Source organism: Cuculus canorus, chromosome 1 (assembly GCF_017976375.1).
Source record: "Cuculus canorus isolate bCucCan1 chromosome 1, bCucCan1.pri, whole genome shotgun sequence".
NCBI lineage: Eukaryota > Metazoa > Chordata > Aves > Cuculiformes > Cuculidae > Cuculus > Cuculus canorus.
The window spans coordinates 204,616,263-204,748,370 of NC_071401.1; the positions used below are offsets into that span (position 1 = coordinate 204,616,263).

General features: G+C 43.0%; 1 long non-coding RNA gene across 1 annotated transcript; it reads right to left on the reverse strand.

Annotated features, from left to right (window-relative positions):
* Positions 1–38,151: 38,151 nt before the first annotated feature.
* LOC128854253 (uncharacterized) lies at positions 38,152–111,234 on the reverse strand. Its single transcript, XR_008453243.1, has 4 exons — positions 111,039–111,234; positions 67,190–67,435; positions 39,461–39,510; positions 38,152–39,140 (listed from the first exon to the last, which is right to left on the reverse strand). It is a non-coding gene; the product is annotated as an uncharacterized LOC128854253 (long non-coding RNA).
* Between the last annotated feature and the right edge of the window lie 20,874 nt (positions 111,235–132,108).

Here is a 132,108-nt window from a genome sequence, read left to right on the forward strand (position 1 = left end):
AAAAAAATTCTTCCTAATATCTCATCTAAATCTCACCTCCTTCAGCTTAAAACCATTCCCCGTCATTCTATGCCTGCACCCCCTGATAAAGAGCCCCGCCCCAGCTTTCCTGTAGCCCCCTTTAAATACTGGAAGGCTGCTCTAAGGTCTCCCTGAAGCCTTCCCTGCTCTAGACTGAACCAGCTCAACTCTCTCAGCTTGTCCTCATATGGGAGGTGCTCCAGCCCTCAGATCATCCTTGTGGCCTCCTCTGGTCTTGTTCGAACAGATCCACGTCCTTCTTGTGCTGGAGATTCCACAATTGAACACAGTACTCCAGAGGGTTTGGGAAAGCAAGGTGTCCCAGTGCCATCCACCCAGGGAAGAACAGCAGCAGTGAATTCCTTCATGGTGGACAGTTAGGACACAGCAACAGCAATTCCTATGGTTGGTTTCTGAAGGGAACCCATCACACAGCACAATAAATTAAATTCCCCACTATTCTGCTTTCTCCATCTTCCAATAATCTGCATATTCAAAATAATGTTCTGGAAATCCAAGAGCTACGGTATCACCTATTAGCATCCTCTCTAAAAGGAAAATAGGAATAATGCTGGTAAAGCACTGAAGGAAAGTTAAATAACACTGACCTCATTTTATCAACAACTAAGAATAAATCACTACTTGCCACCCCCCTCCAAAAAAATCCCTCCCAAACCAGTGGCTGAGCTGACACCAGATTCAGGGAGCACAACTTCCAGACCCAGCTCCGTCAGCCAATGTGATTTTTTCAAGCCAACTAGGATTTTTTTGAGAAACCACTAATTGATATCTTTTTTTTCTTTGGATTGACAGAGCCACGTAGAAATAACATCGTTTCTATTCTAGGCATATTTTAGGAAAAGTATCATTAAATTCCAGGGACGGACATCTGATTTTCATGTGAAATTCAAGAAGACTGAAGCCTCGTTCATTCAGTGAAGTGTAAGAGGAAAATTACAGCGTAGTCATGACTCCAGGATGACAGAATCCCAAAGCTGAAGGGCTGTTCCATCCTCTTTGCTTAGCACCAACGTTAGCAGAGGATTGTAGGTTAAAGGGAATAGCAATTTCAAACTGGTTTTGAATTGATGGACGAAGTTTCCCCCCTTATTAACAGACTGCGGCAGGCCAGACAGTGTTTTTTGTAAAAGCTGCTCCAGTGAGAAAATGCATAGACCTTGCCACGTTCAAAAAGCTGTTAAAGAGCTTGCTTTCAATTACATTTAGCAAGATACCACCTTAGCACTGACAGCGAGAAGGACATAGACTCACCAATGCATTATCAGGAGAAGCATCAGAAATGAAGTTCAGGTGTTGCTCGAGAGTCAGCATCTCGGCTCCTTCCCGGCACAAAATAAATCCCACAGGCAGCAGGTACTAGAACCGTCTCTCCTTTGCTAGTCAAACCCCTACGCTCACAGGCGTCTTCTGAAACTGCCACCAACAAAAGAAACCACAGTAAGGCTGCTTCCCTAATGCTTCATAACTGAGTCAGTAGGTCAACAATTCCTTGGGTTTAGAAGCCACATCGATTCACTTCAACACCCCTTTCTTTTTTTTTTTTCTGATGGAGAAGCCAACTGTCTCCTGCCAGTGGCAGCCCATCTGCTTCCAGAGCAGAACCAAACCGCTCCAAACCAGCACCTCCTTTTGGCGCAGACATCCATCCTGACGCAACTCCATTTTGTCTCTCACGTCTGGGAAAAACCACGAGAAAATACTTACAATTGAAAGAGAGTCAGGAAACTGCTCCTTGTGCACCTTGCATGCTGCTGCCGGCTCTCAGCCCATGTTCCCGTTTCCTATCCCCGAGATGGAGTGGCATGAAGAAGAGCACTTCACGTAATACCAGACCTATCCCCAGCCTGCCTCGTTCCATGCAAGCACAGAATATCCTGCGTGTGCATTTCAGGCGCGCTGCTCGAACAAAGAAAGCTCTGAAGCTGCTATCCCTCTTCCCAATCCATGACTCAAAACGTCTGGTTGAAAATTGGTTTCGTAATAACCCTTTAGTACCACCTACTCATCACAGAGCGATTCTTGCAGCAAATGCACAGGAAATCACCAGTGAGTGCCAATGGAGCTGCTATTCCAAGAACTAGCTCTTTCGGTTATTCCTTCATCATTTGGAAACTGCGATGCTTTTACTTTCCCTATCGCACAGGATATGTATTTTTTTTTAAGAAGAGGTCTTAACCATAATCCTGTAAAATGCTTTGTTGATAAATCACCAGCTGAAAACTTGCCCACTGTAAAAAATAAAAAAGGAAGAATTTCACAATACTCATTCCAGAAAATACAGTAACCCCTTTCTGGAAATAAGTCACTGGACAAAAATCAAAAGGGCAGAATTAATTTTTAGAGACAGTTTGCATCCTGCAGAGCACACAAAGATGGTGTAGGCAGCCACGTGTCTTTCTGACCACCAACAGCAGACCCCTGACTCACCCAACCACAAAGATGAGTCGCTATGAATGATTTCCTCTTCTTCCACACTCCCCCGGGCTGCTCTGCGCCACTGGCATATCCTGAGCCTAATCCTGACTTTGATGGGAATTCCAAAACTCATCTCGTAAGGCTGTGGCCACCAGCTAACGGTGCAGCCATCTGCTCGCTCCCGCTTTGAGTCACCTGTCAGCAATACAAAAGGAAATTACTCAGCAGCGAGCACGTGGAAGCCCGCGGCTCCGGTCTCCCGCGTACCCCTTACAGGAATACAAAATTCTGGAGCACTCAAATCCCCCTGAAGGAAAAGCGTTATGTTCTGTAGCACTAACATTCAAAAAGAGGGGGGAAAAAAATAAGGGACGGGACCGCAGCGAGCATTTCAGCTGGGTTTCAATGCCAGCATCACGGAAGCTGCCATGGAAGGGGGGACAAAAAAAAAAAAAAGACATTTCACAAACACTAGACCTTCACTGTGCGTGACAAGAAAAATAATTAAAACAACTGAGAGAACTAATCTGTGGCTGCTTAGGAAGTTAACTCTTCGAAGGAAGTGATTAAGACAACAAAAGCAAAGTGTTATGTTTATCAAACAAATGAACTTCACACAGTGGAGTGCTAACTCATGGAAGCGAGGACCGAGTCCTGCCACAGCCCTCCTGCAGGCACAGGTTCACAGGCAGCTGGGATCTCATTATTAAGCAGTTATTCCTTCAAAGAAATACATCTTTTAAGAAACATGAAGCACTGCTTTGCCGAAACGCCGAATGCTACCAAAAAAGCAGCCCCAACGCCCTGTGCCTCTTCATGAAATTCCCTTTATTTAACTGCTATTCAGGACAAAATTTGCAAGGATTTTCCCGGCGAGACCTGATTAACCACTGCAATATTGACAAATTCAGAGCAGCAACAGTCAGTTTTTTGTTTTCATCACCAATTACGCAGCTCATGAAACCAGCCCTCCGAAACATGACTTCCAACTTCTCCTCAAAATAGCAGGCAAACAGAAGCCAGTCAGCACACACAACACTTCGAATCTTCAGGAATTTCACAAAAATTAATTAATACTAAAGATCTAATTGTCTAACCTGCTTCTGCATGCAGCCAGAGCCAGACTTGGTGCCTCTACAGTGGGGGAGGGAGGCACTTCTTGTTCCTGTTTCAGACTTGACTTTTTTCCTGAGCAGGAGATGATCTAATTATTCAACGTGTCAGTATATTGCTTCACCCGTTTTCGTGTGTCTCCTTACATTAACATATTTTAACAAATCAGCTCATTAGGAAGGAGGCGAGGAACAAAACGACAAATTGTTCTTAAAAATCAATCACAAAGGCAGGAGCCTTTCCATGTTTTGTCCTGTACCTATCTGAAACTCTACCAGAGCACACGACCAACGATGATGAATGCAAACTGGCAACAAAGCTCCCCAAACCCAACCCTCACACGGCTCGGAGGTAAGCGTACCTGTTCAAGACACAGGCCTGATCGGTGAGCTCTGCGAAGGAATAATTCTGGGTCCTGCTTGATTAGAAAGGAAAAGCGACTCCCAAACGACAGTCCCTTTATTGTTCCCAAATATGCTGATGCTCAGCTGCAGGCACCATCGGTGAGAGGGGGCTGATGGATCTCATGTATAATAATTGGGCATGAAAGCAAGGGATCAAATCATGTAAGGCTGCTACAGATCGACTTGAAATGGATCTGAAAAACCCTGAAATCCAAATATAACGTGTACAGCACCTGCATTTGCATACGTAGGATGCTGGCCGAAGTTTCCGAGCCTTTTTATCAAATGCCTTTCTTACAGCAAGAGCCAATTCAACGCCCAGCCCTTTCAGCGGATAAGGATTTGAGAGATGTTCTTGTGTTTTAAACCTTATGTGGCATTAAAACAACAGGTTTGCTCATGAATTGGCTTGAGCAGGGTCCCTGCGGCATGTATTAAACCCATCAGTTCCTGGGAAACATTTCTCCAGCAAGTTTTGTGTATAATAGCAGGTTCTATCTATAAACCTGTTTACGATTATTTCTAAAGAGAGCTCGTTCTGAAACAGCTCCTTTCTTGTGATCGAACATGCTGGATTAGTTCCCAGTTAAGGCTTATATAAGGCCTTCAAGGAAGTAGAAACTTATTTTGTATGAAATCAAGCCAGTATAGTAGTAGGTGCAACAGAATAATCCTGTTACACATTAAGTTTCACAAATAAAAGACCTGCGTTGCAGCCATAAAGTCAAATGCCGCATCCCACTAGTCAAATATTTCCTGCCATAAAATGAAAGCTTTCTCAGCCAGAAGAAAGACGACAGGTAAAAAGCATCTCTTTTTTTTTTTTTTTTTGGTGTAAAATACATCCCACTTGTAAAATAAAAAAGCATGTAGTAGCTGGAATAGCTCATCTTCATCGCCTGCCCAAGTCTGATTTAATTTTAGTTAAAAAAATAAACCATCACCACATACAAAAGGCAAACATTTTCAAAACCATGCAGAAACTTCCTCTACATTGTTATTCCATAGGTACTCTGTTGGTATTTTTGTTCTTCTGAACTGATCACTCCACTGGCAGGTACATTCACTCTTGTCTAATAAATAACACAGCTTTCTGAACCGAGGTCCACAGTACATCTGTGTTATCTTACTCTCATTATCTCTGCTAGGAGGGAGCACACCCGGGTGTCACTGCGGGGACAGCTCACTCCAGAAACACTTCCGAGGACACAGTACGCTTACGTCCGCACCAGGTTTGGGTCCCATGGCCTCATGATATCGCTCCAGCAAATTCTACACTTCCCAGGACCAGCAGATACCATCAAGCTACTCCAAATTTGAACTTAGTCTTGAGTACCAAAAGCTGGGTACACGACCAGGTCTTAAAACCCAAGCACTTGTATTCGGAATAAAACCAGTGAATTGGTAGATTGAAGCATCAAGCGTTTTAAAATTAAAAACAAACAAACAAACTCCCTACTAAACAACAATGAAAGGTTGTGAATCATGTCTCAGGGTGGTTTTCACACCACACAGAGGAGTCCTGGTCTAAGTGCTTCACGGAGAACTTGCCTGGGCTAAGAACATCCATGCCTTATGTGGGCTGGGAGGACAGCACGGCTCCCCGAGTGGGTGCAGTCAGTGCACGCACACACAGCCAGACAGACAAAAATACCCACTTCAGTGTCATTTAGGTGTCTACGACCGAATAAATAAAATCATCTCCACCCGATTAGTACAGACACTTTCCATAGTACACCGTTGATAACGCCAGGGCTTGTCCCCCTCGGCCATGTCCCATTTTGTGCTACCACACAGAGGCAGTTCCAGGACTAAACCTGCCGCAAACTACATCTCCTCTTGCTCGAGATTAAAGTGTTGTAGGATTGAACTTGTCTGTACCTCAGCCTCACTTTACAGAGGGGTCCACAACACAGCACAGAGGTTCAGCACAAAGCACTACGCTAAAGTTCTCTTTGGAAAATATCATCAGAGATGCTACTCACCCTTCTGTGTCTCTCTTTTGCGTCTCTCTTACCTGGGAAGTTGGAGACGTTCTGCTTTCTCCTCCTACCCTCCCAGCCTAGCAGCGTGCTGTAATTTTGATAGTACACATTTACGAGCTGAGTGGTGACCTCTCACCCCTCTTTCTGAATCATGCGGCTGCTCACAAAGACATAAAAGATTCAGAGGGAAAGAATATGCAACACTAGGCTGACCCTTACCCTACAGAGAAAAGGACTTCTCCGAGCATTTGGAAGTCTAGGTTTCGATTTCTTCTCTTAATCCTCTTTCTGCATTTTATCCAAGCTGTACAAGCAGACCTCAAGTTAGGACAGCAACACTTCTCGCATTTAATACTGCCACGCTTTTTTTTTCATTCCCATTTAGCTTCCTGGCAGTTCTTAGATGTTTAACTCTTCTTATTCATTCTGCAGGCACCTCTCCTATTATTTTACGTTTGTAATTCCACTTTGGGCAATTGCAGGGCATCTGTAGATTCACACAAACAGTCCGCAAAAACAAAGTCGGGAGCTGTAGGAGCTGATAGGAATGGCTGAATTCTGGCCCTGGCACAACAAGGGTGACTTCAGGGGCATGTCAGGGAGCATAGAAGTGCTCTCCTGACTTACTCTGGTAGCTACAACAGATGGAACACATAATTCAATCCAAACACCAAACAAGTTTCTTAGTAGTAAGGGAAAAGGACACGATGACCTCTAGGTAAAAATCCTAGGAACAGCAAGCACACATAAAAATCAACCTGAGCAACTTTAATTCTGCGCCAGAGCTTAAACCGAAGATAAGAGCAGAGACAAACACCCAAGACAGATTTAATTCAGACTATAATTCACTGCATACACGTGCCAAACTGCGGTATAAACCTCATGCCTTCCAACACTCCTCACTGTAAGGCCTTTTCTTATCTTGGTGATGAATGGAGGTTTTTAGAAAGATTTTGGAGCCTTCTGCAATTTCGGTGCAGCCGCCTTTAGCGGAGAGGAAGTTGGAAGAACTTCAGGTTATTTGCTGGGGTAGAGTATGTCCTCGTGCTGATCTGCAAACGCAGAGCTTCTCATGGCAGGGCTCTGTTGACGAATTGTTGCATGGCTACAGACAAGCACGTTATTGTTACCTCCCTCGAGCAAGGGTGTTTTAACCTTAGATTTATTTTGTTTGCAAAGTTGATTTGGTTCCTCAAAGGGGAGGCAATACCAGCACGAACTCTGTTTTCTTGGTATGAAGGTACAGACCGCTTCAGTTTAGCACATACTTTAAATAGACTCAAAAAATCCCTGTTCCTCCCCTGATTAACAAATCCTTGAAAAGCTCAGCTCCCCAGCAGTCAGAAAACCTGACAGGGTAGCAGCAGTCGTAAATATTAATTTTCTACCCAAAACAAGGGAGCATTTCAGAGAGGTGGATTTTTAGGGGGGTTATTTCCTTTATTTGGAGTGCTCTTAGTTTAGACCACTAGATGGCACGTTTGAAACTCTTGGCATCTCAGTGAAATCAGCGAAGTCTTTGCTCTGTATCACATCACGTTTATCCCACTAGCCTCAGCTGGGATGGAAAAATACAGGTAAAATGACATTTCAAGAGCTAAAGAACTGAGATATGAGAACAACAGCATGTAGAAATGTGCCCGCATGGGGAGGTAATGTTAAGTCAGCAAGCCAAAAGCAGGGCCACAGAGTATCCTCAGCTCCAACACTTCCATGATGCTGGCGTGGTCTTGGTTGACTATCACTTCATGTCTTAGGAGGACAGAAACACCAAGAAAATGGGAAAGGAGGCACCAGTTGAACCTTCGGAGGAAAAACGCCACCTTTCACTGCAAGCTGAACAATGCTCTGCTGTCTGGAGATCTCCAAGAGTTCAAAAGACAGAAAACCCATTCTCAACCTCCCTAGCACATCACTGGCATGAAACAGAATCATAGAACGGTTTGGGCAGGAACAAACCTTAAAGACCGTCCAGTTCCACGCCCCCTGTCATGGGCAGGGACACCTTCCACTGGACCAGGCTGCTCAAGGTATCATCCAGCCTGGCCTTGAGCAGTCCCAGGGAGGGGGCATCCAAACTGATGGGAGGGAGTGCATTTCGAGGCACAAGCAAACAACAAAGGAAGACTTAGCCAACCCCTGTCACCATGTTTTGCCGTTGCAAGACCTATCTCTTCCAAAAGGGTCAAGTAACTTGCGTCCCATGGACCCAAACCCTCCATGGCAGGTAAGCAAACACACAGCAGCCCACGACCCATTGAGTCAGCTTCACGGGCAAGTCACCTCTTGTGCTGGACGTGTTTCAGAGTGTACCTAGCTGTGCCTCAGTGTACTGGCCTTGGCAGGGATGCCAGTGTTTGGCAGCACTGCTTCCTTTAGGCTTCTTGCTTGTTCTCACTGCCAGTTCCTTAATGTAACTCAACGCAATTTAAAAGTACACCAGCAAAAGCAAGTATCGGCCCCAACCAACATTCCCTCAAAAAAGAACAAGTCAGTTCAGCATCAATGTAACAATCGCGGGCACTCAGAGTTGGTACTTGTCATGGCATCGCACCCCTCATTCCCTGTGTGTGCAATTTCAATAGATGAGGATTAACAATTCACTATGAGCGCTTCAACACCTGACTCAACCCTTGGCACTGGCACTCATGCCAATGGAAAAACAACTGTCAATCTAAACTGGAGGAGGAAAGAAATTTTCTTGATAGACCCCAAGGGCAACGGCAAAGAGAGCTGCTTGTCCAGATGGAAGAAGCATCTTGCCCCTTCCAGTTAAGAACAGCTCGGCCCCAGCACTGTGGAAACAAAATACTGGTTTTCCTTCCCTTATGTAGCATTCAGCTCCATGAAGATCACAGAATCAGAAACGCACAGAATCAAAGAATGGTCTGGGTTGGAAGGGACCTTAAATATCATCCAGTTACAACCCCACTGCCATGGGCAGGGACACCTCCCGCCAAACCCAGCTGCTCAAAGCCCCATCCAACCTGGCCTTGAACACCTCCAGGGATGGGGCAACCACAAGTTCCCTGGGCAACCTGGGCCAGTGCCACAACACCCCCCCATGGTGAAGAATTTCTTCCTAATGCCTAGATGCTTCGAAGTTGCTGGCAGAGAGACACTGAACTGCCCTCACCATCATCAGCTTCACTGAAGGACCAAAATGCACTCCTGAAGCTGCACAGGAAAGCTCACAGCAGCACTACCCTTCTAGATTGCTCTGGGGGAATTTTGCTCTTTTCCAATCCATTTGTCTGGCACTACTAGTGTAATCTCATATTCACGTTTACATAGTATCAAGCTGCTGGGCAGATACTCCTCCAAATCCACCACAGTACCGTTCTGTGTTGATGTCTACAGACCCTGCCAACAGTCTGTAGACATCAACACACGGCAGTAGTATCCAGCAGAAATATTCCAGCAAAGCCTCTGTTTTCAATGTACAAACAACTCACGAGAAACTAATTTCAAATGTAATGATGCAATAAATTCGCTTGAATCTCCTCGTTTCCCATGGGCCTGCAATTTGGATGCAGCTCCCACTCCTACTAGGACATGCCAGCGCTGAGATGTCAGCAGTCTGGGGGGACTACAGCAGTTACTACAGTTGGAGGTCGAAAAGCCACGGAAAGGAATGGCTGTAGGCTGTTCCAAAAAGCAGGCTTCCACTGGATGATGCCGAACCTCTTCCAAATATGCACCCACCATATATTTTGACAGCTCCGAAATGAGAACTGCAAGTACTCCGACGGACAGGTTAATATTTCAGTGTAATTACAAACTCTACTGCAAAATTTGGTATGGAAAAAAGTGGCAGTCATCTATAAATTAAAATTGAAATTTCTTGGAATTCTGTAACAGATTTTTCTCCTAAGTCAATGAGACCCCCAATACACCGTGTCTCAACTAGAGGCAAGGAGACTTGACAAGTGGGATCAACCTCACTTCTGTTTACATACTTGCAGCATAGAAGTTTGAATCTGAGTCAGTCACAGGGAACCCCTTTATATCAGCGCGAAGAAACTGTCACTTGTATGACATTATTCCGTTGACTTAATCCAGACAGTTACTTGGGATGTTTTCCCTCACAGAATGTAAGCTGGGAACCTCGCAGCCCTGTCAGATGAGTAACGTTAGTATCAATTCTCAAACGCTGCTTTAAGCTAGTGTGAAAAAGCAACATAAAAAATGGGAACAGTTTTGATAATGACTTATTGTGTGGAATTTATCTACCCATTTAAGTAGAAAAATACTAGGGAAGATTTTTTCCTGTAAGGGTGGTGAGGCCCTGGCACAGGTTGCCCAGGGAAGTCATGGATGCCCGATCCCTGGAGGTGTTCAAGGTCAGGTTGGATGAGACTTTGAGTAACGTGATCAAGTGGAAGATGGGGTTGGACCCACGGCAGGGCGGTAGAACTGGATGATCTTTAAGGTTCCTTCCAAACCAAACTATTCTATCATTCCTTCTATCAAGAGCGTTGCCTCTTATAGTTTTAGTTCAAGAATTCTGCCGAAATTTGCAAATGAAATTTTACAGTTCTGGCCTAGGACACAAGAGGTGGATCAAGAATTTGGGCCAATGTGCAAAGGGGAAGTAATTGATCCATTTTTGCTCTTAAATAATTTAAAAGCAAACATAGTAGCCTAAAGAGCAGAAAGTGCATTTCATCATGCAACACCCTTCCACTTTAATAGACAGATGTTTATGAGGAAGGAAAAATGATCTTATGGTTAAGGGCAAGATTTTCAAACTGGAATCTACTTCTCAGTTATGTGAATCAGTAAGTCTCCACCCCAATGCCACACACATCGTGTTTACTGCCTCAGATTCCAACTTCTGGAGAGGACACAGCCATGGGAGGAGACCTTCTTGGGAGGAAGACAACATTGACGCTGCTGAAGCAGTTTCTCTAGAGCTTAGCATCAAAGGCTAAGCTTTCCCGGTATGGAAAGGCTGACTCAAAGAGGATGGGTCCCAAGGACAATTACAAGGATGTGGCTGTTAATGAGTAGAGTTACAACTCGTGACGTTGCTCTGGCTTCTGCAGCACTGCTTTGTTTGATCGATCTTATCTGCAAGCTCCCTGGCCAGCCAGCCTTGTTCTCAGCATAGGAAGAGTTAGCAGCAAGGCTTTTCGTAACCTCACCACCCTTGCAGATCTCCTCAGCAGGCAACTACATGTATATAAACAGCTTTCTGAAGAAACTAGAGAGACCAGAAAGGATCACTTGTGCGGAAGTAACGTGAACTCTTACCACTTGAGCACGTGTCCTGGGGCAGCGGTACGAGTCTGGCTATGCCCAGCTGCAATTCATCTGAGCTGGACCTCTGCCTGCTAAGACCCATCTCAGAGGCAGCACACTAAGTTTGAACACAGCAGAGGAGTTTTAATTTCAGAGTTCTCTGCTGCTGCTGCTGCAGAATCAGACCTCAAGAATCAACACGGCTTTTAGTTCTCTTTTAATTATTTATCTCCCATCTACATAAACAGATCCACTCCGCTCTCGCCAACACTCGTAACTAAATTACTCTATTATGGTAGATTAGCAGCTTCCTCTGCAAAACCGGTGGGATACCACCGGCTGCCAGGAAAAGCCAACGTCCTCGGTCAAAGAGCATCTAACAATTAATATACTTCATTTAGCTGCCACCAATGATGTCACCGAGAGCAAAGTACAACAACAGAACTGACAGCCAGGCGGGACGGAGCTTTTCTCAAGTATTGTTTGAGCGACAATCAAACAAACCCCTCATTGTTTATCTGCCTGTGGAAGCGGATGGCACACAAACAGCTACCTACGTGTTTCGTAGCACATACTGGGAGATGCTTGGGAACATTTATCACTGGAAGAGAAGAACATATCCAACAGACTGCAAGCTGTATCATGTAAATTTGGGTAAAGAGAATCCCATTAAAGAAGCAAAATTAACATTAAGTGTATCAGATGAAAGATTTCATTCCTAAAGCCAGTGCCTGAACAAAAATTCAAGCTACTTCGCAGATATTCAGGTCATTCAGACAATTATTTTAAAATGGCAGAGAAAGACAGTCTGATGATCCATGCATGGAAAAAGCAGCCAGAAGCTCTGAATCATTCATAACAACACTTCACAGTTATATCATCTGCAGATCTCAAAGCTATTCCGCAAAATGGGTATGAATTGCTGGCACCCAACTGTGGCTCCTCAGCAGTTGGCTGGCATCGCACCACTGCACCAGGAGGCCTGGAGAGCATCAGGAGGCCCGGAGAGCACCAGGGTGCTTTCCAAACAGCAATCAGTAATTATAGCTCTTGTCCCTGTTTATCTGTCTACCTGCCTGAACGTCTCATTTAGCATCTCCATGGCTAACAGCTACAACCATAGCCAATCTCTGCACAAACGAAGGAGAAAGTTAAGTTTTCATTAAATTCTGTTAATTTCTGGCAAAACTTGGGTTTTTTTGGAGGTAAAGCTGCTCAAAAGCTGAGTTTTATGTCCACCTCCACCACCGCACGAACCAGGAGGTCTCCTCAGAACCGTCTGAATCTGAGTGATCTTTCATGCTGCTCTTCTATTTAAAGCGACCCAGGCTCAGCTGAACCCATCATAAACACTCCTGTATTCATGTGTCCCTGGTGCTGTTTTTTCCTCAGCCACATTTATACCAAAGCACCGAGATCTACTTTGCAAGAAAAGGAGGCCAATGCATGGAGAAAATAAGTGATGAGCTGAAATAATGGAATGATTCTCAAAGAGAACAGCAGGCTCTGCATTGACAGAGCATCAATTTTCCCCGATCTGCTCCATATCGTTACACCCAGTCTGTTTGACGTCACATATGATTCCCATAAACTGTATGTGCCCAAACACCCCTGCGTAATGGCAACAGCTGTTTCCCAGGGCTGAAGAGGAGGTCTGAAAGGATATTTGCCTTTTAATTGCAGAACACCTTGTTAACTGCACTGTATTGCTATCACCTATCACTATTTCTGCACTTACTTGCTACAGCTGCATGGTTAGAAATAGGAGAAGCTGTAACGATTGGGAGATACCTGTTTCTGCACCGCTTTAGCCAATTCCATTCTTGCCATACCCATGTGCCAAATAACAAGGGTATGAGCTGCTGTGACCAACTGACCACAAAGGATCAGAAGCACTGCACGCCGAAAGCTGAATGAATTGTGAATGTAAAACCCACTGTCCTGCAGACAGACACATCTCCTTGAATTGGAGACCTGGCAAAGACATATAATTAAAGGGAAAAAGAGAAAAAAAAAAAAGAGGGGTGAAGGTCAAGAAAAAAGCCACTACCAAAATCCTGGGTATTTCTGCCAGCTAAGAAATCTAAGGCACTAAAAGTTTAAGCCTCTTTGGTGCTGTTCATCTCTCAATCAGTTTTCTTAGGTATCAGAGGTCCAACACCAGAGAATAGTGGTGAGACACCGGCACAGGTCGCCCAGAGAAGTCACGGAAGCCCCATATCTGGAGGTGTTCAAGGCCAGGTTGGATGAGGCTTTGAGCAACCTGATCCAGTGGGAGGTGTCCCTGCCCAAGGCAGGAGGGGCGGAATTGGATGATCTTTAATGTCCCTTCCAACCCAAACAGTTCTACAATTCTATAATATGCTAATGAAGCCCTGATTCGCAGCCTCTTTATACTAACTACCACTACAATCAGTGTAAGATTAAAACTTACATTCAGCTATACCCTGTTACATCTGTTCGACCCCACGACTAAGTTATAATCCAGAGTTTTCGACATCCTTTTCTTTCCACTCCAGCAATGGGATGACAGGAATAAGAAGCAAAATTCCTTTGCAGGCTGAGCCTGACAAAGATTTTATTAAACTTGGAAAATGACTGAGTTTGCCCAGGAAAATACGGACTAAACCCATTGGGATAAATGAGATACTAACTTGTAAATCTGATTTTGGGAGCAGGGTCCTCATTTCTGTACAAAACCTTCTGTCTCACTTACTGAGGTTTTCTGTAACGCAGAAGTTGCCTTGCAAAGTATGTTTGAGATACTTCTCCCAGTAATGCAAACATTGTATAATGAAGCTACAACAACTTCAAAGGAAGAGGCTGCTCAGGGCGAAGCTGAAAAACATTTATTGTCAACCAAACAATTTTTTTTATGAACTTGCTCAAGCAGAATCATTTTTAATATCACCTTCTCCAGGCACGCCTTCAAAGAGAGGCGAAGCTGCTTCCCCTCGACACTAAGCTGCAGTGAAAACCATTTCCTGGTCAAGCCCATCTTGTGCCAAGACACTGCTTGGCCGAGTCGTAGTGCCAAGTAGTGCCGAGAACTGCAGCTCACAGCAAGGACCAATTCTAACAAACACAGCTTCCTGCTTTTCAAAGGGCTTATCTGGATTCCTCTTCTTCCAAATTTGCTGGATATTTTTAAGATTTGTCATAGATCTCTGTCCTTCCACCAAGCATCCCTCCACTGGCCTCAGCTGATACCCAAGAATTACTCCCTCCTGTCCTTCTTAGCTCCCTTAGTTACACAAAAAATTCAGTCTCCTGCTTCTTTCTCAAGCCCATCATTTCTGTCACGTTATTTTCATTTTAAATACCATATAAATTCAGCAACAATCATCCTTGGTCTAACTGGGAATACTCAGGCTTTTTTAAGTTGTTAGTCCACTGTGTCTAAACATAAAGTCAAGAAATCAGCTTTTTAGGAGGCATATAAAATTTGGATAGCTCCTTTGTTGTTCTTCTTTCAGTTCAGAGAGGAATTTCAAAAATAATTGTTAATAAAAATTAAGGTCGCAATGGACAACAACTTAATTTCTTGTGGATTACTGACATGCCTGAACTGCTTTGCTGCGTAAGGGCCAACCAAGACATCTCTAGTGCTTCCAGCAATTCCAATGTGGTCCAGCTGAGCACAGCATGGAACACACCTCTGCTGAAAGGGGGACCTCGCGGGTCCTCCTGCTGTTCACACCCCTGAGCCAACTCTAGCACTCAGTTTGCTCCATTCAGCTGCAGAGGTGAAGATGAAGATGAAAATAGGGCAATCCCCTTCAGTGGCAGTGTGGGCTTTTGCCGCATCAAAGGGACTGTGGTGATAAAACCTAAGCAACCAGAAAAGAGGAAGGACATGAAGAGAAACACAGATGTGACCAGATGAGCCTGTGTCTGTCCGGAAGAGGGCACTGACAGAAAGCAAGCTGGTCCTACAACCACCAGCCCACAGCACAACATGCAACTCTGCCCAAGCAGAGTGCTCTGCTTCACTATCATATTAAAAGGTTAAAAAAAAGAAAAAAGGCAATTAAAAACATGTGAAAGAATATTTTTTCCAACCATATTCATTAGTGATACGTACTGATGTTGAAAACAAACAGGCAGAACACACACTCAGCTCAAAATGGTCATTCAAACCCCAGCACCCCCCCAACAATGAGGCTGCTTGAACTTCAGTGAAATGACTCTTGAGCTCAAGCTCAGCAAGTGGTCACAACACTGAAATAACTTACAACTTAGTTTAAGACACATTTGCTGTGTGATGAAAATCAATACAGGGATGATCAGTTAAAACTGCCTTGCAGGTGTGTCTGACCTTCCTTCCATCCCTCTGTATCCATCACTCAAATCACACAACTGCTTTTGGGAAGTATTTATTACTTCCAACAAGGGTGACTGAACAGTTTTCATAACATTGACTGGTGGCCTTCATTCTGCCAGGCATTTTTTAATGAGAACCTCTAAATAATCACAATTAAAAAAATCTTGTTTCCAGCAATGATACCAAGTAAACGCTAGAGACAGCTGATGTGAGTAGGAGGCTGGAGCAGAGACGTCCTGAGGTCCCTTCCAACCTGGATTATTTCGTGAGAATTCTCACCTACAGGAAAACCGGGGACAGGTTCTTCATCGGGGAGTGCAGGGATAGGACAAGGGGGGAATGGTTATAAGCTGAAAGAGGAGAGATTTAGATTAGAGGTTAGGAAGTAATTTATTACTGGAGGGTGGTGAGGCACTGGCACATGTTGCCCAGAGAAGTTGTGGATGCCCCACCCCTGGAGGTGTTCAAGACTAGGTTGGATGGAGCTTCGAGCAGCCTGATCCAGTGGGAAGGTGGGTGCAACTGGATGATCTTTAAGGTCCCTTCCAAACCAAACCACTCTATGATTCTGCGATCCCATAATGCAAGCATCGTGTTATAAAATCCATGCAGGCTTGTTCACGTTTTTTTGGGTCTCATGAAAAAAAAAAAAAACCAAATCTAAAACATCTCTGCTGCCAAAAGCTACAAAATTGGGTGGTAGCAAAAAAAAGGAGCTAGCAACTTTCATTTATACTGGTAATGCTTCAAACTTGTCTATACTTCTCTGAAATTATTTTCATCTTGGGATGTGGAAACTCCCTATGCCCCACTTGTTCCATTTCATAATACCATTTACGTACACATGTATATAGGCAAATTCACTCTGGCACTGTGAGTGATATCTTACTTATTTCCCTGTGAATTCCTCTTCGAAAAGAGTAAGGATAGGGAGCAACCAGACAAGTGCTACTAAAGAAAGGTCACCCAAAAAAGGCAGTATGTTCTTTATTTACTATCCACATTTCAGTGTTTAAGTATGAGGGAAAATTTGACTATGTACTTCCTCCTAACCGCAGTGCTCTTAATAACTCACTATATTCCCCAGAGTTACAGTGCAGACAGGCTTTTGGTCAGCCCTAGCTCTTTCACCCAACTTCAGTTTAGCCTCTGCTTCAGCCTTCTCCAGCCCACACACTTGCACGTACGATGTACAAGTTAACTTTAAACAAGCTGACTCAATGAATCTGCTTTATGTCTCCTAAAGCTGTCATTACTTTGAAAATGAGTCCTCTTTCACCCCTTTAACTCTACACGAAACCAGACAGGTTAAACCGAGCCCAGGGATTTCGTTCTCAGCACTGGGAGCCAGCTGACCACCTCATCCAGAACTCTCCACCAGTTCTTTGGTTTGCATCACCTGCTCTCCATGGCAAGTAAAGGTTAAGGTTACAGAAGGCCTCTCCCAGGTTTCAAATGTTAAAGAATGAGGATCCAGGACTCGGAAGGCATGCAAATGGAAGAGGAGAGGGCTAATTAGTATTGCACCACTATTTTGGCGACACAGGTACTGCATTCTGCACAGAAGGATGGAATTTCACTCTGGAAGGAGTGACAGCAAAACACATTTTGTGCGACCTCTTTCCCTTCCAGAGTCAGCACAATCCAGATCATTCTGCAGCCATGACAGAGGATTTGACAAGTATTTTGCAAGGAAAACTTCCAGCTGGGTTCAGGTAGGATCTCCAGATTTAAAATCGGGCAGCAGATTCAAATCCACTCAAACCACGCAAGTCAGAAATATATTGGTAACTTAAAAGATTATACAAACTTCCTGTACTAAACCCCACGGAATGCTCTTTTCATCGTAAAAAAGGATTAACAGCATATAAACAATTTATATAAGGAGATTCTAATGATTTTATTGTGATGTGCTATTCAGCATTTGCAGAGAACCCAATTATAAAACTTTTACTTAGTTTTCCATGAGTCACCCTCTGAATAACATGTTTTGGTTTACCTAACAGCAAGAACTCTTGGTAGGAGACTGTTGTACTAAATGTGGTCATCCAGGCCTATCATCACATTGCTGCTGGATTCAAATTCTATACAGAAAAAGGCAATTTTGATCAGTGAACATTAACTGATTGTTCAATCTCATCTAGCTTTGACGAAGTAACACAGTGACTTAGATTTTGGCTGCAACTATACTAAATGCTTGTCTCTCCGAACAATCTGGCAAGGTCTGGATCGCAAGTGACACTGAATACAGGGCTTAATGCTATCTAAAAAGAAAAGCCAGGCAAACTTCTGGACCATGAAGCAGGACTAAGGAACTCTAACACAATACACCACAGTCAACTCTCAAAAAGGTCTGATAACAGGAAGCTGGGTAACCTGGTTAATGAAAAACCATCAATAACAATACTATTCTTTGCAAAGCCAGGTCCTGGCATCTCTGGGTGGCTTTATTAGCTTGGCACTGCAGAAAGGTGCAGATCCAGCCTGGGTCCCAAACCAACGTGATTACGTTCCTCTAACACAGCACTTCAGCCTCGAGGGTTTGTGCAGAGCACTTTCTGCCTTTGCACAGTGCTTTAAAAGCCTCCAACATTACGGTTGTTTAGTCCAGAGTCAATATCACTGTTCTGGTATTTGGCCACAGTAAAGTCACCACCCGAATAGCCTGCTTACGGACGTCACAGATCTGACTATACACCAGACTGCTTTAGCTCAAACAGCAGTAAACTCCTGTCGGTGTCCTGAGGGCTGGGGTTATTCCTGCTGTATCAGCGTTAGATCATCATGGAAACGGTGGTGTTCGAGGCTAAGATCATCTCAGAAAGAAATAATTCTTCCAGACAGCAAGAAAACGGCTGTTCAAAGAAGTGGAAAAGAAAGAAGAAAAAGAAAAAGCAGATGCTGATAGAGAAGAAAGAAGCCACTTCCATCCTCAGAAAAGCAATGTGCTCCAAGGACTGCAGGTCCCAGCACACAGTGCTACGCAAGCACAAAGTATGTAACTGCACGTAAACCAGACAAACAGCAGCAGCCCTAAAACAATCAAGAGGTCAGTGCCCATTCTTCTGAAGACACAATACAGGTAACATTTCCAGCAACGTGATCTCTTCCATGACCAGCTCTGTTCCAAACACCAGCAACTTGCATAACGTAAGACTGCTCAGAGCTTCAAAACCCAAGCTGTTGACCGAGGTGGAATATACAACAACATATGATATCTGAAGTACCTACACAGGTGGGAAGTCAGTAAACAAAACAAAAATAAAATGCAGATGGTATGTAGCTAAAGCAAACTGTATGGTTCACTGCACATCTAGCAGGCCAAGAAGAAGGGAAATTCCTTCTCAGGCTTTACGTGAACAATGAGTTTCCCTGAAAACTCCAGGAGGCCGTTCCCAGCTCCTCCACTGGCACCATTAATAGGAAAAGTAAACGCTGGAAAGGTTTTTTCAGTTCATTACTGACCTCAGTAAAAATCTCAGCCCCGGTGAACTCCAGTGCGGATCAATGTGACCTCTGGCTGCAGAGCAGTATTGTTGCTACAGTCTGTACAGCACGCAGCGCTGCTTTTAAAAAGAAAATACAGCTGTCGATGTGCCATCGCACTCAAATCGATGTTCCAGCCGCCACACAGGGCCGATCAAACCAAGTTCAACGTCTTGCTGCTCAATCCCACACTTAGGGTACCAATCAAACTCTCCTCAACTTTAATACAGAGCACGAAAAAGACACAATGTGCAACTTAAGGTAACCTAATGTCTTGAAAGTATCACCTTTACCAAGATATTACACATAAAAATCAGCCACTGCTGCCTGCAGTCACTCTTATCAACCAGAGCTGTGAACAGAGCGCACATTTTGGGGTCTGTTTGTCACCCTGTTTGTCAGCAAGCTTTTGACAATTGGGCATGCAAATAGAAATGACATTGCGTTTGACCTACTTCATGAAAACATGCTCAGAAATCCACCAAGCAGCTCTTTAAAAATCTTCTCAAAGCAGGGACACGGAGGACCACAGCATCTAGCGGCTATTTTCAAAACCCTGTGGCTCTTGTGTTGCATTGTTTCTATTGCATTAAAAATGTCAGTAACGGTTAAAATGTGAAAAATAGGAAAGTCTCACCAATTCAAACCAAACCGCAAACCACTTTGTAAGACGATGGAATTCTACAAGTTAACAGACAAATGAACAAACACGCACACTAATAAAACTGCACAAGAAGAAACATGCCAGCTTCTATTTATTTTCATTTGCTGGGTTCTGCAGTTTAGGAAAAAAGGGCTCCAGCAGTTCAGTTTTGTTAAAGCTGGAGGTAAAGTCTGGAAGTTTTCATTAAGGAATTCAAAATAATTTTCTTTTTCAAAATGGCTTTGATTCCAAGCAGGGATGTGAACGGAAAAAGTTACAAAAGCATTGCAGAACCTGAAAATAGGGAAGACTGGAACAAATATGAAGTCATCTATGGATAATGCTCTCCAACTACAAATTCCTACACTTAGCCTTTTGGTAATTCTTTGATGTGTGCTGTGGTTAAAGAGAGAGTTGAAAGAAAGGACAGAAAAGAGGTAGGTTCTTTACCTGCAGGTATGTGCAACTCATTACTGCAGAATTTTAGTTCAGATATAAAAGCCAGTCTAAAAAAACAGCACCATTTTTTACAGAAGTTCCCATCTCATGTTTTCACAGGGATTTTGAATCACCGAAGAATTTCTGATTCTGTGAAGAATTCCAAATACTAACCCCGTTTTACTGACAGCAGGCAACAGGAAGCATCTACCAGGCATAACCTAGCAAGCCAGGGAGAACGACTTGAGAAGAAAACTCCATCTGCCCTTCTCATGTCCACTTTTTCAGCAGACAGGAGGCAAATCTTTCCTCCCTTAGTCCTTGGGTTGGTCACTGAAGGTGTCAAGAGTCCTACTGATGTCGGACAACTGGTTGCTCGTATTATTAATTTTTCTGAATTCATCAAACAGCAGAAATGTAAGACTATATAACAATGTATTACTGCACAGTTTTAATTAAACTGATTTTATTTAGCTGATGTTAATGACCGCCCTGCATGAAAACTCTTCCTGTTCTTCAACCGATTTAGTTTTCGGCTCCAAACACCTTGCAACCCAGCAGCAGCAACTGGTGTATTGGCATGAGCTGCTATAGGAGTACAGTTTAACCACTTATTGTAACTCATCACATATAGATTATCAAATCTTTACAGTCATTTGGAAGAGTTTCCAGCTGTAGCAATTCTCAGTTCTTACAGAAGATGTTTAAAACAACACAAGCAATGAATTAATCAACATGTTCTGAAAAATTACGGGGCAGTAGGCATTAATAATCCTGATTTTCCTGACAGGAAACTGCAGCACAGAAGAACGCAACAACATGCTCAAGATCACAGGCAGAGAACTGTAACTTAAAGGTTGTGATGTAAATTTTTCCTGCTTAATACAGTTGACTGCTGTTCTTCAAAGTTCTCAGGACTGACAAACACTGCTTTCATTGAGCACTTCAGAACAATCTATATTTTTAGAGGCAAACTGACCTATACTTCAATGCAGAATTAGAAGCCATATTCACATGGATCATTAAGCATCTAGAAATATTTTTATAAACCAGGGCATGTAACCAGAGGGTCCTTTTTTCCTGGTATCTCTTTAAAACTCATTATTTTGCCCTTTCCCAATCAGCCATGGCTTCCTCACACCCCTTGCAGACACACACAGCCTGCTGGTAGGTGCTGTGCAAGGAAGAAGACCAAGGACTTGCCAAGATTAATGCTTGGGGAATAGTTCTGGAGAAATACAGAAATACACCCAAAAAGGGCTTTCTGGAAGAGTTCCAGAAGTGGGTATCTATGGTGGTATTAGCAAAATCTAAAGGATTTCCGTTTGTCCTTCCTTCCTCCCCCATGCAAAAACCTTGTAAAGGCATTAAGGACCACGAAGTTACTCTGCGATATTTAAGAGGCATTTTTAACACTGCTACTTCAGCCACCAGCCAAACAAAACTTTTCTTTCGCTATTAACATACCACTCCTCTCATAACCGTAACAACCCCCACTTGCAGCCAGGGACCAGGAACACTCTTCGTGCGCTGTGAGAACGATCCTTGCAGAATTATATGCTGCCAATCCTGCATTTTCAGTTCATAGCGAAGTAACAATAAAAGTATCAGGAAGTTCTACGCTTCTGAAATGACTTACTAAAAATATCTTATCCCACCAGAGAAAAGAGCAACAAGAACTTGCTCATCAGTTCACAGTAACGTACTTTCCCCAACACTAAAAAGTGCTGGCAATGCCAACAATACAGACAGATGTTCATCTTTGCTGTACGTGGATGATTAAAACAAAAACACATTATAGACTAAATTTTGGCTGCAAATATGCTGAAGTCTGCTGGAAGCAGCTTTGCAGCCTCATGTGGAGAGAGATATGACTTTCACCTCCGTAACCTGGATCTGAATCTAAAACCCCATTCCTCTACTCAAAAAAAAAAAAAAAAGGTTACTGAAAAAGGAGCTCGCTGAGATGGATAGAACCATGCCCATCAGGCAGCTGTATACACACCGAGAGTGCTTAAAATAACAGACTATGATAAAAATATAAACACCTTTTCTGATAAAATTAAACCACTATTAAAAGGGAAGAGATACGCAAAGTATTACCTCTGTTCTTGCTGAAAGATACGTGGTCAGAACAAGACAAACTGCATGCTTCGAGCCGTTAATGAAAAGAAGAGCAAGAAAACGAAGAGCTTTCAGATGAATCCAAATAGTTTTTGTTTCTCTGCTGCAGTTTCACCACTCCCACAGGGTAATTTCTACGTTCACTTTATAACGAAAGCAAAGTACAGGTCAGAATAAGAAAGGGAGGAGACAAAAATCCCTCTTACTATATTAGTCAAAGTTTGTCATTCTCGCTGTCTTGTTTTCAAATGGGGCAAACGGCGCTGGTGTGACACAAGGGGATTTGGAGGGGGTGTTCTGCTTATGCTTAATAAACCAGAAGCTTGGTTTATCTGCATTTTATATCATCTGATTGGTAAAAGCAGGAAGCAAGAAAACCTTTCAAGTGCAGGAGTTATGGAAAGATTATCACATGACTAAAAAGCACACAGCAAGAAGGGCCAAATTCAGCTTTCATTTACATCCATGTAAACTCCTTGTAGCCATTGCCTTTGACCAATTTATTCCATCCAAAACAATAAAGCAATTGCCACTTCTCCTCTGTCTCCAAACAATCCAGCTACCCACTGCTGAGCTACACTCTTGCACACTTATACACTCCTATGAATGCTTTAAAATCTATTCTAAGAACTTAAAAGGCAGGACAGTCCGCAAGTGCACCGCAAACTCTCTTGTATTTCATAAAGGAAGTTAAGAAAAGCATACATTCAATTTATTATTTGGGGAACAAAATATGAGGATGTAATATCCAGCAAACTAAGGAAATTTTTGTTCAAATGAGAACGAGCAACGGTACTGCATTGGTTTTTTTCTCTGCTGCCAGCAATTAAGTCTACATTTCCATGAAAAGATGGTAGATTGTATGAGCTATGGGTCAATTTTTTTCTGTCTCCCATGCATGTACTTTTATACCAAGAGGGGAAAGTGTTAAAGGTGAAAGAAAAACTGAAATGTTTACTAGGACACTACCTGAGTGCTAAGGAAAAACGGAAAGCAACCAAGGGATAAGAAACTAAACCCAAACATTATCGAAGACAGTGAAATGCAACTCGCAGAGGTGGCATTTTATTTTTCAGTGATGGCCTCAAAGCACTGCTACCCCGTGAGCAGCTCACTCAGATGGCAGAAGGTTAAAAGCACTGAGGAAAGCCTGAATCATCTGACCCACAAATGGAAAAGAGGAGAGGGAAAAAAAAAAAAAGACTGTGTGGTACAAGTTCACTTTTAATATGATGCCCTCTTTTAAATTCTGCAGGACTCTCTTCCCTTTTGACAAACACTTGGTAGAACACATGTACTGTGTGCTGTTAGTGAAACCATAATGGTAATTCATTTCATTAGGCTAGACTCAGAAACTTCCTCCGTATTTCACACACTGTAGCACCAAACTATGAATTAACTCCATGAATTTTATACATGGGGTTTTGTAATACTATCCAGCATTTCAGCAGCATTTTACTTTAGTGGGATGTTTAAAAATGACACACAGACCCAATTATTACACAACAGCTAAAAAACAAGTAATAAAATGTTAAAAACCCAATTATCGCAGAATTCTGTGTTGTCTGAACAGTAAGGCAGAGCCTGAATATGTAAACAGTTGAGCAATAACGTTTAAAATACAGCTGGTGGTCCATAAAGTGTTTCTTGGTAGCCTTTAAATACCAGATCCTCAGGTATTTTCCTGTATTTCAAAAACTGTGCGATCTGTCTCTAGCATGTGTGGTAGAAAACCCAAGAAATATTCAAAACAAGATAAAAATAGGTTTGGGTTTTAGTTTGTTTTTTTTTTTAAAGTAACTGTTTATCATTCTGTCCAGGAAGTGGTTCTGTTTGAGAAACCCTGAACAAAAGTGAGTGCTGATTTATAAACCTGTCTTCGCTGGAGTAACTCAAGCATCTTTAACCATAGACAGTCAATAGGATACAGCGCTCATGTATACAAAACACCTTCTGGGAGACTCTGCATCCACAGAACAGTGGCTGGATTCCTGGTGAGTTAGCTGCTATCAGAATTGGGTTTATCTTACTCAGCTACAGGTGCCAAAAAACATACAGGCTTACTCTAAACTATGTTCTTGAGCAGCTGTCAAAAAGAGGCAACTGCCGATGGTGAATGTTGTTAAATTCCTTAGAAATAAAAATTTACATGAACATCAGAGAGAGAAACAGCTTTGCAGGTCAGCGCGACAGTGAAGCAGACTTCTGAATTCCCTTAGGCAAAAGCTACTTTCCCCAACTGGAATGTAGAGTTTCCAAAAAAGAGATCGTAGCATAAAAAAAAAAAAAAAATCTCAAATTTGTTACTCTCAGTTTCTTGCTCAAAAGTTGTTGGCAGATTGGAGATGAAGAAGGGTAATGGAGTCACATACTCGCATAGTGAGGAAGTAGACAGAAAAGGAGTAAAAAGAGTATGGAGTGAAAACTTGAGGAGTAAAATAAGAGAAGCAGTTCTGAAGAACAGAAGCTGTATGCAAAGATGCTGAACGACACGGCTGCGGATAAGGAGCACAATCCATCTTTGTGCAACATTGTGTGCTACCAGCAGCAGACAGGAGCCCTCAAAGAATCATAATTGTAGAGTCATTAGGTTTGAAGAGACCTTAGAGATCATCAACTCCAACCGTACCTGTCTACTACTAAATCGTGTCCCCAAGCACCTCACCTACCCATCTTTTAAACACCTCCGACTTGACCAGCTCCTCTGCCAGTGCTTGATAACCCTTTCTGCAAAGGAATTTTTCCTAATATTTGATCTAAACTTCCCCTGATGCAGTGTGACGCGATTGCCTCTCGTCCTATCGCCTGTCACTTGGAAGAAGAGACCAACACCCATCTCTCTGCAACCTCCTTTCAGGTACTTGTAGAGAGCACTAAGGTCTCCCCTCAACCTTCTCAAGGCTAAACACCACCAGTTCCCTCAGCCGCTCCTCTTAAGACCTGTTTTCCAGCCCCTCCACCAGTCTCTTTGCTCTTCTCTGGACATGCTCACTCACTGGAGATGCACTGAGCTGTGCTTCAGGTCATCCCTGAGGAACCTGGGAGAACACCTCACAAACCACAGTGCTGATACACAAAGTAACCAACCATCCCATTCTGCACAAATCCACTACTACATATGGCTTATTAAAAATCATAGAATGGCTTGTATTGGAAGGGACCTTAAAGATCGTCCAGTTCCAACCCTCCTGCCATGGGCAGGGGCACCTCCCACTGGATCAGGCTGCTCAAAGCCCCATCCAACCTGGCCTTGAACACCTCCAGGGATGGCACATCCATGACTTCTCCGGGCAGCCTGGGCCAGTGCCTCATCACCCTCACATTTCTTTCTAATATTTAATGTACATCTCCCCTCTTTTCAGTTTAAAACCATTCCTTCTCATCCTACCCCTGCACACTGATAAAAGAGCCCTCCCCAGCATTCCTATAGGTCCCCATGTGTTTGGTGTTTTGGTTGTGTGTTTGGTTTCTTTTGTTCAGCACCTTTCAAGCACTGTACATTCCATAAAGCTCTGGCATAAATTAAACTAGAGGGAAAAAAAAACCAAACAAGTGACAATTGCTGCTGGATTCCTGAATCCCAGTCCCCTGCAATCGTCATCTCATAAATCAAAACCCTTCAGAAAAGATAATAAAGATCTGAATGATCTAAAAGAAGAGTGAAGACAACTCAGAGCTGTTTTGAGTTATGGAAAGAATTAAAAGCAGCCAGAGACCTACAAGGGATGGTGCGTATCAGTCAGGGAACCATTTATCTGATGTTGCCAACCCATCCACGTACCACAAATCAGTAACGGCAAAGATGTTCTTTGAACTGCTGCATCTGAATTCCAATCTTCATTTCCTCAGAACCCCCACCAAATATTGTGGAAAAAAAAAAGCAAATCTAAAAAATTCTTTCTAGGTTGATTACACACAGGAATAGGAAAAAATAAACACATGCCTGTCTACCAGTTCATTCAAGACATACGCCAGACAGGAGGTATTACTCACTTTTCTGAGCACAATATTAGGATGTTGACCGCAGCCAGTCAAAGACCGATGGTTAAGAAAGGAACCATAAAACTCATTTCCTGGTCAAAATTCACAATCGAAAGACATTTTTCAGAGGGAGGGTTAAACATGGGAATGGAGGAGAAGAAACTGAGACTTGGAAGGCAACGGTGCCCCCAAGTTTAATTGTCATGTAATTCTTCCAAAGGAAAGGGAGTGTTTCTGCATGACACAGCCAGCAAAACATGCAAGAGTCACATCCTGGTAAAGGGTTGCAGCTCTGGCACGTTTGACCTCAGAGCACAGCTTTATGCATAGGAATCCTGGCCACATGAAGATAAAGGGAAGGAATGCAAAGCAAAGGGAAAGGGATTATTTCCAGGAAGGTACTAGAAGGATACTGCCCTTCTTGTGGGACAGGACTTATGTCTGGACCTCCAATGCATCTCAGAGGAGGAGCTGAGAAGGATTTTGTCACATTATTTTTAAGAGCCCAGGGATGACCCTTATCCTTTAGCCTAAAGAAAAGGAGGCTGAGGGGAGACCTTATTACTGTCTAAAACCCCCTGAAAGAAGGTTATAGCAAGGCAGCCTCAAGTTACACCAAGGGAGGTTCAGATTAGACATGAGGAAAAATTTCTTCACCAGAAAGGTTATCAGGCACTGCCAGAGCCTGCCCAGGGAGGTGGTTGAGTCCCCATCCCTGGAGGTGTTTAAAAGATGGGCAGATGAAGTGCTCAGGTATCCGGTTTAGTAGTGGACAGGTATGGTTGGACTCGATGATCTCAAATGTCTTTTCCAACCAAGCAATTCTACGATTCTCATTTACGTGGTGCCGTCAGGCTAAAGACTGCAGTGAACACTACCACCAAGATACTTATACTAACCATCTCTCAGCCCCTGGAAACCACCCTACCTCTGTCTCCAGGAGCAGCAAATAAAGATCATCCTTCTATAATCTGGAGGACTACACACTGCTTCTGGGGACTGAAGTACACCTGAACTGCAGTTATTTCATGCTTCTCTATCACTTCTGTCCACCCTGTTCCCCCTCCCACTCAGAGGGAATGCTGTGGACTAAAATTAGTTTAATAAACCATTTCTATGCATACTACTGTTTCAAATCATACATCCAACTTCAGTGTCTTCAAATGAATCTGAGGACAGATTTGACTCACTTTGCAAAATCTGACTCATGCTTCTTGGGTATGGAAAAAACAGTTTGCAGAGTTAACTCCTGTAGGCTGTAAACTCTTCAGTCTCACTGTAGTTTTATTCAAGCAACAGTCATGTTCGCAGCCTTCTAGTTCCCTACGCATCTTGAGCACTGGAGCAGGAAACAGGGACAAAACAGTCAGCACAAACTGAGTTACAGTAGTTACCTTTTGCTATGACAGGAGCACATGGCATACATGCTTTTTTGAGGAAGAAGCTAAATATGTTTTAAACAAAAGTACGTTTCGTTTTACTACAGAAAGTTACACACTCGAAGTCCAAAGGAAGGCAGGACAACTAAGGAATCAAGTCAATATTAGATGTTTGCTTAGCCGGTTTCGCTTCTGGATACAAAGGCCAAATTTTCCTATTATGCAAGTTTTGAAAGATCATACCTCCTGATTTCCGAGGAACTACTTACCCACTGCGAGCCTGGATGGGCTCCTGGGAATTTACACCATGTGTACACAAGAACCACCAAACCTGTTCAAACTAATTACAAGAAGGGAAAGGTCTCCTCTTTATTCTATTTAATTGTGCTCTTGGTTATCATCAATGTTCCCTTCCACCAGGATTTACACACGCAGCTTTCACTGTGCAAATCCTGGAGCTCAAAGAGCCAAGACAAAAGGCTATAAAGACTCCTGCATTTTCAAATATAAACTTCCCTAGTCGATGGAATTTCATTTAAGACTGGCTCATTCAAAGTGATACGGATGACTTGTCATGTCTGTATAAACGCTGGATCCGTTCTAAGGACATTCTCAAAGGCCACTACAATATGGGCTGCTTCTGAGAATCAAAGCCGCATTTATGTTTCCTCTGAAAGCACCAACTACTCAAGTGAACAAAGTATGATTATACTTGAAATTATTTTCACTGAACTGCGAACTGGTGATTCATTGTAAACTCAACCTCAAAATGCTTCATAATGCGAAGAATCTTCCGAGGAGCCAGATTCATTTATTGAAGAGGACTAAGACAGAAAACATGTTTAGTATCAGTCTGCTCAATCTGAAGTGTTTCCGTTGTGCCAGTGGATTTGAGGACAGTTACATCAGATGATAAGTCCAGAAAATGTCATAGAACGATTTGGGTTGGAAGGGACCTTAAAGATCATCCAGTTCCAACCCCCTGCCATGAGCAGGGACACCTGCCACTGGACCAGCCTGCAGAAGGCCCCTTCCGAACTGGCCCTGAACACCTCCAGGAAGCGGGCATCCACAGTCTCCCTGGGCAACCTGTGCCACTGCCTCGCCATCCTAATTGTGAAGAATTTCTTCCTAACGTCTAATCTAAATCTTCCTCCTTCTAATTTAAAGCCATTGCCTCCATCCTGTCACTAGAATCCCTTGTAAAAAAGTCCCTCACCAGCTTTCTTGTAGGTCCCGTTCACATACTGGAAGGTTGCTATAATGTCCCCCCAGAGCCTTCTCTTCTCCAGGCTAAACAAGCCCAACTTTCTCAGCCTGTACTCACAGCAGAGGTCTTCCAGACCTCTGGTCATCTTTGTGACCTCCCCCGGACTCGTTCCAACAGTTCCATATACTTCTTACATTGGGAATTCCAGAACCGGACAAAATACTCCAAGTATGGCGTCAACATCGTTCTGTTCAAGATCATTACTGTATATTGAGAATACAAGTTCAGCTTCCTTCTAGCACTTCTATGGCCCAAGAAGCAAAGAGTGATCCAAAGAAGATGCGTGGATCCAGTCTGCAAAGTCACACAGAACACTAATTATTGGCCAAACCCCTTCATCAGCTCCCTGGTTACTGACAGGGGCTGCCGAGAACAGAACATACAGCCAGACTCCTCTCCTGAGCACACAGCTGAACAGCAAGCAGCAAGTCACGAGCTGCAATAAGGCTAATTTTGATCAGACCTAAAGAAAAAAAAAATCTCAATATGAAAACACTGGAAGACAGCAACAGAAAGGTTATCATCACTCTGTTCTTCGAGATTTTCAATTAGTAAAGGCCCTTCACAGCTTGACCTAACTTCCAAATCAGTCTTCCTTTGAGCAGAAGGTTGAACTGGACTGCCAGATGAGTCAAGCACAGTTTCGCACTGGCATGATTTAATGAGACAATGCAGCCTGCTTCAAAAATGCACTCTAGAGTGACGTGCCCTACTGGCCAAACGACTGTGAAACAGCAGCACAGCTCTGTGCCGACTGAGCACAGAGCACAGCTCTGTAGGTGAAACAGAGTTACACACCGTCCTCCAGACCTAAAGGCTTCTGTTGCTTCTCCAGGGTTGTACTTCCCCACTGACTGCTATCACCTCAGCACTCTGGTTTGTCAAAAAAGGTGGGTGATTGGGTCCTAGATAGTTTTAGATACCCTCCAGGGTAAAACACTGTAAGAAAACAGAAAACACCTAGCTGCAATTTCATCAGAAACAGTTGCTGTTATGCCAGACTTGTGGATGGAGAATGCAGCCCTGCCAGCTAAAGCACCTACCTCAACAACGGCATGTATCAGGCAATCCTTCACACCAGCTGAAGAACAACCTTCCAAGAGGATTTTTTCCCATAGGAACACCACCTCTCTTCTCACAAAATCATCTATAGCCATTACTAAAGTTAGTCAGTGATTTCCCAGAAGCCACACGTCGCAGTCTCAAACCCAAGAGACACACGTCGCTGCTCAAAAGACTCCCCAAACATCACAATTTTTATACTGCAAAACACTGATTGCATGGAAATGTGCCGATTTCATCAAAATGCTCTATAAAAGGCAACAAGATTGGCCGGCAGGCCAGTCTGTCCAGCTTCCTGCCAGGCCGCCTGCCAGCCCTAGGGTGGGTACTCCAAGCTGCTTAATCCAAAAAATAAAAATCAGATATGAGAAGGCTCCCACAAGCCGGGGATTCTGCTTCCTGTAGCCCTCTAATTAAAATAAATTCCATATAGGTGCATGTGTCAGGAAGGACAGGGATGCCTCCGCTATCACACGGCAACGGCTTCTCAACAACAGTGAAAGCTTAAGAAAAATTGTCGTATCTCAAAAGACAGATGCCACTGCTAACGGCACAGGAGGGGGAGGATGAGACATCTCTGCTCAAATCTGTGAGCAAGAAGAAAATAGCAAAGAAATACAAACAGCAAGATGACAAATTAGAGGTGGGGAATCCCTGTCTTATCCCTTCTGCAGTAGGGGTGCAGCTACTGTAGTTAATTAAAATAAATTACAGCTAGCTTGTATACCTACTGTAGGGCTTCTAACACCCCTGAGCCACAAGACAGCGCTGCGCAGTAGCCATCCCTCAGGAGTACACTCCCTCTGTTTCCAGACGTGGAATAAAGATGCTCTGTCACAGCACAGTCGCAGCAAGGCTGATGGATCAACACAGATTAAAAAAAACCCCCAAGATTCCTGCTTTTACACTGCCTAATTCCTGAGCTCCGTATGTGGGATTCTTGCCCAAACACTGGTAGCATTAAAAGAGAATGCAAAGCTGCACATGAGCGTGTCAGGCTGCTTCTAAGCCAGGATGTATCAGCGGATATTTGTTTCTTTAAGCATGGTGCTTTAACTCTATTGCACTGAGCTATTTCTGCAACACTTGGCTGGGCACAATTGATGCATTTTCCTGGTTAACCACTGCCTCCAGAGAGAATCACGGAATGGTTTGGGTTGGAAGAGACTTTAAAGATCATCCAGTTCCACCCCCCCGACACAGGCAGGGGGACCTCCCACCAGACCAGACTGTTCAAGTCCCCATCCAACCCAGCCTTGAACACCTCCAGGGATGAGGCACCCAAGGCTTCTCTCGGCAACCTGTGCCAGTGCCTCACCACCCTCATGGTGAAGAAGTTCTTCCCCATGTCTAATCTAAATCTTCTCCTTTCCAATTTACAGCCACTCCCCCTCATTACTTGCACAGGTTGCCCAGGTAAGTCATGGATGTCCCATTCCTAGAGGTGTTCAAGGCCAGGTTGGATGAGGCTTTGAGCAACCTGATCTAGCGGGAGGTGTCCCTGCCCATGGCAGGGGGGGTGGAACTGGATGATCTTTAATGTACTTTCCAACCCAAACCATTCTGTGATTCTGTGATCATCTCACAGATTATCTTCTCCTCTATACGTACACAATACAAAAGAGACTTAGTATTTTAGAACCAAAGAAAGAGGGGAAAAAATAAATTCCTAAATTTTAATCTAAATGCAAATTTGTTATCGTACAGACACAATGAATACAGGTTTGAACTCGTTCTTGATCTTATGAGAAAGAACACTGCTTGGAAACTGTAGGAAAATTAAAAGTGCTAAGATGCTACTAAATTTATATATTTAAAGCGTTCCAATTTCCTGCATGAATATGATGCACAGTGTATTTTATTTATTATCTGCTCAGCTGTATACACACTACAGTGCAGGCAGAGATTAAATGAACAAAGATCAAAGATGCTGACAAACCCACGACCTAATGTTACATTTTTGGAGGGCACTACAAGGATGAAGGAGATTTTTACGAGCATCCCTTTAATAAGAAATTTGCTTCTCCTACACATGTGTTCCGTAGCTTAGACGCAGATAGCTTTGCACTCAGAAGAAGAGCAGTGGGTAGAAGGCCTGTTCAGAATTCACACAGCTCAGTACAGCAGCATCCAGAGCCATCAGAGAGCTGTAAATGAGCTAGATTGGGTATCAGAAGTAGCACAGGAGTCATCTCCACTGTGCTTTGCTGAGACTAATAGATCTGGATTTCCAACAACACTAAATAAACAGGGCAGAGACTACCGCACTGATAAAGCCTGTGGCACCTTTGATGGCCACAGCGCTTTTGAAAACCTCACCTGGACACCTCATCTGGAGTCCTGTGTCCAGTTCTAGAATCTTCAACATAAGAAGGATATGGAACCGTTGGAGCGGGTCCAGAGGAGGCTACAAAGATGATCAGAGGGCTGGAGCACCTCCCATATGAGGACAGGCTGAGGGAGTTGGGGTTGTTCAGCCTGGAGAAGAGAAGGCTCAGAGGAGATCTTATAGCAACCTTCCAGTACCTGAAGGAGGCTGCAGGAAAGCTGGAGAGGGGCTGTTCATAAAGGCTTGTGGGGATAGGATGAGGGGAAAAAGCCTTGTAGTGATAGGATGAGAGGGAGTGGGTTTATAAACTGGAGAGGGGCAGATTTAGACTGGACATTAGGAAGAATCTCCTCACCATGAGAGTGGTGACACACTGGCACAGGTTGCCCAAGAGGTTGTGGCTGCCCCATCCCTGGAGGTGTTCAAGGCCAGGTTGGATGGGGCCTTGAGAAGCCTGATCCAGTGGGAGGTGTCCCTGCCCATGGCATGAAGATTGGAGCTAGATCATCTTTAAGGTCCCTTCCAACCCTAACTATTCTATGATTCTACGATTCTATGAAAACGTCCTTGGGTTCTGGTCTGTGCTCTGCTGTGTACCTGTCACAGCATCTTTACACCCTAAGTGCTCTCCCTGAGGCTCATCTACCCCATCATCAAAGTTAGGGAAACCAGCAGGACCAGGGAAGTGACCTGTACTCGGCACTGGTGAGGCTGCACCTTGAATCCTGTGTTCAGTCCTGGGCCCCTGACTACGAGGAGGATATCGAGGAGCTGGAGCACGTCCAGAGAAGAGCAACGAAGCTGGTGAAGCAGCTGAAGAACAAGCGTTATGAGGAGCTGCTGAGGGAACTGGGGTTGTTTAGCCTGGAAAAAGGAGGCTGAGAGGAGACTTTATCACTGTCTACAACTCCCTGAAAGGAGGTTGCAGAGAGGTGGGTGTTAGTCTCTTCTCCCAAGTGACAGGCAATAGGATGAGTGGGAATGGCCTCAGTTGTGCCAGGGCAGGTTCAGATTAGACATGAAGAAAAAGTTCTTCACCAAAAGTGTTATTGGGCACTGGAACAGCCTGCCCCAGAGAGGTGGTCGAGTGCCCACCCCTGGAGGTGTTTAAAAGATGGGTAGATGAGGTGCTCAGGTATCTGGTTTAGTAGTGGGCAGGTACAGCTAGACTCGATGATCTCAAAGGTCTTTTTCAACCAAATGATTCTATGCTCTCTAGAATTTCTTACAGTAAGCTTTAAATTGGATAGTTGTTCACACGCAAGGCAGTATCAAGCACTTTATTTTCAAAGCCATCTGGGTTATTTTACTCCTACGTTACACTAAGGGCACTAAGGCACACCTGAACTCTTAAACCAGACTGGAAATCTCTATGATTGTTTTGTGACAAATCGGAACGTCAACTTCCTCTCTGTATTCTCTGTCTTACCTTGTTCTGTCCCCAGGAGGCTGGTTCTATATAGAAAAAAACGCTTGCCTCAGACAAGCTGAAGTCTATTGCAGAGCTTGCCCCATCCATAAGGATTATGGAACCCTGCAGACAGCGGAATATCAGTGGAAGAAACCCAGAGAACCATCTAGATTGACTGTCTGTGCAGTAATCACCCTGCTCAAAAGGACAACAGCTCTCCTCCTGGGAGGCTGACAGAGCCGACTGTCATTCTCTGCCTGTCCTCCCAACTGCTGAAGTATGAAGGATGTTTATCCAACAGAGGGCAAGTGTCACGACAACGCAGTAGCCAGCTTGAAGGAGAAAAAGGAAGAATCATAGAATAGTTTGGATTTGAAGGGACCTTAAAGATCATCCAATTCCAACCCTCCTACAATGGGCAGGGACCTCCCACTGGATCAGGCTGCCCAAGGCCCATCCAACCTGGCCTTGAACATCTCCAGGGATGGGGCAGCCACAACTTCACTTCTACAGAAGACGAGACAGACATCAGTCTCACAGAAGAGGTGCTGAAAGGAGAGCATTTCAGGCACGTTCCTCACTTTGTGTATCTGTAATGATCCGATGTTTTAAAGAAGAAAATCCTTTTTTTTTTCCTTTTCATACAAAGTTATGTTTTCCCCCCACTATCTTCATCAAGAATCAAAGCCCAAAGCAAACAGAACTGTGCAATACAAATATGATTATTTAAGCCTGTAAGATCAAGAAGGCTAAATCAGTGATTTCTGAGCTGGAAGTCCACAGGCTGTACTGCCTCCAACCCTCAGAGTGAATGCTAGGAGTGGTGGCTTACCCCTGCTCATCCCACGCTGGCTTATCCACAGGTGGGACTTGATGATTAAGGCTATTCACAGTTAGTGGCTCGGCAAATGAAAACAGGTTGTGATGTAACAGTTTGCAGCAACACCAGAGAACTTTTTTTTATTACATAACCTAAATAAAGCCTAATAACGATTTGTCAGTCTCCGAAGTTTCATGTTCTGAACAAGTATTATCAATGCACATATATTTATACATTTAAGATGTTTTTTCACCGAGCATTTCCACAGAAAGAGGTTTAAAAAGATCAGTACCCCTTCCCTCTATCTGATGCTCACTCTTCCCAGCACCAAGACACAAACATGACTGCAGCCTATACAGGCAGAAACAGTGTATTTAAGACTCTGCATTCCCCTTACTTCGTGTGTCTGTGTGCAGATGTATTTGCTTGAGAGAATTGAGGAAGACATCACAGTGAGCACCACTATACATTGGAATACTTATCTCTAAGTTTATATTTTCAGCTTGCAAATCGGCGAAGATGAATTTCCAGGTAAGCTCTTCATCTCGGGTATCTAAAAAGATCTGAAGCCAAGTGCTGTTATCCTGCTTGAGTCAGTAATTAAAAGAAGAAAAAAAAAATAGGAGAAGGTTTAGCTGCATGGTGCTTTCCAAAATGTCAGACATTAGAAAGGTTAAGAAAGCTGCAGTTTTAGTGGATCAGAGACACGCCGGTTATCAGACAGAGCACAGGTGAGGAAGGCAGGAATACGTGTCATTTACCACTTAGCTTGCGAATGGATAAGCCAGCTCCTGTGAATGCATATGCCTATATTCCAGCTGACACATCACCTCTTTTCTTATAGTTGCAGGGAAGTTAATCTAGCAGCTGTATTATTATGGGAAAGGGGGGAAAAGAAGCAAGTCCTGCTCCCTGGGGCTTCCTGTACCCAGAATATGGCCGCAGCTAGTGAATCCAGAACTGACAGTCTGTTCTTTAGCCTAACAAAATGCAGGCAGCAACACAGCTCACTAGCGCACACAGCCCCACACAAGAGGAGCGCTCCTACAAAAAGCACATCCAAATTTCTCAGTGTTTATGGTGGTGTCAGATTTGTGGATAGGAAGCCACTGAACTACAGATACAACTCATGAAATGGAAATGCAATAACCAGTCCTAGCAGACACCTCTCTCTGCAAATCGCTCATTAAAATTACAAGTACTTTCATATCTGACAAAAATTAAAAGTACTCTTTGAAAATTAAGTTGTGTTTTTATGTTTCTAAGTCTTCTAGAAGACAGCACTGTCAAATGGAGAGTTTCTTTTTGAATACTGCCTGGCTGTGTTGATGGCTACTTCGCACACACTGAGTAACACTGACCTCTTCATGGTTTGTCTCCTTTCATGCCATACATGCTAGCAGACCTTCTCAGAAGAAAAGAGAGACCTGAAGAAGAAAATGGCTTTCTTTACCATTGCTAGCTGTACTCCTCTGCAAGTCCTCCTCATCATTAGCCTCCCTAAGCTATAAGGCTATATATCAATACGCTCTCTGAAACCTATTTGCTCATGCATGTGCAAGGATTGGGGCTTTCTCACCAGGCCAGGTACTAGGCTTTCACTTCCTAACCATCAAAATATGAATATTTATTGCTATGTCCAAAATCTGAGGTAGATACAGTGCCCTCACTTCACAGGCAAGAGTGACAAATGTGACAGACGGATGTGGTAGAAGGTATATGAGTTAGCAGAACTTCAACTGCGAATAAAAAGCTTCTCATCATCTCATCCATTTATTAGAACAAACCCCATCTTCAAACAACCAACCAACAATTCATAGAATCACAGAATAGTTTTGTTGGAAAAGACCTTTGAGATCATCAAGTACAACTGTATCTGTCCACTACTAAACCATATCCCTGAGCATCTCATCTACCCGTCTTTTCAATATTTCCATGGGTGAGGACTCTGTCACCTCCCTGGGCAGCCTCTTGCTGGTGCCTGAGAACCGTTTTGGTGAAGAAATTTTTCCCGATGTCTAATCTGAACCTCTCCTGGCACAACTTCAGGGCATTTCCTCTTGTTCTATTGCTTGTCGCTTGGGAGAGGAGACCAACACCCACCTCGCTACAACCTCCTTTCAGGTAGGAATTCAAATAGACTACGGCAGCAAAGATTTCTAGCAACACTAAAAACATCTGTGCGCGCACACACACACACAAAATGATCCCAAATATTACCATTTCTTCTGTAAGACATTAACTGGAATGAATGTGCTGACATGGTACAATGGACTTAGGAGAGATCTACAGAGTAGAAATAACCGTTGAGTCCACCTTTGAAGTGCAGCCGTTACTCTCTATCATCACTAGCAGGATCTGCATGTGTAACAGAAGTTATTTTCTATCATTTTGAGGTAGACAATGAGAACCCTAAGGTCTAAGCCTTGCAGTAAAAGTGTCTCATTAAAACGCAAAGTTTAAATGCCAATATCTGTCTGGCAGGTGAGTTCAGTAAGAATATAAGGTTCTCTTTTCCATAAGAGCAAATTTAATATACAAATTTGATACAAATCTTGGGGGAACTGAAGCCTTATTTCCTATCCTGAGGTATTTAAAGAGAATCGAAGATCTCAGATCCCAAAGCCTGAGTATTTTAAGTAAACATCCATGGAGGAACTAGCCCCAGAACTTACTGCTTCCCTCGGTGCAGAAAAGCCCAAAGGACGATATCTGATGTCCATCTATGAAAACTGATATCAAAGAAAGAAAACAACAGTATTTCAGGAAGCTATACATTTTAAATCAAGGGTATTTGTCTCTCCCAGTATAACCTGCTGGTTTTACCTGGAGCTCCAGTTGTGGAGAGTTTTGACAAAAACACGTCTCCTCGCTCTTTGCACATATGATGTTCCATGTGAACTACCTTACAGATTGCTTTAGAAAGCTAATACCCAGAACTCCTTACGGGCTCTTGGCAGAATTCCCTTCCTACTTGCTCCCAGTAAGTAATACCCAATTTTAACAGCCTTTCCAGCTGTCAGAAAACCATACAGTTTCTATAACGCATTGCCATCCTCCAGAGATCGACAGACCACTCCAGAGATAGACAGGGATCACATCTTAATCACCCCTGCATGCCTGACAATTTATGAAATTATACGGACTGCACCATTCATTTTGGATTGTTCTCGCATGTGGTCCTGCAGTTTCTGGAAGGTACTCAGATGACAAATGCAAAGGAATACAAGCTGGCACTGCAACAGCCACGGACTGAGGTGGCGCATTGTTGCTACAGTTCACATACGTTATGAGAATCCAGCAAGGAGGAATGGCACTTGCTGTACAGAAGAAAGGTGTTAACAACCACCCTGGATGCATCTTACCTTATTGTACCACCATTTATGCCAAAAATCCTACTGTGCACGCTATCCTCTAGTCTCATGTACAAACAGACAGAGAAATCAAGAAAGTCTTTGCTAGTTTCATTCCTTTTTTGATATGAATTTTAAGTGGAGTTGCATCACAGCATAGCACAGCTTTTATTCCTCACCAGGCAGAGCATTCCTCAACAGAATCGAGCATGCCACTAATAGAAAACTTACTGTAAATTCTGTAAATTACCACAAGAGCAATCAGGAATGCAAGGAACACTGGACAATAGCAGTTTGCCAGGACAAACACTGGCCATTTCACCGATTATCACTTCCAGCACTGACTACATGTATTGCAGGAAAAAACTGACCTGGTTAAGGGCTTTTCCATTTCTAACTACGATGTCTCAGGGAATGTGCTAAGGAGACAATCATTCTACTCAACCATTTCAAGAATTTTACAGCCAAGAATATTTATTACCATAAAACAGGTCTTGGAAACAAGAATATCTGAGGAGACTCAATAGCTATTAAATGAGTGTGGAAAACATGACACTGAGGGAATTGCATATGCCTGACACATGTTCTATCCCCCCCTTCTTTTTTAAATAGAAACTATCTATAAAAAGCAAGTCTGCAGAATTACTTAAAACTTTTCAGACTAAAAAGAGGCACAGGTATAAATTAAACTGACATTCATATAAGTAATAAAAAATTATAAATAAAGCCAAAAAGGCTGACAAACGAATCATAAATCATTTTAAAACCTATGTGTTAAAAACATACTCATCCCTTAGTAAGAAAGCTGAGACACCCTTTGCAGACTTACAGATATTTTAAAGTTGAGTCAACAATACACAGAATACCTCACGCAGTCTTTTAATGACTCCACTTGCTAGCCAGTGTGAAACCAAATTCAGAATAATCTTAGGTTTTGTTATTACAACTGCAATGTGGATGTTGTTATCTCGTAGGACTGTCTGTTCAAGACAGTAAAAAAGCATTTATCTTTAAAATTCGCCACTGTCTACTACAAGTGAATCAGAAAGATGACCTGTAAGGCTTACTATCCAAAATATCACTGAAAAAAACTCCTGCACTAAACCACAAACACATACAGCACTCTCAAATAAATGGTTCTTATATATTTGAAAATGCTCAGCCAAAAATACAGCAGCCTTACATTAAGTTAAAGCTTTCCTTACACCGACTGATATTACAGAAAATACCAACAAGCTCTGGAGCCCCCAAACCCCTTCCACTCCTTCTTGCATTCCTGTAGGTTGGTCTCATTCTTCAAGTTAGATCAGGAACAATCTAAGAATAGATAAAATCTTTCCTTACAAAACTTTCCTCTCCATATCCTTGCACCATCACTGCTACAACAACTGTAATAAAGCAATTACATCATACAATCTTGAACTATTTTACCCCTCCACATAGTGATCAGAAGTGATACACCCAGTGCAACTCACCCTGAACCACACGGCTTGAAACCAGGTAACTCTGAACAGCTCTACAAACCGCTATGCTCACGAACAAAGAAAAGGAAAACTAATTGCCTGCTTAATTAAATGGATGTTTCGCAGAACAATTGTCTTATAGAAGAGGAAAATGAGCATTCTTCTCTGACTTACTTTTTCGACTGTCCTGGTTCACTCGTATAACTCAATCATCATTTCTTCTTCTGCAATACAATAAAGAAAAGACAAATTCTGTTAAAAAAAGTATTTGCTTGAACTGAAGCTTCTCATTACATTGTTAATAAATGCTTAAAGCTTACTGTTTGCTTTTAGTCAGCACTGGAAAACATTTCATTTCTGCTGCTCTGACTGCCAGAGTATTTCTGTTACATGAAACTGCTCTATCAAGATGAATTGTGGAGACAGCCTGAAGATTTGAGCATAACATTGAAGAACTAGAAATAAATTCCAAATCCTATTGCTAAGTTTACCGAAGAGATTCCTCTCAGTCATAGACAAAGCAAAGAAACGCAAAGAAGGGTTTAATTGTTCAAAGATAGCTATGCAAGGCCTTGGTAGACTCTGTGACTGTTCCTGTTGGACTCCAGCTCCTACTCCAGAAAGGTGATGAATTTCATAGAATCATAGACTGGTCTGAGTTGGAAGAGACCTTAAAGATCATCCAGTTCCAACCTCCCTGCCACGGGCAGGGACACCTTCCACTGGATCAGGCTACCCAAGGGCCCATCCAACCTGGCCTTGAACACCTCCAGAGATGGGGCATCCAGGACTTCCCTGGGAAACCTGTTCCATTGCCTGACCACCCTCGTGGCAAAGAAATTCCTCCTTATGTCTAGTCTAAATCTGCCCCCTTCCAATTTAAAGCCATTCTCCCTCATCCTATCACTACACATCCTTGTAAAAAGTCCCTCCCCAGCTCTCCTGTAGCCCCTTCAGGTACTGGGAGGCCATCATAAGGTCTCCCCAGAGCCTTCTCCAGGATGAACAACTCCAACTCTCTCAGTCTCTCTTCACAGCAGAGGTGCTCTTGGGTCCTATCTGCTCGTCCTGTGCTCCTGGCAGCCCAAGACACTGCGAAGGGCACTGAATATGAACGGGCCGACCACTACATACAGCTCTATGCTTTGGATTCACATCTACAGAAACAGACAAAACATACCCATTCCTTACCCAGAATTCCTTAGTGTTTGTCAAGAATTTTGAAGATTACAACAACACAAAAAAAAAAAAAGGCAACCAAAACAACTCAAAAATCTACTAAGTAGAGTTAGAAGAGTGTTGTCCTTAAAAAGATTTCTCTAATGCTACATTCTCTACTTAGCCACATAATTAGTAAACCTTTAGCAGAAGCAGTAAAAAATTACTCATTCCCTCACTATGCCAACAAGCAACCTGGAAGAACTCCTTGATGCTCCATGAAGAACTCGTGTGCTCCAGATAATAGAATAACTAAATAACAGAGGCCGTACTGGAAAATGAGGTACAGAGACATCCCATCACTCGATGTTAGCGCTGTCCTTGTTCTGCTGAAAGCAGTAATTTGAAAGGAAAGAAAAATAAGAAAAATGAGAGATAGAAAGAGGAGGGCACCAGTTAGAAAGAATCCTGACTCTGGCTACAGTTTGCAGCCAGGAGAGGATAACAAAGCAAGAAGAAAATGCCAACACGGATTTGCCAAACTGCTTAACTTCCCTTCCCAGTAAGTTACAGGGTTGTGAGATATGGAGAAGGGACTGTAATCATCACGATCACCTAAGAGTCTTAGTTTACACACCACATGACACGCTTTCCTCCTAAATCAATGGAGGAAGAATGGTCTTCATGCTGTCAAATTAGATAGAAAAACATATCCAAAGAATTAAACTATTAATGGTTCACAACAGTGACAATACATAGATCTCAGTGTGTGGCATCCAACTTCTAGCATCAGAAAAACCCAAGGCGTTCAGAAGGAAACAGAATATCTCATTAGTTCACCAGACAACTATGCATGAGAAGGGTTTTCTGAATCTTAATCAACCTAAGTTCTAAAATCTCAATGCAAAATACATGCAGATATCATTAGGGGGTATGAAATAATCCAACTCCTTTGAAAGGGACACCATTAAACTTCAAGCTATTTAATTTAGCAAAATAATAATACAGTTTTACGAAGTGTGTTTTTCGCTAATGACCTGGCCACTGTTTTTGTTATTCTTGCCTCTAAAACGCACAGCCAATATTTGTGGTTTTAAAAAAATGACATTTCTTTTTTCACAATGCTGTTGTGAAGGAAAAAAACAACCCAGGAAAAATTAAACTCTGAGTACAATCAAATATACAAAGGAAAACCACACAAGTACAGATTTCATGATACTCCTCCAGATTTTAAGTAGATCAACATATTTCGGAGATGGGTGTGATTTTATCCTGGCTCTGCCCCTTTAAAATTGGCAACTACATTCAATTCAGTGGCTGCTTCTTCCAAATTCCAAACTCCAGTTGAAAATAGATCTCACATTGGAGTCCTACAGCTGAATATACTCTAGAAGAAAATTATTTCCTTTAATTAATTCCAAATTCATTTGCATGACAGTGTATCATTAGTATATACGAAAATATATGTATAATATCAAGGGAGGAGAAATTCTGTGCAAACAGTTAAAGATACTCACATCCCAGCAGCAAGATGAGCTTGAAATTTAAAGCGTAAACCTGTTGTTTTGTTTCTTTAAAATAAAACTAAGCCCTTCCAGTCAAGAGATAAAAATTTGTCCAGATACCAACTGATCTTAAAAAAAACCAACACAAATGTTACTTCTTGCATACCAGATATCTCCTAAGAGGAGTTGTAGGACCACATCGTGTATACAAAAAATTACCTGATATAACACAACTTTGGAAACTATTTAAGCGTACAGAGAGGTTTTCCTACGTTAACGATTAATAACAAATAAAGGAAGAGGAAAGGAAACACATATTCACTTTCTAATTCCATCATCAACCTTGTTGTCCTGGAAACAACTCTCCTACAAGAGAAGTACTCAACTACTAAAACATCTTCTGCTACTACTCCCACTCTCCTCTGCAGCGCTCTCACTGTTTGATAAATGGCCACTAACCATCTTTCCCATAAAATAGCAAAAAAATTTGATATCTTGCTCTGAAAATAAAACATATCATTCCATTTAAGTATGTAGCACAGAGGAATATCAAGCTTGCATGAAGCCTTTGGAAAGGATTATAATTCTGTTCTTGTTATTTATGTTAGTATGACCAGCTAACTGAACCTTTAATTTTAGGAATATACAGCGCTGCTAGAAGGTAACTGCATTTGATAGCACCGCATTTTTCCAAGGGAGCAGAGTGAGAAATCTCTGAGCATGGTCCATAAACACACAAAAACTCACAGCACACCCTGTCAGAACGGCTCAGCATTTACTCATCGGAGGAAAAAGACCCTTCTAATCTGTTCCTTCCCCCTCTTCTCTGCTCTTGTAAGACCTCGCCTGGAATACTGTGAGCAGTTCTGGAATCCCCAACATAAGGAGGACATGGAACCGCTGGAACAGGTCCAGAGGAGGCCATGAAAATGATCAGAGGGCTGGAGCACCTCTGCTATGAGGACAGGCTGAGAGCTGGGGTTGTTCAGCCTGGAGAAGGGAAGGCTCTGGGGAGACCTTAAAGCAACCTTTCAGTAACTGAAGGGGGTACAGGAAAGCTGGGGAGGGACTTTCTACAAGGGCATGGAATGATAGGATGAGGGGGAATGGCTTGAAATTGCAAGGAGGAAGATTTAGATTAGACATTAGGAAGAAATTCTTCATGATGAGGGTAGTGACACCCTGGCACAGGTTTCCCGGGGAAGCTGTGCCTGCCCCATCCCCAGAGGTGTTCAAGGCCAGGCTGGATGAGCCTTTGAGCAGCCTGGTCCAGTGGAAGGTGTCCCTGCCCATGGTGGGGGGTGGGGGCGGGTGTTGGAACTGTATGATTTTAAGGTTGTTTCCAACCCAAACCATTCTATGATTCTATATACTGATTTGAGCCCTGTAAAAAGGTTTTCTGTACTGCTTTCTCCCTCTCTTGACACATGGTCTATTCTCTGATCTACCAAGAGATTCCTCGTTCCTTGTAACTCAAACAGAAAACGCAATCGAGGATGCAGCTCTACCCTCAGTGTAACTAACCTTCCCGAATACTTCACCAACAGCAGGAAATGTTTACCGCTTCAAACGCTGTCATGGAAGTCAGCTTGAGTGTCCTGCTCACCCCATTTTACTAGAAGTGGAAAGGAGAATGACATCCCCTGCCTGCAGGAGCCACCTGCCAGTTGCAAAGCTTATCCCCACGTGCAGGACTGAATCCCCGAGTGTGACTGACACAGCCACAACAACATGCATGCCTCTTACTGTTGAACACGACTGTATTCTTTTTCTCAGCTCCAAGGACTCCATATTGATTGATTCCAAGGACAACCAACAGGACAAACACTTCTTCTGAAAAACAAATATATGCCAGCAAACCCACTGGGTGAACCCAGCCTGCCTTGCTCAGGTGTTTCAATATTCCAGGTGAGAGTCCTTTCTTGCAGTTGTATCCCTCTGTGGGAGTGCAAAAAAGGTCATAAACCACACCACAAAATGAACCAAGAATCCTGATTTCTGGCTTTATGGTTAGTATATGCGCTCGGAAGGGAACAGACCTGTCAAATTCTGCTTCTGGCAATGTGTTACTACACTGCAGGCCACAAACACAGAAAGAGCGGATCTTTCAATTGCCTCTCATTCCCAACAGCAAGCCCTGCACACCAGCCTGGAGAAATCCATTTGGGATCAGAATCTTAGCAACTCCTGGCTTTATCCACTGCACTAACCAGGTTAGGGACTGTTGTTTGGTCACCAATCAGCCACAGCAGCATGGCTGGCATCTATACACCATTAGGGAAGCCTTCCTGGCTCAGAACATGGTAGCCACATCCCAGCTGTCCATCAGAAACAATCCCTGCACCATGCTAATCTCCAGATGATGCTCAAGCACTGTCTGCAAGAACACTGCTCAGCACAGGCTAAAACCATGCCAGGGACTGTTCAACAAGATGAGTTACGGTGTCCCAGAACCCATGCCATCCATCCCCTTCCCTTCTTAGTACAGAATAGTTTCTTTTGAAACAGTTCTCTTTGTCTTCATGAGAAAAGAAAACTTACTTTTCACTTTTACACAAACCAGAAGCTGGCTGTAGAAGTGAGGCCAGTCCAGGACACAGCAGGTTTGTTTCAGATCAAGAATTTCCACCCCACGTTAGCCTGAATGTTGATCTTTTTGCTATACAGCCGATCTTTGTGCCAGATGCAGCACTAGGACGGTACCTTAATTGGTTCAATCTACTGCAACCAACATTAATACATGTCCCGGAACACTTGCAAATTCTTACTTTTTAAAATATCCACGTTTTCTGATTGCTCAGTCACTCCACCCATCCATAGTGTTCTTAGTTAAAATGCCAGAGTCCATACTGCTTTCAGAAAGGAGTATCACAATGCGCTCCTTTTTCAGAGCTGTTAATTACCAAAATTATTACCAGCAAGTCCAAAGAATGCTCAGTGGCTTATTCAGTGTGGCTTGCCTTATATCACCACTGTTTGGTAAGAAGGAGGCCTGCATCTTCCTCTGACTTCTCCTTAACTTCCAATATATTTACATAGTCTTTTCATATCGCCTATTAATGCTGGTTATCCACCTTTTCATACCTTAGATTTTGTATTAAACCTATCTGATATGCTTTTATATTTTTTTCAACTACGTGTCCTTGTTTCCACTTATTTAACAGACGAATATGATGCACAGCTCTCTGTGCGCTGTGTTTTTAGGGCAACGAAGGTGGTGAAGGGTCTGGAGGACAAGTCTTACAAGGAGCGGCTGACGTTGTTTAGTCTGGAGAAAAAGAGGCTGAGAGCAGACCTACTTGCTATCTACAACTACCTGAAAGGAGGTCGTAGTGAGGCAGGTGTTGGTCTCTCCTCCCAGGTAACAAGTGATAGGACAAGAGGAAATGGCCTCAGGTTGCACCAGGGGAGGTTTACATTGGATATTAAGAAAAGATACTGAAAGAGTGGTGAAGCATTGGAAGAAGCTTGTCAGGGAGGTGGTGGACTCACCATCCCTGGAGAACTTCAAAATGCCTGTAGATGTGGCACTATGGCACATGGTTTAGTGGACACGGTGGTGTTGGGCTGATGGGTGAACTAGATAACCTCAGAGGTCTCTTCCAACCTTAATGAATCTATGATTTTTATTCTAGATTCTTTTTTAAGCCTCAGGTCTGCCTTTATCCTTTCACTCCTTTCCGTATCTGCTCAGGAAATCATAAGCTGAGTGAATAAAATTATCTGAAAAACTGATTAATTAGGATCTGGAGTTGCTACCAATAAGCTACTGCTACTAACAGAGCTAAAATCTCAGCCTCACACAGCCTTGAACTGCCTCTGCAAAATGCCACGGAACATTTACCAGCAGAAGCTATCACACAAGAAGGATTATAATTTCTCCTCTCCTCTGCTCAAGATCCAGTTCCCCAGGCAGCGTTTACTGCACAGGCTCAGCACTCGTTACAAGTATGTGTCATCGAGTAGGCAGTCAACATCTACAAAAGCCTGTCTTAACGCGTCAAAAATTCGGAGGTTTTGAGCATCCTATCCCTCATACCACATACAACAAAATTCAACAGTGGAGACAGAGAGGAGGAAGATATTTGAAAACTTGGTACATCCATGTAAATTTAAGAGTATGAAAACTGTGGTGCCATACAGTAGCAGCAGTGTTGTATGTGTTACAAATGCTGAATTCTGTCAAACTATTTAAATAAATGTATTTTTCCCCCCTCTCTCTCAGCACTAGAAATTCCCTGTGTATAATACAAATCTTTTGCACTTCCTAGGAAGTTGTACCAACCAGGTGTACCAACCATCTCAAGAGTTTTTAGAGCTTCCTTCTGCTCTGGTACAGAATCTCTCAGGCTGGAAAAACGTTTGTTCTCCACATTTCTTCTTATCCCATGCAAAAATTCCAAACTATAGCAAAGTTTTTGCTTTCTTCTGCCACTGAATACCAGTTACTGCACAAGTAACACAGAAAAAGGCTGAAGTCATGATTTTAAAACAACTTCTTTTTTTTTCATCTACAGTTTTTAGTTTTCTTTGGAGTCGAGTATGTTATGGGTGGGAAATTAAGGCACAAAGAGATGCAACCACTACCACAAAGCAAGGCAACCACATAATAAAACACCTAAAGGTTGCAGAACAGTGTGAAAACATAATAATGCTGTTCTACCCTCCATAAAAAAATAAAGAAAAACCCACAAACAAAACCATCACACAACCAAAAAACCTCTCCTGGTGATTATTTTTATTCTCAGCCAATAACACTACAAAATACCTAATAAAGCTGACGTGAAGAACTTCTAAAACATTTAGTAATTACTCGAGGCTATTTTTCATTTTACTGATTCGCTGTAGTGTCCGTTACCACAAGAAATTATACCAGTTTTTCCGAAGAGATATTTCCAGTGAAGTCAGTGGGGATCCACCAAGGCCAGGATCATCATATAAATAGAAATCAGAAAATAGTATTTCCATAAGAAACCACTCAGGTTTATTGGATTAACAGGCACTTACAAGTGACTCACACTGGCACAGCCTCCAGTAATCCCATCTATTTCGTGATAAAAACAAATTCAAAGGAAATCTTAAATTTAGAAAATCACCTCTGCGGATTCTCACATGGTTGGTTTTATTATATGAAATCACATTAGCTGTTCTCTCCAAATGAGAGGACAAATAAATTGAAAGCTGAATTTTCATAACTTTTTTTTTTTTATACCATGAGAACAGTATGTTCTTAACTGTAGTAGCTGCCACGCTGAGCACAATTACAGCAGGATAAGAGAGCCCTGTGTCGAAGTGCTGTGCGGAACACAGCAGTTTTCCTGTCTCAAGATCCCGCACACATGTGTTGAGCCAAAAGGAGTGGGAAGAAGAAAAGCCTTTAAGCCATCGCACTACATTTTACTTAGGAAAACTAAGGTAGATTGTTAGCTCTATGATGGCAATGATCATGATTTCTTCTGCCTGTAGAGTGGTTTTCACTTCCCATTTGGCATTTCTTGGTGAAATATGACTCGTCCTAGGGGATGTTACTAAATCTTAGCGTTCACTGAGGCGTTCTGGCACAGACAACCCAAGTATCAATGCTTTACTGAAATGCTGAAGGATGCATGCACAGCTCTTGCATCTCCTGTAAAACAGGGCAACAAGCAGGAGGCTGCGACTGGTATGAGACTTATTTCTATAAATACTCCTTCACAGCAATTAAAGAATCTGTTCTGACACAATACCTCTCAATATTGCCATAAAGAACAAGTCCTTTTAAAAAAAACCAACATTATTAAATATTCCGTATGAAAATAAAGTTGCAAATACAAGCAAAAACAACACGGACCAGAGTGTGGTGTCATGCATTAGGGACCTGGAATTGGACTGTTACCTTAAACTCAAACCACTGTAAAGCCTGTGATCAAACATTATCAGTCTGTAAGGATATTTGAGAGTCATCTATCTTCTGCCATCCTTAAAGCAAAGACAGAGTTGTGAATCACCAAATATACAGACAAAAACTCATTCGTTAGAACCAGCTGCCCGGTGGGGAGGCCAACGGAAGCTTTCCAAAGACAGCCTTCAAGGCTGAGGTGATCGCTATTTAGAGAACTGCTGCAGAGCTCTCGCCTGTTAATCAGATCAAAGACCACAGTACATTAAAAGCACATCCTAAGCAAGTGACTCGCTCTTTTTTTATGCAAGCTTTCCTTTATGCACACCCAACTCTTAACAGATTTCCACTTACAGCTACTCTAGAATCCTAAAAAGCAGCACGTTACAGCCTTGGGGTAACTAAATTAGAGTGATCTATGTTGAAGCTAAAAGTGAAAACCAGGCATATTGCTTTCATCACTGTAAAGATATTCCCTCAGAAAGCCCCTGCACAGCACAGGACTTAAAAAAGCTTACCACATCCTGCATCTCCTGTGAATCCAGTCATGACCACCTAAGGCCTTGCCCAAGGACACTCAGAAAGGTCAAAAACGTTGATTATATGGAACAGTTTTGATGTACTGCAACCTTCTCCTATGGAAGATCAAACAGAAAAGGATATGGATCTTAGTGTGAAGGAGTGCGTAACACATGACAACTGAAAAGCCGAAGTGCAAGGCGGCAAAGCACGATTTGGTTAGTGTGAAAGACAAGGTTAAGAAATCCCATTTTCTGTTGCAATGCATTGGGTTTTGAAAGCGCGACCTCCCTGCCCTTGTGCCTTTTTCAGATTTGCTTTTTGAGAAATCCTAAACTCTAGATTACAGTAAAACGCTATAAAATTTTCAAATCGCTAGATTTTGTGCTAACCCTAATTTGTAATCATTCTGGCCTTGCAACCGTGGTGTGAAATTTACTGAGCTAGACAGCTGGGAAGGGGTGGGTGTGAAGAGTGGGGGGTGGTGTTGGGTTTTTTTTATTATTATTGCACTTCTGGTGTTCAGCCCTTCCACTCTACAAAATGCATATTCGGAAGTCTGGAGGGATGTAGAAGATGCTTTTAATTACAGATCGTAGAATCATAGAATGGTTTAGGTTGGAAGGGATCTTGAAGTCCATCCAGTTCCAACCCCCTTGCCATGGGCAGGGACATCTCCCACTGGACCAGGCTGCTCAAGGTCCCATCCAACCTGGCCTTGAACATCTACCAGGAAGGGACATCCATGACTTCTCTGGGCCTGTGCCTCACCTGTTCCAGTGCCTCACCATCATCACCATGAGGAATTTCTTCCTAATATCTAATCTCAATCTTTTCCCTTCCAATTTATAGCCATTTCCCCTCATCCTATCACTTGTAAAAAGTCCTTGCCCAGCTTTCCTGTAGGTCCCCTTCAGGTACTGGATGGTTGCTATAAGGTCTCCCTGGAGCCTTCTCCTCTCCAGGCTGAAGAAGTTCATCTCTCTCAGCCTGACCTCATATCAGAGGTGCTCCAGCCCTCTGATCACCTTCATAGCCCTCTCCTGGACCCATTCTAACAGTTCCAACAGATATTCGGTCAGATTCTAAAAGCATTTGCACCTTCATTTGCAATCAACGAATTCTCATCCCTTTCAATTTACCTTGGTGGCCAAAATATCCGCATTTCTACCCTGTAGCCCTGGACAAGACAAAAAGCTGGGTTGCTCAGTTTCATCAGTGTACAGCCCTCCACAGTAATTTTTATCTCTTTAGAACCCTTTAAGAGATACCTACTGAGAAATGTTTTATAATGAAACCTACAAAGAAAATTCCCTGAGCTCACACTGCTATTACAAAATTAAACCGTAAGTGAAGTTCTAGGAAAGTGTCACCAGTTTTTCACCTAAGTATGGCAAGTTTTGACTGAAGCCTCAACCCTACTTACCCATGCCTAGATTTCATACTTCATTTCCTACCCCAAATCAGTCATAATAGCAAGATGGTTTTCTCTGTAATTTTCACATCTAAGTCAAACCTAACACTAAGCAGAATTCTGGATGGTGGAACTTGGCTGTGGACTAAAAAAAGAAAAACAACATCGATATACTCTATGAAATTTAGTCTGCTTTTACTACTTAAATGGATATCGGGCGCAGTCCTTCATCACACAAACACATGTAGCCCTATTTTATTGGTTCATGTGCTCTTAATACATGTTGGATCGTCATCACGTGGTGCGCAAATGTACTTAACCTACCTACAATCAATCCGTAACACAGGTACACGACAAAGTCAAATTCACTATCAATTCCTTATGCCACTATTTGTAATTTTTTGTTATTTTTTCCCCCTAATCTTCTATTCTTATCAATACTTTAAAGGCCACTACCCCCTACACGTATCAAGAACTGTGAAAACCAACACTACGTTGTTTTATGGATAATCCCCCAAGATAACATGTTCAAAGGCATACCACGTCACTGTATTTCAGCCTCCTTAATATTTCCTTTAAACAGACACCAGTTGTCTGAGTGCGAAAATATTATCTTGTGCGTATCCCATTGAAAAGTTTAATCTGTTGAACACCTGATGATTCACTCACCCACATGTTAAAAGTCCACACGAAAATGACTCATTCCATCCGTAAGAACAATCACCTGGGATATTAAAGTCCTCTCATCTTTTCCAGAGGTGGTAACTGCTCTCTTACGCAAAGCAAGCAGGTGGCAGGCTTTCCTATTAGGGCTTGGGTGACACAGAGGAACAACAGATACGGGACTGGGCCCTGCTAGTTTTATAAACCACCTAGATAACCGTAAAAATACTTGATAGTAAGTTTGTAGATAACCAAATTATTGGCAGAGGAAATAACACTCCACACTGACCTGGTGGTTGAAGACAACTGATTCTAATCCTAGGAAATCAAAGTCACCCATGTCCGAAGAAGGAACACAGGCTACTCCTCCGTGACTCTGACACTTTCTATCCAGAAAGAGCTCTGAAGCAATGGTACTGAATCATCCCAGTAGGGACTGTCAGTGCAGGGCAAAGGCACATCAAGAACTCATCCGATGACATCATCTTTCACAGTTTATGAAACAAATCAAGCTAAATTCTAAGCTGGAACTTCATGTCCCATTCCAATATCCACATTGCAAAGATGCTGAAGGACTGGCAAGCACTCAAAAGCAGAATTCAGAGAAGAGTCGGTTGGGATGGGATACAGACTTCAGGACGCTAGGTCAGAGGTCTCCTTTATTAAAGAGGAGATGAGCACATGACCTTATTTTTAGACGTACTTTGCAAATATGACAAATGACAAACAACACTGTGATCCTTGCAGAGAAAGGCACAGCAAGACACTGCAGCTGGAAGCCAAACAAGCTCAAATTTTACTTTTCAGCAATAGGATTGTTAAATATTTACCACTTCTTGATGTATTAAGACTGGGGAGTAGTGGCACTCTAAGAGCCACCTCTGAGGAAAAATTCTCATCTTCTTACATGCAAAGTTCCATCAGATTACAGGCCTGTTAGTGACAAAATTGAAGATTTATTAAAAGCTAGCTATGAAATGCTAAAACTAGTACTGAAGTTAGTTCCCAAGTTTCCTTTTATTGTTACTGCTGTGTAATTCTTACTCGTGTTTGTTGCCTAAAGGTGAACAGAGCTGCGGATGTCTCTTCCCTTGAAGAGTTCAAGGCCAGGTTGGATGGGACCTTGAGCAGCCTGGTCCAGTGGGAGATGTCCCTGCCCATGGCAGGGGGGCTGGAACTCGATGGGCTTTAAGGTCCAACCCATAACGTTCTATGATTCTACAACAGAAGCATTTTAAAGATGCCTTTTCCACTCAGTAAACTTATCTGCAAAAACACAAGCATGGAAAATAACCTGGCCTACTGTTTTTCTTTCACCTCATTACTACAAAAGAGTAACATGGAAGCAAAAAAAACCACAGGACCTTAATTTAGGGGGAAAAGAGATGGTAACTTAAATTGTGTATTATCAGAGTACGATGAGAATTTATGTAAAAAGAAGACGTTAGTTTAGCCAAAAAAGCAATTAACAGAAGTGAATAAAGACATGTTTGTTGCTTTCATGACACAGCTCCCTCGTTCCAGCCCTCCTATCATCCAAACACATTTTATTCCAATCCCTTCTGACCAGAACCTGAATTTTTACTGAAGTTGAGACAGTACTTGGAGGAATTTAAGCGGACAGTACATACAGTTCAGCAATTTCATAAAAGAGACAACTTCTGGAAGCACACACTCTGCCTCTGTGGCTTATGCCAGCGTGCAGAAAGCCCATCAGTAACGCCCTGCATAGAGCACACAGAGAGGAACGAGGAACAAAAAGAACAAACAGATCAACACCGCAAATTCATCCTGATAAGTGGACAACACTAGAGGAAATACTGTAGGGAAGGATGATTGTTTCTTGACACAAAAAAAGAAGATGAAGGAAATGGATTCTGAACTTTGAAGCCAAAAAACAAGAAAATCAAAATGAAAGGCAAGCACTGGTTTATATCCAACCCTTGATCTGTACTGAAAATATTAACAGGATGTCCAACAGTGTTTACTGAAAACTCAGAAGTTGTTCTTCAGGAACTAAAGCAAAAGTCATGTCTTGTATGTAGGTATTCAATTTTAAATATTTACTAGTTTTTATTTTATGCTAGATCCTAAATTTTCAGGTGAAGGGCTGGAGAACAAGGCTTATGAGGAATGGCTGAGGGAACTGGGGTTGCTTAGCCTGGAGAAAGAGGAGGCTGAGCGGAGACCTTATCCCTGCCTACAACTACCTGGAAGGAGGTTGTAGAGAGGTGGGTGTTGGTCTCTTCTCCCAAGTGACAGGTGATAGGAAGACAGGGAATGGCCTCAAGTTGTGACAGAGGAGGTTCAGATTAGACGTCAGGAAAAACTTCTTCACCGAAAGGGTTCTCAGGAACTGAAGAGGCTGCCCAGGGAGGTGGTTGCGTCACCATCCCTGGAGTCATTTAAAAGACGGGTGGATGAAGTGCTCAGTGATATGATTTAGGAGTGGACAGGTACAGTCGGGACTTGACGATCTCAAAGGTCTTTTCCAACAAAATGATTCTATGATTCAAACTCTTTTCTATGAAAAGAGATTCTGCCTTCTGCAATCCTAGGACAGCCCAGGAGTGCAGGGCATCCCTCTGTTTTACTCACTCTCTCACTCTACCGCCTTTGCTACAGGGATATTAAATCACATCCCTCCAAAACTGTCACTCTTCCCTACAGTATACAGCAAGGGAATCACACAGCACTGGACAAGGGACTATATGCTGCCCATTTTAGTTGCTTCTAATTTTGCAATTCAAAAAATAAGATCAAATTAACCAGAATAAGGCAAAACTGACTCATTTTTAATTATGAGTCATCCCGAATCTGTGGATTCCCGTGTCACACTATCTGTACGCTGAAGAAGATATCAGAATATGGCAATTTCTAATCAACTTAAGAAACACGAAATTCACCAAGCAGGCAACAGTAACTTGTCAACATGTTCGTTCCATACTAAAAGAAATTAATAAAGCCCTTTCTAGTGAAAATAGTAAGAGTTTTGAACAAACAGAGTGGGTAAGATAAGCCACACTGTTTCACATGAGATAAACGCTGGGAAAGTCCCTTCCTCGCTTGTCCCTGTAGAACCACAGGCCTTGAAGTGGGAGAAAACAAAAATCCTCCTCACAGCAGTGAGAGATTAAGGCAAACTCCTTCACACAAGCCTGCGCTGCGGGCTGCGGGCTGCGTGTACAAAGCAGACAAACCACATCCTAAATGCGTACCAGTGCTGCTCCTGATGCCAGGAGGTAAACCCCTCACCTTCTCCTTACCCACACTTCCATTTCATTCAGTTTTAATATTCTGCAAAACCAAATACATTGGTTTTACGTAATAACTGCCAGTATGTCATTTACTCCATGGGACTGGAGTTTTAACTCCTTACGGATGCAAACCTAGCAAAATAAATGCATTCCAAGAGCCTGGAATATTACTACTTCTGGGGAAATTATCAGAGAAGTATTTAGCACAGTGTTTCTGAATCTTGTGATTTTATGAGAAGACTCAAACTGCTCAGCATTTTTCCTAAAATTCTTGTTCCCAGAATTACCAGGTTATGTAAGAATCTCAGATGCCAATAATGAAACATTTTCTGGTCGCCAAGGTAGCACAGAAATGCCCAAAATTTGTTTGACATTCTTCTCCCTTCTGAAAAACCCCAAAAGACACATAAGAAGAATGCAACATGTTATTTATAAAGCCTCATTAATCATCAATTATTGAAACTAGTGGCATAATTGTGCCTGAATACTTGGTCAGGAATGTTGTCGACAGTTTCCATGCATTCTTGTCAGGTCTTCTCTACTGAGAGAAAAAAAAAAAACCCGCTGTTTCCCATCACAGTTTTCCAGCCTTTTCAAGAACACAAGTTCCTGATGTCATTACTAAAATAAATATCTACGGTTTTAATGCAATACCAGAATTAAACACTGACGTTTCCTTCTGAGATCATTGCATCAGCCACAATCAGATCAGCACACAGAACCGTATCAGCAGGAGCGTTTCCCATGAAGGACAGCAACATGCAGCTCTGTGGAAATTATTGCTTTAAGTTCATGACATCCCTGGCCCTAAACAACTTTGAGGAGAAAAGTAGCTGGAAGACTTTTAACATTTTTCCTAGCAAATATCTTTGTAAAACATAAAAAGGGGATATTTTAACTATCTGTTCACAATTTAAGAACACGTTTAGATGGTCCACAGATTTTGTTAAACTCACCGAGGAGATTTTAAAAGATTAATACCTGCATTAAAAAGTTTAAATCCTATGCAACACTTCAATATTTGTGTCACAGTGTTACTGTAAGCAAAGAGCAGAAGTAAAGACCACTGTGAATCTGTGGCAACAATTCTGAACACTACAAAACAAGTCAGATATCTAATTCAGCATCCAAACTTCTTGAACTGCGTACAGAATTTACTATAGGTGCAACACTGAGTACCAGGTCACCGCTGTTATTAGGGAAAAAATATTGGCGAAGGCCCCATTTCTGGCACTAAGGGCAAGTGCCACTGCATAATCTGCATCCACACAGCTAAGCTGTCTCTGCCTGCAGCACGGCATTAACCCCATCCCCACCAGGAGGAGATCCAGCCTTCTGTTCTCACATGCTGTGTTGCGTTGGCCAAGCAGAGTCAATGAGCACGCTAAGGATTAACAGTGTTGGATGACCACAGGGCACTTTGAACCCATTTAACCCTGCTTACTTTACTAGTACAGGATACTAGTCAGTCACCAACAATCTAGAACCTAACAAAAAGGATAACTGACCAAAGGAAGGCCAGTTCTGCCATGAAGTCCAAGATGATACCCACAGTACACACTTGCAGCCTTTATACCTCACCAAAGCATTTCCTGCTTCATTGTCTACTCACCAAATACTTTCCCAAGCACTGGAACTGCAGAAGTTTCATTTCCTCTCATTCTCAGCCACTTCATCCCTATTTCAGACGCAAAATGTTTTGCACAGACATGTGGTACAACTAAACTTAGGTCTTTTGTAGAGTTAAAAAGGGCTTCACAATGGATCCTTCTGCAGAATTAGAGCCTCAAATTGCAGTTCTGTTCATTTACGTTATAATACAGTTTGTGTGCTGGTATTACAGCAGTATATGGCAGTGTGTATTTCTTTAAGTTGGAAGAGAAGTAGCTAAAAAACTACTTTTTTTTCATCCTAAAAAACTGCACATGTGCCAAAGCAAGCTTTTTTTCCAAGCAAGCTACATAAGTCCTTAGGATGCTCTTGCTCTTCTACCAATACAAATACCTCTCCACAGTGAGCCCAAAGTTTCCTTTGCACAATTACCTTTAGACTGCTTTTCAGGGCAGAACATCAAGAAATCACAACTACGAAGGAAGCCTAAGTTCTCTGTTTAGAACCACAATGATAAAAAGAAGAGCAGATCTTACTGATTGCTGGTTGAAATCAGTGCAACAATTGAAGAGACTGGATAAATCTCATCTCACTTTAGCTTTCTGAAAATCAGACTGTACAGATGAGACTAATGTCAATCCAGTTGGATTAGATGGACGTCACCTTTCAAACTGCAAGCTAGGCGAGATGAAACCCTCAACTCCAGGGGAACCAGAGCTCTGAAGATCTGGAGAGACGTTATTTGCATTACAAATCCAAGAAGGAGTTACTGTTAACAAGACACACGTTGTATCACTGCCAACACCTCAGCAGAATACGAAATCCTGCATCAAGTGTCTAAAATAGAAAATACTAGAAGCATCATTCCTGAAATAACCTTAGGACCCTACCAAAGGTGAAAACAGACAATCTGAAGGAAACAAAACTCTCTGAATAAACACAAATGTGATTATTCACCGGTTGCTGAGTAGTCCTGTCTCATATTTAAGACAGTGTCAAGTAAATCTCTTTTTTTCCTTTTCAGGCCTTGGTAAGAACAACAAATCCTCGCCAATGATTTCAAGTTTTCTGCCTGAACAGGGACTACGGGGGCATTTCTTTGAGAATCATGAGAAGTGCTCAACAACTGAACTACAGGTTACTAGAACCCAAAGAAACCGAAACAGTCCCCCGCTAACTGCATATAAACTCTCATTTCACCACACTGAACCCAAGTACTCCGTACAGCCCTCATATGTGGAACAGACAACTCCTCGAGCGAGCATTCTCCCAAACCACAACATTTTTTGTGTTAATTTTTCTTAATCCTTGGCAGGTATTAACTAAAACCATCCCTCATCTCTGTCCTGATTCCATTCCGGAGCGTTTGTGTTCAGTCTGTGTTTGTTTGATGGGAACAAATTCCCAGCATGCTCTCAGGGTCCTCCAGAAAATATTCTCTTTCCCAAAATTAACATGAAGATGAGAGACCGGTGAACGTCACTGTTGAAGCAAACACCCACTTTCAGCCCCAGCCTTGGCATCATTTGGTGGGCAGAGGAGCAATTCAAATCTGCAAGAAACTGAGATCAGCTACCATTCAGCTGGAATAAAACCCAGCACTACATTATATAATCTACGTAGTTCTTAGACCAGTCTGCATTTTCAAAGAGCCCAAAACTGAGGAAGCTCCAGGCAGTACAAAAGGGAACAGAAAAAGTTCATTAACTTCAGTCCGAAGGCAGCTTACAAGTCTGCATTTGCACACTTACGCAGTATTGTCCATTCACCCACACAACCCTGAGCCTGAACATGCATTCTCATAATGTTGAAGGTAAAGCACCACAAAATTTCCAGCGAGTCAGATCAGTCATTTGAATGAAGAATGACTAACAACTAATATGCTAAGAGATACACTAAAAAGGGGTTTCTTGGGGTTTTTATGAATAACTCCGGACTGACAAACTCATCTTAAAAAATCACAACCATCTCAACTGATACCCTGCCACTGACCGTACAGAAGAATAAGAAAGTGGTAATACACAACTTAAATATGACCTTTAAGAATAGATTCACCTCGCCCAGTTTCTTCTTTTTAAAGGGTTGGGGTTTTCCTCATTCATTTAAGCTCTTTCTACAACCATTGTGGAGACAGGCAGCCTGATCTAGTGGGATGTCCCTGCCCATGGCAGGGGCGTTGGAACTAGGTGATCTTTACGGTCCCTTCCAAACCTAACTATTCTATGACTCTATGATTCCATGAAAAAGCAACTGGGCATGCTGATCCCATCCTGTCACAGCTATCTTACACCAGTGGAAGAATTGCTCTCTGGCAATCCTTGTCTCTTCACAACTTTAAAGAAAATGTTTGGTTTGCAGGGGGTTATGATTAAGGACCACAAAAATTCTGGTTTCCACATAGCACTGGCTGGTCATCAACGGCTCTGACAGCTGTGGGCAGCGCTGCCATCTCAAACCCCAGCCACAGAATTCAAACTTAGGAGAAGTATCAGTATGACTACTTTCTCTAGACCTTTCAGAGACACTGTCGTGTCAACACTGACATGGAATATATACTGCTAGAAGTGTAAGAAACATCTGTTTATATCCTTCTATTGCAGACTTCTCACTTATTTATTCACGGGCAAAAGTACCAACCACTCAAGTGGCCGTTCCTCCCAATCATCACCTTTATGTTATCTCTATGTTTAATTTTAAATTCCACTCTCATTTTATCCCACAAAACTACATCTTCATCTCACCCCAAAAGGCACTGCAAGCCTTCTTGCTTTTCACCCTGCCAGTGATCCAATCATTCTTTCTTAACCACCACAATGAACTCTCTGCAAGTGAAAATACTCACCAGCTCAGAAGACTCTAAGGGCAGGGAGGGATTCAAGTCACCCAGTTTAAAGTGTCTACAATAGCTCCATAAGCATTCTGGCTGTCTAACTGTTCCCCAACTACAGCCACTGGAGAGCTATGGACTCAGAGGAATGCAAACAGACACTCCTCTGATCACACGGAGATGCTTACAGGAGGGAGAACCAAACTGCTCTTTCAACTTCACTGTCTGGGGGAGCACCCATCGTTAAACACCAGTCTGGTGTCATTTTGGATTGTGTAGAATATTCCAGTAGGATGAGAGCCACAACCCTATATAGAGAAATTCTCCAATAGGAAACACACATCGATTGTTTGACTTTCAGTATCCCAAAGTGCATCATTGTTCATGAAACTCAGTCTTCAACAAAAGTAGAGTAAGAAAAAAAAATACACAAAACTAAGTTTAGCAGGATAGAGAGCCTTCCCTATTCCAGCTGACGTGGAAGATGCAACGTGCTCTGGGATGTATCAACTGCTGCATTGCTAGTCGATTGAGGGAGATGATTCTCCCACTCTGCTCTGCACTAGTGTGGCTCCACCTTGCAACTGTGTGCAGTTTTGGGCACCACAGGATAAAAAGGATCTCAAGCTCCTGGAAAGTGTCCAGAGGAGGCCACAAAGTTGGTGAAGGGTCTCGAGGGGAAGTCATATGAGGAACGGTTGAAGTCGCTTGGTCTGTTCAGCCTGGAGGAGATCGAGAGGAGACCTCTTTGTGGTCTCCAGCTTCCTCACAAGGGAAAGAGAAGGAGCAGGCACTGATCTCTTGTCTGTGGTGACCAATGATAGGACCCGAGGAAATGGCAGGAAGATGTGCCAAGGAAGGTTTAGGTTGGATATTAAGAAAAGGTTCTTCACCCACAGGGTGGTGGAGCACTGGAACAGGCTCCCCAGGGAAGCAGTCACAGTGCCAAGCCCGCCAGTATTCAAGAAGCATTTGGCCAACGCCCTCAGACACACGGTGTGAATGCTGGGGTTGTCCTATGCAGGGACAGGAGTTGGACTCAATGATCCTTATGGGTCCCTTCCAACTCAGGACATTCTATGATTCTATGACTTAATCACGGCACCATGAAGGTAGTTGACAGTTATCAGTGACAAACACCATCTATTGAGATTAAGGTGGCTGAACTGTATGATTTCGGAGAGACAGATGAGTTCTCAGTATTGTCAATGCAATGCAAACACCGCATTTTTAAGACACCATTAATTATCACTTCTTCAACAACTCTGAAAACGCACAACAGAAGCAAGATTTGACCCAGTCCTTAACTGTGTAGAGGATCTTCACTGCTGAAGAGTGACTGTATTACCGACTGCAATGAACTCAAGCTCAGTATTTAAAGAATTTGTTTTCTCTCTTTTCAGTTATGCAACTGGAAAAAACCTCCTTGAGCAGGAGAGTTGGGCCAGATGACCTTTGCCAGGTCCCTTCTAATTTCAAGCATTCTGTGATTAAGAAAAAAAGGAAGCTTCTTTGGAGGAAACTAAAAAGAACAGGCAAGAATGTGAATGCCGTTAGGGGCTGACAGCTTGCTAAAGACCCCATATTGCATAGAGAAGAACAGAGTAAGTGTAACTTCAAAACTATAAAGCAAACATGTAAAAGCTTGCCCTTCAAAAAGTGAAATCATATTAGAATGTCAAGAAACAAATAACAAACTAAGTGCAAATTTATCGTATTTCAAGCTAAAAAACTATTGAGAACTGATGTGCTAGAGAGAATTTAATCAGACATATCAGAGGATAAAGCTTATCAGAAAGTCTGCTGGGCCAACAGGTCATAAAAATGAAAGAGGTATGCTCAGTGAGACAATGCCATAGGAAGGGGGAAATCCTCAAAATTACTGCTTTTCCACATAAAAACTCAAATGAATTCATCGTTCAGTACACAGAACTTTAGGGAACTTCCAGCACCGTAGTCTGCCTGCAGGGTGGATAAGGAAAGAGGACCCTCTCTGGCCAGCTGAGAGCTGTTCGCTGACAATGCCTACTGGTAATAACCAGCCAGGAGCACCAGTACTCAGCCAGATTTCTAAGGAAACCAAAAGACTCAAAATGTCAACTGATGGACTGCAATATGCAGGTCACACACATGAAGGCTCTGAAGGAGTTCTGATTAGTTGGATATCATAGAATCATAGAATAGTTTGGGTTGGAAGGGAACGTAAAGATCATCCAGTTCCAACCCCCCTGCCATGGGCAGGGACAGATCCCACTGGATCAGGCTGTCTAAGGCCCCATCCAACCTGGCCTTGAACACCTCCAGGGATGGGGCAGCCACAACTTCCCTGGGCAACCTGTGCCAGTGTGTCACCACTCTCATGGTGAAGAAATTCTTCCTTATGCCTAGTCTAAATCTGCTCCTCTCCAGTTTATACCTGTTCCCCCTTGTCCTATCACTACAAGCCTTTGTGAACAGTCCCTTTCCAGCTTTTTGGTAGCCCATTTCAGATACTGGAAGGTCACTATAAGATCTCCTCAGAGCATTCTCTTCTCTCAGCCTCTCATATTTGAAGACCTTGAAAAATACCAACTTGTCTAAAAGCATTTAAAGAAAACTCAACTGCAGTGCAGTAAGGAGGAAGGTTTTACTAATCAACAGTTAATTAACACGCTAAGAACAGATCAATTTTTACACAAAAAAGTGAACTTCAATAAAGATCTGTAGTCAGACCTCTCTCATTTGACAATAAATTACGCTGAAAAGGATAACAGATCTGTGACCTCACGTTGTAAAGATAAGTGCATCAAAGCAGTCACCCTCAGCCCTGTCTTCCAACTGGTTATTATACAGTGTGACTGGTAGAGAAAAATGGAAGATAAAAGTCAAGCAGATTAATGTAAGGCCCTGAACTTGATAAAAAACAGCCAACTTACAACACAGAAAGCGATGGTTCTAAATTAGTTTTTCCTGATTAGAGCAGACCTTGAAGTCACTGCAGATAGCTTCATGGAAATACTGTTTTCACAGGGGTTGATAACAAGAGCAGCGAAAAGGCAAACATAATTTCAGGAGTAATAAGGAAAGGAACAGAAATCATAACAGGGATCAGCGGCATGAAACTGCGACACGGGATTCATCTGCAGCACATTCGGATCCTGACCTTTGCATGCGGTTTTGGTCCCTTCATGTTAGAAAGGAGGTAACGCACCAGTGTACAGAATAGCAAAGATAAGACCTGGGGAGCAACTCGCACTCCAGTAGAAATTAGTTCAAGTAACACTCCTCAGCCTGCAAAAGAAAGTGCTGAAGAGAGATCGGAGCGTAGAGAAGCACTACAAGAGCAACACTTTAAAACAAGAAGCTTTCTCACAAGGTGAACACATAACCCGTGTGATTCACAGATCAGGAACAAGAAGATGGGTTCACACTGGATAAATTCATGGAAGCAAACATGGAGTTGTGATACAGCCTATGGCTCAGGACTCCCTACGTACAGGCTGCTGGAAGCACATGTGACTATGCTGAGGGAAGCAGAACCAGGCTGTGTCTTCTGCCACGCTTCCCTAAGTTGTTGCTACAAAGCCACCATCAGAAAATGATTTATGCTACAGATCCTTTTCATCGGAACCCAGTGTTCTTATCAGTGCATCAGCCCTTTGCTATGTTAACTTTAGAAAACAAAAATGAGTAACAGTCCTATTGCTAAGGTAATTTCCTTCACTTTATCATGTAAAACCAGTGCATATTTATGATTGATGAGATTTATTCAGTTGTTTAATTTCCCTTATTCAACACTGTTTTCTATACTGGCTTATCACTCTGTGCATTAACAGTGTATGTTCCAACCAAGATGCTTTTGACAATAAAAATCAGAAAGCAACAAACGCTGTGCTCTGAACACAGTAAGTCTGATCCTTTTAAACATTAGGGCAATCATTATTCATCATCTAAAAAGGTGAATACCTTCCCCATCACATCATTTTCAAAGGTGAAAACACAAACACACAGCTGACAAAGAATGACGCCATGTCTTACAGATTAAATTAACCCTTTCAAACAGAAATATTTACAGTGACCCCACATGTACAATTGTATCAAAACAACACAGGGAAACTACTACAAATTCAGCTGTGCCACGTGCAAACGTGTGTATGCCCACTTCTGCTGTTGGCAGGACTTGATGCAATTTCAGCACTTCCTTCCACTGTGATCTGTGCTGGGATCTGTTCCCAGTACTGTTCAATGAATTCATCAATGACACGAAAAGGGCTCAACAGTGAGATGACAACATCTGTGGATGATACCAAGTTATTCACACTAGCGAAGACAGTGAAGTAAATGAATAGGGAAAACTGAAAAAGGACTGCATGCAGATTTCTGATGGGCGATTGGATATAGCAGTGGAATTCAGCAGTGCCATTCGTACAGTATCTGAGTGAAATGAAGTGTGAAGTAGGATAAGTGAGAGTGGGGAAAGTGACCTATACATTAAGTTAGGACCAACAGGCTCTGAACTGACTCAACACTTGCACCAAGCTGAGGCCTAGAAAATTATGATTGTCATGGGGACAAGAAATAAGGATTAATTATTTATGTCTCTTCTAGTACAAGAAGTGGATTTTAAATGGGAGTTCAGGTTCAAAACTTAACAAAATAATATGCTCACTCAACAGACTGCCATGTTAGTTAAGCTGTACAACCAGAGAGTATTACACCCCCCAACACTTCTCAAGGCTTGAAAAGAAGGGTTAAGAAATTACGAAGACAAGTCCAGTAAACATTCTAAAAAAGAGACATTAAGTCCCTGTACTACATGTCTGGAGATTCAAAAGTGTGCAGAAGGAGGATCCCATACTCCCATTCTGCTCCTGTTCTCCTCAGTTACCCACTTTTGGCTATTGCTGGCGATAAAATACGGCTCTAGATGGGTGTACAAGAACAGGTGCACTTGCAGTCTTACATTCATCACCACTCCATTAAGTCGTTCTGTCTAGCACAGGCATAACGTCCCCCAAAAATGTTAAGTGTTGACACCTCTTCTATGCCTGTTAAAAATATCCAAACGTTCAGTGGGGATAACAATTTAAAACCACATTTCACCTCTCTACCAAATGTGATTCTGTAATTCTGAAGTCTTACTTTATAATTTTAGATTATTTGTGCCATCCCTGGAAATATTCAAGGTCAGGTTGGATGGGGCTCTCAGCAACCTGATCGAGTTGAAGATGTTTTTGCAGGGGGTTGGACTAGACAACCTTCACGGTCCATTCTAATTCAAACCCATTCTACAGTTCTATAAGAGCAGGAAAAGTTACACAACCTAACATAAGTAATTCATATCACAAAGGGTGAAACAACTCTATTGCTGTAACAATATTTTGTCAGACATTTCATCGATTCCAAAGAAAGCTGAACTGGACCTAGAATGACAACAAAGTGAACCAATCTTTCTGTTCTATTCTGGACTTTTTGCATAATTTTCCAGGGAAAGTCCTCAAACCACACTGCCAAAGCATATCCGAAACACACCAACAGTAACTGCTAGCAGGGAGAAAGGGACCTCATGTCTAAGCATAAGGTCTATCACCTAGCAGTTAATTCTATTCGCAAAAGCATTAAAATTGCAATGCTGATTTGATCCCCATAAATCATTCATTCGCCTAAGTACAGCAAAAATAGTGCTCACGTTCTGAAAGGGTGCCGTGATTGCCGTCACTGTAATTGCTCTTACAGCAGTGCTAGCCACTCAGAAAGTTATGCATGATACGCTGGAAATCAAATTTTTAATAGAATTTTACATTTTTACAGTGGTGCTGACAGGCAAAAATAGTGTCCTGTAGTGATGTATGTGGAAAATGTTCATTATCACTTTGGGGAAGTGATTTTAACTCTCTGCTGATGTCCAAGAAGCCAAAAAGCAAAGAGACAGTCCTGAAGATACACAACTTGACATAGTGTTCCAGCAACTGATGTTGCCAGAAATTATTTTTGTTCTATGGGAAGACGAAAATCTTTCCTACAACATCTAAATGATGTTGACCTGTCTGTCCACCCTGATATACCCTAAAGCCTACAGAGATGAAGGGATCGGATCTCCAAACTAAAGCCTAGGCAAGAGGGTTCTCTCCTTACTGGAGTTCCTTCTTCCAAGTACTAGAAGCTGACTTATAGTCACCTACATTTCCTCTATGTTGTTACTCCTCTTGCTAGGAGGAAAAACTCCCTCTGAAAAATCCCAACCTGAAAAATTACTTGGATTACTATATAAGAAGTGTTGTTATCTATTCTAGTAAACTCCCATATTTCACTTAAGAAAATTAATGACACTTTAATACCACCCTATTGAACTTGACTCATTTGATACAGTTGTTCTGACAGTACAGAAATAGGGGGGAAATGGAATCACTGTACCAAATAATCTTCAATGGAATTACCGTATCACTATTTACCTTTTTTTTTCCTTTCAAAAGGACATCGAATTACTCCAACACAGAGCATAATACAGATATCTTGTTACAGAAAGAGGATTACAAAGAAAATTTTATTTTTTATGGTCCACATAGCACTAATTCTTAATAGCCAAGGCTGCAAAAATGATTTCTATGTTGGCACATGCTGGATCGCTTTAAGAAATAAAAATTATTGAACAACTCACTGCTCCCAAGTTTCTACTCCCCTTCAGTCCCGTAAAACTTCTCAGGGATAAAGATTATTAAAACATAAGCTATACACAGAACATTGGAAATCAATTCTGCCTAGCTACTGTAGTTTCTTTCACACAGTCCGGCTGCCTAAATTTAGCATGCATGTTTTTATTTCTGTTAGAAACTATGCTAACAAACTCCATGGGGCTCTCCAGTATCCCTGATACCCAACCACAGGCTTGTATAGGAAGTCTGGAAAAATTGCCAGGGTCAAGTGGCCGAGTTGAGGGATGAGTAAGTGGGCTGTACCAGTAATCAAGTGAAACCCCACTTAGCATGGGAACCTCTGTATTGGGAATGAAATACGGAGAAAGCGAGCGTACCTGGGTTTCACATATGAATACGTCTAATTATACACTGTAACCTTCTGCAATGTTAGGCTACATCAGTGGTCCAGGCTGAACCATCAACAGAAAGAGAGAGGTTCCTTTCTAGAAGCACCTTCTTAGAGGCAAGTCACCCCCGTCAAGGGGCTTTGTAATAGGTACCTTAGGGAGACGTGCAACCCACTCGCTTTTCACCACCTGCTTCAGCAGCGCCTGGAAATTTAAGTTTCACGAGAAGAACCTCACCCACAGCTTTTCTGTGCTGTCTCAGATACTAAAGGATGTGTTCACTGTGTTTTCTACAGGTGTCCAAGATGAAACTTCTTCTCTGTGTATGCTCCAGGGAATTGTGCGCTACTTCACGTGACTGCTACGCAGCTATTACATTAGTTTTACACTAACAAACATACGCTTTCTCACAACTATCCACTTCCATCTTTGAGACTTACTTCTGCTTCTTCAGAAGCAAAACATTTCAATACACACACACCCCCCCAACCACTCTTACTCTGCTTGAACTATGTCTCAATCCTGTACCACCTTCGCTGAGTTTGGTGCAGATACTCTGCCAGCATGATCCTTCCAAATGTGAAAAAAAATGTGAAATACAAAAATACAAAATACAAAAATGTATTTGTCTCAAAAACATCTTCCTCTGCTCCACTCTGAAAACAATTGAATAGCCTGAAGAATTACTTCAAAAAGAAAACCAATTTGGCAGTTAAGCCATGGTGATAATGAACCAACGAGCTGGAAACCAAGCATTAGGGCTGAAAATTGCAGTTGAACTCACTAGATAGCTACAAATACCAACTCCTGAAATTCTCTACCAGCTGTAAAAGGTAACTGAGTAGATTCTACTTGTAGTCTCTCAAATCACAAAGCTGCCATCACACAATTCTTATTTCCTCTTGGACACACCGTATCTAAAAACAATGATCCTCTTGTACTGTGGAAGGGACGGAATGTGAAATCCCATCCGCATCCCAACAGAATCCCACAAACATTTTGGCAGTAAAAATTTATTATGTAAAGCCCAGATGGCATCCCAAATATTTCTACTTCAAAATTTAGAGACCTTTTTTTTTTTTTCTTTCTTAAAATAAACTACACAAAAGCATCACGCCTAAAATTAACTATGCAAGAGCATCAAGCTAGGTAACCAGACTTAACCAAGCAGCTATTTGGACTATGGGAAGAATGCAAATGTGGCTTTTCCCACTTAACTTCATTGTCAGATATGAATAATATTTTTCGATTCAAATATATTTAAATGATTGGCAGAGAAGGAAGATACAACAAACAGATATATCATGTTATATATTATACTTTGTGAAGAACATTTCCAGTTATCTAGAGCCTTACAGTTTTAATGAAGTCTTGCAGCAACATTTCAAACTTTCAGAATAGAATTAGCTATTTTTGTTATTCTCTGTTGCTCTAACAGAGCTCTTTTACTTACCTTTTGGTTTCTCCACTACGCAATTTCAGCTCTGAATCTGGGAATGTGGTCTTCAAAATGGTTTTAGCTGCTGCTTCACCAAAGAACGTAACCCTGATCGTCAGCTTAGTTTCAACATTAACTTAATGACTGCGAACCCTTTAAGCTATGGGATAAAGATCGATCCTCGATTCTGTCATTTTGCAGTGAGCCCACTCCTATATTCCTTTTATATCTATCACTTCATTGAATGCCAAAGAAATCTCACTGTACTTGGCATGAAGGCTCCGCTTCCTATATTTATGCTCCCACTAATGTATGCTCCATTTTAATCCTTACCAGCTTAAAATCATCTATGAGGAAAGATGGCATGAAGTGCAGAACTGTTCATACAACTGTATTACTGATACGAAATACTGTTCACCCATATTACCTTTCCATCATAATTTTTCTCTCAGATTTTCTGTTTAAATACACCAAAAAAACCCACAAACCAAATATTGAAGGTTCCATGGTAATAAACTTAAATGAATAGTACACAGTCTTATCAGGATTGCTGCTCCTACTCAAACCTTCAATACCTTCAGAAAATAAATCGGTACTTTTTAATTGTACTACCTTAACTTTGCTGGCAGAAATGCATTTGATTCTTCAAGATAGATGAAAATGGAGTGCTCTCTCCAGGCAAGAATTCTTTCTATCTTCCGCGCTAACACTTCATCCTTTTTAATTATTCCACAGGTGGTTGCCTTGGAAACTGCCAAGTAGCTCTTGGATTTGAGGGATCCAGCATGAGAAAGTAACAAGCCTTTGTAGCCACGGCATTGGGATCCGTGCTGGCTGCAGCAACAGGGTTGTGAAAACCTGAAAGAGATGGTTAAAATTAACAGAGCTGAATTACATGGCTCAGTTCATACAAAATAAAACACAATCAATGCCGATAGCCCCTTAAAAGCAACACGGCTTATGCAGCTTTCCAGCACGGCTGGATTTCACCTTCAGGAGGACAGCACTAAAATGCTGATGCCGAAGGAGCTCCCGAGTTCAGCTTTCCAGATAAAGCAGCGTAAGATTCTCCTCGGCTTCAACAGAGACCTTATGAAGTGTCTGGTCAAACTGCCTGAAAATCAGCGCTATTGTTTTTCTCTGAATAAAAATAGAGTAACTATAAATAGCCCTCATCGCAAACGCTGAATCACTGTGTTTTGTATCACACAGCAAATTGCTCCAAACTTCATTTAGCCTTTAAAAATAGGAAAGCTTTGTTTGCTTATAACACAATTAATACCTAGGAAAGTGTCTCGTTCTGCATTCATGCCATCTGCCTAGCAGGACAGATTATTTTCCTCACCCTCCCTGATTCTCAAATCCTATTTCAAGAGCTGACCATTTAAGTCTGTTTTCTGTCAGTGGTCGAAGTGATAAATTCCATTTTTTTCAAAAATCTTTTCTTTTCTCATGTTCAATTTGTTAGCCAAAAATAGGTTTAACAGGAAGCTTTAGAAAATTATTTTCACTACAACCATCAATCATGCAAATGGTCATTGAGGCTGTCTCATGACAGACAGGGAGGATCTATTGGCGTTCTTCAGCCTGGAGAAGAGAAGGCTCTGGGGAGACCTTAGAGCAGCTTCCAGTACCTGAAAGGGCTACAAGAAAGCTGAGGAGGGACTTTTTATAAGGGCAAGGAGTGATGAGACAAGGGGGAATGGTTGTAATTGGAAGGAGGGGGAGGATTTAGATTAGACATTAGGAAGAAGTTCTTCACGATGAGATTAGTGAGGCTCCAGCCCAGGCTGCCCAGAGAAGTCACGGCTGCCCCATCCCTGGAGGTGTTCAAGGCCAGGTTGGATGGGAGCTTGAGCAGCCTGATCTAATGGGAGGTGTCCCTGCCCATGGCAGAGGGGTTTGAACTGGACGATTTTTAACATCCCTTCCAACCCAAACCATTCTATGATTCTGTTAATAAGTCCAAGCCAAATATGATTTCTCAAGACCTCACTCAAATATTACATGGGTGCCAAAATGTCATTTTTAACCATCAACTTTAACGCAGTCTCATCTCAGCTTAGAATAATATTTCTTAATCAAAATAAGAACCATTAGAATCTACATATTTTTGCCAACAAGAAACATGTCAATTTATTCTGGTAGCATAGAACGCTGGAGTCCTGGAACTGATGAATACTTCAAAGGCACTCCGAGCTGCTGCTTGGTTATGGAAAAACTTCTCTTGCAGAAAGGTGTCAAGAAGCTCAAAAATATGATTGGTGGGAGAGAGATGCGGTGAGGAAGCTGAGTGAGGTGGAGTTTCATAGCCCAATTCGTGCAGCTTCTGTGGAGTCGTTTGCGAGATGTGCAGTTTCCATAGAGAAGAACTGATCTTCTTCGGCTGGATGTAAACGGTGCAGGACTGGGTGCGTTTTGTTTATTTCCTGGCAATACTTCTCTGTGGTGATGGTTTCACCACAATTCAAAGAAGTTACAGTGGTTGTTATGTGCGTCCACAGCCCAGGCAACCAAACATGTCCTGGGCTGCATTAAAAGAAGCATGGCCAGCAGGGCAAGGGAGGTGATTCTGCCTCTCTATTCCTCTCTTGTCAGACTTCATCTGGAGTATTGTGTCCAATTCCGGAATCCTCAGCATAAGGATATGGAACTGTTGGAATGGGTCCAGAGGCAGCTACAAAGATGATCAGAGGGCTGGAGCACCTCCCATATGAGGACAGGCTGAGAGAGTTGGGCTTGAGAAGAGAAGGCTCTGAGGAGACCTTATAGCGACCTTCCAGTACATGAAAGGGGCTATAAGAAAGCTGGAGAGGGACTGTTCACAAAGGCTCGTAGTGATAGGACAAGAGACAATCGATATAAACTGGAGACGCGGAGATTTAGAGTAGACATAAGGAGGAATCTCTTCACCATGAGCGTGGTCAGGCACTGGCGCAGGACGCTGTGGATGTCTCATTCCTGGAGGTGTCCAAGGCCAGGCTGGATGGAGCCTTGGGCAGCCTGATCCAGTGAGAGGTGTCCCTGTCCATGGCAGGGTTGGAAGTAAATGATCTTTAAGGTCTCTTCCAACTCAAACTATTCTATGATTTATGAACCTATGATTCCACTTGCTGCCCACCAAACAGTGATCACGACCTTCTTCTGATGTAGCTTTGGTTTGGTGAAGTGTTTTGGTGCATCACCTTGCTCCAGCCACTGTGCAGAGCACCAACAGTTGTTGTACAGAATCCATTTTTCATCACATGCCACAAAGCCATCAAAAGAAGTGCAGAGCACACCGTTTGTCTTCTATCACAGCAGGACATCCATGACCCTCCTCATCTCCAAGGCTCTCATTTCCATTCCCAAATTTTTGGAACCAAAGTTGACCTGTATGTTCATTGACGGTCCTGTGGCAAAATGTTTGGCTGATGTCACTAGAAAAATCCACTGCTTAACATTCCCTTTTGAACTCCCACAATAAAATCGCTCAAATTTGCTTTTTTCCTCATCTTTAATTTAGCAGTGTATTATAAAAAAAGAATAAACAGTGAAAATAAAACCATTAATATAAATAAGTGGAGTGATTTTTGTGCTATGAAATGGGAACTACATGAACAGAGTTAAATAAAAGTTTAACCCAAAATAAGCATCACAGATTACAAGACAAAAACGGCAACTACTTTTTCACCAACCTAATAGACAAGTATTTTGATTTGCAGTATTGACAAATTGCCTGGCAGGATCTCAAGCAAGACAGCACCATGGAGGTGGATTTGCTTGTATCGTTACCTAACAAGACACCTAAAAGCCGCAAGATAAGGCTGTTAATTCTAGTGCTGTTTCACTACCACAACCTGCAGTAAATATGCATTTATTTTTTTTCACAGAAGAAAATTAAAGTGAGGTAACAGAAATGAAAGGATTTAGGAACAATCTCCTCGGTGCCCACTTTGTCTTTCCAGGGCTGGTCCTCTCCTTCAGGCTTGCTTTCAGGCCAGCAAGCCTGTACCTTTCTGACTTGTGGAAAACACTACAGAGCCTTCTTGGATCCCAAGGGAAAAAACTGATTGTGTGTCTATCCCTACCCATTTAACTGTCCATCCTCCTTCCTCTACTCCTCCTAGTCTTCCCTTCCAGCACTCTGCTCCTGACAGACACTTCCAAAGTCACAGCAAATCTCAGAACCACTTCAAACTCATCTTTTAATTTACTGAATAACTGAACTGTAATGCTGCCTTCCCTCTTCATTGCCTTCTTCAATCACTTGCTTGATTGAAAATCACAACAGGAAACAATTTTCCTTCTCTCCCATCTTCCCTCCCTCATCCAATCCCACTAGGGACAAAACACGTTTGAGCAGTCCTACACAGGTTCTGTAGTTCCTCTTTGCTTCCTCCTGTGCATAGTCACGTAACTTGTCCCTTTCTGAGCAAGGTTTCTGGAAGATGAGATAACAACAACAGCTATTTTGTTTCCCTCATTCCCCAGCAGAACCAAAACTTGCTTAATCATTTCTGGATGCAACTTAGGATGAACATAGGTTTTCTCAACTTGCCTGTCCCACCAGCCCAAGGTACACTTGCCATCTAACTCAACCCTCTGTGAAAGACAACTGTCTCCCTCTCAGTCCATCAGGTTTGGTTTAGTTTCCACCTGGGAGGGATTCTCCCTGCAGAAGAGGCATGACAAAATACTGTGGAATACTGACAGCATTTTCCCTGTTCCTCCTCTTCACCATTATGGATATAATCTCCTGCATGTCTTGTTAATGCAGAAGAAAGCCCATTTTCCCAGTTCTCGAGTGTATCTCGAGACAGACTGAGTCTTCAAAGCCTCAAAATGCCCTTTTAACACAAACAGCTATGTTTCCTTTAAGGGAATGTAAAGATTCTCCTTCCCTCCCTCAGGTAATTTGACACTACTTTCAAGCACATCTCAGCCTGTAATCATCATACTTTGTTGCTTCTCAATGGGCAAGCAGAAGGGCTTCATCTAGTGTCCTCTCAGAGTACGAATCTATCATTGTTCCAGATCAAATATGGTACATGAATTATTTCCCAGTGTTATTCCTTTTCACCCACTGAGATGTTTCCAAAACCAGGGCATGCATTTCAGCAAGCACTAATGCCTCCCATTTTCATTTGCCCTATTCTCGGAGCAGTTATCATCCTGAACTTGTTTCTAAGTTGTGTTGTAAAGCTTCTTCCACCTTGATTTAAACCCTACTCCCTTCTAAAGACATCCCTCAACAAGCTGACTTCTACAGTCCTCAGATGTAGTAGGCAATGGAGCTATCACATCTTTTCCCTATCCTTATCATTTCATAGCAAATAAATTATTTGAAAGGCTGCAAGAGAGGTCTTGAGGTCTTGCTAGCTCTTTTATATATATATATATATATATATGTATGTTTTGGAAACCTTCTGGAGATGTATTTATGTTAAAAATATACATTTTAACAGACACTCTCCAGCTACTCCGTTTCTGTAAGCAACCCTAGCTGTGCAGTGCCTCATCTTTGCCACGTTCCTCGTGCTCAAGCTTCATAATCCCAGTTCAGTCTCTACCTGTCTAGGGATCTGACTTGGTTCTTGGGCTCCAGGACTGTGTTGCTGCTACCTATAGGTAAAAGTCACGCATCAGAGCCACAAGATTTATCCAATGTCTGACTTTTACAGAGCCTACAAGAAATCACATTCATGTCTCTCAGGAGCGACAAAAATACCTGGGTCAACTCAGAGGTCCACTAACTCAGATTTTGGCCAACCCTTTGAAGAAAGACGTTACACTCCCTGTATCTCTTTTCTAGACTTCTGGGAATGTTTCTGTGCTACTGCCTCTTCAAAATCTGAATAGAAGAAACTCTTTTGTCTCTAGAGGAGTATGTTTTTGCCCAGTTCCGGCTCCGGCGCCCAAGCCCAGGGCTGCCTTCAGATTCACATCTTATCTCTTAACACCGCTGTTATGAGACCCTGGGTCACCAAGTCCTGGGAGGAGCTGCCTGCACTCCTCTTCAGAGCAAACATCAAAGCACTAGAAGCACCATGAGCTCCAGAGCTCTGTGATACTACAAAAACACACAAAACACTGAATTCTAGAATAGAAAAACTAAAACCAAGACGAATAAAAGACTTAAGTAACTCCCCTGGTACACTGTGGTTTCAGAGATTTTTCAGGTTTCTTCTCAACCCATTAACAACCTAATTTCGCATAATCCCTACACATTCCTGAAGGAAAGTCTTTGTTTCTGTGTTTGAGCGTTTACCAGGACCATTTGTTTTCTCCTCCTCAGTCTCCACTCCTAATGCAGACTGCTCTCTGATCAGTACTCTACTCCATCCTCTGAGCTACCTCTTGGAAATACGCTCAGATGCCCTCTGGGAATATAAGGACTCCCTCCTATCAGAGACTTGCACCTGATGGAGAATTCGGCAGCCAGGATGGCACAACGGAATCTTCCTCCTGTTATAGTCAGCAAGGATGCAAGTAACACCAACGCTGTTCACAATGCACCCTACATGGGGGTTTTCAAAAAGGATCAAGGAAGGTCAGATTGCCAAAATTTTAACTAACAAGATCCAAGTTCTCAATTCCTTTTTTTCCTCTGTGGGAACTCCTGTTTCGTTCATGTCAGTAAGGTACACTGAATTACAACCATGCTTCATAGTGCAAAATTCCTTGTTGTGTTCTTGGTTTCACCAACACCTGAGTTAATAGGTTTGGAAAACTTAATGACCATTAATTTCACAATTGTGGCTTCTCATGATCATAATTTCTTTTCTCTTAAAGAAAGTCCTCAAAATGTATATGCACAGAACTGATGCACAGCCACAACCACTTTTCCCTAGCCGACCAGAAAGCTGATGTTTTCTTGGTAATTTACTTGTAGCCTTGGAAGGAGGCACACAGAGAGCTTCTATCAAGTAAAAGATATCCTTTCAATTTTATTCTTTGTATGTTTTAAAATACATTTATTGTAGGTTGGAGTTATGATAGCAGAGAGGCACTGTAATGAGCATAAGTGTCATTGCCCTCTTGGGAAAATAAAGTTTAAGCTTCCCACTGAATCCAAAGGAATGAAGTGAGGTTCCAGAAACAATTCCTCATTTGAGACTCTTCCTTAAATAATCTATTTCAGCACTGTTTACTGATCATACCTTCTTACATCCTTTATTTACCACCTGGAAAGAAGTTAAATGGTATTTTAGCAATCTGTGTCAAACCTGGATGCCTTTCTTGAGAAAGCTTGCCAATAATTTTTTATGGTTAACTGTTTGAAATATAATCAAGGAAAAATAGCAGCAATCTTCTAAACACTTTTATGGCTGGCAAGAATCCCATCTTTTCACACCGATTTCTGAAGAAAGACAAGATAAGTATTTGTCCTTTACTGTGGTGTCTTTTTGAATGTTTACTTGCAAGTGTTTGGTAAATAAAAAGGCACCTTTCTTTTCAATCATTTTTAAGTAGAAGCATCTAAATCAGACTGCAAAGCCTTCTTTAAACTACTCCACCTCCAGTGAAGATCATCACAACTTTTTGGTAGGCTAATAAATATTGGCACAATGAATACTGGAACAAAGACAAAAAAAGAAGAGAAAGTACACCCCTTTCTGTCTTCAATAAAAAACTAAAGTGAGAGGTTTTAATGAGAAATTCGGGAATTTCCTCTATACACATCATAAGTGGCCAGAAAGAATTCACCCAATAAAGTTTTCCACAGATTCAACAGGAAAAAAACATACAAAGTAGATGTAGAATCATAGAATCCTTAGTTGGAAAAGACGTTTGAGATCACCCACTCCAACTGTACCAGTCCACTACTAATTCATGTCCCTAAGCACCTCATCTACCCCCCTCTTTAACACCTCGAGGGATGGTGACTCAACCACCTCCCTGGGCAGCCTATTCTAAGTGCAACAAGAACATCCAAGAAGATCTCCTTGTCTCTTGGCAGCTCAGGTTTTTCTGCCTATGGGAACACTCGGGACATAGAATACTCTGCCTGGGACATGACTGCTCAAGAAATGAGGAGGCAACAGAGCTGGGAGGCTCATTCAAGTAGAAACAAAGACAATCAAAGAAGAGGTGCAGCAGTAGAGCATCCTCAGGACAACTGCAGCTGGGCAGCCGCAAGGAGCTTCATTTAAGACAGCCCAAAATCAGGCGGTCACTTTAAAGCAGTCTGAGTTGAATGCACACTGGCAATTGTTTAGATCTCAACTGAAGCGATTTCCTAACTCTCTGCCGAAGTGGTAGTGACAACTCTGATGAAACAGGGCTTTAGAAGCTCTTAAGCAAAAATGGAAGAATAAAGAACATGGTCCTCTGGCAAAACATGCCTCTACAACTGTATTTATGAGTTCTCACGTGCAAAATGAGATCTGGACCAGTCACAGCCCGTGAGCTGAACTCTTGATGAAATAATACACGATCAGATTACTCGAAACCAAATCCATCTCAAAAGAAGAGGGAATGCTTCTCAGTCTTAAGTAAACATAGGTTTTGCATGGTACTGCCAAGAGAGACATGGACTCAGTATGCTGAGTGGTAAGAAACAGTGACTGTACACTTCACCAGTTCAGCATTGTTGTTTAAACAATGCTGGAATCTTTAGGGAAGAAAATACAGAGCAATTTTATATAACAACTTTCACTGCAGTAAGAGCCATTGGTAAATTTAAAGGCAAGCAAAACTACAAGTCTTTTGACAACATTAAAAGTCAGTCAACACCTTCAGCAGTTTCTGGAAGAGATTTTTTTCCTTATATAAATCAAATCATCAGTATGTGATGCCCCAGAAAACTGATACATACTCTGACTCTCCAATTCATAATGACAGATGTATCCACAGGGATAAATGTCAGTGTTTTGTGGTGATAGAGTAGCTTTGAACCCATTCCCTTGCCCAGACTGGATAATCTTGTATAGCTGGCTTGACTTGTCCTTGGGATCTCACTCTTCAGAGATCCACCTCTTTCCTTCTGTATCTCAGAAAGCAGCACCCTTCCCCACACTACAGTGATAGACGAGACCACCAGTGCAATTGTGCATCTCTGTCTCTCTCAGATCCGTAAAGGCTGATGATACTCTCCTCTTATTAAAATAAGTATGATACAGCATTCAAAACAGGAGCCCTGACACGAGATTGGCTACCAAATGCTCTCATAAGAGAGACAAACATTTGGTAGAGAGAAAACAACATATTACGTACCTTCAAGTTTACCTGGTTCAGTATTAGATATTGTTCAACAGCTGGGACTTAAGACATCCCATTACTTAAAACCTATCAATTTGCATCATTAAGACTATTTTTTTGAAGAAATGTTTGCTGAACAGAGTCCTCAGATACTGGGAATTTCCACTTTTAACCTGCTAATACTAAGACAGATTTGCTTCATACAAGCCCTCTAGTACAAAAGTTCAAAGCTTTTTTCCCTTGATTATTAGTTAGTTGCCAATGATCACACAGAAACTAAAAAATTATCTACAAAATAAATGTTACTACCTTCACAACACTTGCTTCTGAACAGCTTTTGCTACATCAAGTAACTGCATTTTTTTATGCCAGTGTTCTGATGTTCTTGGTTGTGAAGTGATGACGTTAACACCATGAGGACCAACCCACAGACGCAGGCACACGCTGCTGGCAGCAGAGCAGCACAAGCCACCACGAGCACGTGATTATTTCTAGCAGAAAATAGCCAAGAAGTAAGAGCTCAAAGTAATTCAGCAGTTTCACCACCTGCTCTCGGGACAGCCACCAAAATGGTCAGCTTCACCCATTTCTCAACCCTGATGTTTCATTCCAACCCTTGTTCCAAGTCCACATTTGTAAAAGCACCCTTCACACAGCTGTACTATGAACTCAGTACTGATCCTGGCCAAATCCAGTTTGGCTGCTGGTGTTGCTGGTTCTGCAGAGGGTTCCCTGTACAGCTATAGAAAGATCGGGCAAGGACCAAGGGACAGTGCTCTGACCACACCAGCTGGCATGGAAGCAAGAACAAGCCGACTGAAGGAAGCTGACTGCTTGTTTCAGCAGCTCTGACAGTTTATGCCAGCTTAAAATTCCCATGAAACTGCAGAAACCTAGAAACTAGACATATTCAAGTTAGAATCGCAGTAAAACACGCCGAAAAAGAAAGTGCAGACTGTTTAACCAATCGAACAAATTACTAAGAGAGATGCTGAAATCTTCATTTCTAAGTAACTTCAAAGCAAGACAGCATGCCTTTCTGAAAAAGATTTTCAACAAATGTCTATTAATTTTTCAGTTAAACCTGAGCTACTGAGCTCGCAACAGCGAGGAATAGTTACACTTAATGACCTGCAACACCTTAAATGTCAAGACTAAATTATCTAACAGTTCCTTCTGCCTCGTATCTTTCAAACATATATATATATGTATTTTAGTTCTCTCCCTGATTGTGTCAAATCAGCATGCTTTAACAGTTGGAAGCAACAGTCAAGTTTAATGATATTCCTGCTTGGAATGTGTCCAGGGGTTGAATCTGATTTCTTCATGTAGAAACAAGCAGCTCTAACATTTGATCTGGAATTCGTACCTTGTTAGAAGGGAAGGAGCAGGAGTCTCACGTGTTCCTGCTACCAAGCTGGCGGAGAGGGAGAAGGAGCCGTGCTGTGCTAGAACTGGTTACTGACCTCGTCAAAACTCTCGACTATGAATGTGGTGAATAATAATTTTGCCTGCCACGAGCACACAGCCTCAGTAAGCAGGAATCTTCACATTCAGAAGCACTAAGTAGGAGAATCGTATTAAAAATCCTGGCTTTCAGCATCTTGTTTTTTGCTTCAGTAGGTTATGGGTGAAGGAAGATGCTTTCTCTGTGCCTCAGTAACTGTATCAGCTTTCATCCTTTGCAAAAAAAAAAAAAACTCTATAAATTTACAAGACGTGTAGCACTTGGCAGCATTTCAGAACTGCTGAGTGACTAAGATGAGCTCATATAAATCAATTTTAAATAAACGTATTGTTTCATATATTTAAGCATATCCATTTTGCAAGGAAATGAAAGAAGGAGGGAAGTAGATGATGCGGCGCAGGGCTTGAAGAGTGTGGCCTGCTGCCAGTGCCCACACGCACTTATTCTCTTTCTCAGCCTCTGTCATATCTACACATACCCCTGGAAAAAAACAGTCTACTCAGGGCAAGTAGGAGCATTTTTCTAGCGCTGCCAACTTCTGCAAAAATTCCGTTTTCATTTTCAAATAAAGATTACGCTCATTTAACCACAAGATAGTTAACTTACACACAGCAACATCTGTCAGAGAAAGAGAAATGGAGCAAGTAGGTATAGGGCAGGGAATCAGGACTCTTTTTACTTTCTCCCGTTTTGTGTGATCAGTGCCTTTCAGCAGAGTGGAATTAATCGCCACCACTGGCAAACAGCAGTTTTATATCCAACATGCAGAGACAGAATACGGATTGGAGAAGTGTGGTCAGGGAATGGGGAGAACAGTCATCAATACAAAGGATGTGAAAGAAGTGCTGGGAGATAGAAGATCATCACTTATCACATTTAACTGCTGCATGGCTCTATATACCTTGAAAACCAACTGTAAGCACGCATTGTAAATGAAGACACCGCACAGAAACACTTTAACCATCAGAAGTCTTTAAAGTCCTGTTACGCTTTCTACAAATTCACATCCTCTGCTGTAGGCTTGCTCTTTCAAGTGGCTCAGCTGTGGGATTTCAGACACAAGCTCCTTAGAAGAATGAGATGCCTGTAGCTTAGGCTGGAAGTAAAAACAGCACAGCTAGAAAATCCAATGCTACACAAGACTCCTTATCTTAGTGTTCGTATTGTTCCATAATATAAACTAGGTTTCACAAAGAAAAAAAGTCTTTTCAGTGTTGTTTCTAATAACCCAAAATAAGAAAAGACATTTCGCTCTGTTAGCAAATGGATACCTGAAATTATCAACCTCCAGTAAATGTATGGAAAATACTAGGAAACACTAGCATCAAAGGACAACAGACAAATAATTTTTCTACTGTTTTAATTCCAACACTGATTGCCAGACAGTTTAAGAACAAGCTTGAGCTAGTTAGGGGACAAGTGGCAGTGTGCTCACATAACGGGCAATTCAGCAAGGGCTAATTTGTTAGGCTGAGAAACAGGACAAATTAAATCATTTTCAGCTTGAGCTGATTTGATTATATCATGAACACACGCTAAAACTGGCTCGGGAATCAAAGCAGAGCGCTGCAGACATCGCTGGTACTGCAGAGTAAGCACACGGAAGAGGCCAGGGGGGATAAATCAACTGAAACCTAGTATGGAACTATGCAGGTACTAATCACATAGTTTACCCCTAAACATCAACATCAAAGGAGGAAATTTCTGTAAATGAACGTATTTGAAAAAAAAAAACAAAACAAAAACAAACTCAAAACCAGAATATTCCTCTCTGTTTTAGAAGCCAGACCCGAATTGTTCGCTGTAAAAGAATTCCTGTTTGATCAATGCTGACAATGTACCGATGGAACAGGAATTCTGCATTGCACGCGTCTCTGCACAGTCGTGTTTATGATCCAAGTAACACAAAGGTCAAGAATGAATGTACCCAGAAAACAAAAGACACCCACTCTTACACACTGGAGTAATATGTTTACTCGATTAGTCATAAAGAAGTTAATTTGCCCCCCTGAATGACTGAAAATACATTGAATTACTTCAGTCTTCTCTTTGCTACATGATAATTGCAGGTCTGAATCAGTTCCACAAGGGAAACTCACTTCTAACCACAACTGAGGCATGAGCACTACAAGATCTATGCATAGAAAAATAAGGAATTGCATTGATTTAAATAAAACAATGAAATTACTGTTAATAGTAGTAGCTGCAAGCCCACAGACATTTATGAGTTCAAGCAAAAACTATCAGTGTTTGAAAAAATTAGTAGAGGAATTCTATGCAAAACCACCTCATTTGAAACAAATCACGCCCTTGTATAAGCACCGAAATAAATTGCACATAGCTATTATATGAATATTAAACTAACCCAAATTTCCTTTATGTAAGTTGCCAAGAGAACGCTCTTTCTTTTCATCCTTTGCGATTCCCATAAAAAAATGGCTTCAAAAGCAGTCTCTGCTAGAACTGGGAGAGTCTGAAGTATGACCAGTAATTTACAATCAGCAAAGCACATTTTTTTATCCCTACAAATTGAGAGATAAAAAATGTTTTTAAATGGAAGTATAAAAATTTTTAAACAAAGTCACAGTAGTCATGACAACCCCATTCCGTTTCCTTCTGCTCACCCATGTCATCAATACCATACCGAAAATAATCCACGGTAATTAAACTACCAGCAAGAAACATTTACTTGTGCAGAAAATAAGTCTGGAAGAACCAACACTGATCACTGAGAGGAAATATCAGCACATATCAGATGCATCATCCACCAAAGCAGCACCGGCTTCCTGGGAACAACCAGAGTGGACTCTGCAAAGGTCTCACCATCGCAACAGCAGAACTACAGCGATGACGCCTCCTGCCTTTTCCCAGCAGCACATTTTGCATCGTACAGCTGCACAGACACCTCTTAATCATCTACCAAAGGTCTTGGGAGTCTAGGGAGATCCCTGCTGACTGGAAGCCAGTCAATGTTATTCCGATTTACAAGAAGGGCACGAGGGAAGACCCAGGAAATTACAGCCCTCTTAGTCTAAGCTCAGATCCTGGAAAAATTATGGCAAGGATTATACTGGGTTCCACTGAAAGGCACCTGAAGAACAATGGAATCTGTGGACACAGGCAACAAAGGTTCACCAAGGGCAAGTCCTCTTTTAACTGGTTTGATATCCTTCTATGATGAGGTCCCAGTGGATGAAAGGAAGGCAGTGGATATATTTTTTTTTCCTGGATTTTAGTAAGGCTTTTGCTACTGTCCCTGACAACATCCTTCCGGAGAAGCTGACCAGGTGTGGGATGAGTGGGTTCATGATATGCTGGATGAAGAACTGGCTGAAGACCCAGTGAACAGGGCTACATTTGGCTAACCACCCTCAGGATTCCATTCTAGGGCCTCTCTTGCTCCACATATTTATCAATGATCTGGATGCAGGAGTCGAATGCACCATTACCACATTTGCTGATGATTCCAAACTGGAAGGTGCTGTTGACTCTCTTGAAGAACAAGAGGCTTTGTAGACAGATCTATATCATAGAATCATAGAATCACCAGGTTGAAAAGACCACTTGGATCATCGACTCCAACCATTCCTATCCGCCACTAAACCATGTCCCTGAGCAACAGACAGACAGGAGCATAGGGCTATGATTAATGGGATGAAATTTAACAAGAACAAACGCTGGATTCTGTGCCTAGCATGGAGTAACGCTAGCCACAAATATGAACTGGGGGAGGAGTGGCTGGAGAGCAGCCCTACAGAAAGCGATCTGGGGGTGCTCGTTGACAACAGGCTCAACAGGAGTCAGCAGTGAGGGCAAATGTATCCTGGGGGCATCAAATACAGCACAACCAGCAAGTCAAAAGAGGTGACCATCCTGCTGCATCCAGCATCCAGCCCCACTTTCAACACCGTGTGCAGTTCTGCGCTCCACAATTTCAGAAGGGTGTGAAGGTCCTTGAATGCATCCAGAGGAGGGCAATGAAGTCGGTAGAAGGGCTGGAAGGTGTGTCCTACGAGGAGCCACTAAGGATTTTGTTTGTCTAGTTTGGAGAAAAGGAGGCTGAGAGGTGACTTCATGGCTCTCTACCTCTTTGAGAGGAAGGGAAGCAGAGATTTGTATTTCTACTATCAAAAATTACATGCGCTAGCCCAGAATATTAATTAAAAGACAGGCTGACCCCATGGTTATCAGTCAAGGAAATGACGCTGAGGACAAAGACATTCTAACCTCCTAATCCGACCACAACCTCTCTGTGTTGAGAACATGGTATTTCATCGTTCCATGAAAGAACTGAACCATCACATCAGATTTTATTTCCTGAAACTGCCGAGCCTTGTATACTTATCCAGGAAACAACAGGTAGGTAAGAACCTTAGGCAGAAAAAATAAGTAATGAAATGCAGGTAGGAAAGTACAATTTCTCTTATGCACAGCACAGAGCAGCTTGCCTCATTTCATCTTTACATCTGTGACAGCTCGATGACCTATGACCAGCAAAATTGTTCAGACAGCATAATGAGATGTCAGGAGTTCAATACCAAGCTATCTGTGACTTCTCACACTACAGTAAGTGTGTGTGTCAGCCTAAAGCATTCTGAAATTATAAGGCCCATCTTTACGAGTAGGGAATTATCTTCTAGATCAATCTAATCCAGAATTTTACATCCTCATTTTGTGACCTTTTGATTTTTTCTTTTTTTAATTAACCTATCTTGTTACCCACATAACACAATGAGCAAGATTAAAGCATCTAATACTACTCTTGTAAACATTTTACTACTCACAAATAGTTTCCAGAGGTTTTATTCAGCATTTGGTTAAAAAAAAAACCAACCAAATATACAAGCAGTCAAAGCGCTAAAAAAACTCAAATGCAAATCAACTCCAAAATTTTCTTAACCAAACAAGTATGAAAATTATGTATTACCGAATACTTCAGACATGAAGATACAGAAAAGATTCTGTGCTGTTTTAACATGCAGTTCATTGACTTTGATCTGGTGTCAGCAAGGGGTTGGACCTAAGTACGCACTATCAAGTCTCATCACTGCACTCCCTTCAAAACTTCCTAGCTTGTCATGCCTGTGAGTGATTCGACTGCTTCAAGTATTCTGCAGAAGAGAAAAATACCCAGAACAATACCAGGAACAACAGCCTTCCTTTCCTGTTTGGGTACATTTATGTCAGTCACGTTCCTCTTAATTTCAAGACATCTTTTGAATTATAGAGACATAATTCCACTAAAACTTATCAGTACCACAGTAAACTGCGCAAGCATCACCCTTACTGCCCAAAAGCTCTGAGATAACCAATAATAAATGGAATCTGAAAACTCTCTGCATGTCAGTTTGCACTGTTTCAGATGTAAAAAAAAAAAATCTTTACCAACCTTCATGCACTGAACAAACCCCAGTTCCTATTTCCACACATACATTTATTCTATTTGCTTCTACACAAGGATCTATTCTAATTATAACATACACAGACGAATTCTCTGGTCTTTCCTGTGTTCTCCCTCTTTTTTTCTGCCACTGTTCCAATTTAAAACTGAGGAATATGTCAAGACTTAAACTCAAGAAACTGATATGAGCTAATGCAAATTAACGGAAACAAATGAAGGCTCTGGAAATGGCTTCTGGAGATCCTGACTGCCAAATGCTGTGTGCTTTTCCACTGTTCAGTTCAAAGCTGTTAAGACGAGTCACATGAATAGACAGGAAAGCTTTCTTTAATCCCATATTGGTTCAGTTACCTTTTGTCTTCAATAAAACAACTACACTGGACTACAGCATCTAAGCGTTTCCCACAAAACATTTGAAAACCAGTTATTAAAAAAGTCTTCTGTACTATGCAATCCCTGTACTCTGGATCTGTATCAAAACTGAGCACCAATTGACTCAGGTAAGGCTTGTCCCCCAGGGCAGAACGATTTCTGCTCCAGCTCTCAGAACTACTTACACCACCACCACGCAGACGTGACAGACGCTGGTGTCAAAATCGCTTTCCTGATGTGACAAATCTCTCTGGTCCAAGTAAAGGATTATGTTCTAACATTGACAACACCATAACATACAGTCCGTTGGCACTGGATTGGATTGCATTGAATTGGATTGGATTGGGGTTGGAACTAGATGATCTTTAAGGTCCCTTCCAATCCAAACTATTCTATGATTCCCAAACTCATCCATTATCCCAATACTGCTACTACCACTTGTGGCACTTTAAAATTGGAAAATCTATTTAGCAACAAAAACCTTTTTGGTTAAAAAGACTACAGACGTAAGAAAAAAAAGACCAAAAGAAAGATTTAATGTGAAGCATGAGGAAAAAAATTACCAAATACTGAATACAGCAATATTAAGACAGAGTTACTTTTGGGAAAAAAAACAAGACAACGCTTTAATCCTTTGGTATGACTAAAACAAACTGTAGGATTTCTGCTTTATCCTTAAGAGTCTTTGAAAAAGATAAATGAAGACTATTTCTTCAAAATTTTGTTAGAATTACACAGAACTAGTTTTTTACTTTTAGAGTTATACTACAGAAATTGGCAATGAGAGAAGCTACATCAAATCCTACACCACTTTACAACACAATGATTCACTTCTGATCACTTTTACCACGTAAATGACACTGACTTCAGCAATACACTGCTGCAAAAAAATGTGTTTTCCATCAACGCTGACAGAGTTCTGTACTTCTACAAAGCAGCAAACAAGTACCAAATCTAACTGATTACTCACTGAAACAACAGCATAAAAATCCTCCTGTTTGTGGAGACAAAGAAAGCCTGCCACTTTTTTTTAATTACTATTTTGGTCTTCTGGTTAGAGAAAAAAACAATGTTTCAGGCTCAGTATATTCTGGAAATAAACCTGCAGCTATTCTGGAAAAGCATTTCAGTTTTGACAAACAGCTGAGAAAAGCTGATAGAGAACAACCCTCTATTCAGCACATCTAAACCTCCTCAGCCCATGCCTCATTTCAGCCAAGAATCCTTTTCTCCAGTTCATATTTTACGGCTCCGAAGCTGAAGGAAGGAGGCTGCTTCATACTTGATTTGCTCTTTGTAGCACCTCACAGGCTGCAAAATGCAAACCTAGCAAATCTGTTGTAACCGAGTCCAAACGTTGCAAAAATTAGGATTTCACGTATGACTGCACTGCTAGTGGTAAATGCAGAGAGCATTCCTGCCTGCTGCGCTACAAATACTGATCCTCACAGTAGCACTGCCATCTGCACCGCTTCCTTTCAGAGTGTCTGCCCATCAGATGATTGCCTTCTCTAACCTCCTGCCTTCTTCCACCTTCCTCTGCCCTCATCCTTCTTCCCAGCCTGCACCAGCTGTCAATCTGCAAGTCTAACAGCCGAATTCATGAGACGTTATTTGATTTTACTCACAAAACAAGATCGCACTGTGTATGTTTTGGTAACTCAAAACCTGAATCATTATCTTAATGCAATGTCCTGAATGAGTTCCAGAGGACTCAGTTCCAGTCAAAAGTTAAAAACTTCTGCATTGTATAACAAAACCCTAATCAAATAAATCTGTATAATTCAGTACAACATAGCAAATAATTTTGTAATTTAAAGGGACTGAATGATCAGTAACTTACTTCACTACCACCACAGTGCTGCCTTTTGAGAACATCACAAATATTCTGTGATACTGTAATCACTGTGTTAATATTCTGATAGTAAAAAAAACAGCCATTCTCTACTATGGACGAGAGCTATACTTCAGCATTTATTCATTCCGAAAGCAGCTTGTGTCATTTTGCTAGTCCAGCACAACTCTTCAGTACACCGCATTTCATTCAATTTTTTGGGGGGAAAAAAAAAAAAAAAAAGGAAAAAACCAAAAACCAAAACCCAACCCTTGTTTTGAACATTGCACAATTAAGCACCGCAGTCTCATCCTTCTTCTCATGGAACTTAAGAAGGGTCACAGTCTTTTCTCTGAGTAATAACAGGGGTCTCATCTTTACCTTCTACACTCAGAACTTTTCAAAATTGTAATTATATCATTTATAGAAAAAGTGCAGATGTCTAACAACATAAGAAATAGTGTCAGACATTCTTCCTGCTCACACTTTACTCATTGGTTAAGATTATTGCAGGCTATTCTTAAGATGAGTGATTAGCAGGTCTTCTAAAAAAATCACAAAGGCAGACTGAGAAGCCTCAGTCCTTAAAGTTTATGCTGCAAAAAAGAATTTGAGAGTCAGGCCCTACTCTAGAGTTCTACAAAATTCTGCAAAATATTAAAAACAACAACAAAAAAAATCTCTGCAGAGTCCTAGCAGCAACATTTCAGAAAAAAATGTTGCCTTGACAACTTTTTATTCTTCCTAATTTTAATTAAATGAAATGCTCAGTCTTGTCCACAGGGCCAGCACAGCTACTCAGCTGACGGAAGTCTGGAACCAGGCTGGGTCCTCATTTTTCAACAATTAAGAGCCTCATGCAGAACACCAAGGTTTTGTTACGAAGCAGAGCCTGATTTGCACAAAATAAAGTCAAATGAACTGAGAGAATAGAAATAGATGGACACGAACCATAGTCTGCAAGAAAATTAAAAAGCAAGTTTTGTTGTATGGATGAAAGCAACACAACAAGTGCCAGCAATAGTGTGAAAAATCAAACTGTGTGAGACACAGATAATGAGGGGAAGGTGAACGACTGCCTTCAAACACAGAAATTTCAATAAAGCATCTATACAACAATTCCAGACCACAAGTTTTATCAAAGGGAGATTCAGTGGTTTGTTCTTCAGTCTAACAAAACAAAACTACAGAAACAAGCTTCAACACTGAGGAAGATGTCTCTCAGCGAAACAAGTTTATGTAAAATAGATGTAAAACCATATTAATTCATAAATAGTATTTATTTTTATTCATAATAGTATCTCATTCAACCTTCCCCACATCTATAGGGTAAAACACTTATTAAGTTCTTGAAAATGACTTAAAACTGGTTGAGCTCTTTTTTTTTTTGTCATTCCCGGGGATTGTTAATCTGTAAGAGTCAGATGATGTATTTCACTTTTACGCAACACAAACTCCTACAGAAGTCGCAATGAATTTTACACACTGGAACCCTGTAAGATTATATTCTATACAACAGTAACACATCACATTTATTAATAATCTGTGTCCTAGTTTCTCTTTCTCTCCATCTGGTGTTATTTTCATGCATTCTTCACCAACTTTAAACTTGAAACCATTTTTCATTTTCTCATGTCATTTTATTTAAAGCATATGCTTCAGTTATCATCTTTGTCTCCATGTGTGATATCAATAGTGATTCTATAGAGAGAGAGTCAGATTCAGAAATCTTTATTAGGTAACAGCTTGCCTGAGCAACACGGGCAGTCTACAAACTATTTAAATCAATTAGACTCATTTCCATATTACTCAACTCAATAGATTCTGATATGGAGCATCTGTAAGTAAACACATATAGACAACTAGAATAAAAGCTATTTGCAAACACTAAGAGATCACAAACAGACTAAACACGAATCAAGATGACAGCAAAAGCCATCCGAAACCCCAGCCAGGGACACATCTCAGTGTCCCACCCGGCAGAAGCCACCATCAACATTTCAGAAAAAGGTGTAAGGGAATTCCTGCAATACAAAATTGCAAAACAATAAAAAAAAGGTTCACTTCTACCTAAATGTCATCTATTAGTGGCTGGCGTATGCCCTCGAGAATACGCATTCTTCTAATTCACTGAAGTAATCTCCGTCAGATTTCCAAATGCTGCCACACTCAGTTTTAGTCCACTATACAGTTCTTTTTTTTTAATTTCAAGTAAAAGAAATATCTTAATTAACGAATTCTCATATGGCAACCTTTCAACACATAATTTTCTAGTACCAGACCAGTTAATACCGAAAGGAAAACAATTAGTTCCCTAATACCACGGTCTATGTGTCCTCCTAGTGATAACTATCTGAAACTGCAGTGATAGGCTGTTAAGAGCCTCTCTTCTGTCTTCAACTCTATTTACTTCCTTCAGTTTTCATTTTATTTAGGCAGATTGCAGCTGTCAAACCATATGCTGCTCACCTTTACTCACACAGAATCTTCACAAGCTCCAAATCAAATGTGCATTTGGGAATACAATAGAGATGTAAAGACAGCTAGTAACTATTGCATGTCAAATGCAAAACCATAAAGCATTTTAAGCCTTTTGCAAAATACTTCAATATTTAGGTTTCTACACAACGTAGGAAAGTAATAAGCAGATTCCAACACAATTTTCAGGTTAAGTCTACGTGCCAAAGTTTCACCCGAAGATGAGACATTTTTAATATGAATAAACATCCGATCAATGTGATATTACCTACATTCATGAACTTCAGCCGCAGGTCCATTCCTACAAAGCAGCTGTACTACGACTCTGTAGTCCACAGACTTTAGGTTACTTAATCTAAATCCCTTCTATCACAGGTCACTGCGTTTCCTCCTTGCTCTCCATCAGAAGAGCTTTACCTGACGGGTTTTTCACCTATCAGGTGTCTAGACTGTGCACCAGTCAGAGAACCAGTGAAAACTGATTCAATGAGATATTCCCAGAGTATCTCAGCAGGTAAGCAACAATATCAAGCTACAGATGAATGTAAAAAAAATTAAAAAAAATCAAAGGTTCTACTGAACGTTTGACCAAACTAAAAAGGAAGTCCACCTGGACCTAAAATTGTGACAATCGGTACAACCAGCTACCTAGTTACCTCTAAACAAGAGGCTCGCACACTAGCAGCTCCATGTTCAGTTTAACCTGGTATTTCGAGATCTGTAGACACGCACTATGGACACCAGCAAAGGAAGCATTACAGCAAAGAGTGCTGTCAAGCTTAGGGGTTGTTTCCCCCGAAATCCCAAAGCTGACAGTGCTGCCAAGTGGTAACGCGTATCATAGAATCAGAATCGTTTGGGTTGGAAGGGACCTGAAAGATCATCCTGTTCCAACCTCCCTGCCATGGGCAGGGACACATCCCACTAGACCAGTCCACTCAAGGCTCCATCCAACCTGGCCTTGAAAACCTCCAGGGATGTGGCACCCACAACTTCCCTTGACAACCTGTTCCAGTGCCTCAGCACTCTCATAAAATAGAATTTCTTCACTATGTGAAGCCTAAATCTGCCCCCCTCAGTTTATACTCGTTCCCCTTCATCCTATCATCATAAGCCTTTATGAATAGCCTCTCCCCAGCTTTCTTGCAGGTCCCTTCAGGTACTGGAAGGTTGCTATAAGATCTCCTCGGAGCCTTCTCTTCTCCAGGCTGAACAACCCCAACTCTCTCAGCTTGTCCTCCTACAGAAGGTGCTCCAGCCCTGTGATCATCTTTGTAGCCTCCTCTGGACCCATTCCAACAAGTTCCATATCCTTCTTATCCACACCTGTTATTAATGTTTCCGAACTCAAGAACAGATCAAAGCACACAAGGTTAAAATACAAAATCATATGGCAACAGTGGTGACACCACAGTAACTGCATTACAATACTGGGACAAGGACATGAATGCCTCCTATTAGAGACAAATGAGCTGAACCTGCCATTGTCAAGTTAGAACCTAATCCCAAACAAATCCCCAGTTCCCAGTAATTCCATAGGTAGTCTTTACTTTGAGATTCACAAGCAGAGACAGATTTTTAAACCATAAACACCAAAAGCAACACCACATTGATGAGGATGTTGGTTCCACAGCCACAGGTTTGAAACTTGGATAAGAAAAATGGGAAAAAAAAAAACCCCAAGCATCAACAGAAGGTGAACACAGGCATCTCAAGAAGTATAAAACCTGCATTCTCCATACAAAGTTGATAAAGGCAAGGTAGCTGATGTCTGAACTGCAGTTTTAGAAAGCTACAAACTGACTCCTCTAAGGGCAGAAGACTTTTGAGACATTTAAGGGTTATAACAGACAAGCTATTGACAAATGCTAATTACCAATAAAATTACCATGGAAATTCATAGGAGGGTTGCCAACTATAGGTTGACAGGCAGTGTGTCTTTCTGCAGATAGAGGGAATGACTTCATGGCTATTCTAAAACAGCACACAGACCAGCTAAAACCAATTATAAAACTGTAAATTTAAGAACTGCTTGTATTTTCAAGAATTCCACATTGCTTTTATTTCTGTGAAGTCAAGCACGTTACAATCTATCTCCCATGGTCAAATGAAATGCACTCATTCATTTCAAAACAGGTTATTATTAACCCCCCCAAAAATTATGTTTATCTTCAAGCTTCAAACTGACACGATTTACAAACAAGCATTTTTCCAGCAGAAGTTCTGTATCTTTTCATATACTGGAAAACCTGGACAATTTATGCATCAAAGCACTCCCTTACCAAGCTGTTCTGTCAGTCGTTAGTCTGCTAGGCCAAGTGTTACCCTTAACTGGTATTTTAGCCAATTAATATGAAGAAAATCCCTAGAAAACCCCAAATAACTCAACCCAAAAATATCAAACGCACATTTTAGGATTATATTGTGATTTTAAAAAAAATATGCACTTTTTTTTTTAGTTATTTCAGTTAATCCAACTTGATTAAAATAAATTAAAAAAAAAGACAACTTTTGAACTACCTAAGAATTCCAATTTTCCCTTCAGAAGTGTTCTTCAACATGCTTGCTTCCCACAAACGTGCTATGGTTTAATTGATTTATACTGCTCTATTGTGACTATCTGTTCTGTAAAATGTAGACTTATTTTGGTGAAGGGATCTTTTACATTATAAATAATGTTATACAATTTGAATATATGTTCTACATTAAATCAAATGAGTAATAAAGTATGGCTGCTTGTCTCCTTTTTCACACATACAAATATGTTGCCTTCTTTTCACTGCCAAATCCTTGAAGTCCTACGAAATCTGATGTCTACTTCTAACACCTGTGAGTTTAGAAGCCACTTGCTCAGTGGCTTGCATTCGAGAAACCCAAGAAATGAATAAATGAATTTTAACCATCATTGCAAGAAATGAGCTGCCTTTTACGCATTTGGAACACAACAGGAAAACAAGAACACAAAATAGTTTTGCTGATGATGGTTTTACCTCATCATTTGAGACATAATTGAATTATTTGATAATGTATGACTCACAGTTCACTGGTGCCTGAGATTGTCAATAATTTCTACGTGTCAGACTGTGTTTAAGTTGTTTCCATGCTGCCACCAACTACGCTGGGGTTTGTGAACTGCATTTTGCTACAGTCCCTTCTCTTTCTCTCTTCAGCGCTACCCTCCATCATGAGGTATCACTATTCTGCTGTGGTACATAAGCTCTGGCATAGAAATAAAAGTAAGGCGGATGGACAGTGAGAAGGAAGAAAAGAGAAAACAAAACACAGTTGAGTTTTTCTAAGAAATACATTTTTAGGTTTACCACGTAAAACAAGTTTTTCAGGAAGTGGCTCATACCGGAAGCCAATGACCTCACAGCTTCTTATAAATACCACACAATTACAAAGTGAAAGAGAACAGTATTTCTTGCTACCACTTTCTTTTAATGTTCACATGCCAACTATTATCTGAACGCTTCCCAATTATGAAAGCCAAATACTAGGCAAAAGGAACAGCGATTCACAGGTCTAAAATACACATTGATGCAACACTCTTGCCATTCCAAACACCTTTAAAACAGTGTAATATCATAACCCTTTGATGATATTTTAATTTTTAACCTTAAGTTTATTGTGCAAAGCCATAACAGTCACCCCTCACATCTAAGCCAATCGTCAATCATTCATGTTCTCCAACAACTGTCCCTTTCCTTCCGTGTCCAAAACTACTTATGACTATTTCTTGTCCATCTCATCACCGCTGTTACAACTCTTCTTAAACTTATTTTCTTGAACAGCTTAAATGAGATTTTTCAAAGCAGACTCCTATTAAGCGCCTTTACCCAGGACAGGGGAAACACCAGCTTTTGAAAAAGTAGGTCTCACCAGAGGAGTTGTCAGGTTACTCCAGCGTAATTTACTTTTGGTAAGCTAATTGTATTATATTTTCTTTATCATGTTCTCAGTGTGTCATTCTCTAAGACTTCAGAAGTCTACTGAAGCCATACTAAGAGAAATGATCTGTCCAAACATTTTCTGGGAGTTGATCGGTTCACCTGGACTTTAGTGCTTTAGCATCATTCACTTTCGCACCAGCCTCAGTTTCTGAACCATCATGTCCATCAATCTATCTGCCTTTTCCCCATCAGGTCCTTACAAAGGACAAAATCCACGTTAAAATGCTGTCACCTGCACTGACAGCTCTGCTTCCCCATTGCTTTTTATTGAACAAATGAAGAATATTTTGATATCTATTTATCACTGCTTGACATGTCTTAATATGGCTTGCAGGTTCTGTTTATCTTCTCACCTGTTCTCTGCAGCTCAATCCTTCCTCCATTCCTTATATTGTCCCTTCTATAATGCACTTACCCACACAGTGCCATCTAAAGCCCTCACAATTTCTACCTAACTAGCACAAATATTAGCTCTTACACCACTAAATGAGAGAAATTCCCACCTTTTGCTACAAATCTGCATGTTCTCTGGTTTACTTCAATGAGTATTTTGAAATACCTTCAAAAAGAACTGGATCTCAACACCTGTTTTCTTAGTCCACCAGTATGTTCTGGGACATGTTTTAAATCTTGCTAAAAGACGTACAAAACCCTCATTTCTTTTTCAACACAAAGTCTGCACTACTTTTCTAAACACCTCCATACATGACTGTTTAAGTCTTTGTAGAAGGATAGGTGTAGATGTTTAGCATTATAAATTTATCAGTTAGGTTTGGGAAGCACATCCAGCTTTGGGGTCCCCAAGGTAAAAAGGACATGGATCTGTGTGAGCAAGTCCACAAGAGGCCACGAAGATGATCAGAGAACTGGAGCACCTCCCATACAGGGACAGGCTGAGAGAGTTGGGGTTGTTGAGCCTATGGCAGAGAAGACTCTGGGGGGACTTTACAGCAGCCTTCCAGTACCTAAAGGGGGCTCCAGGAAAGCTGGGAGGGACTTTTTATAAGGGCATGGAGTGACAGGACAAGGGGTGATGGCTTTAAACTGAAAGAGGATAGGTTTAGCTTAGATATTAAGAAGACATTCTTCACTTGGAGGGTGGTGAAGCACTGGAACAGGTTGCCCAGAGAGTTGTGGATGCCTCGTCCCTGGAAGGGTTCAAGTCCAGGATGGGGCTTTGAGCAACCTGATCTAGTGGGAGATGTCCCTGCCCATGGCAACAGGATTGAAACTGGACGATCTTTAAGGTCCCTTCCAACCTAAACCATTCCATGATTCTATGATTAGTTTTGGTGGGGTTTTTTTCATTAGGAATCGTGGGTTGTATTGATGTTTGATGATAAAACCGAGTCAGGAAAGGATAACCAGGACACTGGTAGAAAAAAAGCTGAGTAACTTTATAGACTTGAATAACAGAAGTGGGATGAATTTGAACAGCACATGCACAGCATGGGTATAATACATATTCCCACCAGGTAAATAGTTCCTTGATTTGGAAACTATTAAGAAGGAAAAAGCCTAGCCCATTACAAAGTGGCTGTGGGTCATCAGAGTGACATTATCTACAAAATACAGCAATTGTGACCCAAATTTACGGCCGCCTGGAAACTTTACTGATTATTATATGTGCCCTGTTAAAGAAAGATGGATTCATACTCGAGCATGAAAGGAGAGGCGCTTTCAGGTAGCAGAAACGGCAAGAGATGGTAACCTCTGTCTTTCAACTGAGAGTTCAGTGCTTGTCACAACACACAGACCTGGTGCACTGCAACAGAAGTCTAAAAGGAAAAAAATATAATAAAAAAAAAAGAAGGGCATTATCTGATCACTATCAATAGTCTTAGATCAAGAAGTTAAATTTGTCCGCCAAGACCAGTGACAACAGCCACAGGATTCCCTCCAGACCATGAGTAAAAGAGAGCAAAAGAGCAGCACTGGTATAAACAGGGAGACAGTGGTTGCATGTTCCTGCTGCCTCCCAGCAACAACAGATGCCTGCCTGCATAAGCTCCTGCTTTGCTATTCTCTGCTCCATCGGGTCTACGTTAAAATGTGCAACTGCAGGAATCAGCTGAATGAAGCAGAGAAGCAGCACCTGCAGCCTCCATGCTGGTCTCAGATGGTTAACGAAACAACAGCACCAGTTCCAAAATGAAAGCAGGATCATGAATTTTCCGAGGCAGGAAATGGAGGATGATTTAGGCAGTCATTTCATGCAGCCCCAGCTGTGGAGCAGCAGCTAACAACAGCAAGATGATTAAGAATACTTTCTTAAACCATGTTTCTCCCTTGATGAACGATTCCAACTGCACTACACATCCAAGCCCGGCATGGCAAGCTAACTCACCACAGACTTCAGACATTCTGGAGGATGTTACGAGATACTAAGGGACACTGTGTCCCATGTTGGCTTAACAGCACGGGCAGCAGGCAAACTAAGGTGCAAAACCAACCCAGATACGAGTAAAGTACGCAGAACAGACAGTTTTGGATGATCAGAAGAATGGAAAAATCAATACTGTGAACACAGAATTAGAAGGTTTGTTTGCTTATCTGAAGAGGTATGACCAGGTATCATTCCTGGTCATAAAAGCATTCAAGCAATAAACATCAGCAAAGAGAACTGCTTAAGGCAAAACCTACAATTATCATTAAAAAACGGGATGTGATATGGCCCTTCAAAATGTTAGGCTGGCAATTTGAAGGCTTTCAAGAACCTGGATGCTCTGATGGTTAGAATCTTTCTTTTAAATCTAACAGTGGAAGTAAAAAATCTTGTTCTTAAGACAGTGTTCGATTATTTTGAAGCACAAATTATATAGCATTATCCAATACCAGGCTTCTTATACCAAGTTACAAGACTAGAATCCTAGCAAGCCATTTCCAGGTCAATATTCTTACTATAAGTTACCAACCATTCTGCAGTCGTATCAAACAGCATCAGCAGTAAGTATCATAGACCAGGAACTCAAGGTACCTTCACATTTTCATGTACGGAAGAAATAATGAACAAAACTATCCCAACTGGAAATTCTGCTATTTAAAATGACCTCTTCAGCAATAAAACAACAGACTAAACTGCAACATGATCCTTCAAAAAGCATCAGTTGCATCTTGCCCTCAACAAGACCAGATATTCTCACTTTCTGAATGTAAACAAGAAGTGCCTAGCAGAGAACAAAAGAATGCACTCAATGTAAGAAAGGGAAACAATCACTACCTATTAATGAAATACCTCAGTAACAAGAAGCATGCATAGACTACGATTCCTTGTGTGTTTTTTTCAAGCTATGTGGAATCTCGATTATTGGTAGTAGCATCTGCTGTGATAATTCACCAATCGGTCTAAGCACACACCACTGCAACTGATCAAGTCAGAACACCTCTAGCAGCTAAATCCCAAACATATTATAAGCAACACTTTGACACCTGAAGTAAGTTTTAAGATTCACACATGCAGATTCACACCTCACCGAAGCCCGAATTGCCCTCTCCCTGGAAGTGTTCAAGGCTAGGCTGGATGGTGCTTTGAGCACCCTGGTCTACTGTGAGGTGGCCCTGCCCATGGCAGGAAGGTTGGAACCGGATGATCTTTAAGGTCCCTTCCAACCCAAACTATTCTATGATTCTAATTTAGACTAATGCAGAAGAAATAAAATGACTGGTAATTTTATGGGTGCACAGCCTAAGAGGTTTATTTAGAAGCTAACAGTCCTGGAGAAATTTCTACATCAGTATTAAGTCAAACCTAAATGCCTCAAATCATGATAATTAAAGAGCAGAATAAATCTTTTACAAGAAAATAACTATAGTTACAAATTCATGGTAATGAGTCACATAAAAAGAAAAAACATTTCCAGTATGTGAGCCAGATGAGTGCTGGACCACATCAGTTTATGGTAAAACACAAGAACAGATTTCTAAACATCTGAAGACAAGCTCTTCAAAAGCCACCATTATCCTGGGCTAACATATTAATCCAGCGGTAGCACAATAACATATCTTACCATGAAATCTAAATTTCACATTCCTGCTTTATTCCTGAACTAGCTTCCGCACCAGAGCATCAGGCATTTGACATCTTTTAAGTTAATTCCTCCATCAATTCAATGGTTCTTTCAAGAAAAGGCACCAATCCTTCTGTACTCACAGAGTCGGGTCAAACGCCAGCGCTCCTAAGAACGGGCAATAAGCAAATGAACAGGAAACATGGCCAATAGTCAGGATTATGAAAGACCCAAGCAGAAATTCAACATGAAAGAAGACAGGCTAGCAAAGGTGAAAGCTTCGGGTACTGCTGTCTTGTAGCGTAGCCGAGTATGGGACGGCAAACCTTCTGATGTGGATACGCCATCTTTCACACCCAAGAACTAGGTAATATTAAAAAAACTCATTATAAAATTCAATTGATAAGTCTCTTAAGTTAGCAAAAGCACATGATAATAGCTATTAGGAGCATGAATTACTAATAACCAGATGAAATATAGAATGTCTTTGCATCGCTCAGATTTGACTTTTGTGTACACAGTGAACATCTTTGTTTACAATTTTATATTAAGCTTTGCTGAAAGCAAAGCTCCCCATGTTGGTCATCTGTCTCTTCTCCAGTCATAGAGTTTTAATCGTATCTAGTCCGGGTTTCTGTGCTTCTATGCCTTCAGTCCTCTTTCAGGAATTGCTGCCTACAGCACTATAGGGGTGGCCTCTAAGAGGAGCTGCTAGAAGCTTCCCCTATGTCCAATGCAGATTCCCCTGCAGCCTGTGGTGAAGACCACAGGGAGGCAGGCTGTCCTGCTGCAGCCTATGGGGATTAACAGTGGAACAGATATCCACCTATGGCCTGTGGAGGAATCCATGCCAGAGCAAGTAGATGCCCAAAGGATGCTGCGATTCCTTAGAGAGCCCGTACTGGAGTAGGCTCCTGGCAGGACTTGTGGCCCCATGAAGAGGAGAGTCCATGCTGGAGCACGTTTGTTGGCAGAACTTGTTCATTCCTCAAGGAATGCACCCCATGAAATGGACCGATGCTAGAAGCAGTTCAGAACTGCAGCCCGTGGGAAGGACTCATGTTGGAGAAGTTCATGGAGGACTGTTTCCTGTGGGAGGGACCCTGCACTGGAGCAGAGTAAGAGTGTGAGGAGGAAGAGGCAGCAGAGACAGTGTGTGATAAACTGACTGCAACCGCCGCTCCCCATCCTCTGTGGCGCTGGGCAGGAGGAGACAGAGAAAACTGGAAGTAAAGCTAAGCTTGGGAAGAAAGGAGGGTGGGGAGAAGGCGTTTCTAAGAACTGGTTTTATTTCTCACTATCCTATTCTGATTTGGTTGGTAATAAATTATACTAATTTCCCCAAGTCGAGCTTGTTTTGCTGGTGACGGTAATTGACGAGTGATCTCCCTGCCCTTACTTATCTCAACCCACGAGCCTTTCAATGTATTTTCTCTCCCTTAATCCTTCTGAGAAGGGGGAGTGAGAGAGGGGTTTTGTTGGACACCTGGCATCCATTTAGGCTCAATCCACCACACCACTACTCACAGGAGATGAGGAACTCAGCATCAGAATTGCAAATACAAACAACTTAAATCCAGAGCTATCAGCGAAGCTGGTTAACATAATGAAATACTTAAATATGCTCTCATAAACCACAGGAGGAATTCATCAGTAGATGATACTATTAATATAAATTTTATTTAACAGAACCCTTGAGAGGCACAGAATGTAGAAGTATAGGGGTCAGCTGGGTACCAATTAGCTGAATAAAACACATCTTTATTATTTCCATCCATTTTAAACTTCAATAATGCAGAGAAAATCATATTCCTAAGTCAGTTCTGCAAGAGATGCTGCTACAAAGACAGGATACTTGCTTTTAGGTCTCAGAAGCTCCATCCATCTAGTGCACGCAGTGGCTACCCTAGGGAAACACACACCTCACAACCACAAGAAGTGAAGTCACTTACTTACAAGCCCTAGTCTATAGAAAAAAAAAAAAAGGTATGAAACCTTTCTGTTATGGACCATATAGTAACATTCCACAGGAGGATTTCCTTAAACACTACTAAGAGAGTAAGACAGATTTTGCGTTCATCTTGATGCACTGAGCTCCTTGTGGCAGTTAGGGGCAGGAAGAACAGAAAACATGTGCTATGACTGAAAGCTAGTCTTTGAGTCTGACGGCAACTAAACTTGGTAGTGCTAACAGAAGAGGATACCATGTAAAGCTCACCACTTACAGCATGGATAAAGAGGATGTGGAGGACCTACTGCTGCCCTTCCTTGCTTGAATTTCTACTCTCTTGTAGATTCTTTCTTTAAATTTTCAGGACTACCAAGCCACAAAGATAACGTGGCGTTCAGTGACAAGCCAGTCTCCTTTGCTGCAGGAAAGGCAGATAAACAACTGGCAAAAACGGAGGAATCATGAATGCCACCTGCAGGAAGAGGACGGACTTATTCGCCCTCAGTTTTGTTTCCTGCAAGACAGCAGTGAACTAAAGACTTAATCTTGTGTGGATACCAACAGCAGGCACAACCATAATGGAAGACTTCAAAAATGGGACAAATGGAAAAACACCCAAAATGAGCAAGAATCACTGCCACCTATTTCAAAAGCTTTATGCATTTTTACTGACATTATTAAAAAGCACAACGAACAGTTAACAATATCGGCTGAGGTGCTTGCAAAAAGATTTATGGATCAAATATGAAAATTAAGTAAGCAGAGCACAATTTATCCAGGATAAACTTTGCAAGTCAGAAGAGACATCAGTTTACATGGTAACATTAGAGGTATGGAGTAATTAATGTTGACATAGCTACCAAAGAGACTGCATCTGGAAGTCTCAAAGCTAACCTCCAGTTCTAATCTAGCCAGGAGGACTTTTCTAAAGCAGTAGAACAAGAATAAAAAAAATAATTTACAGTCTTTGCCTATAAGAAATTGTATGCACATCACCAACCTGTTCTCTAAAGTAGACCTCATATACTTCAGGTAAGTACAATTTTTTCATGGTAACCGATCTTGTAAGAAACTGCCAGAAGACGCGTTACTACCTTATCAGCCCACAGCATCTGGAACAGAACTAAACCTGTTCTTGATAATAAGAGCACTCTGTAACTTCCAAGGAAAACATCTGGCTATATTCATCCCTTCCATTGATACATCCTTCAGAGGCTGTGATCAGGATAACATTATACACGACAAACTGTATTTATAATATTCAACTGATCCAGCAACGAGGGGAATAATCTTACATCAACCTGCTCAAAAGCAACTTCACCCACAGGAACACGCAGTTTGCTTTACAGGAAAAGACTAGAAGGGCTTGTTTTTTAAACCAGTGGTCTTTAAACTACAGGAGCATGCAATACATCCTGAAGAGGGGGAAGGGCATGAAAAAAGTTAAGAACTGCTGGTTTAGAACAAAATAAGGGCTATAAATGCACGTAACTGTAACTGCTATCTGCAGATACAGCATGTGCAAAACAAGGGAGAGAAGCGAGGCATTTACATTCAAGGACCCTATTTGTACAAACTAACGTAAGCTGGCTATGAACCACATTTGCACTAAAACTGAAACCTGGATTTTCTACAAATCAGTGAATGCAAACAGTGCTACAGCTTTTTGAGAGGACCAAGGAGTGTTTCCATTTGTAGCTCAAAATGAAAACTGTTGCGGGAATCGTACTGCGTGTTTGTTTGCAACAGTGGAGGACTAGATCCTGTCAACCTGGCTGCCTCCAGAGAAGTTATTTTTCTGTATTTCTGTAACTGGAAGTGGTCTCAAAGATCACTCTCTCCCACAACAATTCCAGGGTCAGAGTTAACCTACCATACGTTTCTAACAGCATTTCCCCCTCATGTTATGCAATTTTAGTCTCCAGTACAAGTTATCACTGCTTATAAGTGACATTCACTACCAAGGTAACACTGCTTTCCACTGATTTGGCTTTATTCAGTAAGTAACATTTCAATTCACAATTAATGGTTAATTCTCCCCAGTCGCCACCTCTGACTTTTTTGCCCCTCCAAGACTCAGCAAGGACTTCTTCATGAATGTCAGCAATTCCATTAACACTGGTAGAACAGAGGTTCCCACTGAACTCCCACTGCCAATAGCACTGCCAAATTCTGCCTTTGTTAACTCCTTTTAACCTCAACACCAGTAACACAAAAACTGCAGTTTCTTGAAAAGTAAAACTGAAGCTTCTTCACAAGCCACAAAAAAAAAAAACCAGAACCACCCAAAAAAAAAAAAAAACCCAAACAAACAAACCAAACACCTATAAAACACCTAAATAGTTGTGCTATGCTACAGGCTTGTCAAAACAGAAGACACATTCAGTGTCAGTAAAACCACATATATTAAGGTGGTCCAAACTCATTCCTGTCCCCTATTGTGTAAACACTATAGAAATCTAAGGGGGGGGGGGGTGTTACATTTAAAATGCTGATTTCCAGTTCAATATTGTTTTATGGGTATTATTCAAAACTGACAAGTCTAACAATCTAGAAATTAAAAAAGTGCAGCATTTTCTTTTTTTTACAGGAAAGGCACACAATTCTCTGTCAAAGCTACCAGAATTAGTTGTGGTTCCAGGACAGTAATCTCTGGAGAAGCAGTGGGTCCCATAATCCAGCGATCTGCTTTGTGTTTATACAAAGAACTACAGATGCCCATGGATAAAGCTAAGAAGGGAACAGGAAGAATCAGAAGATCTAGCTTGAACAGAAGCTCTAGAGAAAGACAGTGTCTCCGAGAGACACATTCAAAACACATTCGAAACACACTGGAGAGCTGGGCAATCACCAACCACATGAAGGTTAACAAGGGCAAGTGTTGGATTTAGGTTGGATATCAGGAAAAGATTCAGAGGGTGGGGGAGCACTGGAACAGGCTCCCAAGGGAAGCAGTCATGGTGCCAAGCCTGACAAAATTCAAGAAGCATTTGGACAATGCACTCAGACACATGGGGGGGGGGGGAACGTTTGGGTTGTCCTGTGCAGGGACAGAATCATAGAATCACTAGGCTGGAAAAGACTTTTGAGATCATCAAGCCCAACCATTCCTGTCCAATACTAAATCATATCCTTTGGCACTTCATCTACCCATCTTTTAAATACCTCCAGGGGTGGGGGACTTAACCACTTCCCTGGGCAGCCTCTGCCAGTGCCCCATAACCTTTTCAGTGAAGAAATTTTTCTTAATGTCCAATCTAAACTTCCCCTGGCACAATTTGAGGTCACTTCCCACCATCCTATTGCCTGCACTTGGAAGAAGAGACTAACACCCAACTCACTGCAACCTCCTTTCAGGCAGCTATAGACAGTGATAAGGCCTCCCCTCAGCCTTCTTTTCTCAAGGCTAAACAACCCCAGGTCCCTCAGCTGTTCCTTGTAAGACTCCTTCTCCAGCCCCTTCACCAGCTTTGTTGCTCTTCTCTAGACACAATATTTCTGTTCCTTTTACCCTGTGATTCTGTGGTCCTTTCACATGAAGAGCCTACAAAAAAGCTGGCAAGGGACTATACATAAAGGCTTGTGCTGAAAGGATGAGGGGGCACAGGTATAAACTGGAGAGGGGCAGATTTTGGCTTGATATTAGGAAGAACTTCTTCACCATGAGAGTGGTGCGACAGCGGCACAGGTTGCCCAGGGAAGTTGTGGATGCCCCATCCCTGGAGGTGTTCAGTGTCAGGTTGGATGGGGCCTTGGGCAGCCTGATCTAGAGGGATGCGTCCCTGCCCATGGCAGGGGGTTGGAACTAGATAATCTTTAAGTTCCCTTCCAACCCAAACTATCCTATGATTCTATGATTGTAAGAGCAAGAAGATTGCTCTTCACGTGTAATTCCACAGGACATGGAAGACTAGGTTCTCTTGTTCTCCTGCCCCTTCACCAGCTGCATTCCCCTTCTCTGGACACAGTCCAGCCCCTCGATGTCCTTCTTATAATGAGGAGCCCAAAACTGAACACAGAATTCGAGGTGCAACCTCACCAATACTGAGTATAGGGACACAATCACATCCCTGGTCCTGCCGGCCATGCTGTTTCTGATGCAAGCCAAGATGCCATTGGACGTCTGGACACACTGCTGACTCACATCCAGCCGGCTGTCAACCAAAAGGAGCTGGACATAATGATCCTTGCGGGTCCCTTCCAGTCACTCTGCGACTCGAGCTCCCAGGGAGGATGGAGCATCCTTCCCCCCTGCTGTTCCAGGGTGCGGCCGGCAGGGGGCATCAAACCCAGTACCGCGGGGGCTCCGTTCTCTATCCATAGGATAAGCGCCTATCCCCAGCGCTCCGGCATCCCAGGCACCGCCGGGAACCCACAGAAAACAGAGCATCAGCATCTTCCAAGTACAGCAGATACAGACGGGAACAGAAAAACAGCTGTCGGTAAGCTAAATAAGGGGGGAACAGACACTGTAAACACCAAACTGCAGAACTCGTGACGATACAGCAGCCACACCTTGATTAAAACCCTTCACAGAACTTTCGGTTTGCAGAACACATCCAGGCAACGGTATTTCTTCCCCCTAAATTGTATTTCCTTCCCTCCCCAAACACTCCTATTTCCTCCCCTCCCCTAAAAACTCCTATTTCCTTCCCCCAAACACATTTATTCCCCCCCAAAACACACTTATTTCCTTTCCCCTCAAAACTCGTATTTCCTCCTCCCAACACTCGTATCTCCTTAACCCCAAAAAAACTCGTATTTCCTTCCCCCTCAAACACTCGTATTTCCTTTCCCCCTAAAAACGCGTATTTTCTTCCCCCCTAAAAATTCGTACTTCCTTCCCCCTCAAAAAAACTCGTATTTCCTTCCCCCCCAAACACTCTTGTTTCCTCCCTTCCTAAGTGCAAACACCGCGCCCAGATGCATCTTCTCGCTCCCAGGAGACTTGCTGGGCAGCAAGGAATCTTCTAAATTTCAATTATCCGACACAAAGATATGTTGAACTTTAAACGTAGGTCATCTGGATGACCAGGATCCTGCCCCTGGGAAACTCCTCACCGACAGAAACAGCAAACAACATGAAACAGAAAATGCTTGTTTTTTTCCTGAATAGGCTAAAATTTGAACATCCGTTCAATTCCACCTTATTTCCTCTGCACACTGTAATTTATGCAGCCAGTATCTGCCTTCATTTTACAACTCTATTTTTGCAGAAGCTCCTACAGTAGCTCCCACTGTTGTGCTAAAATTCAGTATCATGAATATAATATAGGTATTAGTCAAATCAGCACATTTTCTGGGTATTCCACACGCAATGTTGCTAAATAAATACAAAAGGCACCTTTCTTTACTGAAAATATAAATGCTATCAAAATCATATCCAATGACCACACATACAAAAAAGAATTAGCCTAGATTCAGGATACGTTTTCCGGAGAGATCCAAACTCCCTCTGTACTGGGAGAAGTTCTGCTGACAACATTCAACTCGAGCTAATAAGTGCTACAAATAAACAAGGATTACTCTGGGCTCCAGTAGCTGCACTCAAAGGGTTACATTGTGGTGTGGCATCCAGGACAAGAAAATGTAGATTTTGTGGTAACAGAGCAGGATGCTCACCAGGTTTCCCTCTCCATGTTCTGTTCCACCCCTCATCCCACCCTGGCAACTCACTGCTGCTTCTGTCAATTTGGCACAGGACACAGGAAAAAAAAAAAGTATCTCAGTATCGTTATAGCAAGCCGACTTCACAAATCTTTGGTGAAGAACAGACTAAGGTGCAGCATTCTCTACATGTAAGCACATCCTAGATTTGTTTGCAAGACAGTAAGAATTTGAAATATTAGACAGAAAAATATTACGAGTGCTTCAATATCTTTATTTACCCACTTTGCCCACTTTACGTAACTGCACAACTTACCTTCTCCAAGAGAACCTACTCCTTGTGCAAGACCTGTGCAGAGAAGTGTTTGTAAAATCATAGTTTACAAATGCTGTTATGAATGCCCTTTAAACCATTTGGTTCTCAATTTCTTTTTGTTTATATTTAAGTTTGTTTATATTTAAATTTCTAGCCTAGCAAGAATCAAAATAAAAAAAAAAAAAAACCTTCACCATCAGCAGTGGCTCATTAATGCTTCATAACACAATAATTAAGAAAAACAGACAGTTCTCATGTAACACTGGTATTTAGCTTGCTGTGAAACCCAATTCAGGATCAGTACCACCTCCTTTCATCCACAAAACTTCCCAAATGTTTATATTACAGCTTTCCTCAAATAAACCACTGTCAACAGCCAAACTCCAACATCCATATCGATTAAAACTATTTAATAAAAGCATATTATTACTGTTATCACTTTTTTATTGTCCTGCCAGATACATCACTGCACTTAAAAAAACTGTTAAACATTTTCAGCCTGACTGCTTTACTACCGTAATTAATATTTCTGCTATATAGATGTCAGTCTTGCAGAGCTCTCCAAACTTTCCTCTGTGGAGAAGCCCGACAATGGGGACATTTAGCAGATTCCTTAAAGAGCTCAGGGTACTTTAAGAAAGTTCACTACTTAATGCAAGTTTTCAGAACAGGAACCTACAAAAGGGTGAAACCTCTGACCTTGGTGAGGGGAAAACAAACCCCTCCGATATCCAGCCCTGCCGTCAGACAGCAACGCCACAGCTGCTCGGTGAGATGCAGCATCTCAAAGGACTGAAAAAAGATGCCAGATTTTATACACCATTTTCATGAAATCCAAAACCAGAAGAAAAAAATACCGTTTATGCCTAAATTCTTGCAGCCCCGTTAATTCCATCTCCGGTCATTTACAAAGCCCCGAGACGGCATACAAAATTATCAAACTGACTTGGAAGAACTGCTGGGGAGAGATTATTTTTTTTAACTCTGTATTTCAGAATTCACGTTTGCAAATACTTTTAGCCTTTATGCCATGGCATTTTCAAGCTCATATTCTGGTACTACCAGTAATTCCAGGAGCAAAATGTTTATGGAAAAAAACAGCATGCAAATACAGCATGATCAACTACAGCCAGCCATACTATACGTGAGAGGATAAAAAATATGACTTCATGTTTTTATTTTTAAATAGAAAAGAAATGTAGTAAACACATGATTACAGCACTTAAAAACCACCTAGCCTGGGTTAAAGAGATCTTCTTAATTTTGACCATAAAATAAGCTACTAGCAGCACAAACAAACTTGTTTTCAAAATAAGTTCACAATTTCCCTTTTTATTAAAAAAGGAAAAAAAAAATAAGGTTTCGCTACTTCCTATTGCTAAACCAATATAAACACTACTTTAAATATTTCCTTTTCGGACGCTTTTTAAGTAGTTTTAAGTAGTCACAAACAGTAAAATAGTGACTTTTTATGCCACTGAAATTTGGCAAAACATTAGAGCATTAGACCCTAAAATGGAACTTGGAGTACCTTTCTAAGAGTTAAATCAGTGTTATTTATATAAAAAGTGGAGTGAACTGGCACAATACCTATTTTTCATAGTCCTTTTTCCATATACATTGTATTTGTCACCAAAACAGCTCTGTAGAACACAGTGTACAGCACAAATTGTGCCTTGTCATGAACTGACAGCAACTGAGAAGGAGAACTAAGTTACAAAACGAAGTATTTTTTCCTCTAGCTGTCCGAGAAGATAAACGATCTTAGTTATATTAAAGAGAAATGGGATAACGGATCCAAAGGGCTCATCTTATGTTAACTGCATCTCACCAACAAAAATAGAGAAGGCAATTTCCTGGAGTATCCATTCCACGTACACTCAGAAAATCAGAGACGCTGGCACACGCAGTTTCTGCGCACCTTCCAGAATTCTCAAGCCTCTAACAAACCAACAGCTCCCTATTTAATTTCCCATTTTAAGGTGTATTTCTTTTCCCCCCCGCCCCCAAAAAAAAAAAATACAAAGACATGCAAATACGCCTGTACTAATCAGGTCTGCTACCTGGACTGAATAAACATATTTCTGTAAGTAACACATCTCGAATGACTCCTGTAACCAACACAACACATCAGCTCTCCACAGCATATGCCAAGTACGGCCGATTACTACCCCAGTCCTTTCAGCATTACAGGAGCCCACACCGTTTCAGAGCCATTACCCTCCTGGTTATTTTAAGGCCATATTTCCTTCTCATCAACGACAATCCGTATCTGGAAATTCTCATAATTTCATATGCAAAAAAAAACCCTGTACTGATAAAGTTACGATAGAACAGAAGTGAAAGCACATGAAGCAGCATAAACCACCCCCGATCTATTTACTGGACTAGACCAGCATAAAACTGCAAACCTTATCTTTCCATCCTCCTTCTCATGTTCTCTATTTATAGGGCATTAAAATCCTAGTACTACGAACAGAAGATTTGTTTCTAGTGCAACTCCCAAGCAATTTTAAATATCCATGCACGGTCCTCACCACTAGTTATAAAACCATCTCTCCTCTTCCTGACCTATTCTCTTTCATCGTCTATTTAACTCTTTAAGGCTATTTGAAAGTCACGATGTTATTAATGGTTATGTAATTCTTAAAACTACGCTGCATTTTAAATTTTTTAACAGTACAATAGCAACATACACAACAAAACACAGATCCGGTTTGCTTTTCCTCCCCTCCTCCACTTTTTCTCAACCAAAATATCTCGGTGATCTAGAATACCAGTCTCCCGGATTTTTTTTTTTTTTTTCAGCTTGTCAGCCCCAGATCCTTTAGCAGTACAAAAATCTGTCTAATGAACACAAGCCTACAGAAAACAGTTGCCATTTCCTCCGTTGCTTCCTACTGACCCCAGGTACGTTGTTTGCAGACGGCTGGGGTCCACTGCCTGCAAGCTGAAAGCCTCTGATCTAGAACTGCGTATCCTCTTACTGTTTGTTCTGCTACCCGAGAAGTTACATTAAAATGGCATTACGTTCCTCAACTGCAAACTGACTAGTCTTTCTCCATATAGAACCACTCCTCCAGAGCTTTTCATGAAACCCTATTTCCAGAAACGAAGAACTGCCGAAAACAGAACAGCATCACTTAAGATACCTCGCTTTGCCACAGATCCGGACGCGGCACAAGTCCTTCACGCTAAAGACTGCCCAACCTACCTATAAATAGGCTCAAGGCTTCAGGCTCAGGAGACCGATAGCTAAACACAATCCTCGCAGCATTCCCCTGTGTTACCTACATAAAGCGGCATGCCTTAACAACGCCGGGCTAGGCAGATACGTAGCTACCGCTGTGGCTTATGAAGGATAACACCGAGGGAGGAGGGGAAAAAAAAAAAAAAAAATAATAATCGCTGGGCATAAACAGCTCTCTTCCAAAGAGAAAACCCTCCCTCTCCAGAGGCCAGAGCCAGCCGCAGATGGGCAGTCATAGCTCGGCTACAAGTAGACATGCTAGCCAGCCAAGAGCCTTCGGGAGATTCAATGGGGCAGGACTCGAATGGCAGCTCCTTTCAGCAACACAGTGAGCAAGAACCCGAGGTTCCCAGGTCCCAGACATTCCTTGCGCCAGAGGTCCCTGCCAGAACCCCTCAACGTGCCTAGCCCCAGCCCCACTGCTGCCCTCACCCCATGGTGAGAGGATCTCAGCCACCTCCTCAATAGGCTGTGCGTCCAGTCCATGTCAGAGCCCCAGGATGGGACCATTCCGAGCTCCACCACTGCCCTCGCCCCACAGTGAAAGGGTCCTGGCCACCTCCCCATAGTTTGGAGATCCAGTCCATGTCAGAGCCCCATGATGGCACCATTCCCAGCCCCACCACTGCCCTCACCCCACGGTGAGAGGGTCCTGGCCACCTCCTGTCAGTTGGGGGTCCAGTCCCTTGCCAGAGCTCCGTCATCTGCCCAAACCCAGCTCCACTGCCACCATCCTTGCACACGACGAAAGCATCCTGAACTCCATGATGTGTCCATTCCCAGCCCCACTGCTGCCACCCTTGCACAACAACAAGAAGGTCCTGACCACCTCCCCTCATTCTCGGGGTCTGGCCCCTGCCAGAGCTCCATGACGGGCCCATTCCCAGCACCACTGCCACCACCCTTGCACCATGACGACAGAGTCTCGATCATCTCCTCCTGTTCTGGGCTTCCAGTCCCTTGCCAGAGCCCCATGAAGTGCCCATTCCCAGCTGCACCACCACCACTCTTGCACCACGACAAGACAGTCCTGGCCATCTTCCCTCATCCTGCTTGTCTGTTCCTCACCACAGCTCCATGATGTGTCCATTCCAAACCCTACTGCCACCACCCTTGCACCACAACGAGAAGGTGCTGACAACCTCCTCTTGGACTAGGGGTCCGGTCCCTGTCAGAGCCCCATGATGTGCCCATTCCCAGCCCCACTGCCATCACCCTCACACCACAAGGAGAAGGTTCTGACCATCTCCTCGTGGGGTAGAGGTCTCTGCTACAGATCCACGATATGTCCATTCCCAACCAGACTGCCACCACCACTGCACCACAATAACAGTCTTGACCACCTCCCCTCGGCCTTGGGGTCCGGTCCCTTGCCAGAGCTCCACGATCTGCCCACTCAAAGCCCCAGCGTCGCCACCCTTGCACCACAACAAGAGGGTCCTGACCATCTCTGCTCAGTCTGGGAGTCCAGTCCCTGCCACTACTCCATGATGTGCCCATTCCTAGTGCCACTGCCACCACCCCTGCACCACGATGACGGAGTCTCAACCACCTCCTCTTGGTCTGCAGGTCCAGCCCCTGCCAGAGCCCCATGACATGCCCATTCCCAGCCCCACGGCCACCAAGCTTGCACCACGATGACTGAGTCTCAATCACTTCCCCTCGTTCGGGGGGTCCGGTCTCTGCCAGAGCCCCACGACAGACTCTGCCTCAGCCTCACAATGAGAGGGCCCTGGCCACCTCCGCATGGGCTGGGGGTGCAGCCTCTGCCAGAGCTCCATGATGTGCCCATTCCCAGCCCCACTGCCACCACCCTTGCACCATGACAAAAGGTCCCGACCACCTCCTCTCGGGTTAGGGGTCCAGTCCCTGCCGGAGCCCCATGATGCATCCTTGCCCACCGCCACTGACACCACCTTTGCAGCACAACGAGAGCATCTTGGCCACCCCTCTCATTCTGGGCATCCACTCCTGCCAGAGCCCAATCATAGTCCCTGTTTCGGCTTCACAGTGAGAGCGTCTTGATCACCTCCTCTCAGGCTGGGGGTCCAGTCCCTTGCCAGAGCTCCATGACGTGCCTATTCTCAGCCCCGCTGCCACCACCCTTGCACCACAAGAAGGTCCCGATCACCTCCTTTCGGGCTTGGGGTCCAGTCCCTATCAGAGCTCCACTCTTGCACAAAGCCAAATGTCGGGTCCCGCACGTGGGGCACAACAACCCTATGCAATGCTACAGACTAGGAAAAGTCTGGCTAGAAAGCTGTCTGGAGGAGAAGGACCTGGGGGTGTTGGTTGACAGCCAACTGAACATGAGCCAGCAGTGTGCCCAGATGGCCAAGAAGGCCAATGGCATTTTGGCTTGTATCAGAAACGGCGTGACCAGTAGGTCCAGGAAGGTTATTCTCCCTCTGTACTCAGCACTGGTGAGACTGCACCTTGAGTACTGTGTTCAGTTCTGGGCCCCTCACCACAAGAAGGATGTTGAGGCTCTGGAGCGTGTCCAGAGAAGAGCAACAAAGCTGGTGAGGGGCTGGAGAACAAGTCGTACGAGGAGCGGCTGAGAGAGCTGGGGTTGTTTAGCCTGGAGAAGAGGAGGCTGAGGGGAGACCTTACTGCTCTCTACAACTACCTGGAAGGAGGTTGTGGAAAGGAGGGAGGGAGCTGGCCTCTTCTCCCAAGTGACAGGGGACAGGACAAGGGGGAATGGCCTCAAGCTCCGCCAGGGGAGGTTCAAGTTGGACAGCCGGAAAAAAATTTTCACGGAAAGGGTCACTGGGCACTGGCAGAGGCTGCCCAGGGAGGTGGTTGAGTCACCTTCCCTGGAGGTGTTTAAGGGATGGGTGGACGAGGTGCTGAGGGGCATGGTTTAGGGAGTGTTAGGAATGGTTGGACTCGATGATCCAGTGGGTCCTTTCCAACCTAGCGATTCTATAATGAGAGGGTCCTAGCCACCTCCTCTTGGGCAGGTGGTCCAGCCCCTGCCAGAGCTCCACGATGTGCCCACTCCGAACCCCACTTCTACCACCCTTACCCCACAACGGGAGGCTCCCGACCCCTTCGTTCTGGGGGTCTCACTCCCTGGTGTTCCGCCTGGTCCCTGCCCCCCCCCCTACTCCCTCCATGGCCCCTTCCCCCTCCCCTCGGGCTCCCCGGGCCGAGGCGGCGCGAGGCGAGGCCGCGTGACCGCGCGAGCCGACCGGCACGTGGCCCCGGCCATAACAAACAGGCGGGTGGGCGGGCGCGCGCGCTGCCAAGGGCGGGATGCAGGGGGGGGGAGGGGGTGAGCGAGTGGGGGGGAAGGGGGGGGCTCAAGGAGCGCAGCGATTGGCCCAGCGGGGCGCGGTGGGCGTGGCCTCGCCGTCCCGCTGCCTCGCTGCTGCAGTGCTGAGGACGCGCCAGGCGGGGGGGCCGCTGCTGCCGCGCGCGCGTCGGGAAGGGGAGGGGGGAAGAGGAGGAGGAGGAGGAGGAGGGAGGGAGGTCGGGTTTCGCGCGCGCGCGCCTCCCGCGCAAGTTGCGCCACGCGGGGCTCGCGCCCCCCCCCACACACACCCCCCCAAGGCATCTTCCAGGGATGGATGGAGGGATAGATGGAAAAAGGGAATGTCCCATCCCACCGTTCCCACGAAAAGCACCCGCTTCTCTCACTCACCCACCTGTAGGGCCGCCTCCCCATCCAGCGAGCGCCCGTGCATGCGAAAGGGCTTGGGGAGGGGAAAGGGGGGGAGATTGGTAGGAAGGAGGGGGGGGGGAAAGTGCTAAATATACCCAGCACCGCCCGTGTCACGGAGCGGGGCTGGCGAGCAAAGCCCAGCCTTCCCCCCATCACCCCCCTCCTCCTCCTCCCGCATCTTGTTTTCTCCATACGCACTTCCAAATGCAACCCCCCCCCCTTCCAAATATTGGGGGGTGTTGTTATTTTTGCTCCATTCGGGATATGCACGCAACGAGGAATAAAACAGCGCAATCAAATCCTTCCCCCTCCCCAGCTCCGCTGTCACTCGCCTCCTTCCCCTATATCGCCCGCCCCCATGTCGCGACACCTGCAGCATGTCGTCCCCCCTCAAGACTCCCCACTTGCCGCCTCCTACGAAGGGTTTTTGGGATGAGAAGAAGGAGGGGGAACATAGCGGGTTTTCCTTCTTCCCACGGTGGCTTCTCCCTCCCTGCGAGCAAAAAACGAAGCAGCCGCCCGGGGGGGGGGGGGGGTCCTCGCTTTGCATCCAGGTACAGGGGGTGCATCCAGGGCTGGGATGCAGGGAAGCAAGCGAGGAAGGGAAAGAAGAAGGGGAGAGGCGGTGGGAGTCGGGATGGAGCGAACCAAGCCTCCCTCCTCGCTTCCCCCCCCCCTCCTCTTTTTCTACCCCCCCCGCCCCCCCCCGCGCCGCTTGTGTTTACCTCAACTTTGAATTTTATCTGCGCAACATGAGCTGGAATGCGGACATGGAGGGCGGGAGGGCTCGCACACACCCCGCTACTCCGCGGGGACACTGGAGGGGGTGCTCCCCCCAAACTGCATTGCATTGCACCCCCTCTTTTCTTTCCTCCTTTATCCTACCCCACAAAAAAAAAATATAAAATAAAATCCCGCACCGCGCAAACCACCGCGCATCGCACCGCACCGGTCCCGCCGGTAACTCTCACCTCCGAGAAGCTGCTCAGAGCTACTGCTGCTACTGCTGCTGCTTCTCCTCGTTCTTTCTCTCCGCCCCGCAGCCCCATCAGCTCCGTTTGGGGCGCTGAGACAGGTGCAAGAGCAGGGGCTGGGCGGGACGGGGCAGGGCAGGATGGGGAGGAGGAGAAAAAGAGGGGGGCAGAGCTGCTCCGCAACCTCCCAGCCGCCCCGGGCTCCCCTAATGCTTCCCTCCCCACGATGTTGTTTCATTATATCATGTCCATCATGTGACACCCGGAGGCTTCTCTCTATGGAAACTTAAAGGGGACTTTCATGTGACGACGCTGACACCACCGGGAGACCCGGACAGCACTGGGGGGCGGAGGGGGGGGGGGGTCTGCCAAAACAGCAGCCCCTGCTCTGCCCCCTGCCCTGTGCATCCTCCTGGCTTCTAAGCAACTTGCTGTGCTTGCTTGTTCGGCTGTCGCTTGGCTCCTTCCCTTAAGACGCCCCCATGTCGCACGCTGCGCTGCCAGCCCCGCTCCCAGTCCCACCAGTAACTCACCTCCCTTCTGAGCTACTCACCTCACTTCTGAGCTACTCACCTCATTTCTCAGCTACTCACCTCACTTCTGAGCTACGCACCTCTCTTCTGAGCTACTCACCTCACTTCTGAGCTACTCACCTCTCTTCTAAGCGAGTTGCTGTGCTTGCTTGTTCAGCTGTCACTTGGTTCCTTCCCTTAAGTCGCCCCCATGTTGCACCCTGCACCCCCCCCAGCCCCTGCCCCAATCCTACCAGTAACTCACCTCCCGCTCTTCTGAGCTATTCAGCTCCCTTCTAAGAAAGTTGCTGTGCTTGCTTGTTCGGCTGTCGCTTGGCTCCTTCCATTAAGTCTCCCCCATGTCGCACACTGAACTGCCAGCCCCCTCCCCAGTCCCACCAGTAACTTGCCTCCCTTCTGAGCTACTCGCCTCCCTTCTGGGCTACTCACCTCCCTTCCGAACTACTCACCTCCCTTCCGAACTACTCACCTCTCCTCTAAGCAAATTGCCGTGCTTGCTTGTTCAGCTGTAACTTGGCTTTTTATCCAATGTATTTGCCCCCTTCCCTCCCATGTTGCACCCTGCACCCCCGTAGCCTCTGCCCGCGTCCTACCACTAACTCACCTCCCTTCTGAGCTACTCACCTCTCTTCTAAGCAAGTTGCTGTGCTTTCTCATTCGGCTTTCACTTGGCCCCTTCCCCTGTGTACCCCCCCCCATGTCACACACTGCACTGCCAGCCCCCTACCCAGTCCCACCCGTAACTTACCTCCCTTCTGAGCTACTCAACTCTCTTCCAAGCAAGATGCTGTTCTTGCTTGTTTGGCTGTCACTTGGCTCCTTCCCTTTAAGTCACCCTCATGTTGCACCAAGCACCACAAGCCCACTACCCCACTCCCACCAGTAACTCACCTCCCTTCCGAGCTACTCACTTCCCTTCTAAGCAAGTTGCTGTGCTTGCTTGTTCAGCTGTCATTTGGCCCTTTCCCTTATATGTTCCCACAATTTCACACACTGTACCGCACCGCCAGCCCCCTGCCCCAGTCCCACCACTAACTCACCTCCCTTCTGAACTACTCGCCTCCTTTCTAAGCAAGCTGCTGTGCCTACTTTTTCGGCTGTCACTTGTCCGCTTCCCTTATGTTGCCCCCATGTCACACAGCACACTGCCAGCCCGCTGCCCCAGTCCCACCAGTAACTCACTTCCCTTCTAAGCAAGCTGCTGTGCTTGCTTGTTCGGCTGTCACTTGGCTCCTTATCCTATCTTGTGTCCCCCCTCCCTCCCATGTTGCTCCCTGCATCCCCCTTGCCCCTGCCCCAGTCCCACCAGTAACTCACTTCCCTTCTAAGCTACTCACCTCCTTCTAAGCTACTCACCTCCTTCCTAAGCTACTCGCCTCTCTTCTAAGCAAATTGCTGTTTTAATTGTTTGGCTGTCACTTGTCTCCTTCCCTTATGTGTCCCCCGTGTTGCACACCCCAGCCCCCCAGCCCCTTGCCCAAGTCACACCAGTAACTCATCTCCCTTCTAAGCTACAAGTTGCTGCGCTTGCCTGTTCAGCTCTCACTTGTCTCCTTCCCTAATGTCCCCCCCATCTCACACACCGCCAGCCCTCTGCACGCAGCCCCATCCTCCCCAGTCCCACCAGTAACTTCTAAGCTACTCACCTCCCTTCTAAGCCACTCACCTCTCTTCTAAACAAGTTGCTATGCTTGCTTGTTCCATCACTATTACTACTAATTAAGGATGGGTTGGGATGTCCCCCCACCTTTGCAGCCGGAAGAAAAATGCTCACTGTGCTCCCAGACAGGCACCTGGCCGAGTGGGAATGGGAGAGGATGTGGGATGCGGGTGGAATAGATGTGGGTCTGCGGTGCTGGAAGAGGCAGCAAAAGAGAGGGGGGAGAAAAAGAGACAAACCCAGAAAAAGAAAACCCAACACAACAACCCAAAGGAGAAAAAAACCCACTTGTTTGTGTTAGACTTGAGGAGGTGTGAGTGATGCTGTGCGGGGTTGGTGGCAGTGGTTGCCAACACGGTGTTTAACTGTGCCTGGTGGATAGGGAAACAATTTAGCAGCCCGACAGGTAACACCGTTGATTTTCTAAAGCAGATCATTAACACAGAGACACTTGAAGGAGCCGTTTCGAGGGATGCACGCTTCCCACTTCAACAACTGCATGTACCAACACAGCTGCCCTCATGGAAGAGAAAATGAAAGATGAAGATGTTTTCCGTGCTTGTCTGGTCACCTCCCGCTGGTCTCTCGGCTGCTGTTCCGCCTCCAGTGCTGAACCAGGGTTTATTCCCATCCCTCCTCCTCCTCCTGCCCCCAGGATTTGGGATAAGGGAACTAAAGCCCACTCTGCTCCGTGGTCCTACTGTCAAACTGGGTTTGACTGTGAGAGGGTTTTCTCTGTGAAAGGCTCCTCCTAGAGCTCCCCAAATTCCACTCCCCAAATCCCACTTCCCAAATCCCACTCCCCACATTCTGTTCTTAAACTGGTGGCATCACATCAATCAAGTACAAGGTTCAAGGGGCCAGCTTGTAGAGCGGATGGATTTGCTCTTAAAAACTGAAGGAGGAAAAGTGTATTGCATTCCTTCTTTCCTTCCGCTGGAAATTTCAGCCTCTTGGCAGATTAAAGTGCAACTCTCAGATGCAATAGGTTTTAAGCTTGGAATTTAATTTCTTCAGTGTCTCACTGAGTTTTCTTGAAGGGAGTCACATAAATGACCTTTTTACTGCCGATGGGGTTGACGTTGATGCCCGTCACATGTGCTGTCAACCACAGGAGGGGAGCGGAGTCACCTGGTCAGACAGCATAGGCCCGATCCTGGCAACTGTGGAATCATAGGATGGTTTGGATAGTAAGGGATCTTGAAGATTGTCCAGTTCCAACCCCTCTGCCATGGGCAAGGACACCTCCCACTGGATCAGGTTGCTCAAAATCCCACCCAGCTTGACCTCGCACATTTCCAGGGATGGGGCATCTCTCATATGAGGAGAGGCTGAGTGAGCCTGAAGAAGAGAAGACTGAGAGGGGACCTTATAAATACTTTTATATATCTAAAGGGCAAGTGTTAAGAGGATGGGACCGGAATGTTCTCAGCGGTGCCCAGCGATAGGGCAAGAAGCAATGGACACAAACAGGAACACAGGAAGCTCCACCTTGACATCAGGAAAAACTTCTTTACTGTGAGGGTGACGGAGCACTGGAACAGGCTGCCCAAGGAGGTTGTGGAATCTCCTTCTGAGATATTCAAAACCCGCCTGGATGCGGTCCTGCGCAGCCTGCTGGAGGTGAATCCGCTCTAGCAGGAGGATTGAACTAAATGATCTCCAGAGGTCCCTTCCAATCCCAGCCATTCTGTGATCCACAAATTCTCTGGGCAACCTGTTCCAGTGCTTCACCACCTTCATAGTGAAGAATTTCTTCCTTTTATCTAATCTAAACCTGCCCCCTTCCAATTTAAAGCCATTCCCCCTTGTCCTATCACTACGTGCCCTTGTGAAAACTCCCCCTCCAGCTTTCCTGTAGGCGCCCTTTAGATACTGGAAGGCTGCCATAATGTATCCTCCAAGCCTTCTCCAGACTGAACAGCTCCAACGCTCTCAGCCTTTCTCCGTAGGAGAGGTGTCCCATCCCTCTGATCTTTTTTGTGGCCCTCCTCTGGACCCACTTCAACAGCTCCATGTCTTTCCTGTGCTGAGGGCTCCAGAGTTGGATGCAATACTCCAGGTGGGGTCTCATGAGAGCAGAGTAGAGGGGGACAATCCTCTCTCTCGACCTGCTGGTAACACTTCTTTTGGTGCAGCTCAGAAAATGGCTGTCTTTCTGGGCTGCAAGCATGCATTACTGGCTCACGTTGAGCTCCTCATCCACCAGCACCCCCAAGTCTTTTCCTCAGGGCTGCTCTCAATCTGTTCTCCGCCCAACCTGTATTTGTGCTTGGGTTGCCCTGACCCATGTGCAGGACCTTGCATTTGGCCTTGCTGATCATCGGGCAGATAATGATTTGTTGAATGATGGCAACTGAATGATGACAGGTAATCTCCCTTTGCTCTCCCGTTGATACTTCTGGAGTTGAAGTACCTGTGCTCTACCCCGCTTGTTTCCGAGTGCCAGTGCAATGAGCTGTTTGCATGACAGATCAGTGTTTCAGATGCTTCTACTGTTGCTTTTCAAAATTTTCTGAAGTTTCATAGAAATTATTAATGTTTTATCTGAAAAGAGTTAACCGAGTGAGGAGCAGTTCATCTTTCTTTCCTTCCTTCTTCTCAGAATCTTTATCCACCTTACACTTCATCATTGTTTATCTGTCCTTTCCCATCCAATTATGGAGGGATGTCTGCCTCTGGGTTTCTTCCTGCTGTTTTTTCCAGGTTGTCCCACTGCCGTGGAGTTTAGCTCCAGTGTACCTCCCTTCCCATCTCCCTTGGCCTTATTTTGCTACCTCTTTCAGCCTGTTTTTAGTCCGTATTCCCTTCTTCAGATCATCCTTAAAGGAAAAAGCGGCTGGAGCTGGGATATAAAGTAGACTTCTAGGAGCACTGCCAGAACCAATCTGTTTTACTCTGCTGCTGCCGCTTTTGCTGTTCTGCTGTGTCATGGGAAGAGAGTTATCGAGCCACACCAACCCTCGGAAACGGCACCTCAGGCAGAGCCGCTTGCTGCAAACCCAAGCCATGTTTTACAAAGCCAAAGGGTAAGTTTGTCTGGCGCAGGATTTAGGCTGCAAGGAGAAGGCGTCGCTCCCCTTCCCAGGCTCTGACAGGGAGGTCGGTGCACGGTGTTGGGAGATTTGCAGGAAGCAGAGCGGTGGTGGCAGCAGTGACAGTGCATCATCACACAGCTTTATTTCATTTTGTCAAGCCAAGATGCTTTAAGTTACAGCTGAGCAGAAAAGCAAAACAACACATTTCTGTAAAAAGAGCGCTTTTTCCCAAATTTGTTTTGAATTCTTGCAACGAGGTCTTGTACTAAGAAAGAGCAGGGATTCTGCCTCCTCTTAAAAAATGTTGTTAGTTATAAAATCTTTACAATCTTGGCTCCTTCCACCCGAGCCCGTTTCCTTCAGAAACTTACTTTCAGAAATGTGAGGTTTGAAGATGACTCTCCTTTCTCTCTCTCCCCTCCCAAGTTTATGTTCCTTGGAAAGGCTTGAAGAAGCCTAAGGCTACATCTGCCTGTGAATGAAAAAGGTTTGAATAAACACTGACATGCACATACACGTGCGTATACATGTGTATGCACAGGATTTAAAGCATCCCATTGAAGTGCACATATAGGAAAATCCTTCATCATGTAATAGGCTTTAATATCTGCCTTAAAATTAATCCCTAACTGATGGGCTCTGTCTTTGCATTGTGGCAGATCACAGGAGGCTCAATAGCTAGAGTTCCTGTGCAGGTTTTTAAAACTGCCAAATAAAATCCTCTATTTGCTGTTGGATTAATTTGTGTTGTGTTTTCACAGAAGCTACCTGGGAAATGCTCATCTTGACAAAGCAAGTAGGAAAACTTTATAGAGCTCCAGTGCTATTTTTCCTCAATAAAAAAAGTCTGTTTGCATGAGGGCAGGACAATATCTGTTACTATTCCACAAAGAAATACTCAAAGGGCCCAGCAGAAGTCTTCAGTTCCCCTGTTAGAGATAACTCTCCCGGGTTCTATTAGAGCCTGAGCTTTGGAGATGGTTCTGCTTACTTGTTAATATTGCCTTTGCTTCTTTTTTGTTCATTTTTGTCACTGAAACGGAATCTTCTTCTTTCACTTCTCTTTCTAAATTGTTTCACTCTTTAGTTCTCATGTTATAGAAAGTGCCGTTTCATTTAGGCTCGCGACAGAAGGAAGCTTGATTTCAGAAAGCAATTTGCAGTAATATATTTTCTTCACCACTCATACGAAAACATTACTACTCAAACAGATCTAAGTATAAACAATGCTGACAGGCCGTCAAAACCAAAACTAAATTGTGAAATTGAGGCAAATAGCCTAGAGAACCTGAAATGTTCCGGTTTCTAAAACACTGGCTGCTGTCAAAAATAGGGTAAGATAAAGCTTTGTTTATGTGTAGAGCAGAGTGTTTGTTGATTGAGTTTCTAAGGTGATGTAGCAGGAAATACTGATCTTAGGAAAAATGACATGAACAAAGCATGAAACTATAATTCAGGAGCTATTTGTCAACTGGTAATAGAAGAAAATAAAAAAGGATATTTAAAAAGCAATGAGAGGTTTTCATTGAACTTTTTCTCTCTCTTGCCAGAAAATATAAAGGCAGCTTCTCACCTGCTCTGCTCTTGTATATAACTATTTGCAAGAGCAGAGCTAAATCATTTATCAGAAGGAATGTTTCCGTCGGATGCAAATACCTGCACTAGTTGCTGTTTCTACGTCACGCCGTGGACGAGATTGATGTTTGAGCAAGGTTATAATGTACCTGCATTTTCTCCAGATTGGTGCCAAGCCTTGCTGAGTCATTTTCCCTGTTTCCATTCTGCAGTCGGCTGCTTGCTTTTCCCTGTTATTTGTGTGGGTCGTAAGCTCAGCAACAGATGAGAATAAATGCTTATATTTCTCTAGGCTGCCTCCCTAAGGAAATAAAGGTTCTGCTGTGCTGCTTTTCTGTTCACATACATGTCCATCCACCTCTCCCAAAAGATTCTGAACCCGTTAATGAATTTCAGATGAATTTGGGAGAAAGCAGATGTTTCAAAGACAGTTATGTTCCTGCAAATTGCACATGGAAAGGAAAGAGAGATCTGGATCAGAAATGGAAGCAGAACTTAGCTATAAGGTGTCAGGGCTGGCAGCCACCTTTCAGTCACCCAGCTCCTGCGTACCAGGCAGTTAATCTATATGTAGCTACATCAAGCGGCAGCACTCCCATATCCTAACTAGTGTAGTTTCCAGTGGCAGGGAAGAGATATCATGGAGAAGCAGAAGAATCAGGATAGTTCAAGGAACAGGTTGTTTCCAAAGCAAAATGATCTAGCTTTTGTGTCACCCCCAAGACAAACCATGGTGGAGGAGCTGGGTCAGGTTGTTCTTAGAGCTAGCACAGCTTGCCAGTCTAGTGCTCTGTTGATCTTGGCAGTAAAGCTATAGGCAAAGATACCCCATCCACACCTCACCCCAATGTGGGCAGTAGATGCATTGCTGCTGAGATGTCACCATCCTCAAGTGAAGAGCAGTCTCAACCACAGGCTTGAGCCTTCTGAGTCCTACAGCTCCACTCTCCCATCTACCTTTCTGGCGTAGCCTTGCTGTAGCTGAGGATCAGTGTTAGCTCATGATTGAGAAGAGCCAAGCCTGGAGTGTCTCCTCATGGACCAAATGAAAATGTGCTGAGTTCCTGCCTCAGCTGCAGCCCTCCCAAATACCTAACTGAAATTATGGCATGGGAGAGCTGTAGCCCTGCATTTCCACCTCAAGGTATGCTGGGAGGCAAACACAAGGATGATAGTGAGGACAGGACCAGAGGACAGGACCAGGTCCATTCTTACCTGAGAGCAAAGCCTTCATCTGTAAGTCCTTTCTCTGCCAGCTGCGCCTCTCTTGGACCAGTCACTGCCGGACAGATACCCTAACACTGTGCAGAACATGCGCTCTCATCTCAATTGCAATGAGTTTGATGCAGCAAACGCTTTCAGAGTGACAAACTGCAAGCTAAAAAAAGCAATGCCTTCATATGCATAAACTGGATGCACAAAATATGTATTTTGTGTCACCTCCCTTATGTCCCATATTTGTTCCTGCAGCAATGACAAACGGCGTATGTTCTGACAATACCACACTGTCTGAATGGACTCCTGCAAAGCCAGCAGGGATCTGGCACTGATACAGTTTGAAACTAAGGTATTAGTTTTTCTACCATGAGATGCCATGTACGGACCTTGTCTGGAAGGAAGACTTTTACATATAAGTTTAGATTCATTAACCTCCGATGATTAATCTATAAAATTGGAGCCAGGCTCCCTATCCAGGAGCACATTATTATCTCTGTTACAGCTACTAGACACCAACTAAGATCAAGGGCCTCGTTTTCCTGGACACCGTGTAGTCATACCTGAGGAGATGACCTCTGCCTCGAGGGGCTTACAAAGCAAAAAGACAAAAGAGTGAGCAGTATAACTCTCAGGCAGAGCAAACACGGTGACCTTTTGCAAATGTCAGGTTGATACCATGATCTGGAAGTGGAAGGGGTTTATCAGAGGGTAGGTGGGTCAAGAGGGATGAGAGATGCTCGGGGTTGTGGGGTGAGATGAAGGAAAAGCCGTAGCTAAAGTTGTGAGATATGAGATGGAGAGAAAGAATACGCAGAGCATTATATGGTCAATTGTTTCATCCAGGATAAAAAACAGGGTGGGGAAGAGTCTGATGACCCAGCCCACAGCTCGCAGTATAACCTGATCCTACATGTAGCCTATTCCCCAAAGCCACAGAGCCTGGAGAGGGCAGATGGAGAAGGCAGAGTTTGGACAGCATGGTTCCTCCTACATGCTGGTTCCGCACAGGCAGCTGGGGGTGTGATAACCCTGGTTTTGGGTTTGTTTCTCTCTGTGGCTCGGCCTCTGCAGCTGTGTTTGCTGCAGCTGAGCCTCAGGGCTGGTGCGAGACATAGTTCAGCGCTCTAAGTCCAGGGCAGCACATAATTGAATATTAACAGGAACAGCTTCAGGAGCTACTGGGACTCAGGAAGTCACAATTCCTTCTCTGCTGCTCCTTCGTCTTAGTGGGAGGTGATTGCTGGAGGCCTTAATGGATGTGAGACATAATATGCTTCCCTCACATTAGCTCCAGCTTGCAAACTGAGGCTTTAACCACATCCTACCCTCTCTGATCATTTCCTTATGCACCTTTTCAACAACATGTGAAATGCACTAGCTACAGCCACCCCAGCGTCCCACAGGCCACCAAACAGAGAGGTGCAGAGACCATATGAACATTGATTTTACACATGATTTCTGCAGTAAATGAAGGGGTTTTCACCTTTAAGGTTTATCAAAATTCACAAAATAAAAATTATTGAACTCTTTGCTTCTGTTGCTTTTGGCAACAGGGACTATTTATTTGCTGAATAAGGATGCTATAAACATCATAAAAGGTCCATAAAACGATTTTTAAGTTGAGAACCTTTAGTATCACACTTTTAGCAAATATTCAAGGTAAAATAAAGCAACAAATTCATAGGTACTGGTGACTCTCCGTGCTGCCTGTCAAGACCATTTAGAGCTTACCAGCACTGAATTGCTCCCTCTCATAAAGAAAGAACAGACATTGTTCCTTCCTCAAAATCACACTGCAGATCTTCTGCAGAGACTTAAGAGAAAGATGGGAACAGACTTTTCAACAGGCCCTGTAGCAATAGGACAAGACGTAATGGTTTTAAATTAAAAGATGGTATATTCAGACTAGATATAAGGAAGACATCTTTAACAGTGAGGCTGGTGAAACACTGGAACAGGTTGCCCATAGGGGTGGTAGAAGCCCCATCCGTGGAAACCTCCAAGGTAATGTTGAATGGGGCTGTGAGAAACCAGACTGCATTGAAGGTGTCCCTGCTAATTGCAGAGAGTTTAGACTAGATGACCTTTAAATGTCCCTTCCAAGCCAAACCATTCCTTTATTCTATGATTCTCTCTATTATAGATTAAGGAATTCAGTCTACAATCATGCTACTTGTATGGAATAACCAAAGCTTTTTACAAGAAGAGAGATATCCACAGAAATTTGTTCATGCCCTCTGATCATTCAGAACTTCATGCTAGTCTAAGAAGGGAGAAGGTAACAGCTTCAAGAGCACTAGAAAATTCACAAAGACTTTAAGGGCTACGCTGACAACAGTCAAAATCTTAAATTCCCTCCTCCTCTCTTTATTTTTCTCTTTTCTCCTATTTTGAAACCCATAATGTTCTCTATCTTGTTGTATTACTTTCCTTCAGGTTCACCAGCATTTATTCATTCCTTGATCCCTTTATTTTTTTAAAGGGCTCTTCGTCAATCTCCTTTCTTCATTAGGTGATGTACAATAGACTCTGCCATGAGACTGTCACTGGTTTTGTTTGATTTCTCTCTTACTTTATCTCTACCCAGAGATATCCAACAAATATTCTTCTGTCAAGCACATGCTGTCTGTGGGGGACCTACAGAGAAGGAGTCTCTTCGTTCTGCTCATATGGAGCTACATTGGTTACTTCAAAGAAAACTGGTGAAGCTGTTTAACACACTGGAGGAAGGACTGATTTTCTTATTGGTTGCAGAAAGCTCCATGCTTCATTTGGTATTGATGGCTTCTTCCTGGTTTTAGGTAATTCATTAACACTAGCAGTGTGTTTGGAGCCGTACTAAAGCACAAATACAAGATTTGCATCAATATTTTGCATTCTGTGTGGGCACAAAGCAGATAGAAGTGTTGGAATGCCTGGAAGAGACAGTCATGAAAAAGGGGAGCTGGAGAGAGACTGCATATCCTCCTCAGTGCCCTGAGTGGAATCCAACCATGTCTGGGAGAGGCCAATCAGCTTCCAGTGAGGAAGAGTTAGGATTTAATTTAGAAATTTTCATTTTAATTAAAAAAAAAAACTTGCTTCGAATTAGAAAGCTTTTAGGTTTGATTTGTGGCTTTTTCTTCTTTCCCAGATATCCAGTAACGACATTCCTTGCAGAAAATCGAGCCAATTTAGTTATGTCGTACCCAGAACAATTGTCAATATCCTTTTTTATAAGTCTCCTCTGTCTTAGAAGATAGTTTTCATCTTATCCTGCTGTCTTTTCCCTTCTGGAAAAAGTAAAGAAGATCCGTCAGCCTGTCCTCCGAGTTTGTTGAATGATTTATAATCCTTGTTGCTTTCCTCTAGCCTCTCTACAATTTGTCTCCATCTTTCTTCAACTTTCTCTTAATGCAGCATCCAAACCCATACCTGCTTCTCCAGCCTACCCCTTATTGGAGTGGAATAACCGTTTCTGATGTTTCACCAATTACAATCCCATTCAGACATCCCAGAATAAGATTTGCCTTTTTCTGCAGCAGCTGTGTATGTGCAGTTTCTCGTTCACAGCTCCTTTTCCTTTGAATGGCTGCTTGGCCAGTAATTTGCGTTGCCATATTTTGTTGCTTTTGACCTTACTGAACCAAATCTCTTTGTTTTTCACAGAATCCCTATGTTGGAAAACCTTTGATTTTATACTGTTACTCCAATTTTCTGGCTGCATTTTGGAACACATCCTCTAGAGTAATTATATATTCTTCATTTTGTCATCCAAATAACTAATGAAAATATTAGAACTAGGTCCAGGAATGAACCTGGTGAGACTGCAGCTGGAAATCTCACTAAATTTAAAGGAACAGCATTAATAGTTCTTGCATGAATACAGGTTTTTTTCTGTCACATATGTCTTAAGATGATTTCACAGAGATCATCATTCCCAGTCAGCTTACAGGAATGTCACGTGAAACGGTATCAAAAAACAAGCTTACTTCAAAATATATCACATAAACCTCCTCTCCCTTATTCTACAACAAAGTTGTTGGCTTCAAAGATGGAAATTAGGTGGTGTTAACATCACTCATTTATGACAAATCCAGTCTGGCAGATTGTATATTTTTCTGTCGTCAGTCAAGTGCTTATTAACTAATAGTTTAACAGTTTATTGTGTTATTTTTCTGTGTTATGTGCTAAACTGACTGCTGTAGAAATCCCCAAGTCTTTCTTCCCTCTCTTTAAAGGCAGGCACTGTGTTTGCCCTTCTCCTCTCCTATGGGATCTCCCCCGTTCTCCATGAGGTCTCCCAGATAATTACTAATGAGTCAGAGATTGCTCTGGCTGGTGCCTGAAGTGCTCTGGGGGGAACTTCATCCAGTCCTGCTGACTTGAATTTGTCTAACTTCTTTGAATTACTTTAACCATTTCTTTTGCTATTTTGGATTGTCTTAGTCCCTTGGTAAAAGTAGTTCTGACAAATATCAGTTCATCATCTTTTCTTTCTTTTATTTTGTTTGTTTGTTTGTTTCCATGGGTAATGTAAAGGAAATATTGAATGGTCCCGTGTTTTCTCTGTTTTTATTTCTGTTCTCTTGTTTTCCATTAATTCGATTACATATAATTTCCGTTTCCTTCCTCTCATTTCTGATACCTTTACAGAGCATTCTTTTATCGCCTTCTGTATCCCTTCCTAATTGAAACTCACTTTGTCCCTGGTCTTTCTCATTTTGGTCCTCTATAGACATGCTATTCCTTTATAGACATAATTTTCCTAGTCTTGTTTCCAGTCTTCGTACAGCTTAATGCCCATTCTCCTTATTCTGCTTCCCTCACTCCTTCCTTTCTTCAGAGGAAGGCTCTCCATCATTTTGTTATCTCTTTCAATTTAATTAACCTCCATCTTCCTATTCCTAACAATCTCCTCCCCATTAGCCAGCGTCTAATCTCAGAGAACTACAACAATTTCCTCCTCCCAAAGGAACTTTGTTCCATCTTTTGTACTTTCGTTGCCAGCCTCTTCCAAAAGTAGTTTAAACCCTTTTGCTGTGCTTGGGAAGGAGTTATCATGCTGTCCCTCTTTGCTCATTTGCCATATAGGAAACCATTATTTATTTTGCTCTGTTATTGCAGATCTAATTAATAATCAATTTGCCTCTTAAACCCATCCTTACCCCTGCAAAATGCCAGTCCTTGCCCTGACTTTTACTCTCAGCCAGAAGGATGAAAGAGGACATTTCCCATCCCCTCATCTCCTTCCATCTTGTGCCTTGATTTGAAGAGTAACTAGGAGGCTTTATTTAAAAATCTTTTAAATTAGATAGATTTAGGGTGATAGATTAATATGATGGTTCCTGTAAGCATCACAGAGGTCACCTGCATGCTGAAGCATCCCTCTCCAGCTCAGCAGGAGACCAGGCAGGCATTTAGAAAAGGCAATTAAGAGGTCTGAATGTACTGTGAACCAGAACATCCCTTTATCCTTTGAGGTTTCTAGCATCCAGACAGCATTTTTTTTCCACCAAAAGTTGTGTTGGTATCTTTCAGTGAATCACAAAACAAACCCAAGCCTATATGAAACATATTAAATTAGATTCGCAGCTCTTCAGGTCATTCTTCATAAAATGATCACATCTCTAAACAAGGAAGAACACGAACCTGCAAGGTCACATAAACAGCAGACCTGCGATTCCACCTACGTCCACCTACCTCTTCTTTCTCCTTAACTACACACAGATGACTCTTGCTCAAGGCTTGCCTTAGGCTCTCCATGCTCTCTGGCACTCTCCACTGAGCAGGTACAAGGACTTGGGTAGCGTTAAACCCGCATGAATATAGCTGTCAGCCTCCATTTCAGCAGAGAACTGTACGTAAGTCGTTCTCAGTATCTGAGCAGTCTGTTCCTCATCACTGGGGCTACTGGTGAAGCTGAGCATTTTGCCACATCGGAACCAGCGTGTACATACAGCACTGAGCCCACGAAGGACACTTGATGGGACCCTGAAGAGTAGAGGTTATTCAGGCTTAAGATAAGGCTTATTTCTGTCTTCCTTTAACTTCCTTAACTACCCGTAAGAGATTATTGAAAAGACAGCACAAGATTTTTCTTGGAGCGGCGCAGTGATAGAACAAAAGGCAATCAACTCAAGTTGCAGCGAAGAACATTACAACTAGATATTGGGGGTAAATTACAATGAAGGTGGTCAACTATTGGAACGGGAATCCAGTGAGCTGTTGAGATCTCTATCCTTGCAAAACTCAACAGGGCAAGGCTCTGAGAAATCTAATTGAAAGGCAAAACTAACCCTGCTCTAAGAGGGGAGTCTGGAGATCACCGGAGGTCTCTTCCTCCTCAGATTTTTCTGTGACGCTGGGATCCTGTGTGAATGAGTCTGGGGTGGTTGGATTGCTGTCCTGCTCGTTCCAGCTGATTGCCGACAAAATTGCTAGACTACCCTAGCGTATTGATTCCATGTACATAAATTTGTAAGGATACTCCACACAGAATCCAGAAGGCTGTATTTCATATAATAAGAAAAAGCCAGGTAATTACAAATTCATTGGTTTAACACTGATCCCAAACAATATCAAAGAAAATCTGATATAGGCTATGATTAGTAATGAATTAAAGGGTGCTAACCTGATTGATATGCCTGAGCAGTTTTATGGAAAGTCTGTCATGTCAAACAAATGAATGTTTTTTTAATGAGAATGTAAGTTTGGTTAATAAAGATAAGGCTGTTATAAATTATTTAGATTTCTGCAAGTTATTGAACAGTTCCTGAACACAGTCCCAATTAAAGAAAAATGGTACAAAAGCTAATCTGGTATACTAAATGGATTAAAAACTATTTCAGCAAGAGATCTTGTAATGTAATTTGAAATTCAATTATGCTAGAGATATTGAAGTCTTCCATTTATTTATTTTGGACCTTGTATTGTTCAGTGCCTTTAGGATTGACCCAGAGGAAATGACAAAAATCATCACCGATAAAATTGCAGATGACGTGAAAGTCAAGTCGTTCCAGTCCCATGGTAGGAGAGCAGCAAGGAAATAAGATGAATATAAATACAACAAAGTGCGGAGTCACGGCTGTTAAAAGTATAGATCATGTTTGAAAGACAGAAGACAACGTCCCAGAACGTGGGAACAATGAAACAGCCCACTAAACTGTAAGATGCTGAGAATAAGAGAGAAATTTGCAGCAACCTCAACTCAACAAACAACACAGAAAGCTTTTTTTTTTTTTTTTTTCAGGAAAAAGATTCTGTGACGCTCTTGAAAATGGAGAAGAGATTGAATTGCCACCTGGGCTGGCAATGAAAGAGCCGTTGTAAGGAGGCACAAATCACTACCGTGCAGGGATTTATAGCAATAGGAGAGTAGGATATTGCTGCTGCCTACCTTGCGGGCACTTGGACAGTGGTTCACTGCCACGGCAGGGATCCAGAATACCAGTCAGCTGCTGCTCCACAGCACGCTTCATATTTCTCTTCATCATCCCCTTCCCTCAGTCGCTGGCACTAGGCATCAACAACTGGTTTGTTGGTACATGGGAGATTGCAGCCTCGTTCGGCTGTCACATCCTGAACCTCCGCCAGATTTATGTTGCAAGAACTCATGGCAGTGTTTTTAACCCAGAGTGTATTTGGCCCCTAATGTTCTCCATGACACAGAATAAACATTAGGGAGGAGATTCAGGCTTCAATGAGAAATGCTTTCCCATGATACGTTTTCATTTTGGCATGTACACAGTTTATGATGAAAGGATCCTAAAATAATTGTATTAGATGAACCGTCTGTTCTTCTTGCTTTGAGGCCAGTACAGCATGACATTTCAGAGATAAAATGTTGTGGAATAGCCTCTGACTTATAGCCCAATGGAACTTTTCTGCCGCCATTCCTTTTATTTGCTTGAGGTTTATAACCTGAAAACGTCAAGCTTGCATCATAGTGTTGCCAAAAGATCATCCTGTGCATTAGCTAAACCTTAAATTATCAGCAAATTTAGTTCTTCCTCAGAAAGCTGATTCGCAAGCAGTCAGCTCCCCAGTGGAAAAAGACTCCTCCCTCCAGTTCAGAGGAATTCCAGGATTCACAAGAAATACTACATTTCCAAGACGAGACTCTGTTTGTCCTTAGGAGAACTTATTTCTGCGTGCAAGTTCAAGTGAGTCTACAAGACCTTAAATCAAAGGAGACCAATGCCAGATCAGTTGCTGAGTAACTGATACCAATCATCACATCCTGACCGGCCAGATGAATGACAGCAATGATTTATCGGGGTAGCATCTGAAATCTTCTGCACTTTCCTTCCGTGCGGTTCACTTGTGACTGCAACCTTAACAAGGGGAAATTATTTTCTGTTGCAGATAGATGGGTTTGTACCATGTTCTTTGGAAAATGATATGTCATTATAAAAACAGAATCCTTACGCACATTGCTTAGATAAATGCAATTACAGGAAAGTGAAGAGAGTGCCTTGCCAAATGCTTTCAGAGTCACAGGTGAAAAGAACTAGCCAAAAACCACATCATTCATGTTGCACCAGATTTGCCTGACTCCTTTGAGAAGTGCTCTGTATCTGGAAACAGGAGGGAAAAGGTTTAGTGGATGATTGCTGCTGTTATTCTATGTATTCAATCTTCCAGTATCTGAAAGGGGGCTACAAAAACGCTGGAGAGTGACTGTTCACAAAGGCTTGTGGTGATAGGTCTAGGGGAAATGAGTATAAACTGGAGAACGGCAGAGTTAATTTAGACTAGACATAAGGAAGAACTTCTTCACTATGAGAGCAGTGAGGCACCAGCACAGGTTGCCCAGGGGAGTTGTGGCTGCCCCATCCCTGGAGGCGTTCGAGGCCAGGTTGGATGGGACCTTGGGCAGCCTTTGGAGGTGTCCCTGCCCATGACAGGGGGGTTGGAAAGGGATGATATTTAAGGTCCCTTCCAACCCAAACTATTCCATGATTCTGTGTTTCTATGATAGACTCTGCTTTGTGGAAAGAGATAGGATGCCATCATGCTGCTCTTGGTGTAAGGAGATGGTGCACCGTGAAGGAGTTCAAGACCACGTCTCCACCTTCACCAGACCACTCAGGAAACGTCTTAATGCACTTGGGAAACATCTCTTTTGCATGCCCCTGCATCTCCTTTTGCTGCAGTGACCAAGGAGGGCACAAGCTGAGCCTTTACCAGCACAACTATTTATGTTGCACTCATTTGAGATAGTTGCCTCATAGCTGAGATGTTTGAAAGCCACAGAGGGCAGTGATGAATGGAGGATGATGGAAGCTGCAGCCTAAAACAAGACAAGTCCTGCCCCCAAGAGCTTGAGACTGGCATTTCTGCCTGCACCTTAGTAAAGAAACAGGACAAACCGAGCAAGGCATTTTTGTTGGATCATTTATTTATTGTTCTGTGCAAAGCACAGGGTGTAACTATCACCAGTCATTTTTGGTTATTGAGCTAGCACCAGACATCACTGTTACTATTACAGCAAAACATATTAGCTAATCATGAATTTACTTTTAGCCACGGTGACTGCACGGCTTTCCTGTTTTTGCGCAATGCTGTGGGATGTGAGACAGATCCCACAGCCACAAAGTTCTCCTGGGTGGAGGCTTGCTTATTGCAAACAGCCCCATGGGTGTGTGGAGGCACACAGGGGCATCACTGGAGGTCATCTGTTGGACTGGTTGGTGTGAGCCAACAACTGTGTCTACGCTAGTGACTAAGTAGGACCAGGGGATAAGGGTCAAGTGCTGCTCACACTGTTAAATTTTCAGTATTATCTCTGGTATAGTTTTGGCCGAGGCTCTCCCAGACCATGTTGGGGCACAGTCCCGAGCTTAACAACCCTATTGGGTGATTTGGTTGTAAAGTCTCTGTTTTGAAGAACAGAAGAGCTTATCCTGGTGGCCAGATCATAGAATAATAGAATCGTAGCATCACCAGGTTGGAAAAGACCTCTGGGATCATTGAGTCCAACCATTCCTATCTGCCACTAAACCATGTCTCTGAGCACCTCATCTGCCCAGCTTTTAAATACCTCCAGGGATGGGGACTCAACCACCTCCCTGGGCAGCCTCTGCCAGTGCCCGATGACCCTTTCTGTGAAAATTTTTTTCCTGATATCCAGTCTGAACCTCCCCTGGCGCAGCTTGAGGCCATTTCCCCTTGTCCTATCACATGTCACTTGGGAGAAGAGGCCAGCTCCCTCCTCTCTGCAACCTCCTTTCAGGTAGTTGTAGACAGCAATAAGGTCTCCCCTCAGCCTCCTCTTCTCAAGGCTAAGCAACCTCATTTCCCTCAGCCACTCGTAAGACTTGTCTCCAGTTAAACTGCCAGATGCTGCCAGTTAAACTCAGGGCAGTAAATACAGCCAGTATGGCTGTTACTCAGTTCTTCTTCCATAGTAGTTGCTGTCAAGAAGCGTTACCCAGGTGTACTCCCATGCTTTGATTTGTTAGAGGTTTTAATGCAAAGAAGGCATCTGCTCTTACGAGGAGCCGCTGACGGATGGGTGTTTACCCTGAAGAAGAAGAGTCTGAGGGGAGACCTTATCACTCTTTACAACTACCTAAAAGGATGTTGCAGAGATGTGGATGTTGGTCTCTTCTCCAAAGTGACAGGTGATAGGACAAGGGGGAATGGCCTTAAACTGCATCGGGGGAAGTTTAGACTAGACATTAGGAAAAAGTTCTTCACAGAAAGGGTTAAGCACTGGCAGAGGCTGCCCAGGGAGGTGGTTGAGTCGTCATCCCTGGAGGTGTTTAAAAGATTGGTAGATGAGGTGCTTGGGGACATGATTTGGGAGTGGACAGATACAGCTGGAGTTGATCATCTCAAATGTCTTTTACAACCTACTGATTCTAGGATTTCCTAGCAGCTTAATGCTTCTTAGCTAATTTCCCCCAAAATACATGGATATACTTTAACCAGTCCTAAGAGCTCTTGTTCTTTGATTCATCCTTTATTTTTTTTCCAGCACCTTTTTTTTTCTGCTCTCACATGACTTTCCAGATCAGCAGGGGTTTCCAGCACTCAGAAAGAGATGCTAGAAAACATTCAGTAGTTAGGGTTATCACAAAGCATAACGCCTGGCAACACAGTCAACATGGATAAGCCATGGCTGGGACATCACTCAGGACATTTGTCTTCTCTTTCTTGGGTATGGTTTGTGTGGTTTGCATGAGAACATCCTAAAATGTCCTTTAGGTGCCAGGTCTAGGTGCTACAGGCGTATGCTCTGAACTGATGCCTGCCTCTCTCCATCCACCGCTTGGAATGAGGCTCAGCCTTGGATGCTCTGGTGGATAAAAAGGACAGTAGCAGTGCCCACAGTGAGAAACCAGTTCTCTTGTTCCTAGGTCTGGGAAGACAAGCAAGCCCTGGCCATGTCCTAAATCCACATCCAAGAAAGACTATATGGACCAGATCTGTGCAATGATCACCAAAGCCACAGAGTGCTCCATTCTAGGAGATGACTAGGACTGTACCACAGCAAGCCCTGTAGCAAAAGGACCAGGCGTACCACAGCAAGCCCTGTTGGGCAGGACCAGCACAGCTGGCTCCTCCTGTGACTCCCAGGCAAGCTTCTCATTCTTTATGGCCCCCTGAGTCAACCACAACCAAGGAACATCCTTCAGGGCTTGCACCAGCTCTCCTGACTCCCAGCCCTTCTGCAGGGCAGACTCAAAAGCTGCTAATGGAGAAGGAGCTCCTCAACACTGCAGGTCTTTCCTGAGCCATCCTGGAATTCAGGGGCTGTACATTCATAGAATCATTATGTTGGAAAAAGTCTTTGAGATCATCCACTCCAACCGTACCTATCCACTACTAAATCATATCCCCAAGCACCTCATCTACCCTCAGGGATGAGGACTCAACCACCTCCCTGGGCAGCCTCTGCCAATGCTTAATTCCTAACGGAGATATTACACATACTTCTCTTTTGTTGAGACTCTAAGTTTTGATAATTCGGGATAAACAAGCTTCCTCTAGCAGAACAAGATGTCTTTTGCATTATGGTGACTTTTTGCTGGTTTAATACAAAAAGGCAATGAGCTTTTTCTGATGCTGTTATTCCAGCAAAATGTTTAAGCACAGGCCCAGCCTAATTCTTGGACAACATTCCCAGATTTATTACATGCAATGAACAAGCACAGAGCAAGTATTTCAGGGACAATCTCTAGACTGGAAGCAGACACAAAGAAATAATTTCCCTTCTCCACAACATTCTAATTGCTCCTTTTGCTCTCGAATGTGCTGTAGGATCACCAGTTTCCTAGGAGGTTTCCTTACTCTATCTCATACATCAAAATATGTCCTATTTGTTCTAATGTCTTTTGCTGTTTGCACTTTGAATTGTCCTTGGTTTTCGATATCCAGATTATATCCCACCTTCCAAGCCTTAAAGCCTGCAATTTCAAATGGTTTTAAGTGAATTTAACAACAACTTTCTTTCAATAGGCATCTGCAAATGTTTTTTAAATGTTTTTTTCTGTTATGCTACTAATTTTTTAGTACTATTGAGTTGTATATTTTAATAAAGACTGAAATAGCTGAAAGACAGTCCACTTACAAATGAAAATCAGCTGCAATTTTAATGTTATGTAATACACCTTTATGGGAAAAATGTCGTAGAACAGGGTAAGGGAAGAAAGCAGTGGGAGTCAATAAAAATTTAACTCCATTTTATGGGAGTTATTTTAAAACGCTGTAGAGTTAAACAGAATAATTTAATTTTTACAGTTTTTAATAACCTCTAAAATTCTATTGCATTGATTTAATATCATCCAAGAGCTCAACAGAAAGGTATAATTTCCTGCTAAATTCTATAGGATCGTACCGTATCCTAAAAATACTTTTATGCCCAAGAGAGTATCTTCTCTGAGCAGGAGACTGCCTCCCCCCCGCTGCATCTCTCTGTGAGATGCTTTTGCTTCAGATCCTTCTGCTTGCATTTTGTTTCTAATATTTTATCTCGATGGGATAAAAAGGAGGAAAAGAAGAGGTTGCCTATTTCTTTTCCAGTTACTCTGCTTAATAAACGCAGCGTCTTTCTC